The 144,179-nt window shown below is 41.7% G+C and overlaps 4 protein-coding genes across 9 annotated transcripts; 2 read left to right on the forward strand and 2 right to left on the reverse strand.

Annotated features, from left to right (window-relative positions):
- The first annotated feature begins 55,394 nt into the window (after positions 1–55,394).
- agbl5 (AGBL carboxypeptidase 5) lies at positions 55,395–68,705 on the forward strand. Of its 3 annotated transcripts, XM_076083522.1 has the most exons (18): positions 55,440–55,481; positions 56,401–56,512; positions 56,654–56,932; positions 57,074–57,245; positions 57,367–57,533; positions 57,673–57,850; positions 58,011–58,189; positions 58,819–59,350; positions 59,553–59,722; positions 59,876–60,011; positions 62,429–62,646; positions 62,759–62,961; positions 63,482–63,643; positions 66,725–66,861; positions 67,004–67,056; positions 67,303–67,496; positions 67,649–67,782; positions 67,879–68,705. In XM_076083522.1, coding segments are annotated over exons 2-18 (2,994 nt in total). In that variant the 5' UTR covers positions 55,440–55,481; positions 56,401–56,510; the 3' UTR covers positions 67,957–68,705. The 3 variants fall into 3 exon arrangements, with proteins under 3 accessions (XP_075939638.1, XP_075939637.1, XP_075939639.1); XM_076083523.1 differs by lacking the exon at positions 56,401–56,512 and having other exon boundaries at positions 55,395–55,481; positions 67,879–68,704; XM_076083524.1 differs by lacking the exon at positions 63,482–63,643 and having other exon boundaries at positions 67,879–68,704.
- A 1,193-nt stretch (positions 68,706–69,898) lies between these two features.
- On the reverse strand, positions 69,899–71,691 carry ost4 (oligosaccharyltransferase complex subunit 4 (non-catalytic)). The gene is made up of 3 exons (XM_076083528.1): positions 71,685–71,691; positions 70,751–70,886; positions 69,899–70,026 (listed from the first exon to the last, which is right to left on the reverse strand). The coding sequence occupies exon 2, from the start codon at positions 70,883–70,885 to the stop codon at positions 70,772–70,774; it is 114 nt and encodes a 37-aa protein (XP_075939643.1). The 5' UTR covers position 70,886; positions 71,685–71,691; the 3' UTR covers positions 69,899–70,026; positions 70,751–70,771.
- Positions 71,692–72,061: 370 nt separating this feature from the next.
- On the forward strand, positions 72,062–115,100 carry selenoi (selenoprotein I). Of its 4 annotated transcripts, none has more exons than XR_012951483.1 (13): positions 72,064–72,264; positions 74,883–74,951; positions 77,717–77,825; positions 79,111–79,185; positions 79,828–80,090; positions 80,173–80,281; positions 80,371–80,419; positions 80,510–80,690; positions 80,797–80,976; positions 84,442–84,624; positions 96,677–96,839; positions 97,357–97,544; positions 114,889–115,100. XR_012951483.1 is itself a non-coding variant. In XM_076083526.1 (10 exons), exons 1-10 carry the CDS (start codon positions 72,208–72,210, stop codon positions 84,505–84,507), a joined length of 1,158 nt encoding a protein of 385 aa, XP_075939641.1. In that variant the 5' UTR covers positions 72,062–72,207. The 4 variants fall into 4 exon arrangements, 2 of the variants coding, with proteins under 2 accessions (XP_075939641.1, XP_075939640.1); XR_012951484.1 differs by having other exon boundaries at positions 114,894–115,100; XM_076083526.1 differs by lacking the exons at positions 96,677–96,839; positions 97,357–97,544; positions 114,889–115,100 and having other exon boundaries at positions 72,062–72,264; positions 84,442–84,507.
- On the reverse strand, positions 110,616–120,498 carry LOC142942433 (uncharacterized). The gene is made up of 11 exons (XM_076084737.1): positions 120,238–120,498; positions 118,024–118,146; positions 117,684–117,853; positions 115,473–115,528; positions 115,208–115,346; positions 114,922–115,049; positions 113,026–113,161; positions 112,484–112,661; positions 112,297–112,380; positions 111,493–111,772; positions 110,616–111,400 (listed from the first exon to the last, which is right to left on the reverse strand). Exons 1-11 carry the CDS (start codon positions 120,496–120,498, stop codon positions 110,616–110,618), a joined length of 2,340 nt encoding a protein of 779 aa, XP_075940852.1.
- Between the last annotated feature and the right edge of the window lie 23,681 nt (positions 120,499–144,179).

Genomic DNA, 144,179 nt, shown 5'->3' on the forward strand with positions numbered 1-144,179 from the left:
GCAAGCAAATGAAAACCATATATTTATTTACAGATTATGGAGCAACAATCAAAGACCCATCCTCACAGAGTTCCATTTAAAGAACAAAAGGGGCGCCCTCAAATCTTGCTTCACTGATGATGAAAAATGATTTTGATCTCCAGCTAAAAGGATGAGTCTTACGATTTTGTATTATTCCATGCCCTTGCAATCTCCTTTCTTTCCTCTAATGTATTAATCACTTTACATTTTCTCAAGTTATGAAAGAACGTGCAATATCAAATGCAGCGCGCATGCCAACACTTGTGTATACACTGTACTTATCACAGTGGCGATGCCGCACCTTGAGGGCGTGTCGTTGTGCAGCACAGTAAGGCAAAGATCACATGAATAACCATTATTCAAATCGATTCAAATTAGGGGGGCACTCAGAGTAATCGGCTAATATCCTACAAAAAATCAATTCCACTCCCATTTGGACACAATTGAATGCGTCTGAAGAGGGCAATTATTAAACACACAGATCAGATCCATAATTGGCAGGGGGGGCTACATTGTCATGAGGGCTAATGCACTTCCACTGAGCCAAGAGCCACAGCAGACACTTAGTGCAAGCTAGGTTGAGTAGCGGGGGTTAATGGAGCTGGCAGCAGATAGGCTGAGGAACTGCCAGGAGTTTAGGAGGGAGGGTTGAGGGGTGGGGCTGGAGGTGGCGGGATAGGAGGGCACCTGGGGACTTTGTCTTGTGGGGCCCATTCCCCTGCAACCTCCCCCTCCCCCTCCCTTCTTCTCCATCCCCTAGAGGCTTGCTTCACTACAGGACCCTGACACACCGGAGGGATGACCCTGGGAATCTCATTATGCATACAACCAAAGTATGCCCCCCCACCGCCACCAGCAACAGAACCATCGCTGCCGCCACCCTGAACCCTACTACCAGCCGCCCCCCACTAATGCATTTGCATACAGAAGACAGACCAAATAAGGTAATAAATCAGGGGCCCGTATTCAAATGGTTTGCAGGGAGATTGAAACCCCTGCATACACTACCTCGGCTAAATTCACCCACATTCTGTACAGCCTGATACTCATTCTCATCAGCGGACACAGGCACTGCATCCACTGGACACCTAGATATAAATATATATCCCGCTTCATTGAATTGCCGAAGGACGAACTACCTCAATATATCAATATACATATGCTTATATCTCATATGCCTTAGGCAAACTAACTGCCTTGGTTATAAGGCTGTGCTTTCATGGCACCCGAAGGTCACAGCTCATACTGAGAGAGGGGCACAATTTGAATATTGCACTTAATGTAGGTCTTTGGACACCACCTCTGCCAATTCACTTTGCCTCATCAATAATGAAATTGCCATGAACATGGAAATCAAAGTGATTTCCATAAAGTGGGATTATAGAGGGTTTCAATTTTCTTACACCAGGCCAACATGTAATCGGGCCTTGCTTTTGTGGTGGCAACAAAGTCAAAATGTGTAAGAGCATTGCACATGCTCGTTATAAAAGTCTGAGGATAAATAGATGTCTGGCTATTGTGCATGCTCGAATAAGACACAGTGAGATGGAATAATAAAATCAAATCCTAAACAGAGTAAGATGTATTTGTATGTGTGTGTATGTGTGTGTGTGTGTGTGTGCGCGCGCGTGCGCGTGTGTGTGTGTGTGTGTGTGTGTGTGTGTGTGTGTGTGTGTGTGTGTGTGTGTGTGCGTGTGTGTGTGTGTGTGCTGACTGGCACAATAAAGCAGGCCAACTATGATTGCATTATGATCTGGTGGAAAATGAAATCTGCTTAACAAGTCCCCCCCCCCTCACCCTAACCCCTGTGTGCGCACACACACGCACACACACACACACACACACACACACACACACACACACACACACACACACACACACACACAGCCAGTCCCACCTACACACACTTACTTCCATTCCATTATTTTCAAGAAAAATGAGGGGGGGAAAAAAGATGCATTTTAAGATACATGCAAATAGCTATCCATCAATCAATTTGTTGGTCCCAAAACTACCATCAAAGGGGCAGAGGCTGTGAAGTATGCAATTCCCCATCAACAAATGGAGGATTGAAACTGAATCCTTCAAGCTTAATTAATGGGAAGTCTGCCACTATTACTTGGTTTGTTTAACGCGCCTCACACAGAGGGCAAGTTGTCCTTTTTTTGAATCACTGCACCGAATTCCACTTGTTCAACATCACTGAACTGCTTTTCATGCAACAAAACAATCCATCTCATTTCTAATCCTTTCCTTTCATGGGTCGACATGTCATTATTTTGATCCCCACATACAACGGCTTCACGCATTCATATTGCATCACTCTGAGAGTGTGTGGCAGTAATTATCACGAGGCAGAGATTTCTATTTGCAGAGTAACTACCTACAGTTAGGCAGAGGCACTGAGGCAGTCATTTCTGTTTCATCCAAGAGTTCAGCCCCGCACCAAATACGTCTGTATTGCAGATAGCCAATTATATCATGGTAAACACTGACTGGAAATCCTATTTTTACCGAAGCATCATCGCAAATCTATAAGAAAAGCTAATAAGAAAAAATAAAGAAGTTTGTTCAAAAAATGACAAGCTGGAACTTTCTGTAGGGAACCAAAATTGAAATAAGTCAATGTAAATAATGGTTTAATAAAATCCCCGGCAGTGTAAATCCAATGTGAAATTCACCAAAATACAGGAAACTTTTCACCCTCTTCAGCTAATAACTGGTGACAGGAAGAGGGCTTAAACAAAAGATCAGTCAAGCGTTCATTTGAATATTCAAATCCTTTTTAATAAAGCCCTGCTTGAATCATTTCCCATAGATTTGCCAAAAACACACATTTTGCATTGGAGAGAAGATAATTTGAATTTTCTTTGCAGAAAAAGAGAGACAGAGAATGAGACAGTAGTGTTCATCTGTTTAAGGTCAAGTATGAACATTACTAGATGCTTAAATAGAAGATACCTGGCCTCTGCACACAAACATGAAACTAAGTATCAAACAGAGATGGGCAAAGATACATCAAAATGTATTTTGATACAAAATACAAAATACCCCTCAAATAAATGTATCAAAATAAAATACATGTATTCTGTATTTAAAATATAGGAAATACTTTTTTCTGGATTTTCCGTTTTCTCACAATTTGGTATAGCAGAGCATTCAGGTTTGGGCTATATAATGTACACAAAGCTCTGGTGAAGCCCACACAAAGGAAGAACAGTCACAGAATGTCAGTGTAACTAAGCACATCTGTGCTTGTTGATGGTCCTTCTTGAACATCATCTTGCTAAGACATGTTGTCCACCTGGCCAACGGTAGAATGTCTGAAATAACAAAATTAAGAATACTTTCATAATATGCCTTTTAAATAAAATAAATTGGATATTTAAAGTTTTTTTGTTTCTTTGAATAAATAGCCAGGCTATGACAGTAGATGTCCAACTGTGAACTATATTATCTGCCAGTAATTGATATGGCATTATGACATTCACATTGAGAAGATACAGCATAACTTGTAATACAGTGCAAGATTAGATGGTCAGACGTCTCGTAGGGACGATAGGGAGAAGGAGAGGCGGTGGTGGAGAGGGAAAAAAAGGTTAAAGTGTTAAAATGTTGATTAGAAACGTATTTGTAATACGTCAAACACAAACGTAATCAGGGAGAAAATACGTTTATGGTCAAACGTAATTGAGAATGCATTTTAGTTTTGGGGAACGTAATTTTTAGGAGACAGGGTTGCCTTCATAGTGTCATATTGCTTTTCGGAGAACTAGGATGATAAGTTCATAGTAGATGCAAAAGTATACTTATGTACAATATATTATGTTGAACATTGGATCACAGCCAACCTAATTATTGTCAACACAGCTCCATGTCCTTGGTCATGGTGGCCACAGCACTTAAAAGAATAAACTTCATAATTCTGACGCTTTGCTTTTTTATTAACAGCATTTACTTGTACTTTTACTTTCAATACTTAAGTACATTTAATATCAGAAAATTACTTTTGATACTTAAGTACAATAAATATCAGATACTTTAAGACTTTTACTCAAGTAGTATTCTAATAGGTGACTTTTACTTTTACTGGAGTAGTTTTCCAGTAAGATATCTTTACTTTTACTCAAGTATGGCTTTTGAGTACTTTATACACCACTGATGTCTTATTCACGTGGTTTGGGCTATCATTCTTATAAGTAATAATAGCATTGCACTCATCAAGTTAATTGCTGAGATCTGAGAATGTAGCCACTATGCCAAAAAGAGACGCAGTTAGACAATCACACACAATCACAAGTTTTGAATAAACCTCCAGGTTAGCCCAGCTTGTGTAGAAAAGAAAACTAAGATGAATGGCACTCATCACAGTTAACCATGGATGTATTAAAAGGGCAGTAATGGTGATTTATTACGTCACTTTCATAAAATTGGGGAGGCTCAAAAGACACAGATAGAAAAGTTCAAATTGCCAAAATTGAATCAGCAGAAACCAGGATATCCTCATTTTTGATCCAAAAACTCTTTCCCATAATGCAACCTGACCCTCCCTGCTTGGTGAACCATGCCATGTGTTTGTAACGCAGGCTTACAGTTATACATTCTTAGTGTCCAACTTATCTGCATTTCAACTGTGGCCACAGCATCAATATTTCTGCATAGCTCCTATTGTTCCTGAGGGCTGGCACGTCAAAGGCCAACTTCCTGGTTCAACTTCAACGGTTTTCCTGTGCAAACATTTAGGTTTTGCTCACTTTTCAGCTTTGGGTTTACAGACTTGTTAACACCTTGTCGGATCTGTCTGACTGCTTGTGTTGACCTTTTGGACCCTGTTAGAAATGCTGCAGCATAAGCGTCAGTAAATCTAATGTTATCATGGATAGAAACAATGGCTTGAACTGCAAAAATGAGAACAATGTGTATCTAAACAGACTTATTCTCTAGAAGATGTTTAATGTCTCAATATTAAAATCAAACATACACTTCAACAGCACTGTAAGCAAAACTCCACTTGGAATTTATTTTACTATTTGCATGTTGTGAATAGGGCTCATTTTTGATTCCCCTGTTCTCAAGGCCTCAGCACTCATAAACAAAGTGATTTATTCAAACTTTACATATCAGAATTCTGCTATCTAATTACTTCAGGGGGACAGCATATTCCACTCACCTGTGAGTTATGGAGAACCTTCTTTATGAGTGAAGTTGATGGAGGATCAGGCGAAGAGCTCATCATAAATCCTCAATAATGCAAACGTTTGAGGAATATCTCAAAATAAAAATGCAAATGTGATTAAGAATGGGTTAGCCTGTGCTGATATGGCAGCTTGTATCATCTAAAGAGATGCAGAGCACCTACGGGGGGAAAAGTGCCAAGTACTTAGGAGGCACTCAAATAAATAAATAACATTCACTAGCATAGATGCTGTATGGTAATATGTAGAGATGCACATGTGCGCTGCACATGAAGACACACAAAGATCACACATAAGCAGCCACACACAGAAATGCACACACTTGTGCAGTCAGTACGCTTATGAAAATGAAAGTGTGCCCAACATTTTAATCTCACACCTACATGTCTCTAACGAGAAGGCATAAACTTTTAGGAGGGAGGATGAAGTTGAGGCTTGCAGATGCAAATGGGGACGAGGAATATGGCGGAGGTACAATGCAGAAGCTTGTTAGTGACTGAGAGGCGAACAGTGAGGACGATCTCGACACCTCGTCACTCGCCTTTTATCTTTCGTCACCGGCAGATGAAAAATCACTGTGAATCTGCCACATCCGTCTGCATTAACATAACAAAGCCTCTGAGGAGAGAGAAAGCAAGAGGTAGAAAGAGAGAGAGGGAGAGAGAGGCCATAGCGACCATCCTTCTCCAATCTACCTAAAGTCCAACCGATGTGCAGAACTGACAAATTCTTCACTCTTTAGCTATTATTATTTATTCTTTTTCTTTCTTCCTCTCTCTCACTCTGTCTTTCACACACACACACACACACACACACACACACACACACACACACACACACACACACAGGATACAGACAGTGAGAACAGATGTCGAACAGCCACCTAAAGAAGATCCTCCTCAATCTTAGCATCATCTCACCACTTAGCCAGTCTTGTCAGCACAATAGACAGGACAGAATTACAGGCGGGTCTCTCTCTTGCTTTAAAAAAGGCACAAAAGCGAGGGACTCATCATCTCTCTCTTTTTCTATCTCAGCATTCCTCTCAACCACCACCACCTCTCCCCCCATCCCGCCGTACAAAGCTCATTGGGTGGAAAGAGAGAGAAAGGGGAATAGGAAGAAGGGGGAGGGAGGGTGAAAGACATTATGCATATGAAAATGTCCTGAAAGAGGTGTGATTTATGTATGCATTAGATGCAGATTCCATTACGGGCCAGTGGCTCAAGTGAGATCTTTCCAGGAACAGCGAGGCGACCTGATCAAACTCAGTCTCATTACTGGCCATACGGGCAGCAGGGGAAGTACTGACGAGGGAGAGGAAGGGTGCGACAGAAGGAGAAAGAAAAAGAGAGATAGAGGAGGCATATTTACAACCTGGACACACACCCCTCACCCACAGGGAGAGAGTAAATTGCAATCTGCCCTCCAAGACCGCGGCAGATCACAGACAGGCGTTCACCTGCAAGACGAGTGGGAGAGGGAGAGAGGAGCGGGAGAGAAATAGATGGCAAGAAAAGTGCAAATACATGTTTCTGGAAAACTCTAGTCAACTGTGAGCATGACTGGGTTGTGTTTGTGTGTCTGTCTATCCTCTCAGTCTACCATTAAGCAGCATTATTTTTCACCCAAAATGCCCACATGCTCCTACTATGTACTGTATGTGTTGCAGTCCATATGCATTCTTAAAAAAATAGGGTAGCACTTTATAATAACTACACACTATGAAGCATTAGTTAAGTATGAGTAAACACTTAATTCATCATTTATAAAGCATTGTTCCTACATTAATAATTCATTAGTATGCAGTTCATAACAACAGTTGTAAATGTTTTATTCTTGATTAATAAGCCCGTGAGGACTATTTATGCCTTACAAAGCATTTATAAATGACATTGAAAGGCCAGCAGTGCCTCAAAACACATAGTTTTTGAACAGAACAGGCAAATAGACACAACACAAAGTGATCAAATCAATATTAATATTTATTGCAAGATGCAAACAATATACTGTTAAATACAAACCTCTCATCCATTAATTCATGTAAGAAACAAACAAACAAAGACATTCTCCTTCAGGAGAACATGGCTGTATACAAAACGTTTGTAAATATACGACTGGAGCTAACCAGGAGCTTTGCCTATTAGTTTACATTTACTTATTTAATTATTCATTTTAACCGAGCATATCGATCTCCACTGTTCGTACTTTTCTTCAGTTGCATGTCCCGATGGCAGCCGGCCGAATCTGTTCATTGTTTACAATAAACGAAATCCCGCTTGTGAGACGGACAAAGGAAAAGACCGCTTCATACGTCATCAACGTGGGACAAACGTTTCGCCCAGGAACTGGTACAGAAGTGCACTTACGCGATGGACCCCGGCCAGAAATAATGACTGCTGACGGGCCTCCAGCCTCTGTTTGTTTCTTATTTTGCTGGCACGTAACGTTACACAGGAAAAGACCGCTTCTTACGTTATCAACGTGGGACAAACGTTTCGCTCCCGAACTGATACGGAAGTGCACTTACGCGATGGAAAACTCCGACCTAAGTTGGAAGGGCGCGCAGACCTGGGCCAGAAAGAATGACTGCTGACGGGCCTCCAATGGCCGTCTGTTTGTTTCTTAGTTTGCTGGCACGTAACGTTACATATTATGGAGGATGAGTATCTAGCTAGCCTTCCAGCTAACACTAGAGGTCCTGAGACAGGTGCACGGTAACGCGTCACCTCCGTTGTAAATAGAGCAATCCAGGTGACAGATGTCTAACTAGCTGTTATATGTGGAGTGGATGTGAATGAGATCGATATGCTTGGTATGAAATGAATAATTAAATAAGTAAATGTAAACTAATATGCAAAGCTCCTGGTTAATGGATGAGAGGTTTGTATTTAACAGTATATTGTTTGCATCTTGCAATACATATTAATATGTTTTTGATCACTTTGTGTTGTGTCTATTTGCCTGTTCTGTTCAAATGTGTTTTGAGGCACTGCTGGCCTTTCAATGTCATTTATAAATGCTTTGTAAGGCATAGATAGTCCTCACTTTAGATGAGGTCACACAAAATACTTAATAAATGCTTTATAAGGCATAAATAGTCCTCACTTTAGATGAGGTCACATAAAACACTTTACTAACGAGTAGTAACTACCTTAATAAATCATGAATTAATCATGAATTGCAGTATTAATATGCGTTTATAAAGCATATATTAACATAGTCCCTAACCATTATATATATTAATGCATGAATAATGTACATCTGAATAAGTTATTAATCATTTACTAACACTTTATAAATGATCTTATTAATCATCTACAACTCCTTAATAATTGGTTTGTAAAATATATAATACTTCATTTACAAATGGGGAATCCATCATTTATAAAGTATGAAAACACAATAATGAAGCACATAATAGACGGGCTTATTAATCAAGAATGAAACATTTATAACTGTTGTTATGAACTGCATACTAATGAATTATTAATGTAGGAACAATGCTTTATAAATGATGAATTAAGTGTTTACTCATACTTAACTAATGCTTCATAGTGTGTAGTTATTATAAAGTGCTACCAAAAATGGTTATGCAAGTGCACAACTGTAGGAAGCCTGGGCTTGTTTGGCTTGATAATCACGTGTCTGCTCAAGATTAGGAAAAGTGTTTTGTGAAAAGAAAACATGGGCGGCAGTCCTCCTTCCTGGCTGACCCGGCGCTGTAGCCCCTGTGATTGGGGTCAGCCTGGAGATTCCTCTCTGGCCAGCTAATGTGATTGCATCGGAGCAATCCCCTCAAACGCCATCAGTTCTGATCTGCATAGTAATTGGCTCGACTCTCCTTGGACGTGACCTTGGGTAGGGGCGCTGTCACTCCTGCCGCTCTCTCCTGTACCGGCAATCATACAGACACACATACAAACTCACACACACACACTCACACACACACACACACACACACACAGCATGTAGCATGACCATGGAAGCAGTCGTGGACAGACAAGGTGAGGAGCAGATGCCCTACATGGTTCGCTGGGCAGAGACCATATATGCAAAGAAAAGCCGGTGATAGGTGTTAATAAAGTACCAGGAAACAATTGATAGCTCGCAATCAACATTTTAGCAGGGTTCACACTAAAGTCGTCTGCTTTCTAAAATGAGAGGAATTGTGTCAAATAGTGTTAGAAATGCCCTTAAAGCTGCTTTAAAAATGAATGAATCTCAGTTCATAAAGAAAGTACAGTGAGATACGGGTTAAGTCATGCTGCTGCAATTCCATTTTTCAAACACCCTGTAACCTTCTCTCTTTTGTCCTTCTTGCATCAGCACTATTTGTTGAAGATCTTAACGAAAGACAAAGAAGCAAATGTATATTTTATGAATGTGTGCCTCTGGTTTATCTTACTTTGTGGGGCTTGTGTATACAATCGAAACCAGCTCTCGGAGAGAAAAGTGCTTTTTCTTCTCCTGTCCCCTGATGTCAACGACAAGGTAAGCTGTGGTTCTAGCTGGCTTTTTGATATGCATTTCAAACGGGGGAAAACTTCACAGCCATAGAGGCTAATTTGCAATGGAGATTTTTTTTATTATTATTATCGTTCTCTGCTTTGGAAAGCAAAACAGTCAAGGGTGTCAAACGAGTGACAACTTTGTTTTTTTCTGTAATGATTTCCGCAAACTTGAGGTCTGTTCTGTTTTGTTCCTGAGACAGTTTGACCTAGTTGGAGTGCGAGCACGTCCCCTCTCTCTTTCCCTCACTCATGCATTGTTAAAGCCGTGGGCCCGTATTAGATACTCCTAAGTCATCACATGTCAGATATAATACAAACTGTATGTGAATAGAAATGCAATATTTTATTTGCATTGAGGGACAATTTAGCTTTTTGCTAAGTTTGAGCCAAAGTAAAGCTCATCAAGAATTTCACAAAATTATAAGCAACCGAAACGTGCCGTCACTGCTGTGCAGTTCACGATGATGAATTAGGTGACACTCCCTCAGCTGTAAGTCTGACATGAAACCGCCATCTATCCTCACTCCCCAAGTAACCCTCTGCATGGCCGCAGCAGTATTGGATTATTCATTTGAAACACCAGCACTGAAACAGGCCCCATGTCTGCGAGAAAAAGTTTCTGAGGCATCCTCAAATGGCTGTGGGGGAAGACTGGGGCCCAGAGGATTTGACTGGAGCGCACCCAGCAATACTCAAAAAAAGGCAAAAAAAAAAAAAGAAGTGCTTTGTTAGAAGAGCGAGAGGCATCCCTTGGGCTGTCTCTTTGAATAAGCCAGGAGTAAAGCATCCACCAGCACCACCAACCCCACACACCCTCCACTTCTTCCTCTCACTCACTCACTCTCGCTCTGTACCCACCATCTCCTCCCTCACCAACCCCCCTCTCCCCTCCCCTCTCTTTTCAGAGCGACAGAGGTATAATTGTGCCACGGGGTTTTAGGTGGTGTGACATATCTGTCACCTGGAGACGTGCCGTATCGTGCTCTCCAGAGGAGCCTCGCCTTCCTGTTGGGTGTCTGTGGAGAGAGAGAGAGAGAGAGAGAGAGAGATGCTGGCTCGCTGCGGCTGTTTGTTGACTTTTTGTCAGCGCATTGATGCTTTATAAACTTTTCACCGCCCCAAAGTTTTGTTACCGCGCTCCGGTACACGAGGTGCCACGGCGACCACATGTGCTCCATGGCTAGGCCTCTTTTTGAGTGTCATTAAATCTAATATAAAGCCACTGAGAGGGAGCATAGTCTTGGCATGCTTTCATAAACTCAGAGAATAGCAGGTATTGTAGCAAAAGCACGTCATGCTCCTTAACACATGCTAGACAATATGGCTCTGGCTGTTGTCACCCCTCAGAGGAGAGTCTGACTTTAAATCAGAAGTCCCATTTTTACATAAATTATGAAATGTACGTGGTCCTGAGTTGTCTCTCTCAAATAGGCCTTCACTCTCATTCTTTCACCCTCTCACTTCACAGCCAAATCAAGAATTCTGTTGGCAGTGAAATATATTGAATTTGACAACTCCAAGAAAGACTTTCTGGAGGATAGCGTTTTATTTTGGGTGACCTAATTGTACGCTCCCCAAGGCTGCTCCTTGTGCGGTATCTCACTCACTCCTGAAACAGCTTCATTTCTACATTCAAATTATTCATCATCGCCTGGATTTATTTCCTCCTTTCTTCACTTTTCATACCTTTGGTGTTCTCTGCGGGGATTTCGGATGAGGAGGTGAAAAAAAAGTGCTTCTTTGTTTTTTTTTCACGAGCTATTGTTGAAACACCTTAAGTCTCTGGTGTACGGCAGAAACTGAAGTGATAGACAGGGCTGCCCTATTTACAGCCAGATTAAAAAGAATCACACAGGAAGAGAGTGTTAAATGATGATTGTCCATGACATTTAACAATTGATTAAAGAAAGATAAGTTTTAATAGGTGATGGTGTGGGTGTTGGGGGAGGGAGGGAGGGGGAGAGGGGTTCTTCTCGGCAGCAATATATTTTTATGCATGCCATACTCTGCTGCTTGTAGCGATGGAATGATTAATTAAACATAAAACATCTAAAGTGTATCAAAAAGAGCACAGGTATTGAAGCAAATGAGGATTTTCTAAAACTTGTACAAACACAGCCGTACTTTTTCTGACACGGTGCGCAAACCAAAGATGAGATTAATACATCAAATGAGTGTAATTAGGAAATGTGCCTTTATTTTGTTTCTTTTTTGCTCTTAAGTACTTTCAAATGATATTTGCTGTTTGCAACATTATCTCACTTTTAGAATGTGTAAATATGATTGTTAGTTATTATTTTCATGGTAAACCACATATATCCATTAACCCCTCATATACTGATGCTGACTGTTATAAAAACAAACATGTGGAAAATCTACTTCCTGTTAAAATTACTTGAAGTTTAAAACTTTCTGCATTTTCATTTTCAAGTAACAAGCATACCTTTTTCCCGACCAAGCTGAACTAACTGTCTCTGTCTCAGTGAATTATTTTTACACTTCTCTACGTCGTAACTACAGCCAACATTTTCAAGAATCCTAATCTAGTTGAGTGTGTTGTATTAGTCGTGTCTGCCAGCATAGTCGAACATCATGTCTGTCTCACAGCATGCTAATTACACGGGCAAGACAAAAGCATTAAGAAAAGGGGCAAATAGCAGGAATACCTGACATGACCGTAGATAGAAACACTCTGAGACAAACAGGCAAGCAGGAGACGTGCTGACAAGGAGCCAGACAGACGGAAAGACAGGAAGAGAGTCATTGGTGTAGAAGTTATGCAGCTTTCTGAAACTCCACTGTGTTGTAACGGACAAAAATGACAGATAGCGGGGGGGTATTTGTGTTTTTTCACTGTTGGAATGACAAAGAGTCCGTTGGTGGAGGTCTGTCGGCAAATGTTGAGGTCAGTAGTTATCAAAGTCTGACTCAGAGCTCCAAGATAAGGATTTGAAAGCATCATATAGGTAGGTACATTATTTTTAGATTTTCTTTTGGATATGACAAGCTCCAACTTGGCAGACTGAATAATACACCCCTCACTCTAAGCAGTTGTCTAACATGATAAATGTTTGACATGTAAACCCACACAGTGGCATGCATCATTTGGGGCTAAATTTGAATCCCATTGTGCCGTATTCTTTATATAAAAAAGACTGAATGCTATGCATGGTTTGAATTGGTCCTATTTTATTCTATTCTATTTTATTTTATTTTATTTTATTTTATTTTATTTTATTTTATTTTATTTTATTTTATTTTATTTTATTTTATTTTATTTTATTTTATTTTATTTTATTTTATTTTATTTTACTTTTTTATTTTTTATTTTACTTTATTTTATTTTGTTTTACTTTATTTTATTTTATTTTATTTTATTTTATTTTATTTTATTTTATTTTATTTTATTTTATTTTATTTTATTTTATTTTATTTTGTTTTACTTTACTTTACTTTACTTTATTTTATTTTACTTTATTTTATTTTATTTTATTTTACTTTATTTTATTTCATTTTATTTTATTTCATTTTATTTTATTTGTGTGCATGTACACTGAAAATATTTCCACCCAAATCTTTTAAAACCAAAACTACGGATGTAGAAATTCAACAGAAACCTACCAAGTTACCAAGAGTCAACACTGACAAATACAACTTCATCTGAGAGTTTAATGAGTTGAATTGCATTGTGCTGTAAATAGTCTCTCTCCGCAGGGCACTGCATTGGCCTGCGGACGGTTCCTGGCATGTCTGTGAAGTGTGGCGATGCCCTGTGGGGACGGGAACGCACACACACACACACACACACACCTACACACACACACCAGCCCCACCAGCATCCCCCCTCGCAACAGCTGCCATGCTGCAGGAGGCAGCCGTACCCCTCGCTGATCAAATCTTGTCCGTCACATTTCCCCTAATTATCGGGCATCTGCTTCCCCCATTTTCCTTACATGGCTACACACTTTCTCTCTGTAGTTCCAATCATCTGATCGTTATGACCTTTAACCCCTCCAAGCTCGTCTGCCTCAGAGCATACCTGCGTTCTCCCGCCTGGCTGCTCACACTTCTCGCCCTCCTTCCTGCTTACCTGCCTGCCATATAGCAGCTGGGGGGACGCAAGGGCTCGCAAACAAATAAATCAATGAGGCAGTGTTCATCTATTAACGTCTTTTGCAGAGGTTGTTACTCCTACCAAACTTTTGGTGGAATTCATTGATTTTCAAAAAGAAATCACTATGCAAAAACTGAAACTTCTTTCTACACGTCTATAGTTTACGTATATCAATTTATATTTCTGAAATGGTCTAAACAAACTCAGAACCTAACTAATCTTTAATCCTTTTTTCAAGAGATTTGGCTCTTTCCTGCTCTGAAGAAAACATACGCTCATCTCATTTTGGTGAGAAGAATTTGACTTACAGCGCTGTAATGATTTTTATTTCACTAAAAGGAATGACATAATTAAAGTGTGGTAAAAGCCTGGATTAACACCAGTCACTCCTACCCCACAGCCAGCAGGAACAGAGGGTGATGATGATGTGTGTGTGTGTGTGTGTGTGTGTGTGTGTGTGTGTGTGTGAGTGTGTATGTTTACGTGTTTGTGTGTATGTTTACGTGCTTGTGTGTGCATTCCGTCATTCACAACACAGAGGCACCTGAGCAGGCACCAGCTGGCAATGTGAGAGGTGCGCTCTAATTTAAAATGCATCTCATTAGAAGCAGCCCATAGCCTCTATACTGTCACTATCCTCCTTCTAAAGACACTGGGTGGAATTAATGATTTTTCTCAAAAAGAACTGGTGAAATGTTCCTCTCAGTAAATATGTAACATAGGACATATGTTTAAAGATGTATTTGTCTTAACCAATAGGAGGTTTATGTAGATTTCTCTGTTGAAGTTTGACCTTGAATTATGTGCATTACTATTGAGCAGAGATTGAAGGCTTTTGTTTGTTTGTTGCTATTGTTTAAAACCCACTTCCCATTTGCAGCGAGAAATATACTTAAGAGAAGTGTTTATTCATTTGTAGAGATGGCTGCACCGCCAAGGAGAGGAGACTTGATGGAAGCTCAGATTCATTAAAACTTAATTAATATGCATCATTATGTAAATGAGGGTGCAGTTAATGAGTTTTTAAAAGAAGCATTCCTTAATTAGTTCACTTTTAATGGCATCATCATTTATCTTTTTCTTCTTTGAAGCAGAATGATGCACTAGATGCAGGCAGTTCTAAAATGCTAATCTACGTTTTATCATCTTATTTTTCTGATTTCCATGTTATAGCGATGACATCTCGAATCTTGTAGCTAATGAGGGACGTTTACACATTTTAAAATCAGTTATTTCAATTCAAGACACTGTACATTTTCTGAAAAAGGGGCGAGGGTTCCAAACAAACACACAATAGTTATCACACACACACACACAGACAAAAACAAAAAAGGATAATTAAAATGTATCGACCAGGAGAAGTTAAATCCAGACCCTTAGGCTACTCACAAATGCAGTCTTTTTTTTCTCCATTCTGTTTGGGAAAAAAGAATCTCAACAGTTCCATATCCCAGAGAACAACGCTGGCAGGGTGTCAGAAGACTTGACAAAACCTGGAGACTTCTGACAGCGTCACACTTCTGGATAATTGGTCCCCAGCACTTCCTGTAAAAAGCGGGCGAACTTCCCTCTATACAGAGGTCCCAATAAAACTTTCTTCACGGTGTTGCACCTAAGCCAACACCGCGTTCTCTCATTTTGTAATGCATGCCACACTGCAGTTTAAACCATAACTAAACTGCACAGGAAGTGTTTTTTGTTCTTGTTGTCAGATTTCAGTCTGTATCAAATCCTGAGAGCATGTGAACACAGGGTTGTTAGGTGAGAGTTTGACTCTTAAATGTTGTGTTTTTAAATAATTCTGTGTGTAGTGATATGTCCAATTATAATGTGCTGGACATTTAAAAAATAATAAAGATAAATAAAAAGTTTTGTATCTGATGTGTTGGGCTGTTTTACCATCCTGTTTGACCTGGATCTTCTTCGTCCACACACACATCTCCACCCTTTCACATCTTCTCCTCTGATGAACATTTTGATTGTTCCGCCTCAGAAGGAATCAGTTGCATCATTTCTCAGCACTGGGCGGTACAAGGCTTTTGCATTAACAATACATTTATCATGCATGAGTGTGGTCCCCTCCTGCAAATTAATAAGTGGATGTGAAGAGGAAAATGCAGTATATTGGCTTGTAAGTAAAAGAGGGCTGAAGTAACTCAAAATCCAAAAGTGGACACTAGTTTGTCCAAAATGTTTGGATTTTTGACAGTACCATACATTTTCATATCCATCTGCATAGGACTCATTATATCACGTCATATTACAGTAAGTTGTACCAAATCCAAATAAAATCCCCTTACTTAACTTGCTGTTGTTATAATAACAATCGTTTTTATTATTACAATAATTATTATTATTATTATTAATATATTATTTCTGCTGCTAGTGTTGTTGTTGCCTTTGTTTTGCTATTATTGTCTCTCTGCCTCCCCTTATAGATGAAATGCAGCAGTTTCTCTCATTATTTAGATGTGCATTCCTGTGGAATCAATTCTCATAGACACATATAAATTATTGTTTAACGAGAAGCTGTATCCTATAAATTATTCAAAGCACCTGGGATTACAATACGAGATCAAATGATGGGAAAGAAAGAGCACTCTGCTGGAGGCAGCCCGCACACGAGCCATCACATTCCCAGTTTGATGTTCCACACAATCTGCTTATGCAGGAATAATTGGGGAGTAACAGACACCATGTGTACAGATACACCGCTCACGCTTTTCTACGCCATATTTGGAGAGAGGTAATTGGGCCGCTGGACATGGTCAGCAGTGTCACCACGACTCGTGTACGTGGTTGTCCTCTGCGCAGGCAAAGTTACATCGTAAGCTCCAGAATAACAAAACAATAATAATCAGCTTGTGTATTCTCTCCTGCAGGAATCCTACCAAAAGGGGAAAAAGAATGAAAGTCAGGGAGGAGCTACTTGTGTACAACTATCACGGCGAGCAAACTGTAATCATTTTTTTCATGGCCATTTTCCCCCGTCTGGATGAATTTAAACCGCAGGTTTCGGTAGGTGAGAATACAGAAACAGTGGAATTTATTGGTGTGTTACGGTGCCCTGATGTGTTGTAAAAAGGACACTCCAGTAGATAAGGAGAAAGCCATTGTGTGGCGTGTGACTGATGGAGAAAGGGGATTTAAATTGAGTCCTCAGTCATAAAATAAATAATGTGTATGTCACCAAAGTGGGGAGCAGATAGAAAGAGAAAAGAGAAAGATGACAATGATCTGCTCTCACAGGAACCCGGGGCGTTGTAGGCCGGTAGACGGAGGGCATTGTGGGACTGTTAGAAACATGAGGGATGCAGGTGCACTGGGGGATGAATGTGGTTTTGCTGAGTGTGTGTGGCTGTGCTGGGACGAGAGGGGGGCACGTAATTGCCCCCACAGATGGGTGAAGTGTAAGAGGTGGGTGTGAGGGAGCGGGGGGGTTGGGGGCGGGGGGGGGGGGGGGGGGGGGGGGGGTGCATGTGCATCTATTTTGCTTTGCAGAAACCTCAAGCAAATGAGTTAAGAGCACATCCAGTGTGCAATGGAAAAAAAAGACACTGAAATATTAAACTTCAGCAAGCACAGGAGAAAAAGTTGAAGTGAGGAGAAGAGGAGTGTGCATATGTGTCCAAAACAAGCAGAAGGCATAAAAGATATGAATTACTCTTTCTACAAAGTGCAGTAAGTTTAACAGGTGCTGCAATACCCACAACAGGACTACTTTTTCTTTCCTCATGAATCCGAAACTCACCTCTCTAAAAAAAGGAATATAAAAAGACACAGAGACTAGAAAGCTCAAGGAGGAAGAGGGATTAAGATGAAGGAAGGACGGGCCGTGGGGAAGGATAGAGTGAGAGAAACAAAGATAGAGGGAAACAGATAGAGGGAGCGAGAGAGTGGGAGGGAAACAGGAAAAGGGAGATCATAGCGAGGGAAAAGAAGAAGACCGTAAGATCATAAGAGATGGATATGCATTTGCACACGAGAGAGAAAGAGGGGGAGAGGGAGCAGGAGACCGTAGGGGACTGTCCCCATTCCTGCACCCCACGCTGAGAGCTCCTCTCCTCGACCGTGCCACTTCCGATCAGCCACGCAGACGAGCCTCAGCCCCCATAACAGAGCTGCTGAGACTGCCGGTGCCAGCTAAAGGCTGGATCCCCACTGACTATACTGACGAGAGAGTGAGAAGTTTGGGCTCTCAGTAGGCATGTTCCTCCCTCTCTTATTCATTTCAATTACAAGGGGCTTGTATTCCTGCAGGGCAAGGCCGTGTCGTGTGATCCACTGTAATGCAGCGAGGGCGACATGGAGAAGACACGCTGATGCACCATTATCTGCATATTATATGGAGCCAGTTACATTAGTGGCTAGAGGGGGGAAACGGGCCGGAAGTGTCTGCAGAAAGAAGTTGAAGCGATGACGTAAACAACATAAACACTGAATAAAAAACTGCATTTGTTCAACACATCTTGAACACACTGAAAACGAAAAGCTTCATTTATGCTGCGCTGCAATTGACACACCGTTTCGACTGTAAGTCTGCTAAATGACTGTAATGTAATGTAATGTAATACACCTTGTTCTGGATTCAAGTAGTTTACAGGAAAAAGCACTTGAAATATTTGAAACCACAGTGAAACACAGACAAAATCATCAAACATTTTTGATTTAATCATATCATGGTTGCACACTTGAGAAATAAATGCTTTGCAAAACTTACCCCTAATATGACTTCTATCCTGCAGCGTGAAAATGGCTCACATACATGAACCTGCACACACACACTGCCATCAGAGCAGAGCATTGTTGCACTTATATTGTTCAAGTGCAAAAAATAAATAGAGAATCTCTGTCTTGATGACATGTAGATGAATCTGCTGTGTACTGATTAATCTCCAACTCAGACATGCTTTGAGAAAAACAATATCTAGAGATTCTTGTACCTGAAGTCTTCCTATAATCTTTCGTTCAATTGTAGAGGAATATGGGTGTTTTGTAGTATGACTTCCTTTTCAGTAGGGGCTCTCTTTGTGCAGGCAGAGAATGTGTTTTATTTGTATTTATGCATATGAATAGCATACGCTGAATGCCAATGATTAGATGGCTTAAGTTCCCCTTCAGAGTTCATATCCTCCATAAAACTGTCCAATTATGTGTTCATGAGCTGAGAGGAGGATATGTATGCCTGTGTCTGAAAGCATGCCCAACAGTGCCACCTAGCCCTTGAGAGCAGGCGGGAAACCTTTTTTAATATCTTACTCTGTTTTTGCATTTCATGTTTATAATCCATGAGCAACTGATGTGAAGTTAGATTTTGTGTTTTGATTTAAAGTTTTGCCCAGTTTTCATACCTTACACCTGGCAGTTGTTGTGTAAAATGTGGAATTTTTTCAGAATCATTGCAATTTGAGTTTTTTAATGATCGGGGTGATTCTAATAATTTCTTTTCCGTACAAAACAGGAAACCACAACACTATTGGGACAATTCTAGTGAAATTCCAACATGGCATATAATATGCATACCTTGTCAGTGGTGCAATATAATACCTCACTGTGAGCGAGTGAGTCATTTTTCGCTGCGAGTCTGAGTCTGAGCAGGGGAGTTATTCTCTGCCTGATAACTGCCAAAATAACAGCAGATAATTAGGCCCTTTAGAGCGCTGGGTGTCTCTTAACAAAGGCACCTGCGTTTCCTGTGGTGTTTGCCGTGCACCCCGAGTGATTGTCATTTTTAATCTAGCACTCCCGCTGAGACTTCTTTGGCAGCAGCCTAGTCTGTAGGTTACCGAGGGTACCTCCATGGGAAGCATGCATGTGTACGTGTGCATGTGCATGCTTGTGTGTATCCGGTTAGCCAAGCATGTGTCAATGTGCATGCACATGAAAGCAGACATGTGTAAAGAAAACAGCCCAGTGTGTTTGCATGTGTGTAAAGGTGTTCATGTATATGCAATGTAATACTATTGGGTGTTCTCATTACTATGCCTTGATTGCAATGTTAAAATGGTTGACATTAAAATTGACATCACAGCAGAGGTTAATGTTATCAGTCAGCCTCGGCAAAGGAAATGACTTCCGCCAACATTCAGGTTTGTGTATTCATAAACGTGGCTTATACTCAGGACTGAGGCAACTTCAACAGGAAATGTTTGCAGATGGAAATGGACTGAATGATTTTCAGTTCATCTGAATGAAATTATTTGTTCTGAACATCCTCCCTCATGTCTGACAAGAAACAGACACCCTCCTCCTTGTTGTTTCTACTCTTTTTCCTCTCTCTCTTTCCCTCTCCCTCCCTCTCTCTCTCTCTCTCTCTCTCCCTCTCTCTCTCTCTCTCTCTCTCTCTCTCCTCCTCCCAATAAAGAAACAAATAGAGAGCCAAATACACCCGTTGCAATTCCTCTCCAGTGCAGCGATCCACATCCTGGACCGTGCCAGGTTGGGGAAATCATTGGAATTGTTTACCCCCCATACACCCACCACCACCCTCACTCCACCACCCCCAATACCACCACTAACCACACACACACCTCCCATCTTCATCTCCCTCTACTCCTCCTGCCCCCAACCAGCCCCCACCCCTCCCTCTTCTTCTCCTCTACAAAATGAGATGCCCGTGTCTGATCGTCTGAGCCAATTTGCAGACCCATGTGGCACCTTTCCCTTCAGACCTGGGCATTGTGCCTCTCGCTCCCTGGCAAAGAGGCGAGGAATTATTTTTATCCCCCAAACACGTGGACATGCACCGATGATTTCAAATGCCTGCCTCGCACATTGTCAGGGATGATTTTGGCCAGGTGCCAAACCTATTATATTGATCTCTCTTTCTCTGTATTTCAATAGCCACAGACAATGCAGATTTACTGCAGAACATATTAGGGAAATAAAAATCGGTCTCAGACACTAAACACACTGAAACTCACGGTATGCATTGTGATCTGTGCATGCTTGTGCTAAATACTTTTTTTCCTAGAATTTTGTGAACAATACTCTCAGTTTTGGGTCTATCTCCATGGCATCCTAACATCCAGTGTTTTCATTAGTTAACTTAATATGCAGCTCCTTCTAAATAAATATCTAATTACATTCTGACATATTCTCATCATGACAGTGACAATCATAACTTTGGAACCATCATTTTTTCTACCGCAGCTTATTGCTTTGGCATCTAGATCTTTTTCCTCGGAGTGTGTTGCTGGCATGTAGGCTCTGGCTTTGGTTGGAAATGACGAGACCTCCGATGTTTGCTGAGGTACACACGGGAATATTCAAATGTTGAAACTGGCAGGGAACGTGCTGTCAGCTAATGAGCGTGTCTATGAGAAAATGATTTGGTTGTTTCCTGAGAGGGAAATCACAGAGAATGGCTAAATGGGAGCTCTCCGAAGAGACTCAGCAGAGGCTCGGTGTATGGCGATGAGACCGCGTTGGGACGCTGGTGGATTGGATGAACAGTGTCTGTCTGCCTCGGTGCCAATGTCATTAGTGCTGAGGACTGAGAACGACCACCATGTCCCTTTTGATTGCCATTAGAGCCTGGAGCCAAACAAAGAACCAAACAAAAGGCCCTGAATAGACTTGGAGTGGAGGTCATGCCAGACACTTCAATAGCAAAGCTTTTTGGTGTCCTTTAGACCAGCAATTTTCAGCCTGTTTGGCACTGTGGAACAATTAAACAAGACAAAACATACTGTATCAATCATGCACAGTAAATGGATGGATCACTGACACGGTCCAACATTTCAATAAAACCCTTCTGGATGATCCTGTAATGAGAATATCAAATGAAAATACTGCCTTAATCTTTGAGCTAAATCTCATTGACATGTTAAAGGTACCCTGCAGAGTCGCTGTAGAGCAATGTTTTGATGAGCAGGTCCCCATATTGTTAATATCTCAGGCTCTACAATCACACTTCTTATATTATAACAAAGGGTGTTTTTTCTGAACTTTAACTTTGATTCACTAATGTATATTACACATTTTAAGCGGCTTTAAAAAAATATCACACAGCTCATATTCAGTGAACAGTATATGCTGGACACAATAACGTTTTTACATTTTTACATTTTTAAGAACCATATCAGGATCTGAATCAGATGCCAGCGTTTGTATCCCACTGACCTGATTGACACATGAGTCACACTCGATCAGCCACGACGTTAAACAATTGTCTACACATTGCCATTGGTTTCACTTAATTTGCTGTGAAACAAAATGCAAAACTCAATGAGCTACTAGTTGAAAGCTTCAGCAAACTCTAATAGAGAGATATAATCCTTCCCTACTATACAATGTATTACAGGGATTAAAGCAGTCAAGTTACATACACGAGTGCAGCATATTTTACTTCAAGGGTATGTAGTCTCTTTCATGCGACAGTTCTGTTGAAGTGATGAGGAAGGATGCTCCGTGGACACTGTTCTTGCTGGTATAATAAAGTTTATTACAAACAAGCAACACATGCCATTACGGACGTCTAGATCGTCCGGAGGTCTCAAGTCGAATCTGAAAGTCCCTGCTTTAGGGCTCTCGCTTCATCTTTATATAGGGTACATGTTATGTAACATCTGGGCGGAACGTAAGAGAATGTATGTGGCCTCCTCATTCTACACATCCACCCTTCTGCCCCTGGTCTCCTGCACATCTGGTTTTCATCTAAGACAAATACACTTGGGGTCTTCGCTGTATCGTGTAAGACCTGAAAATATACCACATATTTTTTAGATATTCAATCAAAATCCACATTGTTTTGTTTTCTTGCTACTTTGCTTACTTTGTTACTTGATGAATTTTCCGAAGTCAAATTTTCCATATTAAATACACAGTGGCCAGTTTATTAGGTACTCCCGCTTTGAAGTCATAGGTAGGGCTGGTATTGTATTGGGCTGCATTATATTCAGAGTAAATTTCCAACAATGTAAACAATTGGTAGAAGGTTGATGTTATGGCAAGGCTGTTTTATTGGACTGCATAAGATTGTACAAGTGTACCTAATAAAGTGGCCACTGAGTGTATGTATCAAACATAGATTCAAAAATTAATTGACTATTTAGCTTACAATTTGTGTTACAGACAAACATTTATGCCAGCATTGTTCGGCTCAAGCAAACATGGCCTTTTTTTTGCTTTGCTTATATTTTGTTGTGATTTATGTGCATGTATTCTGTATTCTGTATGATGCAGCATTTTACTGTGCATGTGACCCAAGCTGCAGTAAGATCAGAGGGGTCATTTTCATCTCATTGCAGCAATGTTTTTAATGTAAGACATTTGCGAACCCTGAAGAAAGAAATGGTTAATGAGTGCTTTTACTGACCTCTGAGCATCTTTGACAAGGGTAACACCTCATTGTTTGGCCCTGAGTTTTCACTTGTTCAGACACACGTCCTGTGGTAATTGAGGTCAAAATGTTTTTGCAATGGTACGCATGATACAGTGCACTGATTTCATGTTGAAATAAGAGGCGACCAGGTGCAATTAAAGCCTTTTAGCGTGTGAACATATTCTGCTTGTTTTTGCTTCTGCCCAGGCATTGATTATACTTATTTAGTATATAAAGTGTCCGCTGCAAATTGCTGCACAGCTACAACATCTAACCAAAGCTAAAACCTCTCTGAGATAGTTTAACTAAAAAAGAAGAAATAGTTTTATTGCTATATTAGCTTTTACTCCAAATACCTGGAAGTATCTAAAACTATATTAAGAGGAGTTGTAATAGTACCAAACTCATCATATTGAGCTACCCAACATTTAGAGATAATTCTATCTTTGAGAATTGTCAATTGTTTAGCCCAATACAGCTGAATACATATATTTTTGTATAATATTTGTGTTTGTGTGGGATCCCTTGCATCTACGCAGGATGTCTTTGCTGATCCCATAAGGCTCCTCTGGCTGGCGTCCCATCAGAAACTTGAATGAGTGATGGCTCGATGGTGCTCAGATGAAGAGAGTATTGTCAAGAGCTGCATGTGACTAATCAGGACTGGGCTCGGCTCTCTGGCTCCCAGACCATATTCTGCTGATTTAAAAGGCCTTGGTAAATGCTTTGGTTAACAACACAATACGCTGTAATATATCAGCAGAGTTGTTAAATGCCATGGTAATCATTATATGATGTAGATCAACAATTGATTGATCCACCCTGATGTCAATAACAGCAACAAGGGAAGTTATGGATGAAACGTTTGGGTTACAAATATCTAACCAGCGGTCTGTGTTGCTGTTGTTTGCGCCTTCTGCCATATGCCACCCATCTCCATGTCTCTATCTCTTTCTCAGTCCCTTTTTATCTCCTCCTTTTCTCTCTGGTCATTCTGTGCCTTGCTCTGTGTCTCCACACACATAAAATGGAGGGCAACGCTGAGGTTCCAATTCAGAACTCATTTGCGGTGCTGCCGGCCCCCTACCCGCTCAGCAGTTGCAGAGGGGACCCAGGGGAGCCCTATCACAGCTCTATATGCAAATGTCTTTGCACCTGGACAACAGCATGGGCATGCTGGGACTGGGAGCTTATTTATGCAAATCTCAGGGAGACAGTCACAGCACAACACAGAGCCGGCCACAGACACTGGTGGCCATATCTCCCCGGCAGCCCAACTAGTTGGAAAAACGTGGAAAACATGACAGATGTGGACCAAGTGGTAAAAGAGCGAGGAGCGTGTGGTAAATGAAATGTATGGATGCTGTAGATAAATATACAGTATGTAAGGGATTTAAAAGTCTTGATTAAATTAATAAATGTAACAATTAATGATGAAAAACTTAGTATGTTTGATCTTTTGAATAAAGCACACAGAGACACATACGAGACCACACAGACACAAAGGTGTTTGTTTACCGTCACAACACCACTGACAAGAAGAAATAACGCTGAATGTGTTTAAGCACTCCTCGGCAAAAAGAGAACAAAACCAATCTTTGTGTCTCAGCTGGCCCTGCCTCCCGACTGGGCCGCACCACTGTGTGAGACATCACACAGGAAAACGCTCCCTCTCCGCACACAACAGGCCACATTAATGTGCAAATGTATGCAAGACATTTTCAGAAAAGCTGAAATTACTGAGCCAAATGAGGTAGAATTATGAATAATTACCGCACATTTTCTGGAACTTTCCACAATTTCCTGTGAAACAATGACTTGTGGTTTAATTGAGGAAAATCCAAACGTGGTGTGAGGTATTGGCTGGAGGCTGGAGCTACCTATGCCCAGTTTCATATGCTTTCACAACACCAGCTTGATTCATGTCATTATTTGGAAGGAGCGCATAGTGGCATCACCGTACCCTCATGTATGATGAATGTCATCTATATGTATTACCTGCCAGAATCCTGTTTATGCAGTGGTGGGCCATCAGGGCCAGCTAAGCCTTCTCTGCTGGCCTAAACAGAAGCACAAAGTTATAGCTATTTTATAATTTAATAACTTTTCACAAATACACTACATGTATTATAATTTTTTTTCCCATTATCTTATTTTCTCATTGCACAGCTCCTGTCTTCCTCTGTTGCTCTGCTTCCAGCACAGCTTGTTTTAAGGAGAGCTTTTATCCAATCAGATTCAGCCCCTATTTCTCTATGTAAGGAGAGAGGCCCGAGGCCCTCTAGAGAGCCTTTGTAGTGTGAATGGGGACGATATTGTTGATTGTCATGGTCTTCAACCAATCAGATCTTTAGTTTGACATGTTGGGGGTATTCTTTGACGTGTCAGAGGCACCGAGGTAGCCTCCTAAGTACGTCAGCATTAAGCTGCAACGCAGCATTAACGTGCGCCGTGATTGGTCAGTGGGCCAGCGTGACTTTTGTCAAACAGAAAGCTAGCTAGCAGATCTTAGTATTTAGTAAGAGTTCAGGTTGAAACATATGTAAGAGAAGTTATGACATTTTTAGCGTTTTGCTTGGTCTAGCTTTGTTTTTTTAACACTCAATGGATGAAGGAGGAGGAGAAATGGATTTGGGAGTTACTGACTTTGTTAACAAAGAAAGGAGGATGGACTTTGTCTTTGAGTGAACAGCAGCTTTGGTAAGTGAAGTGTTTTTGTTTGTTTACATCTGTAGTAGCGTTACTACTTGTTGGAGCCATAATGTGGTTTTGTTGTTTTCTTATGTCTTTGAGGGAAACATGGGGTGTGTACACATGCAGTTCTGACATTGAAAAGTGGGTGGCACATTAACCTAAAAGTGCATATATGTAAGTGCCTGGGAATGAGAATCAGGTGTGTGTGGAAGGGAAGCTAACAGTTTTTGACCAAGGTGTCAAGGTGTTGTGTCAGCCGGCGTGTCAACCGGCATGTCAGTGAGAAGTTTCAAGGTCTTATATTATCCTGTCAAGTAACCTGTGGTATTCTGTTAAGGTGTCAATATGCATTTGAATAAATGGATCAACGGATCGAAAGAAAGACAGCGCATTGGACAGTGAAATGTTTGTGGAACACCATCCGAACAAGTCACTGCACTACTGTTCATTTGTCTATCGTGTCATTTTTATGAATAATATGAATGGCTCATGCTCTAGCGTTGCAGTGTTGCTGGATTGATTTGTCATGCTTGACATTTTATGTTGTCACAATAACATACAATTATTGACTGGTTCTTGTGAGTTTGTTCTTGTGATTGTGTTAATTACATTGATTCTGACTTGTCCGTTAATGACGAAGCATCCCGTCATCGCGGGGTTATTTCGGACATTTGATTCTCTGTTTGAATCAGTAGGGAACAGCTAACTGCTGTTGTTTCCCCGCTAAGCTAGTTTAGCTTAGCATCCCTGAAGACACATGTGCGTCAGGTGTTTTTGTTATTGTTCCGGGTTCAAAAGTTCACACATCCCGTTGTCTGTTACGTGAGCGCAGTCGACCGAAAACATTATATTTCCCACAATTTAAGCTGCTGCATTTTCCAAATGCACTAGTATTATTCAAACGTATTGTTCGGTTCGTAAGCCTCGTACCAAACGGTTTAATACGAATAAGTGTATTGGTACACCCCTGGAAACAAATAACCGTAGCTCAGTAGGACAGCACAGAAGGCCCAGGTATAAAATGCACGGCCCGCCACTATGTTTATTACATTCAACATATGTCTGTCAGGGAGAGGCTTGTGAATTATGTTGGGCTGAGTTGACAATGTTTCTTAAAATCTCTACTGCATCGTATTTAGCTAACTAACAGTGTAGGACATTAGGTAACCTGTTATATAAATGTGATTACGTTTTTACCAGTAAGAAGTAGCATAAAGGATTACAATCTAGTTACTAATCCACAGAGATTTGTCCGGTACGTGTTAGGTTGACTGAAGGTGCGGGCAAGTTGTTAGCCTCTACCAAAAGAAGATAACTGTGTTCCCTGTACCAATAAATGCACCTTCTGGTAACTCCAAAGTCGTCTTATTTCACTTAATAGGGTTTCTTAGCTAGCTTGCTAGCTTGAGCTGCTGATGTGTTAAGTCACCGGGGCTAAGCTAGCTGTTAATGATTCGTATAACTGTGTGGGCGGGCAGCTTGTTGAACCATATACCGTCTCGTTGTCTGTTTCTACACATCTTTAATACTGACTTTGTGACCTGTGGGTGTGGAGGCTTTGGAGTTTTTTAATAATCTGTGACAGAGCTGAGCTGAGTAAGTAATGTAATGATAATGTAGCTAATTAGTTTTACTGTTGAATAATTAGTTAATTTATGTTATTATTTCACAATGGGTAGCATGTAAACAGAAATTCATATTATGTTCAACTAACTTGTGGTCATGGAGGTAGAAGGTGTCATAGCGCTGTAATTCACCCTGGGAATGATTCACCAGCCTGGGGGCAGCTTTGATGCTCTGATCACTAGGATGCTGCCTCTTACCTTCTGGCTCAAAACCAGAAGAGTAGAAAAAAATGGCTGTTGTTGTTGTGTCTGATGTAGTGCTTGACAAGAGAGAGAGTTTAGAAATCCTCGTGTAGAACGAGGCAGAGGAAGAGAGGGTTCATTTAAATGCATGCTCACTCAGGGCCCATACGGAGTGGGTGTCTGCTGAGAATTCATCATGGCCTTGCTGATAAAGCCTCAGCCCCTTAGCGAGGGGAAAGGAGAGACAGATCACTCTCTTGAGGTGAGATTGCCTTGTGGATGGACACTTATTATGTAGAAATACACAACACTGACGGATATTACCATGGCACTTTTGGACTGGTTCGTCATCCCTCCATCCTCCATCAATCCAGGTTGCATATGAAGTGCTCTCTGGGAACCGTAAGCTGCAGGCTGCATCAGTGATTAAAGCTTCACAACAATTAGGAGGAAAGTTTTCAGTGAGAGAAATTCATCCATCTTTTCTTTACAAAGCATGGTAGTGATTTTTAATATTACAAAGGATCTGTTTAAGCTTAAGACATTAGCAGCTGGTAAAAACCTAACCTGTGTATAAGTGCTTTCTAACTTGAATGCTTCCTACTTTAACATTGATACATGTTTTAAAACTACAACTTTGAAAAACACATAGAAGTTGTCTTGTTGCAAAGCAGCCTGGTCTCACTCAGGGTGACAAATACTAACGTTTGGTCATACCGACGCACAAGGCACCCATTAGTGTCTGAATGAGACGCACCAGGCTTCCACCAAACCTCAATGGAACCCATCGCGATCATTACTAGACGCTCAGAGCAGAAGACACACTATTAAGAGGAAAGAAGTTCGCTGATGGTGGGCAGGAGTGGTGGTGGATGGGTCAAACAAACACAGGACTTTTACTCCAGCGTTTGTGTCCCGTGTGAAACCAAAAGTTGAGTGATTTTTACTGAAGTTGTCCCGTGACGCTACGACACTGAGTCATTGAAGTTCCGTGTGTTGCTAACCTTACTTTAAAAGCACACTTATTTGAAGCCAAACCATGATTTTATTCCAACCCTAACAGTAGTTTTGTCACTAACTGCCACTGTTTTACAACGTTAACCATGTGTTACAATGTTAACCGTGTTGTTCACCAGCTACTGTAGCTAACTTCTTCTTTTGTCTGTCATTTGGTGCTGGGCTCGAGAGGTAGAGGATTTCTTAGTAATATTTTGCTGAAAACAGCTGCTGTTTGGAAACAAGATTAGTGAGAAGAGTGAGCGTGAATCAAAACAGTAAAAATACAGGTTCAACACAGTGACAACTTTCATATTACATATAGTTATTTTCATATTACATAAAGTAATTTGATCTATTGGTAAATAAAGTATAATAATTATAGCAGCTTCAAATAAATCTAATTATCAGCTAGACTAGCAACATCTACTGGTCTTGAAAAGACATTTTGTGCTACTGCCATTGTGAGAAATCTGCTTTATTACTTTAAGAGATTACTTTATGGCACAAACCAGATGTTTTCCAGCTCAGCTGATGCAGATGGTGGACCAAATGAGAGATGAAAAAACTAAAGCTGTCTCGACATGGTGTCATTGTTGACCGTATTGATATCCAGGTATACAATTCATTTGATTTGAATCATTATCCAAACCGCTTATCCTGTTCAGGGTCGCGGGGCGCTGGAGCCGATCCCAGCTGACATTGGGCGAAGGCAGGGTTCACCCTGGACAGGTCGCCAGTTCATCGCATGGCACATGTAGAGACAGACAAAAATTCACGGGCAATTTCGAGTCTCCAAATAACCTAAGCTGCATGTCTTTGGACTGTGGGAGGAAGCCGGAGAACCCGGAGGGAACCCACGCTGCAACGGGGAGAACATGCAAACTCCACACAGAAGGACCACCCGGGATCGGGGATCGAACCCGGGCCCCTCTTGCTGTGAGGTGATAGTGCTAGCCACTACACCACCGTGCAGCCCATAAACATACATATACAGACACAGAGTTATCTATCCTCAGACGAACATTCACAACATAATTCAATGACACATCATAGATAGATTTGCAAACAGTGGAGAACAATGGCCTTCGGTGGTAAGTGCTGAGTATGTGTGAGTATGTGTGTGTGCATAACAGTGTTTCATTAGCATGTAGGACACTGCAGTAGTTAAATAATGACTTGAAATTCCAGTTTGTCTTCAACAAAGTTTTTTTTCTTCTTTCTGATAGCTTGCCTTTAACATTTGAACACACCAAGCTCTGAAAGGCAGCAAAGTAATTTGTATTTAAAGTTCAGTTATTGTATGATTTATGCACCTGAACTGCATCATTGTTAGTTGTAATCACACCCATTCATTTTCTATTGTGGTTATTGTCTTTGTTCTACTTTGTAGTTGGGTTTCTATTATGTTCACTTGATGAATTTATTATTTGTGCACACAATCCATAGTATAAAGTTTGACTCTGATGATTGCAGTTTGTGAGTAAAACTCTTTGCAGTATAGTAGTATAGCCTGACAGAGTCGTTACATAATGCAGGTGCAAGATAGGTTGTTTTTATGCTGAATCAGCAAGCATGCTGTGTTTTTTTTTCTTGTTTGCTTGTTCTGGCAATTAGCTTATGTACCTCGATCATGTCCATGGACAGAACCTTCCTACCTATGCATCTGCCCCCTGCACAAGGCTCCTGCTGCTCATCACAGTGCAAACTATTCTCTCCCTTTTTTCTGTTTCTCTCTTTCTCTCTGTTACACAAAAAAAATTGTCAAACACGATCTTCCATCTGCTTCCACTCTTGAAAAGTTACAGATTTGTCTACATTTTTTCAACTCTAATGTGATAGACGGGCAAACTTTTTTGGAGTGCAGGGGGGATTTGGGGGCAGCATGGCGGCGATGCTAACGGTGAAGTAGGCAGCAATTAGCGTTGCGCTAATGAACTCCCTCTCATTATCAGTGAATCAACAGGCCTGTGCTAATTACGGTTAGCAGGACAGACTCCTCTCTCCCACTGCGACGGGCTTCAAGGTCCCTCCGGAGCTGCAACACAGCGAATGGTCTGCCAGCAGCCACAGGTGCAAAGCCTTCACTGCCAATGTTAAAAACAGAACATAACACTTGCACACACACAAACATGGGGTCTGAAAAACACAAATATACAACCAATACTCTACCTATCATGTTGTGGTCATCTCTTCCAGATGGCCCCATTGCACAGCCTTTTCTTTTGTAATGAATTAAAGTGTTGTTATCCCTAATAGTAAGCGAGAGGTGTAACAGGAACTCACTTGGACTTTGTTGACTGCATCCATTTCTCTTTCAATTATTAATTTCAGTTTATTACAACTTTGGTCTCATTTTTATAGTTTTGGCCACAATTTTAATCCAGCATGTTAACTGCTGAGATCTGAAAAGATGGTAACATAAATAAAATAAAAAGTCAGATGGGGCCAGAAACACAAGAACTCCCACAAAGATTTTAAAATAGCGTTATTCAATATGTGTTTGTATTAACAATGGATTCAATTACTAAGAAGGCCTACCCTGAGCCTTCCACTTAGCACTTACTTAGCATCTATTGTATTCATACTAGCTTATTGCACTTATTGTATTCATATTAGTTTGTGGCACTTATTGCATTCGTTTGTTTCTGCACTGTACGTTGGCTCTGGTTTATGCTCTTAGGCCCTGTCCACACTACTCCGTTTCTCCTTGGATGCAGATTTGTCAAATAGAAACGATCTCCGTCCACACGGGAGTTTCAGCATCATTCTCGAGTTGATCTGCGTCCACACGGCAGCCGTCGAAGGCGGACAGCACGTGACCATTAACATACACTGGGCATGTGCGTGACGGTGTAAACAGGAAGTGGATTGCTTGCTTAGTTAAAAAAATATATATATATGACAGAGTAATAAAGTAGTCTTTAATAATGAAAGGTTGTATTTGATACTTAAGATCTTCCTCTAAAATCTCCCTCTATAAACTCAAACAGACACAGTTCGTGGAAAGTTTTAGAAGTTTTATTTTTCAGACGTAGTTACAGCGTTGCGGGTCTCTCTCTCTCTCTCTCTCCAAATTTACTTTAACATCAACACTTACACATAAACGTTTACTAGATTATGGGTCCATCAATGTGGTCTCTCACTCGTTTCCTCCGTGTTGTTGATGTCTGTTCTCACTAGTAGCTCTGAACGTCATGTCCGCCTAGCTAGCTTCTAAGCTAATTTTAACATTACCGCCAATGGAGAAATGCTAACCGCGATTAGCATTACAGCGCTGCCCGTCTATCTCTCTCTCTCTCACATCAAATTTACTTTAAAATCAACACTTACATGTAAACGTTTACTAGAATATGGGTCCATAAATGTGGTCAACACACGTCTCTCACTCTATTCTGCTCTTGCTTCGTGCAGGAAAGCTTAGCAGATCGCTAACAGTAGATCCGTGAAATAAAGACCATGGAATCCATAGAAGAGTTTCAAGACTTCAGTGTGAATCTTTATTTGTAAAACTGTGGAAACACAATATGAAATATGGCTTTACGAACTGTCCCTATACACATACATGAATACAAAACAACAATCCATGATATAGCCAGCATGTAACATGTCGGCCTAGCTAGCTTCTAAGCTAATTTTAACATTACCGCCAATGGAGAAATGCTAACCGCGATTAGCATTTAATACAACACAAATGTTATACTAAACACGCGAATAGAATATATCTACGTACATCTTTTCATGCTCCATGAATACATACTTACAGACTAAGGTCTCTCAAGGCTACCAAACGGAAGAAGTAAAACGTTAGTGCAGCGTGTCTTCTCATTAGAATCTAAAAACAACGAGCTGCTCCATAGGGCTGATGCCGGTCACGCCGCTCGCTAATCACTCCAATAACAGCTGCTTCCTCCACAGAAATGCAGACTTTTACTGCATAGCTGCTGCTAGCTGTTGTGCTAGCAGCAACATCATGTAGCTGTTGTGCTAGCAGCAAAGCTTGCAATTAGTTATCCATGTTGAAATGAATCGCTGGTAGCCCAGTTTGTTTTCTTCCGGGTACGGGTTACGTGATAGTGAGTGTGACGAATAAGGGACGGAGACGTCATGGTTGCCAAGAACCAATCCAGTAGCGAACACGGGTGTGGGCGTAATTTTTTCTAAGCACATCCGTATCCGACCGTCCACACGCAAACGCAACCCCGGAGTTCTCAAATACCTCCAACCTCGGCGGAGTTTTCAGATTCCTCCGTTTAGGGTGCTCCAAAACTCCGGCGTAGTGTGGCCGCTCAGTGTAAACGTAGCAAATACGGAGTAAAAATGGAGTAATGTGGACAGGGCCTTAGATGCTTGCTTGAAGAAAGGAGATGCACTTATGACTTCTGGTGACTAGTTGACTAGGTGACTAGAAATCCGATGTTGAATACACTTATTGTAAGTCGCTTTGGATAAAAGCGTCTGCTAAATGACTGTAATGTACTATGTGCTCTGTCGCTTGTAGGAACAAATGCAGAATCGTTACCAGACTGCAGTTCCCCTCAGTTCTTCAGCTATCCATTTTAGCGTCTTTCAGCTTATTACTTTGGTTTTATGAACCACAGCTTTACTGTTCTGCTTAACTCTCATCAACCAACAGACAGCTGCTTTGAGCCAAAGAGAAACACTCAAATAAAGGAACTGTACAGCAGATGGACAAAACCTCAAGTTGTGTGAAACTGCCATCCTCCTTTAAGAGTTGTGTACCTTTTAACAGCCATATTACGATAACATCTCCCCACATTCCCCTGCTCTGGAAACAAGTGTTTTACAATAGACACAGCAAGATCCATTAATCAAATGCCACTTGTAAGCCAACAGTGCTCCACGTCTATCAAACCCGTTAAATAGGCTACTTATTGAAAACACAAGTTCTAACTCCATTGATAAAGGAACCAAAGACTTTTCCATGAGTCACTGAGGCAAGCAATCACCAAAAAGATTCTTGTGTCAGCCCACAGCATGAGCCATAAGATGGGACCTGGGCATGTAAAATAGAGACCCCCCCCCCCCCCCCCCCCCCCCCTCCCTTTCCATCCATAACTTAAGCAGAGATCAGTGGCTAACACTCTTAATCCCAAGGGGGTGCTTTCTGAGCTGTAATTTAAAAATAGCGTTTTAATAACACACCACTGCTACAGTACATTAATCTCAGAATTAATTATCTACCCCACCCCCAGCCTATTTGCTTGAAAGAGGCTCTTTGCTGCATTTCTTGTGTTTTAGTTCTATTTATTCCGAGAGCGAGCGGATAAAGAGATGCATGTGGAGTGTCTTGTGTCGAGTGCAGTAATTATGCAGTTGCTGATATATTACCAGTATGTATATGAAAACCAGCAAATATATAAGAGCTGCAGGGTGTCATCGGCATAAATGGTAAGTAAGGTGTGATGGTTTTAAGTAGTGCATGATCTTTCTCAGACTGCAATGTAAACAAGAAACAATTCAATTAAGGAGTAGACCCACATAGGTAACACTTTATAATAACTACACACTATGAAGCATTAGTTAAGTATGAGTAAACACTTAATTCATCATTTATAAAGCATTGTTCCTACATTAACACTCATTAGTATACAATTCATAACAACGGTTATAAATGTTTTATTATTGATTAATAAGCTCGTCTATTATGTGTTTCGGGATTATGTTTTCATACTTTATAAATGATGGATTCCCCATTTGTAAATTAAGTACTATATATATTGCAGACCAATTATTAAGGAGTTGTAGATGATTAATAACAATTTGTAAAGTGTTAGTAAATGATTAAGAACTTATTTAGATGTACATTATTCATGCATTTATATATATATAATGATTTAGATATGCACATTATTCATTTTAACCAAGCATATCGATTGGCTGGATATAAAACGTTCACATTCACTCCACTCATATGAACAGATAAATGGCCATCTAACATTGTCCTTATCATATAACAGCTAGTTAGCCAGATGTCTCCTTGATTGCTCTATTTACAACGGAGGTGACGCGGTAGCGTGCGCCATTAAGCGGGCTTTCTCATTACGCTTATTGCAAACAATGAGCAGATTCGGCCGGCTGCCATCAGGTTATGCAACTGAAGAAAAGTGCGAACAGTGGAGATCGATATGCTTGGTTAAAATGAATAATTAGATAAGTAAATGTAAACCAATATGCAAAGCTCCTGGTTAGCTCCAGTTGTACATTTACAAATGTTTTGTATCCAGCCGTGTTCTCCTGAAGGAGAATGTCTTTGTTTGTTACATGAATGAATGCCTGAGAGGTAACTTATGTATTTACGAGTACATTGTTTGCATCTTGTAATAAATATTGATATGTTCTTGATCACTTTGTGTTGTGTCTATTTGCCTTTTCTGTTGAGAAGATAACTGAGACTTTTGTGGGTTTTGAGGCACTGATGGCCTTTCAATGTCATTTATAAATGCTTTATAAGGCATAGATCCTCACTTTAGATGAGGTCACACAAAACACTTTACTAACGACTAGTAACTACCTTAATTAATCATGAATTGCAGTATTAATACGCATTTATACAGCATATATTAACATAGTCCCTAACCATTAGTGCATATCTAAATCATTATATATATAAATGCATGAATAATGTACATCTAAATAAGTTCTTAATCATTTACTCACAATTTATAAATTATGTTATTAATCACCTACAAATCCTTAATAACTGGTTTGTAATATATATAATACTTGGGGGGATGGGGGAATCCATCATTTATAAAGTATGAAAACACAATCATGAAACACATAATATACGAGCTTATTAATCAATAATAAAACATTTATAACTGTTGTTATAAATTGTATACTAATGAGTGTTAATGTAGGAACAATGCTTTATAAAGGATGAATTAAGTGTTTACTCATACTTAACTAATGTTTCATAGCGTGTAGTTATTATAAAGTGTTACCCCTATGGTAAATAAAAATAAGTGCGTAATCCAAAGATATTGTAGCAAACAGCTGTGGCCTGGAAAATAACTTCATGTTCGTTTACATTTTTATGCAAGAAAATGCTTTTAATCAAACATCACTCCTAGCGATAGAAAATCAATCCCGAAGAAAAATTAAAGAGCATAACGTGACTGCAAGCCAGGCGTAAAGGCACCGCAAATATTCAAAAACAATATTAAACTGCGATAAATAGAATATAAACCTTCTCTAGTAATATATCCAAGTGTCAGGGGAGGTGGGCACTTAATGCAAGTTAATGAAACACAAGGATCATGTTTAAAGGCACGGCAATCACTGAACATTTGTCGAAAGGTGATGATAGTGTTGCTGAGCCCTCTGGCAGAAGTTGGGGGCTGACAAGAGATCAAGTTGAACACTGATTGGGATTATAAGTATATTAGCTGGGGATGTTCATAAAAATGATGTAAAAAAAAAATCCTCTTGTTCCCTCTAACCCCTCGCTTCCTATTTCCCTGATTGACTGACTGACTGACCTCTATTGTCACAGCTCCACAGCTGACAGTGATCTCCACACATACATCACTTTGTATGTTCTCGGCTGAATGCGTGAACTCTGCATGAGGCAGTTGCCCCCGGGTCTGTGTATCACAGATAACCTTTACAAGGAGGTGCAGTTCACGCCTTGCTCCCGCACCTTCCCACTATCACATCAAAGGATCTGGATGTGGTTAAATTCAGACACTGGAGAGACAGTCTGGGCTTGGCATGCATGATTGATGTCGAGTTTGTAACATTAGGTATCATAAGGTGTAATATAGGAAATAGTGTCAAGTGTAAGATTGCATTTGAGCGTGTTGAAGGAAATAGGAAACTGCTTGACAGCTCTTGGTGTTTTATGGTTTCCTGCTGGTCTTTTTCTGTTCTGGATATCTGACTATAAAAAAGCAAAGAGCTGCTATTAATTTGTATTATGCAATGTGTTAACTCAGTCTGCCTTACTTTTTGGCTGTGGTTTGTCTTTAAATAAATCCCTCACACACATAGAGAATCCGTCGCAGATTTTCATGTTTCAATTAAGGTTTGATTGAGTTATGAAATATACAAGTCTTGCAACCAAACCACGACAAAATGACATATTATAACAATTCCGTTGTTTGTGACTCTCCTCAGATTTCTCTGTCTCCAACAAGACATCCTATTCATTTTGTTTATATCGAGGCAGGTGGTTGTCAGTAAAAGTCATTTCGTCAATCAATTTTTTTCGGACTGACTATTTTACAAATGAAAAAATAAGTTGCTAATTTTGTCAGTGCTCTTTCTAGACACTGCAGGTTTAATTGCTAATTGTTAACTGGGAATGAATTCATTTGCATATTAATTAGTTAGTCCATTTGCATTTTTAATTTGCTGCCTTCAAAGGGGGTGAGATAAAAGGTCGCACAATTCTGAATAATTTAAATAATTTATGCTCCATTGGTGAAAAGAAGCTGAACAGAAGTGTTCTGCGGATATTAACCCCTGAGAGCTTTTACCGAATAAAGCACTCCAAAAATTGTTTTAACAAATCTAATTAAACGGAAAAAGGTCTGAACACACAACCACCCAGAGCACAAGGAGCTAGAGTGTGTCCTCTGGAACAAAAAACGCTCGGGAGAGAGTGATGGAGGGTGCATGGATATGGAGGACGAGACTTCCAGCCCTCTATCCAGATATGAAGGCCTCGCGTTGTCTTTTCATCATTCAGATTGATCAAATACCCCTACAGGGATGCTGATGGAGTCAGTGCTTGGTAATAGTAATTCTCTCTGAAGTTAAGCTGCTCTTTGCAACGTGTCACACTACATAAGCAATCAAAGAGATGCATGTACTGTGGTGGATCCTTGAAAGTTAGCCCAGACTAATTTCTACTACGCGTCCAAGTTGTCATTTTAATGAGTGGACACCCCTGACAAAAGTAAATTCATCATATTATCACAGGAAAGAAACAACATAGAACAGTATTTGTCACCATGTGTTCCTCACTTTAACTTTTTTCGCCTCTTGTAACTGAAGTGTCCATTAAAAAAAAAAAAGACTTCATTTTTGGCAGGGAGCTGATGTTTTCGTTCCCTCTTCTTCCGCCAGGTCCCGACTGTATTGTGAGACTGTCTCCTTGCCTTTGTCCCAGTGATCTTAATTACAGGCCCTGGGCCCTGAGCAGAGAAGCCCATTCAAATCAGAACTCATCCAGCTTTCATTATGGGCTTGGCATTTGGTCTTTGTGCCCATGCTTTTAAATTACATGCTGCCAATCCTAGTGGGCACGGGCAAGATGAGGCACGGAGGATGGGTGAGAGATGAGGTGAAAGGGGGATGAGAGAAAGGAGAGAGGGGGCTGAGAGTAGCGGCAAAGGGGGCCACTGGCTACACTTGTCGACAGAAAGCCCCCCCCCCCTGTCCTCTTCTGCCCTCTTTATCACTAGATAACTTATGCAAAGTAGCAGATGAAACCCATTCCCATTCACGTCGGCCTGATTGTCAGAATAAGCTTGCATTCCTTTGAAAAGTGATTGACCGTCTGAAAGGGTACAAATTAGGGGCCTGTTCGTCTTTTCTTCTCCGGTCGTGGGGTTTATTTGCGGCAGATTCACCCAGGCCCAAAATTAAGTGAACTCAGGCAGGGATGAATGGGAGAGCTCTGATTGAATAATTGATTTCCTTTGTGCGGCCTGTGTTTAAGAGGGATAACTAGACATCCTTTGGAGTGTAATGATTGTAATTACTGCGATGACTGGTCATGTCAAATATGACACAGGAAAGGACTGTTATTAACCTTTATTCTCTACATAGAATAAACTAACCCAGTATCCTCTTGTCTCTCCCATCTTCATATGGGCTTCACCTCCGGTGGAGGCATAGCTGGCGGAGGTTGAATGCATGGATGAACTCAATCCCTGTCTTCTACTCCTGGTCCATGAAAGGTAGATGGGTAATTGACTGTGCAGTCAGACTCACTGGTGTGTCAATGACTCAGGCGGCTAGTGAGCCTTGGGGTAACTCTCAAAGTACAATGCATTATGGCGGCAGAATTTAAGAGTAAAAGATAGGAGTTATATTATATTATATTCCCATATGCCTTGACCTCTCAAGCAGTGGGGCCCGAATTGCACTTTAATGCACTTGATGCATTCGAGGGCCTCAGTGAAACAGACATTCATCATGTAGTGGTCAGACACAGTCTTTTGAAGTTACTGGACATGTTGTTCATATGAGGGGCGACTGTGGCTATGTGGGGAGCAGGGCCATCCCTCAATCAGAGGGTCGGCGGTTCGATCTCCGGCTCTGCTAGTCGCATGTCGATGTGCCCTTGAGAAAGACACCTAACCCCAAAATTGCTCCAGTAGCTGTGCCTATAGTGTAGAAATGTGATAGAATCTGAATTGCAAGTCACTTTGGATAAAAGTATCTGCTAAATGACTGTAATGTAATGTAATATGAATCACAGATACCAACACTGATCTACTGAGCCTCTGTCTTGCCCCGACAGTGAGGTCTAAAGCCCCAGCTTTAAAGCTGCATATGTAGACATGACTGGAGGAGTTCAGCTTTAGGTGATAATTCTCTGTGGCTTGTCACAATCAGCCCTTTTCACATTACACATAGTTATTTGGCTCATTGATGATGTGAAAATATTGATTAGTGCAGCTTTAAATGGAGATGCTCCACTGGAAGAGTTAAATGGAAAACCCATCTGAAAATATGAATTATATGCGCTATTTTAATAATGTAGTTCAGCTCTGATTAAAGTTAAGATGAACAGCAAAGAGTTGTGACAACTGTTATGAAGTCAAACTGAAACCGATCCTGGAACCACCTGGATTATCAATTCAAGACTTGATGCTGGATTTCCATTTTAGGCAGGCTGTTTGTGTGTGTTGGATGTCCAAAATCACTTGGATATACATAACAGAATAATACATATTACATGAATTAAAGTCTCATAAAGGATCTCCCTTTAAGTGCTATTTATAGGCTGAAATTGTGCATCACATTTTAACAGTTGTTCCAGACAGTAGAACTGGCAACTTCTTCCCATCTCCAAATCCTATCTAACACCATACCCAGTTCTTTTTTGCACTTTTCTTCCTCCATTCCCAGCAACAATCTTCAGCTATTTGTCCCAACCATCACACCAGGGACAGATCCATCCAGCTCCAGGCAAAACTTTTGGAGACATTAGAGTTGCTTATTCCTAACTTGTCACTGGAAACCCCAGGCCTCATTGCCCTTCAGTTGAACCTCTAGAGTCAGCGCTGCCTGCTTTGCCAGCTGTGGAGATAACTGAAAAACTTCATTTGCAACTTCATTTGAAGCCTTTAATTAGGTACCACAATCACTTGTAGAGGGATTGTGTGACCCGTGAGCACGAGACAGATGCCATGTCATATTGATATCTAGCCCAAACTGGTCCTTAAATTAATGAATTATAGCACAGCATCATTGTTTGTCCAGACCAGAGCTTTTCAAACTGTGAAGTGTGCAGGTGAGTTGAAGGTGGGGGCATTGAGAAAGATAATGTGTGAGGTGAAAGCGACATGTCCATGCTGGTGTTCTGAACACAATGGGAAGTGAGTGACTGTAGTTTGGCCCACTGATCTGTCTCACTCATTAACAACCCAACACAACCCAACACAACCCAACACGGTCAACGACAGCAGCAGCTTTGGCTGTGACACACAGTTCACGGATGCAATAGACCTTTTTCACTGCAGACATTTTCCCTTGTCATAGCAGGAAAAGCACGGATGAAACCCATTTGGAAAAAAATGGCGTCATCGCGTGTCCCAGTGAGCCATGCCTGTGTGCTATATGCACAAGACCAGGACCCTGGAACTAGCTCACCTGAATGGAATGCAAGCATTTTAATGTTATCAATTGCATCTTTGCTTTTCCTGATACTACATGTCAAAATATCCTCTGCCAAAGTGGTCTGTTAAGGTCCTTGAAGTAGCAAAATTAAGCAAGTTTTGATACCAAGAGCACCCTAGACAAAAACAACAAGGTAAACCAAAACGTGAAAAATATAAACTGTATGTTGAGTTTACTTGAACTGGATCAAGTGACTCACTACCCCACTGTGGCCTTAGCGTGTGATTTCTAAAGAAGTGCATGCTGATGATATCATGTGACTTGCATTTCTAGGAGAGTGAGTGTTAGTAAGATGAACATGAAGACCCTAGGCCTCATGACAAAGGCAGGAAAGCCCATACCATTGTGGAAACTTTCACATAGACATTCATAAGACTAAGACAGAAAATATGGTAACAGTATGGTGCTAATTTGGAGGGGTGTGTGTGACAACTATTGGATTTCTGGCCATGAAACTTGGTACTTCACGTTGAGTTTGGTAACCCACTGACTTATCATCATCTAGCGCTATCCCACATCAGAATTTCAATTTGTCTAATACTTTATTACTAAATACCTGCAAAACAAATGACATCCATTGTGTTTAGTGTTAATCAGGAACGTTAGCTGCTAACATGCCAAACTAAGGCCAGATATTGTGATAGAGAATTTTCCCTGTGCTAGTACATTTCTGCTGTGACTTAGTTTATGTGCCTTACTCACTAACAAAACTATATGTGACATATGATTGTGTACCTAAGAGAGTGGTAACAGGACCATATGGGTTATCTCTGTCTTTGCTTTGATAAGAGGGAGTAACTCAGTGGGGGTGCAGTTTAACCAGAGAATGTTCCCAGGGGTAATCAAGGGTAATAAAGACACATCTCTTTGTGGGACAAGGCTCAGAAGAGGAAGGGGATGACTGGAGGGGTCAATGGGGAGCTTGAAACTGCTGATCAATTCTTATAATGTAAATACCTGATGTTCCCCCACCCTGTGTGCTGAGATGCTTATAAGCATCTCCGAAACTGGAGTCTTTGCTGATTCCTCTGCAGACTGCGCTGCATGCAGTCTGTATGACAATGAAAGCCTTCTGGTCAGAGAATAAATACTTTAAAGACAAACTTCTTTCCTCAATGTTTCTTGTTTCAGTATTCAGTATTACAGGACTCACTCGGTACTATTGAAACGTTTTTTTCCCACCACAATATACCCGCATGGTAACAGGCTAAGCTAAGACGATGAGTAGTTATACACATACACATGTATCAGAGGTAGAGCCAATGACATGCAGTGTAAAGCACTTTGATTGGTCGGAAGACTTAAAAGGCGCTATGCAAATGCAAGTCCATTTACCCCTTTGGCACGACATGTTTTTAAATTGGTACAGACTCACAAATCATTTGCTTTATTTGGTCACATGAAGTTGGTACGGCTTACCATGGTTTTTGCATCTCCAACCAGCACGGAGTCTCTTAGGAAGTGGCGTGGCAATTACATACAATTCAGTACGTCCAAAACGATACATTTGACTGTATATTTACACAGAAGACGGGAGGTTGAACAGCTGGTCCTCTGGTGTGGTCAGAACAACCTGGAGCTGAACAAGCTCAAAACTGTGGAGATGACTGGACTTCAGGAGGAGCCCCCCCAACACTGCCCCCCTCACCATACTCATGTTCACCTCACCATACTCATGTTCATATATATATATATATATTTTTTTTTTTCCTGTTTATTTGTAAATTCTGTGTATGTATGTGGACAGCAACGAAAAACCAGAGTCAAATTCCTTGCATGAGTACACGTACATGGCCATTAAAGCTGATTCTGATTCTGAAAAGTATGTTCAACGATTGAACACATATTGAATATGGAGTGCATAGTATGTGATTTCAGACATAGTCTTGTTCTCATTTGACAGCGTTATTGAATTCAGCCCTGTATCGTGAGTATCTAGGACCCTCTTGCTGGGATATGGATGCATCTTTGTTGCTTCTGCCTTGTCCTCAGGCCCTGGGTGGCTTTCATGTGAGATCCTGGAGGTATGTAGTGGAGAAAGTTGGTCATGTGTGTTTAGATAAAATAGATTTCAAGCAGCTATCTGTACTGGTTATTGTGCAAACCAATGGACACAGAAGAATTATATGGCTGTGATTTTTTTTGTAACCAATATGAATTTAAGCTGACCTTTCAATGAACAAACAAAACAACTAATACATTTTCCTTGTACGGTTTTATTTTTTTTCAGGTGTTTGCATTGAAGAGAATTAGCTCAATGGTAGAATGCAATGAAAGACAATTAACCAACAAAAATATTCTACATTTTAAATGTAAATATTATTAATAACGAGCAAAAAAAGTTAGTTTTGTCCCCTTGAGTCGATAAATGAAGACGTAAAATTTTGTCTGGAGTTGGTTGCGACTGTGCCATCCTGCTATTTGTGTTCCATAATGACTTTCTAATTCCTCATCAGTGGGTAGCAAGCCTCCACAGCAGGCAGACGGAGAGCAGTGGCAGGATGCCATCCAGGAACAGGTGGTCTTCCATGTTGTGCTTATGGTGTCCGTAGGCCTCAGTTACATCCTTTAGGTTGCTTTTAAATTGGGAGCATTTCTGTGTACTCAGTGCTTTGCCCTGAGCTTAACGTTTTCTACTTACACACTTGAGTGCCTGACTTCAACTCCAGATGCAGATTCATTTGTGGCTGCTGCTAACTTGGCTGGCTTTGTTTTTAACGCGCAGGGAGGCAAAGTTAGCTGGAAAAAACAACAGTGAGCAGAAAGAAAATTTGACAACATGCTTGGTTGGAGGTGACTATCCACCCATCCATTATCTTTAATTTGGAGCCGATGGTAGCTGACATTGGGCAAAGGCTCGCCGCACTATCCCAGATAGATTCACACTTACAGGCAATTTAGATTAATCAATTAACCTAAGCTGCATGTCAGAGAACCCGGAGTGAACCGGCACAGGGAAGGCCCGGATATCGAACCCGGGCTGTGAGACGACAGTGCTAGTCACCACACCGTGCAGTGAGCTACACAGTAGATGATTTTCTCCAGAAAGAAAACAAGTGAGAGTGATTTACACCTGTAAATGAAAACGTCACTTTTTTGATCATGAACATAACTGCATTTAAAGTCATATGATGGTTTTAGGGAATATTTCTCTGAATAATCTGAACATCAGGTCAAACTGAATATTAAAAATGTTTATGTCTCTTCAATGCCAGTGACAATCTTTTATGAACTCAAGTTACATTTTACAAATACACTACATTTAAACTCAGTCAGAATTACTAAGCTCATCATGCTCATTGATTTATGTTCTGTTACTCTCTAACAGTCCTGATGAGCTCCATTAGTTTCCTTCACTCTTCCTTTCTTGTATATTTCTGGATACTTTGTGGGCTCGGCAAAATCAGTGTATAGGGACCACCTTTGTGGGAGGTGCAGAAGTAGTACTTCTTATTTGCAAAACTGAGAGACACAATAGTCCAGGATCCACTGTAATCAGAACCTGTACTGCAGACAAGGAACTAATTCAAGTTTCCATACAAGATTAGAAACGAGAAAAAGCATTTATTCACCTTAATCAGCTGTCGGCAGCTTTTTTTCTTTTGTTGTTGCTTTGTTGCTTTCATGAAGTCTGTTTGGTTTATAATTTATAATCCCATGCAAGTTTGTGGTGACATTGAAAGTAACTGAATTACGCTGACATCATCAAGGTTCCATCAAATCTGCATATGTGTGTACAAAATCTGGTTTTACCTAAATCTAAACCCGGCCACCCGTATTCAAAGGTTTGAGGATGAAGTCACATATTTATCAAGCTCTATTTAAAAGTGGGGTTCATTTCGTCAAGTTTTCAATCAAGGACAATGACATCCTCTGAAATCGCTCCTCAAATCAACTCCTGACCAGCTCAAATAATGCAACAAAATGACAGAACATTCACAGTTTACAATTGATTTACACAGTGCACAATACATATTTGAAGCATTGGAGTAAGAAGACAAACCCTAAAGCTGCATGTTGTGCCATGCTCCCTATGGCACAACATAGTAGTATGAGTATCTGGGTGTCTCTGTCAAACAGAAAACAATAAAGACAGTAGCAAGCTTGTGGTGTGTTGCTAAATCAAAAGGTTGTCAATCAGTTCAAAATGTTACATTATTATTAAAATTAATATAATATGCATCAATCCAGACAATGTACAATACATGTGTTGAATGTTTTTTGCAAAAATGAATAACTCTTTTACTTTTAATGCTGCGGCCGGGTTGTCTGTCCATCCGGTCCATTCTCGTGAACAGGAACAGGTTGAGCTAAATACTTCAATTTCACACAAACATCCACTCAAGAATAAACTGATTATAATATGATGGTCAAAAGGTCACTGTGACCTCACGTCTGTCCGGCGATAAGAGACACGTTGAGCCAATTTCTTCAATTTTTCGCAAACATTCACTAAACGATTCGATTTTTGTGATCAAAGGTCACTGTGACCTCACACAACACATTTGGGGCCATGAATCAATAATTCATAAGCTAATTATCACAATTTGACATCAATATCTAATAAATTATGAATTGATGACAGTTTGGACAGACATGGATGTAAACTGCATCATGACTGATTGGCAGAGGCATACAACCACGAGGCGGACATTTTTTCATGTTGTTTTGTGAACTTAAGAAAATGTAATCGTATTCATTTTGGTTCATTCATTTTTTGCAAATGAACTCTTTATTTACTGTTGCCACAGTTACAGTTAATACAATGCAGAATAAACACACTAATGCAGGGTTCAGACTACATGGTGACAGCCCAGAAAAAAACAATGAAAGAAAAACAACAATAAACATACAGTCAAATAAAATGAAAAGACAAATGAAAACAATGGTTGGTGATGTTCATCAAGTAGCACCAACACCCTTCCCCTCAAAAGGTTACCCTTGGCTGCCATACAAATTGTATGTTGGTAGAGATCCGCTATTTCTGGCTTATGCATGTACATGTACTACAAACAAAAACATGTGCACCAAATACAAAATCTTCATTCTCGGTATTGACTGTAGGCCCAGTATTTTATTATGACCTTGATAAGTAAAGTTTCAAAAAGGTTTCCAGTAATTTGTAGCACCATATACTATCTGATAATCAGTAAAGTCAAATGCAAAAATAAAAAATCCTGAGGTTTCCAAACGGACACAGACACACAACCCAGTAAGTCTGTCCGCCATGACACCTCTACTCCACCACGCTGGTCAGATCAGTCAGAGCAACATAACAGCACACATCTACCGGCCTCCTCTGATCTTACCCAGGAAGGAGACAACACTTTCATATCAATACCCTGTCATCTCACAATGTGGCATCTTCCCCTTTGAAGGCACAGTAGCATTGTTGCAGTTTCTCAGATGGGAAAGTCTAGCTTTTATCATCCTGTTTTGGGCAAGAAGGAGAGGAGTGGGAGATGAAGGAAGCGATTTCTTTTTAACTTGGACCCACCAAAGTGGAAAGAAAAAGCATGTTGACAGGTGTGTGAAAGGAGTGCTGCTGGGTCAACTGGGGAACTTCAGAGACCAGTTTAGAAGGCTTCGTAAAATCTCTCCAAAGAGAAGGAGTAATGCAGCTCACTGGCAGCAGAGCAAGTATCAACACTACAAGTCAGAAGCCAGCAGAGAAGGCTAGCTTTCTGTGGATGCCCGCACATACTTTTACCATAGATTATTGTTCTCTTAGATCGAGCCACATAGTGAAAGGCTAGCTAACGTGCCACACAAGAGTCTTAAGACAGAAGCAGTGAAAGATTTGCTCCTTGTCCTGAATTACCAGCCAGCTGTAAACTACAAGTCCCATTCCACAGCAGGAGGATCACTCCTCCCATTAGCCTTGGCATAGTGCCGGCAGCAAATGTGAGATCCGTGGTCGTCGGGAGCCCCAGTAGGGACAAGACCCTCTGTCACTCACGACGATGCATGTCATAAACTCATTGTCTTGCCATCAATCCGGGGACCTAACCACCTCCACAGCAGATGGAGGCCCAGCAGGAAGACAGGGGGCCATGCCCTGAGCCTCTGCTTTACACAGAGTGCACGCGGCAGGAGTGAGAGGGGCCTCAACTATAGGGGAGCCCCATACCCCAGACCGGACCTCCTGTGGATACACCTCTGGATGAAGTCCTAATGTTGTCCATGATTAATTAGAGATACATGTAAGTACGCCGTTACTGCTGTGTAAGAAAATAGGCTCGCTTTTGATATGAACATTTAGCCCATTAGATAACTATTTAAAAATGTCTCCATATTCAGCTTCTCCTTCACATCAGCATCATAGCTGCATCTATCAGTGAATACATAAAGGTGTAGAACCACAGTGAGCAACACATTTAGGAGTAGTGATAAACATGGTCTACAAGGGATAAAGATGTCTTGCCTCTCCTGAATGGGTATATGTAATGATATTCATAAAGAGACCACCTACTGGGGACACAGGGAAAACTGTTCCTAAGCAACAACATACAGGCTCTTACAAGCTACATCTTGGGAAATTTTGACCGGATTGGGATGCAAACAACAGAAAACCCTTAACTAGGCCACATGTTATGTGTCTGTTCCCTATGGCTGAGTAACTGGGTGTTTCATCTAGCACAAATCCCCCCCAACTAATTATACATACTGTATTTCAACAAAAACAATAAAGACAATAGAAGCAAGCTTGTAGTATGTTGCTACAAATCTCAACCGTTGTTGATCAGTTCAAAATGTGAATGATTACAAGTCATATAATATTCATTAATCCATCAAGGGTGAAGGTCAAGTGAAAGCTCTCATTTTATTTTTTTTAAGTCAAATTACTGTACAGTAGATACTTCAAAGGTCAAGAAGTGGTCAACCCAACTATCTAATACCTGTTCTCCCTCCAGCACCCATAGACCATTACACAATATCAGTCAAACTCTGACGGCCCAGCTGCAAGTCTTATGCCCATTTCATGTCATTAAGTGGTGAGTCGCTGCATCATGGGACTACTAAATGTCAGTGCTTGGTTTAGAGAAAAATCACATTTTCTTTTGAGGATGTTTTTTACTTATGTTATGGAGGATTGAAGGATGTAGAAGTAGGATTTAGACACTTAGAGCATGAGGTCCATCTTGGTGTCTGCACTACAATGCAGGTATTTCATGGCGTTACATTGAGTGTTAACTTGCTTTTATTCTCATCATCCGGAAAGGCCTAAAAACATTTACCATTCAAAATGAAGTGATGTTTGTTTCTCCCTGTCATTAATTACAGTAAATCAAAGACAGCAGATGACTTAAAAGAGCCACGCTGCAAAGAGCTCCCAGAGGTCAACTGACAAAATATCCTCGGTATAGCGCTTCCAGGAAAATGATCAAACAACAGCACAAAAAGAAATATGTTTTTAAAGGACAGCATGATAGAACATTCTCACAAATGCATCACACAATTATTAATCAACAACTCACTATTCATTTCTCTGCAAATCAACACATTAAGCTGAAAAATGCAAGTGTTACAAATCGTTATTTCTTTCCGATGACCCGACCATTTATAAAAAGATTCCAGAAGGCAAAGATGCTCCCTTAACTCTAATATGCATCAGCTTTTGCTGTCACCAAGTGATGAGTCTTTGAACTGTGTGTCAGTGTGTACCCAATCCTTTGCTATGGTTGAGGAAGAGGCCAGCAGAAAGGCTTTATTGCCCTCTTGTGGTGAAAGCATATGACATTCATCAAGCTCTATGCCGTCTAAAAGGCCTTTTATGAAACTCAGCATGAATACCGTATGTGAGGATGTCTGTCACATGGGGCACATGACAAGGTAGGAAGGAGAAGAATGTTGACAGAGGGAACTAAGGAGGAGTTGCTATTCGTAATTCTCTGCTGTACCTGATGAGTTGAATTTTGACATTTCACAACTGTAGCAGGTTGGTGAGGCCCGAGAGCCAAGTCAGACAGCTTGACAGTGTGCAGACAGAGAGATAAGTCACGAAACATGAAAATATTTAGATCAGCATTTTTAACTAAACAGTGGGACATCGCAGCAAATTGGTCTCTTCACACTACAAGCAGTTTAACAGTGTATGTCAACTTTCAAGGAAAGGTTTGCATATCAGGTCCATTTTGACTTTCTTGGTTGGTGACCCATGCGTAGGAGTTCAGGGTGTCTCACTCTGAGACGGACTCCTACTGACAATCTACTCATGTAACACTTCGCAAAAAAGTGTATTCCCCAAAACTATTCCTTTAACATGTCTAGTACTCGTGGTAAGATGTACATCAAAACTAATTGCACCAACAAGCCCATGCTAAAACAAAAGCAAAAAACATGTTCCTTGTTATCTACAGGAATCGGTGTCTGTGGCTACCAGCTCATATGTCCAAGTATCCACACTCAGCAAACCTGCTTCACCCTCCACGAGTTCACAGGCGACAAAGAGACCTCCTTCTCCTCATTCAGAATCTTCATCCATGAAGTTCAAATCTGATGAGGAGCCAACCAAAGGCACAACAGGTGTTTCACTCATGTCTGTACGATAAGTGGGAAGCTACTGCCAGCAGCTTAGCTTAGCACAAAGATTGGAAACAGGGAAACACAGAGCCTGTGTCTGGCCCAAAGGTAATCCTCACAAAAAATGTTTGATCCATGCAAAAAGGTAAGTGTAAAAATGTCTCGCTGGGGTTTTTCAGGGGCTTATGTTCCAGACTATCTCTTGGCACAGTAACTTCCTGGAATCTTGTCGTCACTGTGACAGTGACAGGCATTAGGGAGTGACTCTGCCCGTCCAAGAATTAGTCCAGCAGGAAACCCACCGCAAAACCACAATTTGTAATTTTTACACTTTAGTTTTTGTACAGATTAAACAAATGAGATATAACAAGATATAGATGAGCTAACCTTCTGTAATTCCACCTACATCTTGGCCAAAAAAAGCATATCAACATATTTCCAAAAATGTGTAAAAAATCCTTTACAATTACATTTTAGACATTTTCAAATCCAAAACTAGTCAATATGGCATCTCAGAGTGAGACCAGCATTTTCTCTTTGTAGCTGGTGGTCCTGCGCTGACAGGTGGTGTGTAAGTAGCTGGAACAGTGGCAGAGTTGTGACGGCTCGCTGTGCCGTGGGCTTCGGTTTTGGACTGAAGACCCTTTAGCATTCTCCATTAGGCATCTCCCAGCTGAGATTGTCCCTGGCCACATGTGCCTGATATGGTCATCCCAAGTTCCATATCTTACAGCTTTCTGCCTGACTGTAGACTGCAGCAGCACAAAATACACATTTACACAGAAGAAAACACAAAGAATTTGACACATTGCTCGATTTCTATTAAATTTAGAAAAGTATAAAAACAGAGAAACAAACAAACAGAGAATCCATTTCTTCTGAAATTACTTGAACACAACTCTCTCGACTTTTTCAGTTAAAAACAGTAAAACAAACCCCTTTGACAATTAAAATCAAGCACAAAATCAAATCAGTCGCACAATAATAATAAAAAGTAACAGCGATGATAATAACAGCAAATTGCAAACATCCGTTTTGCAAATTCATTACATCATAGGCAACAGGTCATGTTAACATGTTAACAATTTACAACAGCAAAAGCATATCTGTTACACATGATGTTAAATGGTAAATGGACTGTACTTGTACAGCGCTTTTCTAGTCATCTGACCACTCAAAGCTCTTCCTGTCGTGTTCGTTTCTCCCCCCTTACTTTAGTGTTCCCGGTCAAATTTGACCGGTCTGTTTTAACTGCTCTTACATTAACACAAAACACATTCATCATCACCATGGGGATGGGCACAGAAGCGCGGTACAGAGATGGGTTCCCATAACAAACACCTGATTTTTTGTTTGAAGTTTGAAATGTGTACAACTTTATATATGGGGCTGTGAACAGGTGTTCACACAGGTCTGTGTGTGTATGTGTGTGTGTGTGTGTGTGTGTGTATGGGGCTGTTTTCAATCTGATGAATGGACATAATCTTGTCACGATTAGGCTTTGCCTTCTGTGTTCTGTGTTCTGTGTCTGTCTGTGTGTAGCTCCACACCCTCCTCACTCTATCAGCCACTCCCTCATCACCAGCTCCCTTCACCTGCCTCTGATCACTAATCAAGCACTCCCTCCTCATCAGCACACCTCCCCTCACCTGTTCAAGCCACTATATAAACTACTGCCTCTCAGTCACTCGTTGCCAGATCATTGTCATGTCTACCCACCCGTTTGCCTCGTCCTGCCAGAGTTCCACCCTCGTCTCTCATCTCGTACTTGGTTTCCCTGCTGTTTTCCATGTAAGATTCCTGTTGTTTTCCTGGTTCATTAAAGACCTGTTTCACTCTAATTCTGGGCATGTCTGCATTTGAGTCCTCCACCACACCCCGTGACAAATCTAGTGTTTCCCATTAATTTCGTATGGCGGTCACTTTTGACCGGGAACACCGGTCAAAGTTGATTAAATCACTAAAAATTCAATGAAAGTGGTGATCAGCAATTTGATATGTTCAAATGCCTAGTGTGGAGGATATCATGAGGCCTTGAGGCAATCAGATGTAAAACACAATATTTATGATTGATTAAAGTTGTAAATCGGTCAGATTTGACCCGAACACAACAGGAGGGTGTCTGAGAATTTTGAAAAGCGCTATATACTGTAAATGAAATGTATTATTATTTAACACTACATCTCATCATACACCCATTCATACACTGATAGGAGCTACCATGCAAGGTGTTACATGCCCCTCAGGACTAACTAACTATCAAGGGAGCAATTTGGGGTTAAGTGTCTTGCCCAATGGACTAATGAAGCCGGGGATCGAACCGCCGATCCTCTGATTGAAGGACGACCCTGCTCAACCCCTGAGCCACAGTCGAATAAAGAGTCTGCCTTATGCAGCTTAATTTAAGCTAAAATCAAACTTCAAAACCAATTCACGCATCATAAAGCAAGATGTGTTAAAACGAAATAATTCAAATCAACATCATTCAGAGTAAGTAAGTCAGGCCGTACAGGACACAAATAGTGCAAAATGTGATCTAAATCATTTGGTTTTGTTAAGCTCTTGGAGAGCTGTCTTGAATTCATTCTTTGCACCAACAAAGTTATTGCCTTGGTCGCACTGGATTTGACGGACTGCATCTCAAACTGCAATGAAACATCGCAAGCCGTCGATAAAAGCATCTCTGGACAAATCCTCCAATACCTCGATGTAGATGACTGGCGTTTGGGTAAAACACATGTCCTCGACCTGCTTTTAAACCATGTTTTAGTTTTGTATTTTCGGTGTGTATGTAAATGATTGGCCCTATGGTCACATTATGTTTTTTATGTTTGTAATTCTGCCCTGTTAAGCACTTTGTGACTATGTCTGTAAAAAGCCCTTTATAAATAAATTGTACTTACTTACTTACTAGATGGCTCATGAGCAGAAACAGGTAAAGAGTAGGCCATATCATTTATGCTGTTTTCTTCTCTCTGTAGTGACAAAAGGACCGAAGCAGTGCATACCATAATATGTGAAGGGTGGCGAGGACTCTGAAGGTCTCCTGTGTCTGCAACAAGTCACACACTGGCGAATATATGACGTAACTGCTCGGCTCATTTCAGAAATCCAACAGTCATTGGATCTGATTTCGTTAATGGTGAAGCCTTTTCCCTGATGCTTTGTCCTTTCATGGTTGTGTGCTATTATCAGCTCCGTCACATGATGCTCCTTGGGGATGACAATTAAATGCTTGAATGAGTCGCCGAGGGCAGAGGGGCGGAGTCTTTCGCCCACCTTGAGGATACCGCCTGTGTTCAGAAACAAATCGAGGTGGTACAGTTTGTTGTGACGCTATAGTTGACATCTGTTTACCAGCTTGATTTCTTTATCATATGTTTGACTTTGCAGATATGACAAGTTCAGCACTTCCTTTTTCACTCACTGTAGAAGGCACACAAGCCTTTTTATTGTTTGTGGGAGAAACATGGGCCTTTCCTATCACTAGACAACAGTGAATCTCTCCTCTTTGGTTCCTGACTCTAAGATAAGCGCATTGACCCTATCCGCTGGTGCTCGCATCAGAAAAGTGATGTAGCTCTGTTGCCACAGCTTCTCCAAAAATGTCTATCTTTTCTAAGTTGGCAAAGTCTTGACTCCAGCTCTCCCACCGTGACTACACCATCTCCGGCAGGGGGTCATCCCAGGCTATCCCTGTCTATGCTCCAGCGAATCCCTGACACTCGCTCAAGTGGCATATCCTTGAAGGTCAGGTCCTTGGTCTTGGCATCTATTGCACACTCTGATGAGGGGATGCTCTGTAGGAAAGCATGGTTGTCAGACACATTTTTGTAAAAGACGGAGACCACCTTTGGCACATAACTCTCTTGCCTCGTGAGCCAATTGAATTGCTCTTTCCACAGAGTCTGTATTTGTGACTCCATCATCCACATAAAAGTCTCTTGCAACTAACTGGCACCCTATGGATGTGATTGACTGTTTTCCTTGGCTAAGTATTTCAGTCTATAGTTTGTACAGCCAGGAGATGACACTGCACCGAAAAGACCTTCATTTGATATTTCTGTGATTGTTTGCAGTCAGTAAATGGTAGAACACAGTGTAGTTTGAAGTTCAGACAATTTGCTGCCCTTCATGACTTGTTTGTAGAGGCAGCTATTTTTCTGTTTGTGGATATTTTTAATCTGTTTAATAGTGTTTGTTTTAAGGTGTAATATTATAGTAAAGCATCAGTTTACATTCAGAAAAGACATTGTAACACCTCGTTAAGTTCCCTCAGTAATCTTTCCCTTGTTTTCACATCTATAGGTTCCCTGTTTTATTTTTTGTCACTCGCCTCCCCCTCTCCTTTCGGATAACATCACTTCCTGACCTTGTGTGATCACCTTTCCCCGCCCTGATCAGCTTCACCTGTTCCCAATCACCCTCCTCCTCCCTGGATTATTTAGTCTGTGCGTTCCCCTTTGTCTGTGCCAGTTTGTCTTTGTACTTCCGTGTCTAATGTTCCAGCAGTTTCTCCCTGTGATCTTGGTTACCTGGTATTTGAGTGGTGGCACTACTCTGACTAGTGGTAGCACTCCCCTGACTAGTGGTAGCACTCCCCTGACTACTGGTGGCACTCCTCTGACTAGTGGTGGCACTTCCCTGACTACTATTGGCACTCCTCTGACTAGTGGTCGCTCCACAGAGTTTTCTACTTCTATCCTGTTCAGAGATTCTCATCCTCTCGCGTATTCACGCGAGACTTCCCTGTGGCTCTCCGTCACAGACACTGCTTATGTCGCAATACTGACACCTACTGGCGATCCACTGGATCTACTGTCTACAAAGGTAGCTGGTAATAAATAACGCTGTACCCCACATTTTAACTACAATGAACACTTCCTCCTCATAAACACATAGGAAACATAATAAACTCTCTTAACTTACATTACACCCAAGCAACTATTGTACTTACTGAACTACATATGACTTATTGTGCCACAGTGGCACTCCCCTGACTAGTGGTGGCACTACTATGACAACGTGGTTACTCTAAGGATGTATACAGAGAACGGGTGGCTCAGGTGACTCAACTAAAATCCATACTATGATGATAAAACTGATTTACGGCAGCTGACCTATCGTAACAACAATGGGTGTTCTCAGGAAATGTGGCTCCGCCCACTCAGCTTGGCAGCTTCTTGACGGGTGCCAAACGAGTGAGGCTCGCTTGCCGCTGTTGTGATACCTGACTGACTCGCCACTGACTAGTCACTGACACAGTCCTGACACCTGACTGACACCTGACTGACGCTTGCCACAGACTAGCCACTGCGGTGCCAGTGCCACAAGGAGGATCTCGGCCTTGCTGGGAAAACCTCTAATTTTACTGCAGCAGGTGTCTCACAGTGTGCTCCTCTAAGTCCTGGTTCTGGTTCTCCCCTGCCTCTTTTCCCTCCAGCGGGCCAAAGAATATAGCCTGGATCTCCAGCAGTGTTCAATCTGGGGAGAAACGAGGCGAAGCTCTGCTCTTTGCCTGCCAGTATATTATTATGCCAAGTGTTTGGACATTGTTATGAGTGAAAATGGATCGTTTTGTAACTCAACCAGAAAACATGAATCTGTCTATTATTTTAATAGTTCAGTATTGTATGCAAGATACCAGGTATGTTTATGCATGGCAGTGGCACTAATAGGCCATCACTCATTTTCGTTTCCACATTTATGTTTAAAATAAAAACGTCAATTTGAATAGCTTGTATGCATGATTATCATGCAATTGACAGACAATGTTGATATTGGCATTGGTATCAGTTGACAAGGTATGTTTATGAATGGTAGTGGCACGGCCTCCCTACTCACTGTACCTTGCACATGTTTAAAATAAAAACATGAACATATGAACCTGTGTATTATTTGAAAAGCTTAGTATTGAATGCATAATAACAAGGTATGTTTATACATGGCACTAGGCCCAGTTTAATATAAAACACAATTGTATACAAGATATATAGTCGGGGGTCCCTGCTCCATCTCTCTATCAGTGTGGGGGTCCTTGGCCTGAAACACGTTGAAGACCCCTGTCCTAGAAGGCATCCAAACCTGATTTGGGTTGGCAGTGAACCTGCACTGCATTGCACAACGTTGTTTCTTTGTTTTCGATAAGATTGGAACATTTTGAACATTTTGTTTGTCTTTATGAGAAACAGTGTGTGTATGAATGTAACTATGGCTCTTATAATCTTTAAATGCTAATATCGACACATTACTTAAACAGCTTGTTTAAACATCCCACTATAACGATCAGCGGCAACGTTTCCAGTCAGCGATCATTTCCACAGAGAAACCTGAACGCAGCATCCAGAGCAGCGACGTGAGGGTTGAGAAGGACGATGAAAACAAAGATGGACATCGAATCAAAATAGCGTAGTAAGACTGAACATTCATTGTCCCGTGGAAAAGCATTGGCGTAGCTAAAATGTATTAAGCATGTAACGACTGAAGCTGTGCATTCGTTCAAAAATACTGTCGTCTCAAACAACGACTGCTAGTTCGGTAACCGAGCTAAGTTAGCCTCCGTCGCCTAGAAACGTATGCTAGCGTTATTAGCGGTGTGTAACATTAGCTATCTGACGGTGTCCACTGAGACTATCATAGTAGTAACGTTAACTATTAGCTGACATTAGCGTGTTCAGAAAAGAACAAAGAACGCGTCTTGTTAACCGACTCTACCGCTTGCAGTCGTTAGTTCCCCTTTACTCTGTGCCAGATCTCTCGGTCAGCGGTTGTTGTTGCTCCATGACTGAAATCAAGCAGCAGACATTATGTTGTAGCACTGGACAGAGGGCGGTCATGTTGTCATACATGATAAATGATAAGCAAACAACCATGCAATAATGTATCTGCGCCGTAGATCCAGTGAACATTGGGTTGTAACCGTCGAACATATTGTATCGTTTGGCCATGGTTGTATTTTCTCTACCCTCCTCAGATTGTCGCTGTTATTAATTTAAGCAAGTTCAAAAGTTATCGTCTTGACCTAAATGATTTAATTAATCTAATTTAATTATCTTAACCACTAAGACTGAAGTTGCATGTTTTGCCCTAGTTTATGTATGTGGCCTTTATGCAATTCAATTTTGATCTGAACTGTGAATTCCAGGTACCTTCATCGTTATAATTAAGTCATCATTTCAATTATAGATAGCCTATATTTAATTTCTTAATTGGTGTTACGAGTTACCAAAAACAAAGATCTTACTACCAAAGCCCACACATTACTACAACATGCAATTTCCGATATCTATCAAGAAAGTTTCTCAAAATGAATACAAATATATTCTTGCAGTATCCCTGTCCTGCATCCAGTAATGTGTATGCGTCACAAAGCAGTGACTTAATCAATGATGACAACCGTTTTGGATCAAACAATGTGTCGTTGCAATACAAGGCTGCACCATGTAAGACTGAGGGGCTGTTTGGGGTTGTTGGATTTGTATAGCATTCCTATTTGAGTTTGTCTCCACCAGTAGTGCACCTTTTTCCTCCTTTACATTTTTTCTCTGTATAGATTTGATTGCGTTTCTCTGATTTCATTACAGGCTGTATGTCAGACGTCTGACTGGCACCCGAGGGGAGAAAAGTGAGAGCCTAGAGTTCAGAACCATGGAGGCTCGCTTTGGAAATATTGTGTTCAGCTCCAAGTTTGACTCCGGGAACCTGGCACGTGTGGAGAAGGTGGAGAAGGGCAGCCATAGCCCTCCTACTAATGCAGCTCCCAGTGGGAGTGCCCTCTCAGGGTCAAACCTTACCCCTGACTATGAGTTCAATGTGTGGACGCAGCCAGACTGCAGTGGCACCGAACATGAGAATGGAAACAGGTATAAAAGAAGAAAACAACTTCTGCTTATGTTGCAATTATATTATGTTATTCACATGATAAATGTGTTTACTAGCTGCACACAACCCGTACTATTGATTACATTGCTTTTAGAATCCCAAATCAGGTTTTTGTGTTTCAGATCGTGGTTTCACTTCAGTGTACGGGGTGCTGCATCTGGAAAGATACTGAAGATCAATGTGATGAACATGAACAACCAGAGGAAGCTCTACAGCCAGGGTATGGCTCCTCTCGTACGCACTTTACCTGGCAAGAACCGGTGGGAAAGGATCCGGGACAGACCCACAGCTGAGGTATGTCCACTGTATGTCCACTGTCAGCCACTGAGGCAGATTGCTGTCCGTTTGTTTTCTGACAGCTATTATTCTCTTTCTCATAATATGTCTCTTCTTCCTTTCTTCTGTCCCTTTGCAGATTGTGGATAACCAGTTCATCCTCTCATTCTCTCACCGGCTGTTGGAGGTGCGAGGGGCGACCACCTACTTCTCTTTCTGCTTCCCCTTCTCTTATAGTGAGTGCCAGGAGATGATGCAGCAGTTTGACAAGAGCTACCCTAATGCTGCTCAACTCATTCCGAGCAGGTACAACACACACAGAAATGCCTAAAGCACACACACACACACACAAAATATATGTTTGACACTGGTATTACTTTTTAAATTACCTCAATTGAAGAATTTCTGACTATTTTCTCCCAACAATCTCCATCCTCTCACTCAGTGCCCCGGACAGTGTGTATTATCATAGGGAGTTGTTGTGCCACTCTCTAGATGGTAATAGGGTGGACCTGATCACTGTGACCAACTGCAACGGGATGCAAGAGGAGAGAGAACCCCGTCTGCCGAAGCTGTTTCCCGACATCAACACGCCAAGACCACACCGCTTCTCCAGCAAAAGGGTATGACGGAATCATACTTCAACACACAATCGGTATTCTCTTTCGTAATGTGGCAACTTTAATGGCTTACACTTAAGGCTGAGGCTGATGTGGAATCACTGAATAATGTGGAAACAGTGAAGCTGACCCTTGGTCCTTGTGTGTCTGCATGTGTTTGCAGGTGTTTTTTCTCAGCAGTCGAGTGCACCCCGGGGAGACTCCCTCATCCTTTGTGTTCAACGGTTTCCTCAACTTCATCCTAAGAAGAGATGACCCTCGTGCTCATGCGCTTCGGAACATGTTTCTTTTCAAGCTCATTCCCATGCTCAACCCAGACGGGGTCGTCCGTGGGCACTACAGGTAAGAATTGCACACGTAGTCTCATGCACCATCCTCACTGCAACAATGTAAACATTGTTTGACTCAGTGATCGGTAATGTTTAAACTGATCTTAATTGCATGGTTTGCATTGATTTATGCACTTCTTGTTTCCTGTAAATGTTTCTGAAAGAGTTTTCTATTTCTAATGTGTTTTTGGGCTTTGGAATGTGATGTCATGTGTTGGCATGCTGAACTGATCCACCATTGTCGTCACAAAGCTAGTTTGCTTTCTCTCATCATATGGCTCAGTCTGGAGCAGGGCTACAGTTAAAGCTAGGGTGGGTTATGTATTTAAGAAACCGGTTTTGTTAAACAAAATATCAGCTATACTTTCCCTGTCTGAAGTCTATGTTATGCACATGCTTACATGTTAACTCCTTATTAGAAACTTGGTTACCTTTTAAGGAGAAATCTAGCTGGATAAATCAGGTTTCTTCAGACCCCTACTCCAATAATGCAAACTGTTTGTCCTGTACACATGCCATTTAAAAAAACAGCACAATGTGACATCAATTTCCAAGCCTCACTACAGTGGAGAAATATATGTTGGGGCATCTGCTGTGTTCTGTCAACAATGTTAAAAGGCTTCTTTTGAATACTTTTTGCAGGACTGATTCCAGGGGTGTGAACTTGAACAGACAATACTTAAACCCCAGCCCTGAGCTGCACCCTTCCATCTATGCAGCCAAAACACTTTTGCTCTACCACCACACACACAACCGCCTGCACAATACACAGTCCAGCAGTCACTGTAACAGCCCCACACACATGCAGACCCCGCCCCTTAGCATCAAACCTGACAATCAACATCAATCTCCTCCCTTCACCTCCCTTGAAGTCAGCTTGAACCAACGAAATGCAGACAATGACACAAGTCCTGCGCTCACAGAAGTTCTGATGGTGACGGAGGAAAATGCCTGGGTCACCACAGAGATGGGGAAGGGGGACCACAACAGCTCATCAAGCTCCTCGGAGACTGTAGCTCCTGTTACTGTAGAGGTAACCGTACCAGAGGTGGAGGAACAAGAATCAATTCCACCACAGGAGGGGGGAGTGGCATACTATGTGGATTTACATGGCCACGCCTCTAAACGGGGGTGCTTCATGTATGGAAATAACCTTCCTGAGGAGAGCCAGCAGGTGAATAGTATTACATTTACTTACCCTCCCTCTGAGGTGTTTTCTGAAAAAAGTTTTAGCAGTTAGTTTCTTTCATTTCAGTAGTTTTGATTTGTGTCAATGACATATTTGTTTATCCCCTTACGGCAGTCACAGAAGATGGTGTACTTCTTTTTGTTCCATACATCTAATGTTGTGTGCACTCTGCTTCTTCTCTCTGCAGGTAGAGAACATGCTGTATCCAAGGCTGATCGCTGTGAACTCTGCCCACTTTGATTTCCTGGGCTGTAACTTCTCAGAGAAAAACATGTACGCACGAGACAAGAGGGATGGCCAGTCTAAAGAAGGCAGCGGGCGGGTGGCCATTCACAAGGCCACAGGGCTGCTTCACAGGTCAGATTCACAAAACGTCAGTTTATATTTAGGGTTGTCACCTCAAATAGTACTTGGTGACTTTTGAAAATCGATTTTGAACACTTCTTGGTGATATCAAATTAACTTAACTGTTTTCCAGTTGTATAATTTTTGTTATTGGGTCCCCACCAGCTATACTTTGGAGTGCAACTACAACACAGGAAAAACCATGAACACCATCCCACCTGCTTGCCATGACAATGGACGGGCAACCCCACCCCCACCCTCATCATTCCCTCCAAAATACACTCCAGAAATATTTGAACAGGTAGGTGGGTTCCTTTCCATTCAGAGAGGAATTTGAGTCTTTGTTTAAAGTGAAACTTCACACCGATCATTATTTAGAAAGTGCAGATAATATGGGCAAGGGGCTGAGAGCAAGCCCTCAGGAAGAGTGTCAGGCTTTGAAGCCATTAACATAGTGGCCAAACCGTGGAATTACAACTTCCACGTCCGTCACGTGATACCATTAGGCGGCAACCTACAGGTCTGAAAAGTGAAGCAAATGCAGAAGTGCCTTGAGCTTGCGTAGTTTCTAATAGCTAGCACGGAGAAAAGGACTCTGCTTCTTAGTAAATGATGGTCCATTTAGAGTCAAATAGACCATAAGGAGGAGTGTGCTTTAGGGCGGGGCAACCTTGTGATTGACAGGTCCCTACCATGGAGTTGTCCGGTCTGAGAGTTTCTGTCTTGCAACTTTAACACTTTATTAAAGTTAATTGCAACATTTTGGTCGCAAATGTCTTATTCAGTGTTCAGTTGTACTTAGCTCCACCCTCTTGTGGTTGCAAACAAGATAACAAGAGTCTTCAAAACGTCAGGCCACAAACCAATGGATGACTTCACTGCAACTACGTCCACTTCTGATGTACAGTTTATATGCATTGCCTGAAAAATACTTTTTCCCTTAGACCAGTAGTTCCCAAAATCAGTTGTCAGCTGAAGGTAATCAAAAGAAAATATGACAAAGTAGGGCTGTACCGAATAGTTTGAAGCTTCATTCATAACGTTGACAGTCAAATTATGATTAATAATAACTTAGAGAAATATGACCTTCCACCTTCTCTTCCCTTCGCTCATCCTCCCAAACACACAGCGATGCTCCTTGTCTCTGTAATTGTCTGTCTTCAGTCCAAAAGTTACAATTTATTGAAAAAATATGTAATTATTTCCAAAATTCACAATATGTTTTCTCTAATGAAATACTCTGCTTCAAACCATATTTGGTTTTATTAAGCCTTTCAAAAACTACATTTTCACTGCAGTCAAAACGGTGTACTCTCCCGCAACCACCTGTATTAATGGGGCATCAATGTGGCTACTGTAGCTCGGTGAGATCAGGTCGTCCTTTGATCCTCTGCTAGTCCATGTCCGTGTGTCCTTGGGCAAGACACTTGGGCAGGTGGCACCCAGCATGGTAGCCCCTCTCATCAGTGTGTGAATGATGACATGTAGTGTTAAAGAGCTTTGAGTGGTCGGAAGACAAGACAAGAGAAATACAAGTACAGTCCATTTACCATTCTAACAGCAACATTAATTCATTCCATTTTTAGGGTGATAACAAACATCCAAAGCTTCATTTTAAAAACCTCCATCAGAGCTTTCAATAGAAAAAAAGACATTTGGTAGAGCCTTTATTTAAATCATTATGTGCTCAAAGTTGTAAAATGCACTAATGTCCAAATGGAGAGTTCTCTTCGTGCTGCCGTTCATGTGAATGAGCCTGAGACCAAGCGGCTGGGAGCCACGGTTCAAGGAAATGTAGTGTGCTTGCTCTATGGGACCATAGGCGCAGAAGATCCACGTAATTCTATCACTTTGGCTTCATGCACCGCTGAGCCACTCTCAAAAGAATGAACGGGAGCTTGCCTCCAACACAGTATCCAGTTCTCTTTATGACTGAGAGGGGGGTCAGGAAGGGGCTATGGAGAGGGGCGGGGTATATTATAGGGTTTTAATATTGTTTTTTTTATATCAAATTCATGACGTAGATAAGTCCCTACCGGTCAGCTCTACTCTTATTGGCCTTGCGAGGTTCATGGTTGGCTCAAAACAGTAGATAGCGTGTTGAGCCATTTTCAACCCATGAAATGCAGATTTTCATAAGTTTGGTCAGAAATGTCAATATCAACACCAGCATTGATGTGTTTTATCAGGTACAGTCCTATCATTCAGTTTATAGTTTAGCACATATTTAAGGATTGCAGGTTTCTGGTGTACGTGAATGAACTACTTTTCAACACAGGAATCCTAAGCTATTGACTCACCTGTCATCAGCTGATATTTCCACGCTAGATGCACGTTGATGATTTTGATATTTAATAACTGCAAAACCTACCTACCAACTCGACCTTAAAAGATAAGGCACTAATGTATAAAGTTGTGTTTTTAATGGAGTGTGAGATGTAAGAAAGTCGAACACAAAAATTGCTGAGACATTGAAGTAGAAGTGTGAATCTAGACATGTATGTGTGTAGATGTTTTACACCTGTATGCATGGATATATACTCCTGGAAGTAAAGATTAAGGACTTACCTATAAACTAAAAACTGGAAAAGGGTTTTATGTAAACAAACAACACACAAAAAAACGTAAAGCTTTTGTACACTCTGCAATGTTGCCCTTTCAAAATAAAATGAGATAAAGATATGGTGCTGAAGTGGACTAATGGATGTTGTGCGTCAGGTGGGCCGTGCCGTGGCTATCTCTGCCCTGGACATGGCAGAGTGTAACCCCTGGCCACGGCTGGTGCTGTCGGAGCACAACTGCCTGATGAACCTTCGAGCTTGGATCCTCAAACACGTCCGCAACACCAAAGGCCTGAACACACACATCCACGCTCATCCTCCACCAAGAACACACCACAATGGCAGCAAGGCGTCACCGCCAAAGAGCTTCAACAGGTGAGTGTACACACATCTCTTTATCAAACCCCTAAATAGCACACACTTTAGTTCCCGTGGTTTGTAACATTTGGTTCATGGGTTTCTGTGTTTGGCGTGATCTTCTGCCCAGCTGTTTGTCTGGCTCAGCGTCGGAGAACACACTCAGTCGCATTCGCTGCAACAGTCACAGTAGCAGCAGCCAGACGCCGTCCCCGAAGATGCACAGCTCCCCGAGCTTTACTTTTGGCTGCCCCCCATCCCGAACTCACACACAGCACAACGGCACACACACCAGCGGACGTGGAGTCAACAAGACACTCGGCCCAGTCAGGGGTAAGTTGATCTCCCCACCATCTGCTCGTGTTGCTGGCTGGCATTTTCTATCCATCACCTCTTCTTGGATGTACCTCCGCTCCTCTCTTTCTCGCTCTAAATATCACATATGTCATCTGCTTTCTCCTTGCCCTCTTTCTGCTGTTGGAGTTGTTAAGAAAGGCTAATGGGTGATTGATGTGTCGCTGTCTGTGCTCCAGGTTTATTGTAATGGTGATGTCAAATTGGGCTCAGATTTGAACACGTGAACAGATTAATGTGCTGGATTTCTGTGGTCTGGAACATCAGTATGAGCCCTGCATGACCTCAGTGCATGCTTTGAAGATTAGTTATTGAAAACATCAGCCCTGTTTTAGGGTCGAAGAATTCTTGAAACATACTGATATCATTTTCAACTTCGACCCAAACCTATGCATCTCGTCTCGCATCGGGACATCTGGCTCATGTGAAGGGCTTTAACGTGTGCGTGTCCACCCGCATGTCTCTGAGCAGGTGCATGTGTGTGTCTCCCTCTCTGTAGACCCTAAGCCTCAGGAGAGGAGACGCCCACCCCACCACCGCTCCATTCTACGGCCTCCCAGCAACAGCCACACACCCTCCCACCCCCCACTCTCACCCCCTTCCTCCTCCTCCTCCTCCTCGTCTTCCTCTGTGTGTGCAGCGGCCTCCGTCAGTATGACAGGTCTGTACTCCCTCCAGTCCCCAAGCCTCTCCACCCTGCTCCCTTCCCTGCAGGCTCTGCCCCGTCCCGGGCTGCTCTCCAAACTGAGCCCCCTGCTCCTTCAGGGCCTAACGCCAAACACTAACACTCCAGCTGGGCCCACCCGGGACTCAAGCTGACCTAACCAATGAGAGCTTGGTCATAGGTGTGTGTGGGTGGACTGAGTGAATGTAAGCTCTTAAAATGACTTGGAGTACCAGACAAGTGGTGTTTTTAGTGATATCAAAAGACTGAGTGTCTTTTCCAAACTTGCACCTGCCTGGCACTCCATGTACTGTCGATCAAAACAAGTGCAAATCACTACTTGATCGTGTGTGTGTCTGAAATATCACTGGTGCTAGCACTTCTAAATTTTCCTCAAATATTATTATTTTCCTTCAGCAAATATGTGTGTAATGACATGTATCTACAGTATTAGCACCTACGGATGTATAATAGACTTGTGAGTGCATGTGTTGTGTGTTGAAGCCCTGACTCAAGCATTGCTGATTTCATAGCACTCAGTGAGTAGTTCTTGTGGTTGTCCTGCACACTGTTTAATGTGTGAATGGGTTTAGCAGAGAGAGTCAGTTGCTCGGCTACATAACCATCGTTGCAGGACTTTGGGTAGATATTTGCAGTATACATTAATATTGGAACTATTATACTCATGGATTAGCTTACATTGACTTTGTCTCTTTTTCACTCTGTACACAAGTAATAAGCTAGGAAGAATACCACATTAGTGTGCTGATTGGGAAATAGTCAGGGCTGTCAATGGTTCAATATAGTTTTACTTTTGCCATGTTGCACTTACATTTTTGAATTTTTTATTGGTTTTACTTTATTTTTAAGAAACATAGTGTGGCTGTGTCTGAAAAATAAGATGACGTTTTTCTTTTTTCAATGTATTTGTATTTCGCTCTGTAATGTTTATATGTGAAACAGTGCACGTCACAATGCCCACTTCTAGTCCTCTTAGCAGGACAGAGCATTCTGTAGACTGAATTTCATTCATAGTGACTGAAAAGGAGTGTGACTTAGTTTTTAGTTGTGAAACCTATATCATTCCAGTGTCCAATGTTGGTGTTATGATGTTCACAGTGTAGCCCACTGCCAGAAAGCTCATCACGGGGTTCTCTGAGGGGGGAAAGGTTGCTTTATGGAGCTGATTGCCAACAAGCAATATCATATGAAAACACTTTGACTAAATCGAAGTTGTGTTTAGAATATTTCAATATATGATTCCATTATTGATTTGGATGTAAATAAAATGTTATGTTCTTTAATTTTATTACATGTTTCATCAAACTGGTGAATAAAATGATGATTATTATTTATTCAAACACATTTGCGTGTTTCCTAGTGTAACGTTTATTTAGCAGGCTGTCCACAGTCAAAGGTCATGTATTTTGTGGTTAGCAGAGGTGAGAAAATAGCTTGTTGTCTTGGTCTATATGTGGTCTGTGACTTTGTGTGCTGTAATCCTAGTACTTGACGATGGTCTGTGTTTTAGCACCAGCCATTTTGCACTGAATATGCAGAGGTGGAGCGTGTGAGACCTGGAGAGGGTTCTGAAGAGCAGATGAATATCTGGCCTTGACTCCCTGTAGCCATCGTCTGTGTAGCGCTGTAGGTCTGGAGTCTGTTGTAAGCAGTAGGTTGTGGAGGCTCTGCTCATTGCTTTTTTCTAGTAGGACATCCTTCCTGCCTCCTCATCTTCTTCGTCATCAATAGGGAGACAATTGGCATCACAAGCCGCAATGAAGAGTGAAAACAAGTTATCATTTATTTATAATTGAGTGGCTTTTCGAGTTTGCAGGCGTAAACCACTCTGTAGTTACACATATAAATGCAGATAATGTTTGCACACTTATGTGAAATGTGTATATTTGGTACTGTTCTTGACCTTTAGTTTAGAGCAGATATCAAGCTAAAAAGAGGTGGTGTGGTGGATAGCACCGCTGCCTCACAGACGGACCTTCTGTGTGGAGTCGCATGTTGCCCCCGTGTCAGTGTGGGTTCTCTTCGGGTTCTCCGGCTGCCTCCCTCAGTCCAAAGACGTGCAGCGTAGGTTAGGTAGACTGTGTGGACGTGATAGTCTGGAGACAGGTCCAGGGGGTGCCCTGCCTTCGCCCAGTGTCAGCTGGGTTTCGGCTCCAGCCCCCCCCCGCAACCCTCAACTGATGCCAGTGATTGTCTTGCAGCCCCGTCCTGTCATACATAGATGGGGAAAGAGAAATATGTGCTCTAAGAGAACAAATGATTATGTTAATAGGAGTGAAACCTTTGAGGGTTGTTTTGTGCTCTGGAGACATAAAAGTCGCTTACTACTCCTTTAATATCACCAAGACGATGATTTCCATGTAGCCTCTGTCCATTCAATGCAGTGGGACGGCTGTCACTTTACATCAGTGCCCTGAAGACTAGAGAATGTAGATTTCTGTAGTTGTATTCCGCTTTCTTTCTGTGAACATGTCCTGTTTCCTAGTTCTTTCAGTCCTAACGTTTATATGCATCTTCATGAAGGATGACAAAATCAACTTTAGGTTGAGTCCCACCTCATGCATACTCACATTTTCACCAGGTCTTTCTGCTCCTTATGAGAGGTGTGCTTCAATGTGGTGCTAACCTTCTGCACCAGACTAGGGTTGGTAGTTAGTGTTTGTCTGTGTAATAGAATACCACCTTCTTCAATGTGCTGCTGGCTGTTTAACCATTGGAATAAAAAATATCCCTGTGTGAAGCAACTTCTGTGTGTGGGTCCTCTGCTGTCTGTTGACTTAGTTTGTGTGTAATCTTTGTTTCTCAGCTTCCATGTAGAATGTAGTGGGTCAGAACTGCTAAGAAGTTAAACCTCTGTCCTCTTAGATTGGATGAGAGTGTTAGTCCAAACACTAAAGATAAAGAGAAGGATATGTTGTACATGCATGTGTTACATTTGTTGATTTATGAATCCATTTCCAAATATTTTGATGTTTTGAACCATGAACATTGTGTTACTCCTCTGTTACCTGCTGTTTCTCTGTTCCTTGTATTTATGTCCCTCCGTCTGCTTATCAGGCCTCAGCTGCCCAGACTTTCTGGCTGGAGGACCCACTTCAGCGGGTTGGTCCAGAATGCCTTTCCCCATGCGGCGTGTGGGGAGAGGGTGCCGGACTCTTACAGTCACTCATCACCCCGCAGAGGACCGCACAGAGGTTAGCTGACCTTGCTGGTTCACTCACAGAGAGCAAATGCTCCTCATTTCTTCTATTACTAGTTATTTTTACTACAATTTCTCCGAAAGGCAACATACATTTGGTTTATGAAGTCTCACTGTGATGTCTCCATCTGTCACAGACCGCTAAAGACTTGGGGCCTGAACATATCCTTTCCTCCATCAAATTTAGCAAGTGAGTCCAATCTTGTCTGTGTATCTTGGGGTTTTTCTAAATCTCACAGGGAACATTCTAAGTCAAACATGGGTTGGAATTCACAAATAGAAGGAAATAAAAATGAAAAACAGTACACACTATGAAGGGAATTCTGATTTAAAAAGGTTACCCATCTGCATTGTCACCACAAAACATTGTATGTTATCCCTACTATGATTTATAAATGAGTGGTGAACCATATTGACCTTTCTGTTGCCCGCCCAGGTATGAGCTGCAAACTCACATGAGCCGCATCCCCATCCGGAGAGCGGGGTCGACTGAAAGCCATCCTGCACATGGCAGTAAAATCTCCCCTACCAGCATTAACCCAGTCTCATCTGGAGAGGAGGAGGAGTCTGCCACCATGAAGGTCTGGAAGCTGCTTAGACCTGGCCTCCATCGACACTTGTCACTGTCAGGCATGTATACATACACCAGAGAGGGTCATTACTGAAGATATTGTCCTTTGTTCCATACGTTTCAAGTGCTGCATGACACTGCTTTTAGAGTTCCTCTTCCCAGTATGTAAACTACCCATATCCATAGTTAACACATTTATTTCCTTCTACAGGTGTATCTGGGAAAGAGGGTGCCATGCCGCTGGCCTCTAAAGCACTAATGAAGAAAAGCCCAGACAGCAGTCTCCACTACAGAGGAAATACTATTATAGAAACGGCACACGAGAAGGATGAAGCGGTGGAACAGGTGAAAACAGACACGCATTAATGTACATTCAGACAGAAAGGAATGCATCAAATTAATAAACCTTGACCTTGAGGCTGTATGACGTTGTCTTGGAAGGGTGAGGAAGCTCCAGCGATGCCTCTGCCTGAGACTGTGAACATGTGTGAGGCAGTGGCCCTGTGTGGAGAAGCCTAGCAGCTGCACAGAAGAGGAGCCACTTGTGTGTATGTCTGTATTTCCTTGTGAGCCTAAATTAGGATATTGTGACCAAAACCATTTCAACCAGGAAACAGGAGGGGGCATTGTCATCACAGCAGGGTTACTTGGGGCATCTTAATATGCAATACAGCAGGTTTAACAGTATTTATTCAGATTCCAGAGCATGCATGATGTTTCCACCCATGCTGTTCAACATAGTCCGACTGTGGAGCTGTACAACCACTGAGCAGCTTCACTGGAGCAGCTAAAGGTTTAGTGCCTTGCTCAATGAAACCACAGCTGTGGTTGAGGTAGAGGAGAAGTACACACCTTCCCCATCCAAGTTTTCCAACTGATCATGAATCCATACACTTGAAATATTCTGTATCCTTTCAGCTACCATCATTGTACTTCACATATTGTTCTTTGTAGTTTTAGTCCTTGCCTCCTGATGTCCCCTGATGTGTAACTGCACTCTGACCAACACTGTCATGCACTGGCAAGTATTTTTACAGTCACCCACTTGTACTATTACAGCAAAGGGTTGATTTTTATTCAGACTGATAAGCACGGCAGCACCTTCATAACCTCCTTGTTTCAGTTGTGACTTTAGAAACGAATGTGAGTGAAGTGTGTATTTAATGTCATTATTCCAGAAGGTTGTGGTGTTTTGCATATTTTGCCTATAAAATATACATATATATATATATACATATATATATATATATATATACATATACATATATATATATACATATATATATATATATATACATATATACATACATATATACATATATACATATATATACATACATATATATATATATATATACATATATAGACATATATATATATATATATACACATACATATATATATATATATACATATATATACATATACATATATATATACATATACACATACATATACATATATATATACACATACATATATATATATATATACACATACACATACATATATATATATACATACCGTATTTTCCGCACTATAAAGCGCACCGGATTATAAGGCGCACCTTCAATGAATGGCCTATTTTAGAACTGTTTTTATATATAGGGCGCACCGGATTATAAGGCGCATAGAATAGCGTCGTAAGCGTGTCTCTTGAAAGGTGCCATTTTGGGGTCTTTATACACACAAGTGGTGTTGGACTAGGAGTAAGCACAGTACCGGTGTTTACCGCGGTGCGGCTTTGTAGTTTACCAGTCGTACTGAAACATTTTGACAGAGCGCCGTGTACAACCAGTATGGATCAACCAATTAACCAATTGATCCATATATAAGGCGCTCCACATTACAAGGCGCACTGTCGTTTTTTGAGAAAATTAAAGGCTTTTAAGTGCGCCTTATAGTGCGGAAAATACGGCATACATATATATACACATAGTGTGTGTGTATATACAGTACATACACGTGATATCAATATTTTGTGTAAGGTAAATGGTTACGGTTGTATTTTTTATGCAATATTCATATCTAACTGATTTTTGGCAAATTACTTACACTGTGACTGATACTGTGTTGAATCAAACTTGAAGTATAAATAAATGAACTTGAAAAAGCTCCCTATTTTTTATTTGCATTTTGCAATATACCTTAATGTGAGTGTATCTAGTGTAAATGGACTGGACTTGCATTTCTCTTTTCTAGTCTTCCGACCACTCAAAGCTCTTTAACGCGACATGTCACCATTCACACACTGATGACAGGGCTACCATGTAAGGTGCCACCTGCCCATCATTCACACGTCGCAGTTTACGGGAGCAATTTGGGGTTAAGTGTCTCGCCCGACACATCAACATAGACTAGCGGGGATCGAACTGCCGATCCTCTGATTGAAGGATGCAGGATTGCAGGACCAGTGAGCCACAGTGTGCCTGCATAACTAAAGGAATACATGACACATTAATGCAAATGGCATTCACACATTTTTATTAGAAAAAAACACTACTGTGCAACCGTAGAAAGAAATTCATCTCTTGGGACTTGAAGTGGGGAATGTTGTTTCCTTGGTGGTGGCATTGAGTCCTATCTCACCTGTGGGGAGGAAAAGACTTTAAGCAGGTTCACACGTGTTAAACCTCAGAAAGAATAATCCTCTTTGTAGCGCAATGTGCTTCCACTGTCGAACGAGACTATGAGAGGTCACGAACAAGCATTTATGCTTCCACATATTTACTGATGCTCAATAATCAAGTGGCAACTCATTCAATTCATTTGTATAGCCCAGTGTCACAAAACACACATTTGACACAGAGGGCTTTACAATCTGTACAGCACATAACATCCTCTGTCCCAGGATGGACACAAGTGTGATAGATGTCAAGTGTTCAGAATGAACAACAGAGTTAATCCATAACACAGAAATGATACCTTTCATGATAGTAGTAGCACCAATAGCAGAAATATTAAGTAAAAAAAGTATAACTATAATAACAGCCGCGGATATAATAGAATGTCCATGATAACAAAAGCAGTAATAGTAATAGAAATGTGACAAATAATAATACTAGTATAGCCGTGGTTATATTATATATATATAACCATGATTCTGTGTCATACCAACAAATCACGACCCTGCAGTTTTCACTTTCATTGGTATACAATTAGAGGGAATTATTGAACTAATTCAACAATGTCGCATTGAGTTGAAAATGTGACTTGTTGGAGGTCACAGTGGAACATGACTGACAATAGCAACCACAGAGCTACACATCACAGCGCTGCACCGTGTTCGATCTTTGACACTAGTGGCCCTCACCTCTCCTGTCACATTGGTCCTCTACTCCTGCTTCTTGGGGTTGTTCACCGCAACGTAGTGATACAACACGACCAGCAGGAACAGCGACACGCCAAGCATGTTGGCAAATATAGCCAGCTGCACGTCCGTCACCATTCTGTAAAGCATGAAGACACGTATGCTGATTCAGTCTTTAAAAAAAAACACGGAGACTTTCGTTAAAAGCAGCGACGGAATATACCAGTGTTTAGCTCACTTTAGTCACCTTACTATTCAGTCATGTTTACTTCGCATCATCCATCCGTTTCCCCAAAGTCAAACGCACCTTTTACATCTCGGAATCACTTGGTTACATCCATGACTATTTGATATTCACAATAAGAGGAAGCATGATGTTGACGTTTAAATCTCTGTAAGTAATTTATCAATTTCTAATGTGTTGAAAATGGTAATATGTGGCTGTCTGGAAAGTTGGAAAAAATGCATTCAACATTAAAAAAACAAGAAAAAAAATACATCTTTAGAAAATGTTTAGCAGCGAGATTAACGTTGTATACGATTTAATGTACGGTTAAGGTAAAGCATCCAAACCCACTGGCATAATCACATCTCTAATAGCTAGCTAACGTTGTACGCGTTCACGTCTCATGTAGACACAACGCTAACACCTGCTAGTCGCTGTATCCTATACATGATTAGCTTGTATGTGAATCCAAAAATCATCAAAATTATTGTAACAATCTTCGCTTTATCATGGATTACATGGTTGTCAATAAATCTGACAAATCGTGGTCGATTTGGACCATCAATCTGAGTAACTTTAACCTAGCTAGCTAACTAGCTACGTTAGAACCAGCACTGGCGTTAACCAATAGAAGAACGCTACATATGAAGATTTACGAAAATTACAAAATGACACCTATTGCAATACAACTTAACTATTGTTAGTACTTACATTATGCCTTGGGTTGGGATTTTTACTCTCGGATCGAGGAATAACTCAACTGGTCAGCATCAAACAAGCAGATCTGCCCCTTTCTTCCGGCTGGAGCGGAAAGCCACGTCACGTTTAAGAGCACAGCAGAGCACTAGACGGCGGACCGCTGTGACCAACTAACACTTATTAAATATAGCGTTAGCTGCGTCATTATCAGCAAACATTGCCCGTATTCGTTTTCTCAAGTGACAACATGAATAATAAAACCGTGTCATTTTGGACCATGAGACATAATTTCATACTGTTTTTTCTTTTTTTATCGCAAACATCCAGGCCAGAGGTGGCAGTAGTGAGCTCCAGTCCGCTAACGTTAGATGTTTGCGCTCGTAGGAGTGGCTCAAATGTTTCGACATCAGCTCACCCGGCGTCAACGACAGCGGCCAAACTAGATGGTACTTCGCCTCGGAAGCTAACGTGTGGATTAGCTTTTCCAAAGGAACAGATATCCATTTATGTCCTTTTGGAGCCAGCCTGTACCACCATGGCTCTTTACGATTATGTCACTCAGGACCAGCTTGCGGGCTTCGACAAATACAAGGTATGATTAATATGTTGTAATAGCATGCTAGCAACTAGCCATTGAGCCGTGTGTGTGTGTGTGTGTGTGTGTGTGTGTGTGTGTGTGTGTGTGTGTGTGTGTGTGTGTGTGTGTGTGTGTGTGTGTGTGTGTGTGTGTGTGTGTGTGTGTGTGTGTGTGTGTGTGTGTGTGTGTGTGTGTGTGTGTGTGTGTGTGTGCGCGTTAAACAGTTAGCGCTAACGATCTACAGGGTGCATCCCTGGCAACAAAATGAAGGTAGCCAGAGTTAGCTAAAACCATACAAGATGCCCCTCAAATTTCCCCAAGAAAATAAAGGCGTTCCTCGTTAGTTCTAACTGCAGTATGATATGATTATGTTCATTTTGATTGTATCTTGAATGCTGATATGCGAATAATGTTGTTTATGGAGTGGTACTCCCTAACCCCTGATGTGATAGCCGTCAAGCTTGCAGTCGGAAGGTGAAAGGCACCCTTGGAAATGGGAAGTATTTGCTCAATATTCTGTGTGGTGCTTGGACACTCAAGCTGTATGCCTCTCGAAATATACGCATTGTTCACCGTGCTATTAAAAGACTGGCAAATAGAATAAAACAAAACAAATGACGACATTTCTTAATGTTGACGAACTAGAAACGTACTATTTTGAAAAGTGACTGCCGGAAGTCTCGTAGTTTGCCATGTTGTGCTTGACATTGACGCAAGTGTGCGAATAGTTAGCTAGCGACTCTTTCTCCGGCTGTGCTTGGCAATGAAAGACGGCGTTACTTAGTGTTTTCACACATTTCAGAGGTCCACCGTACGTCTGCTTGTTGTATCGAAGGCCATGTCTTTGACGTTTGCTTATATTGCAACCACAGAAGAGAAAGGAAAGCAGATAGCTGGTGTAATGGTAAAGTGAGGGGAACCAGTACACTGCCGAGGAAACACTGACATTAAACCAGGACTGACAAGTGAAATCACTTTTCTCAGAATTCGAGCGACCATAGCACTATGTTGTTGAATTGTTTAAAACAGTAGCATCTTCTCTGCATATCACAAACATTTTAGTGTTCAGTTTTTTCCCAAAAAGATGAGCATCAACATGGCAGAACTGATACAAAGAGCCTTTCGCTGTCCTGTCACTGGCCGCTATTAAAGGATCGACCAACACAAGCCAATTCAGCTTTAAAAAGTGTCTTCATGTATTAGATATACAGCTTTGTGCCATGTGTTAAGACTGTACTGTTAGTTTATTCGTACATAATGGCTACATTTTGTATGCATGCAGAATCCTCATTATTTTACATCTGCCTGTTTTGCACCAGCTCTTAGACAGCGACATTTCTTTACTTTTGTAATTTCCTGGTCATCATCTCTGCCCTTAAATGATGTACGGATCTGCCTCCTTTGATTGCTGCTGTGAAACTGTTTACCAAGTGAGAGCTTTTTACAATAAGGCTTCTTGAGTGACTCACACTCCATGCGTTGGCTACTATGCCTCGAGCATCCATAGCTGGTGGAGTGTCAGTGAATGTTTGTACTCTGTGCACAGTGCTCGTACTATACAGGTGCACAGAACAAGCATGCAAATGGAAAGCACATGAGATAGTTTCACTAATCCTCTCGCTCTGTCTTTCATGCTGTCATCCATCTTCCTGCCTCTCATCTTTTGTCACACTTACAGAGACTGCTGCCTCCCTTATGTCTTTGTGGGCAACTGTGCAATGCACGTATGTGCTTTCATGTTTGTACAAGTTGAGTGTGGATAATGGTTACAGTGTGTGTTTTGTATATTTGGTGATGATTAATCACAGTGGTTATCTTGTGGGTTTGACATTAGCATCATGGCTGTCTATCCACAGTGAAGGTTCTAAATGAAGTGTTTGAGTTATTGTCAATACGCCTGTAATCTGTGATTATTCATTTAGAAAACTCTTGATAATGGATGAGATGGTCCATTGTGCAGACCCATTTCAAGTGTGTGAACGTATGAGCAAGAGTGCTGTGTAGTAAAATGGGCCCTTGGTTGGTTGGCTGCTGTAGGGTTAATTGCTTTGGTATATCTTTAGTAAACATGTTTGTAGCTGTTAATATGAACACCAGTGAGTCTACTACACTTGTGAGAATAGTGAAGTAAAAATGAACTAAGCCTCTTGTAGCCACCTAAAAATGCAGATCACCATCTCATTTCAAGTAAACTAAGAGTGCGAGTGAGATCTAAGTCTAAACATTGAAATGAATCACAGAAAACAGCACTCCAAGGAAAAATGACATCAGAGAGACAGCATTTATTCTAAAGAAGAAAGCATAGCATAACAAAACACGAAAAAAAAAAGGACCTTAAATTGTATGAACACAAGAGAGGGTACATTACACTGTAGCACGCATACATTTGCGTCATGTTCGGATAAAGTAACAGACTGGGATCAGGTTTGTTTTGATTTGCATGATGACATGCCACCAAAAAGATCCAGTAAAGAAGCTACACGTGATGCCATGTGGCATTTTTATTTTTAATATAAAAACAAGCCGTAGTCCTCTTGCATTGAGATGAATCCAATGTAAGAAAATGTAACCAAAGAACTGTTTTATTTATTTTTTTCTCACCTTCTGACTGACTGATTTGTGTCTCTTTGCAGTACAGCGCAGTGGACTCCAATCCCCTTTCTGTCTACGTCATGCACCCTTTCTGGAACTTCGTGGTGAAGGTGAGAAAGACCTGTTGAGCTCTGGATGTGTGTGTTTGTGTGTGTGGGAATACATCATTAATGAGGATTCCAACCACCTGCTGTGATACCGTAAAGCTAGGTTTATGCTTGTTGTAGTGAAGCCGGCGCGAGAGGCGTGCCAGAAAAGGACATCATCGCGGCTTGAGCATCACGCGTGCATTTCTGAATTGTTGTAACTATGTGCTCGTTTCAGACACGACTGTCACAAATAGTTCACTGATAAAAGCATTATTAACGTGTCTGAGGAGTTTACAAAGATGGCCAATTCGTTTTAGATGCTTTAGAAACAGGAAGTCTTAAAGATCTAATTTAAGTATATATTTTGCCAAATCAAATAGTTTGTTTTTGTTTCATCTGATACGTGACTTATTTCTTTACAGACAATAAAGTAGTCCATGGATATGAGATATGAGTTAACGGTTAAATTCAATCCCTCTTCAGCATTGTGGAGGTCGGTTAATGCCTTTTGCTGGTAACAAACGTTTTCGGCTTCCTTCTTCACGATCCATTTTTTTTATGCCCTCTGGTATTTTGGATAATACTGCAACAAACGGTGTATTGAGCATTAACGCCTTTGTGTGTGTGCTTACATGCGAGTATAAAGGAAGCTTAACAAGACGAGCTTCATCCACCACCTTCTTTTTCTGTGTAACAACACATCAGTCTCTGATTGGAATGTTTTTTTCTAGTCTCTGGAGACACTCTTCTTTTGAATGTAGTTGTGTATCTGATAAAATACTGAAACACTGAAACACTTATTTGCTTATCTATATCAAGACTTTCTTTTTTCTTTTTAATCTCTACCTGAATGCAACCTCATATTGGTATTACAAAATTCCCATCCCTGTCCTAAAATAATTTGTTACATTACAGTCATTTAGCAGACGCTTTTATCCAAAGCGACTTACAGTAAGTGTATTCAACATAGGTATTCAAGAGAACTACTAGTCACCAGAAGTCACAAGTGCATCTCCTTGTTTACACAAGCATCTAAGAGCATAAAGCAGAGCAAAAGTACAGTGCAGAAACAAACTAATACGAATACAATAAGTGCAACAAACTAATACATAGTTATGTAACTGTCAATAAAACTCAATTCAATTAAGTTGTATTTGTATAGCCCAATACCAATAATTACAAATTTGCCTTGGACCCTCACATCAGAACAGGAAAAACTCCCCCCAAAATAACTTTGAACAGGGGAAAAAAGGAAGAGACCTTAGGGAAAGAAAGCACAAAGACTCCGGTGAAGAAGCAAAGTTAGTAATGCACATTAATGGGACATGAATGCATGATGAAGAGGAGAGAGAGAGGAGCTCAATTTATCCTAGGTAGTCCCCCAGCAGTCTAGGCCTATAGCAGCATATCTAGGGCGGGTCCATGGCAAACCTGAGCCGGCCCAAACGATGAACCTGAGCCGGCCCAAACGATGAACCTGAGCCGGCCCAAACTATGAACCTGAGCCGGCCCTAACTATGAACCTGAGCCGGCCCTAACTATGAACCTGAGCCGGCCCTAACTATGAACCTGAGCCGGCTCTAACCATAAGCGTTATCATAAAGTAAAGCCTTAAGCCTACTCTTAAATGTGGCGAGTTCTTCTGCCCCCCGGACTGAAACAGGAAGCTGGTTCCACAGAAGAGGAGCTTGGTAACTGAAGGCTCTGGCTCCCATCCTACTTTTTAAGACTGTAGGAACCACGAGTAACCCTGAATTTAGGGAGCACAGCTCTCTAGTAGGATCATATGTTACTATTAGCTCTTTAAGATATGATGATGCCTGACCAATTAGGGCTTTGTAGGCGAGAAGGATTTTAAAATATTTTCTGGATTTTACAGGGAGCCAGTGCAGAGAAGCTAATACAGGAGTAAAGACTGATAATATTGCCTAAAGGAAGCATATAGAAGGTGAATAGAATTGGTCCAAGCACAGAACCTTGTGGAACTCCATGACTAACTTGTACAAAATGAGATCGATCTGATAAATAAGACTCAAACCAGCTTAGTGCGGTTCTTTTCCTTTACCAATATAATGTTCTAGTCTCTGTAACAGGATGTAATGGTCTATGGTTTTGAATGCAGCACTAAGGTCTAACAAGACCAGAACAGAGACAAGTCCTTTGTCTGATGCAATTAGAAGGCCATTGGTTATTTTACCAGAGCTGTCTCTGTGCTATGATGCTTTCTAAATCCTGACTGAAAATCCTCAAATAAACTATTGTTACGCAGAAAGTCACACAACTGATTCACTGCTTTCTCAAGAATCTTAGAGCAGAAGGGAAGGTCAGACCTAAAGACCTCTGGATCAAGAGTGGGCTTCTTAACAAGGTTTAATTACAGATGTTTTAAAGGGCTGTGGTACATGTCTGTTAGTAAAGACAGGTTGATCATATCTAACTAAGCAGGCTAGTCAGGATGGGGTGTAAGAGACGGGTAGCGTTGAAGTCGATTGGGGAAGGTTGATGGGAGAAAGGCAGTGTGTGTATATATATTAAATTACTTTTTTTTTTTTTTTTTTTTACAGCTGTTTCAAAGTTTGAGGATAGATCAGTACCAGTTGAGGGCAGAAGGTGATTAATATTGTCTCATACAGTTAGAATGTTGTCATAAAAAAGTGTGACAACAATAATTACTGTCTGGATATTAGTGTCAGTATTCTGATTAGAAGTCTATTTATGAGCCAAGGGACTTGTTCATCAACTGTTACTCACTATGTTTTTGTCTCTGTCTACCTCTTTCCTAACAGTTCCTACCAACATGGTTGGCTCCAAACCTCATTACATTTACAGGCTTTATGTTCCTTGTGTTGAATTTCCTTATGTTGGCCTTCTACGACTCTGACTTCACTGCCTCTGGTAGGTCCTCAGTGATACTTTCTGTGTTTTGTCTAGTGCGCGATGAAGTGTGTATATATGTGTTTATGTGTGTGTGTGTGTGTATATATATATATATATATATACACAAACATATTTTGCTAGTTGAATTCACCCATCTGCCCAGAGGGTGGAGAAAAACTAAAGGCATGTATGTGGCCACTTTGTTTATTCAACACAAAGTCCATCACTTACTGATACACGAGTGATTGTGTGTAATCACTAACCTATTGCACTCGTACACACACACACACACTACTAACATGTACAACTAGATCTGTAGAACCTAGACAAAGACTGACGCACTACTCTGTAAAGATACTTTGCTCTATCATGTCTGCATTATATCTTTTTGCTCACATGACTCACACTCTGACCTGTCAAAATGTCCTCACAAGAATGTCAGTCCTTACAAGAACAGTTAGTCCAAGTTAAGCCCACATGTTGGTGCTTCACCTACACATCAGCAGTTATCATTCTATACAGTTGTCTGTGCGTCCCCTTCACTTTAGGGGTGACTATTCAATGATTTGATCTACAAGGAGCCTGATTCACAGTCGAATCGTGGCGGGGAAACAAAGGATCATAACAACATGGGTATTTCAAAATGTCTGCATTTATTAATCGGAGCACTTCCAAAAGATTGTAGCACTATCAGAGTACTAGATATATTTAGAATGTATGAATGATTCTCTAAAGTCAGCAGGGGGAGGCACGTAGAAACAGCTGGGAAATAGAATTTGGACCCAAAGTTTCATTTACAACCACATAGAGCAAGAAGGACTAGAAACCATGTTTCCTTCTATTGATGTCCCCGTCAGTGCTACGGACAGCGCTCCAGCTACACTCACTCACACACAACAAACAGTGCTGTCGATTATCTGACACAACAGCTAACCAATAGAGTAATGTATGTAAGCCAATCATTTGTTTTTAGTTGTTTATTTGTTTTTACAATGTTTCTATAGATGCCTAAGGCTTAAATAGAGGGGGATTGATGTGCAAGAAAAAAAAAAAAGACACAGTTTGATGTTCATCCGACTATGGGCAAGACTTGACCAATCAGATTGGACAATGTCAATTCTTAGTCGGGGACACCCCTACTTCCGTTTGAGATAAGATCAATTTTAACCAACCCCTGAAGAAATTTGAGCTAAGTGAGAAAAGTGAAAGTTTGTCTTTCTTAGATAGACATAGATATATCTATACCTATCTCAGTGTCTGTGTATGTGTGGTGTGCTGCATATTTAAAGTGTTTGTGTCCCAGCTGCAGGACATGAACACGTGCCTAGTTGGGTCTGGGTTGCTGCAGGGATCTTCAACTTCTTGGCCTATACGCTCGGTGAGTCCTAACCCCTGCAGCCCTTGTGTGTTGTTCTTCTGACTTTTGAGAGGCGCAGAGGCAAATTCTTCCTCATGGAGAATATTCTGTACAGTGACTCTGGAAAAGCTCTGGAGGTTTGGACATATTTCATTCTGTTTCTGTCATATTTCATTAGATAAACAAGGTACCGTGTGTTGAAATGTGACTAATGAGGAATCTCCAATATTGGGCCCTGCTTCAGAAAGTGGGTTTAGGGGAAACTCTTGAGTGGAGCCTAAAGGATCATTGTCAACACTCACCAGGCTGTTTGGCTGCTAAAGAAATACAGATTCATGCTTCTGTCAAATTCCTTCTGTGTTTTTGTTTGTATGGAACCATGTACTCTGTGAACCACACTAAAGTGAGTCAAAATCATTATGTGAACCATAAATATAATACAACTATCTATGTGGCATCTGTTCTGAGGGTATGTTTGCAGATCACTTCCATGTGTGGATGAAATGAGCGTAGTTCAGTTGCTGTGAAGTGAGTTCACACTTAGTGGAAAACTTCGTACAGTTCAGTGAGTGTGGGCAGCAGCTTAGGCTGTATGTTTATGTGTTCCTTTATCAATGTTCACGTGTCCTGTACTAATGATCCATGTCTTATTTTTATGTGTAGATGGTGTTGACGGTAAACAGGCACGTCGCACCAACTCCTCCACCCCACTAGGGGAGCTGTTTGACCACGGCCTGGACAGTTGGGCCTGCATCTTCTTCGTGGCCACCGTCTACTCCATATTTGGGCGTGGGGAAAGTGGCGTGGGTGTGGCCACACTGTATTACATCCTGTGGGTGGTGCTGTTCTCATTCATTCTGTCTCACTGGGAGAAATATAACACTGGCATCTTGTTTCTGCCATGGGGATACGACATCAGCCAAGTGGTAAGGACACACAAACACCGGTCCCCACCATGACATACCAGCCTTCTGATGACCTGACATCTTATGTGTCCTCTCCTTCCAGACAATTTCCCTTGTTTACTTGGTCACTGCTGTGGTCGGCGTGGAAACATGGTACCAGCCAATCCTGTGGAGCCTTCTCTATAGAGACCTGTTCACCTTTATGATCATCGGTGAGCTGTGATTGGTCACTCTGAGTACATTCATTCACTACCTCACCTGAGCTGTGCACCTATAATAATGAATATCTTTTGGTTGCCAGCCTGTTCCTTTACTGTGACCGTACCCATGAGCCTCTACAATGTCCTGAAGTAAGTCAACATTTCATTAGTGTTTCATTATATTGGAGCGTTATGAGTTCACACAGCGCTCTGAACTCCTCCCCCTCTGTGGTTCTGCAGAGGTCACCGCAGTAACACTCTGAAGCACAGCAGCCTGTACGAAGCCTTCCTGCCCTTCCTTTCTCCCGTCCTCCTCTTCGTCTTGTCCACCATTTGGGTGGTGTTCTCTCCATCCAACATCCTCGAGCTGCAGCCCAGGATCTTCTACCTCATGGTGGGGACAGCCTTTGCTAATGTTACGGTGAGTCTCTGCTGATCTCTGACACCCATCATTACTCTTATTGTTGTGCTTTCAACAACCACGCAATGCATGTCTTTATTCATGTGTGAATGTATTCATCTTGCAGTGTAAGCTGATTGTGTGTCAGATGAGTAACACACGTTGCCAGGCGCTCAGCTGGCTGTTGCTGCCCATGACTCCAGTGGTGGTGTTGGCGGTAACCGGGGCGGTCGCCAACGAGACCTTACTGCTCTATCTGTGGACAGCCGCTGTCATACTAGCACACATCCACTTTGGCGTTTCAGTGGTAAGAGCATACACATACAGCACCTCTGTTGAAATACAAAAATAATGTCTGTCCAGTAAATATGAAGCTACAGATAGCAGCCGGTTAGCTGAGCAGCGCAGTATCAAACATGTTATGGCTGAAATGTAATAGTGTCAATGTGGCATTTTACCGAGGGTTATGTGCCGGACTGTTTCTTTCCTCTAAGTTGGGGGTTGGCAATATCACGTGACTCTTCACGTACACTGGGCATGCGGGTGGGTGTCGGTGTAAACAGGAAGTAGATTGGTTGCTTAGTTTAAAAAATACGACGGAGTAATAAAGAAGTCTTTAATAATGAACGGTCGTGTTTGATACTTAAGATCTTCTCTAAAATCTTCCTCTATGAACTCAAACAGACACATTTAGTGGAAAGTTTTAGAAGTTTTATTTTTCAGACTTGGTTACAGCGCTGCAGGTCTTGTACTATCTCTCTGTCTCACATCAAATTCACTTTAAAATCAACACTTACACTTAAAGGTTTACTAGATGATGGTCCATAAATGTGGTCAACACACGTCTCTCACTCGTTTCCTCCGTTTCGTTATTGTCTGTGCTCACTCGTAGCTCTGCTGGTGGCTGAAGTCTCTGTCCTACTGGAGAGCAATTCATGTTTTGTTCCTTTACATTTTATCTGCGGACTTCACAATAGTTGTGCAGAACAAAATAAGCATTATTAAGGACAGGAAAGTCCTCCGTTTTGTGTCCATCGTCCTCCACAAAGCCGCTAACCGTGACTTCAGACGTCTGCTCCGTAGGTCTGATAACGCCGCTGATCACGCTGCTCACTAATCGCTCCAATAACAGCTGGTTCCTCCGTAATAATGCAGACTTTAACTGAACAACAGCTGGTAGTAAAGACAACAAGGTCAGCAACACCTGTAATCAGTTGTCCATGTTGAATTAACCTGGTAGTCGATCGGTAATCAATGTTGTTGTTTGTGAATTTCCGGTTAAGGGTCACGTGATAGGGGTGTGACGAATCAGGGAAGGACACGTCGTGACTGCTAAGAACCAATCAAGTAGTGAACACATGATCGTTTCCAAATGTATGTGTTTACGCCGTCCACACGAAGAGGCAACCCCGGAGTTTTCAAACTTATCCGTCCTCAGGAGCGTTTTCAAACTCCTCCGTTTCCGGTGCTCTGAAACTCCGGCGTAGTGTGGACGCTCAGTGTAAACGTAGCAGAACATGTGTAGTGTGGACATGCTCTCAGGCTTTGACAAAAATAACATGGAAATAAATAACGGTTACTTTTATTTTATTTTTTGCACAGTGGACAATCTTTCAAAGGGAACAGCTCTTATCTTGAAGTTTGAGGTGATACTGTCACTGAAAATAACGATAAAATGTCAAGAGTTGTCTTTATTCTTGTTCTATAATTTCATCTGGGAGAGACTTCAGACTTGACTTGGTGGTCAAAGATCTCTGTGACCTCACAGCACAGGTTTTTGGCCATAATGCATTTAGGTCATACATTAATATGCTAATTATGATTGCTAATTATTGTCAAATTATGAATGATGACATTTTGACAAGTTTAAACTACAACATGACTGCTTGGTGGAGCTTTTCTACAGTGAGGCGCTCATTCTAGGTTTACCTTGTGTCAAAGCCAGCTAGCCCTTTACCCAGTGGTGGGCCGTCAGGGCCTGCAAGGCCTCTGCTGGCCTAGACAGAATCATAAAGTTATAGCTATTTTATATTTTTTCTTAAATACACTACATGTATTATAATTTATAAAAAATATTTTCCCCATTATCTTATTTTCTCATTGCACAGCTACTGTCTTCCTCAGTTGCTCTGCTTCCAGTGCAGCTTGTTTTAAGTAGAGCTTTTATCCAATCAGATTTCACCTCTGTGTCTCTAGGTAAGAAGAGAGGCCCGAGGCCTGCAGACTCACAAGTGAATCCATGTGCAGTTTAAGTGAATGGGGACGATATTGTTGATTGTCATAGTCTTCAACCAATCAGATCTTTAGTTTGACATGTTGGGCTTATTCTTTGAAGTGCCAGAGCCTGCTAGCTGGCTTACAAGTATGTCAGCATTACTGCAGCTCAGTGTCCAGGTGCAGCTCTGCAGTGAGGTGCAGCGTGTGCTGTGATTGGTCAGTGGGCGAGCACGTAACTATTGTGAAACGAAACTTAACCTGGCAAAATTTAGTCAGAGTAGTAAGAGTTCAAATTGAAAGATATGGAAGAAATTACATTTTTTTGCATTTTGCTTGGTATAGATTATTATTATTTTTACCTAGCTTTGTTTTTTTAACACTCAATGGCTGACTCAGCCAGGAAAAGGATTTGTATGAACGGTGTTCCTGGCTGACAGCGTTGCACATTTTATGGCTGGGAATGTGGTTCATTTTAACTGAGCATCTTGGTGTTTGGAGCTATGCTATGCTAACCGGAGGACGCCATAGCACAGCAGGACACTACAGTGCTTTTGAAAACCTTTGGAGACTTGAGTGGATCTAGAGATCAACGAACACGTTCGCAGGGAAACGGCGCTCCGGTGTTCGCGGGCCGGTGCCAGAACAGTGCCACCTAACGAACACCGGCCGGCGTTCGAGTGTTCGTTCGGTGCGCGGTCGGCGAACGTCCGTTAATGACGAAGCATCCCGTCATCGCGGGGTTATTTCGGACATTTGATTCTCTGTTTGAATCAGTAGGGAACAACTTACTGCTGTTGTTTCCCCGCTAAGCTAGTTTAGCTTAGCCTCCCTGAACAGATGCGGGGCCTCAGCTGTTTTTTGTTATTGTTCCGGGTTCAAAAGGTCACACATCCCGTTGTCTGTTACGTGAGCGCAGTCCACCGAAAACATTATATTTCCCACAATTTAAGCTTCTACATTTTCCAACTGCACTAGTATTATTCAAACGTATTGTTCGGTTCGTAAGCCTCGTACCAAATGGTTTAATATGAATATGTGTATTATTACACCAATAGAAACAAATAACTGTAGCGCAGTAGGACAGCACAGAAGGCCCAGGTATAAAATGCACGGCCCGCCGCTGCCTTTACCCATTTCCTATTTTTGTGCTAAGCTAACTGGCTGCTGGCTGTAGCCTTCTAGTAATGGAGAAATATGCTAGTGGTATCAGTCTTCACAGCTTACTCTCTAACATCTAACTACCAGAAAGTGAAAACCAGAAATACAGTATTATAAGTTAAAACCTGACAAGATACAAACGGCATGTGGCTTAAAGCTAGAGTTGCTGATTTTCCTGTTGAAATTTTTGTTCTGTACTAAAAGCAATTAATAAATCCAATGCTCTGACAAAAATAGAAACAATTGTGTATCTCTGTCTGTCACAGGACTATGATGATGATGAGTTAATGGCCTGCTGGCCCAGATAAAAACGACTCAATGTTGAAATCTATGAAAGTTGTTTTTATTGAATGCACACATGAAAGCGGTACAAAATTATGTTATTTTCCATTGATAGGTACAACAGCTCAGCAACCACTTCAGCATCCTGGCCTTCTCCCTGAAGAAGCCCAGCAGTGACTGACAGGAGGAGCACGTCGGCTTGAAAGCAGCTGAGGTTTAGGCGCCTCCTCTCCTCGGCTTATCGACACTTCACTCTCTTCACCACGGAAACCACATCCCCTCCATCCATGAGGACACTGCAAGTGGAATGGACTGTCTTTCCACTGTCCCCAAACACACACACACACACACAGACACAGACACACACACACACACACAGACACACACACTCAATCACACATTACCAACCAAACTCTGGTGTCTGCGATGGGGTGGGCCCAGGGGCTCTGGCTTCCGTCATTGGTGATTGGCTAACTTGGTTGAACCAATGAGGTGCAATTGTTTCCTACGGAAATGTGCTTCAGTCATGAGGACAGGAGCCACGCAAACACACATGCACACACATTATTCTGCTTTAGTGCAGATCATTTATATCTCCAATACGAACACAAACACACGCAAACAGTTGCACTCACATAGTATTATGAATGTATAATATGCCTTGGGGAAACATTTCAGTTTTATTATATTAAAAAGAATGCCTCAAATAGTGTTGTTTTAAACCCAACCGAGCCTCTAAACTGTGTCCATCCACAGCTATGTCCACAGTTTAAAGGTTCACTCACCTTTTTATCATTACATGGGATGAATCCCAGTGATTATGTTTATATATATATATATATATATATATATATATATATATATATATATATATATATATATATATATATATATATATATATATATATATATATATATATATATATATATATAAATATTAATATATATATGTAAATATTAATATATATATATATGTAAATATTAATATATATATGTAAATATTAATATATATATGTAAATATTAATATATATATATATGTAAATATTAATATATATATATATGTAAATATTAATATATATATATATGTAAATATTAATATATATATATATGTAAATATTAATATATATATATATGTAAATATTAATATATATATATATGTAAATATTAATATATATATATGTAAATATTAATATATATATATGTAAATATTAATATATATATATATGTAAATATTAATATATATATATATGTAAATATTAATATATATATATGTAAATATTAATATATATATATGTAAATATTAATATATATATACACACACACACAAAAAAAATGTGTTGTTAAGAGGGTTGGGGCATTTTATTTCCAAACTGAAAAATATGATTAATCCTGTAAAACATTGTATAAATTTCTCTCTAATTAAGTCCACATTCTGCTCTGTGATGACTGTTGTTGAGGGTAAACACAGTTGGATTATGACTGAACAAGGTGACCTCTGACCTTTTGAATTCTACTAACCCTCAACTTTGACCTCTGAGAGCCCGGCTCTCCTTCCTTCTGAGGTGTCGTGTCTTCATGCTGATGCGTTGTTATTTTCTTCTTTTTTTTAAACTTTTCTTATATACATATATAGTTGGTAGTATTTTGTTAATCTGTTGCCATGGCAATGTTTTGTGGTTTAGTTGCGCAGCGCTTGAATGAAGAGTGCGTTCAAAAGCCGGTAACGGAGCGGACTCACTCTGAGGGAACGAGCCGTCGCACAGGACACAAACGCCTCAACACCGCTCACACACACCATCACACCTTTTATACTGTTGGGCCCATCACTTGTGGATTGTTGCAGTTTTTCTTTCCGGTCTGTGAAGCACTATTTATCTATGTGATTCAAATGATGGTCCCATGGTGAAATTGCATATTGAGTAGCGGTTGCAGACTGGACTCGGCTTACCGATCATCAGTGTCACCTGTCATTTTCCTCTTTGTCTGTAGGTCAGAGGAAATCCATTCTTTTGTGTGTAACCTGACCCTTTGGATGAAACGTGACTTTCCCAGATCTCCAGTATCTGTTGACAGGAGATTAATGCCCCAGAGACACTCACGTTGTCCACGAGGTTGTCTTCGTCACCATTATTTCTAAACAGTGGTTTTCAACCAAACTGGACAATTCTAGCCCACAAAGTCTGTTTGTGTTCTGGTTTCCATGTCACGGCTCACTTGCCCCTGTCAAAGAGGTTCGTCAGCTACACCATCAGCCCAGAGTCTGCGTCTCAGACTGCTGCTGGGGAGCTGTTGTACTTGCCTTGTGAACGGTTATGTAAGTCTGAATGTGAAGTCCCAATAATAGTCATCTCGTATACAGTAAGTGTGACAATGCTCTTTGATTAAGAGGTACAAGCAAAGCTAAGATACACTGGAAATGAAAACTATAAAAATGCACTTGGAGCTTCATTTTACTTCTACATTTTACCACTTCCAGAAGTTTTGTACTTTGTTTTAGAAGTGTTGAGGTAACACTGATTTAGATGGTCACCACGTCGTTGTAGTGTCCCTATAGTGCTATCATGATGGGGAGATCACACTCTACTGCCATAATACCCATAAAGTAGCCCATGTTGGTTTGCAGCACCTCTGCACTGCAACTGGGGACTTGCAACTTGCAGATCATATTAGTTGAAATTTGATTTCCCCCACGACTGACTTTGGACACTATATTTTAGTGGCATTAGAACAACTGACTGAGATATTTCTGGTGGACATGAACTGTCTGAGTATGTGCACATCCACGTGTACACGTCTGTTAATGTTTGGGAGTGTTCTATGTATGTGAGGATGTCTGTGCAAATACATTGATTGTTTCTTCATTTTTATTTAATCTTTAAACTACTATTGTTATCCGGTAGACCAATTTCTACAAACATGGGGCAGCAGGTGCTCCTAACCCTGCAAAGCTCAAAGAAAAGAAACCGTCTCAGTGGCAGTTCCTAGCTCTAACAGTTCTCTCTGCTGCTCCACTGGCTGATCTGGATCTGGTCTTGTCTCTGGGATAGCTCTGGGTGTGAGGACCTTCATCCCAGGCTGCCAACACTACAAACAACGCTGTGTTAATAGAAACATGTTAGCTGGCTGAGGAACTGTGTGCCATTGAACAAAACAAACTCAAATGAGGCAGCAGAGAAAGAAGATCGAACCCAATAAACCAACTGTCATCCAGCTGACAGGTGAATTATATTGGATGAAATGAAACAGACTGGTCATGTTGGTGGTGTGCTCCCCCAGGATCAATGAACCCAGCTGTTCAAATAGTTGTTGGCTTTGGTGTGGCTCCGTGTGATGTTGTATTTAACATGTGAAAGAGGACGGTGCAGAAACAAATAAAAGTGAATTTCCTTTAACCACTTTATGGTGTCGTAGCCAGAAGCTTCAACTTTCATGAGTTTTTAGAAGGTTGAGTAAATCTCCAGTTCCTTGTATATCCACGCGGGACCAGCAGAGGGCAGCTTTGGGCCGTCTGTGCTTTGACAGGTAAAGCGTTTACATCTCAAGTCATTCTATTCGCTCACTGTAAACATCTCGCCATGGACTGTTCCCCAATTAGTTTGTTGGCGTCAATGACGTTTCAAGTGTCTCCATTGCTTCCACACATTTATTACAAAAAGTTTGCAAAGGCATTATCATGCTTCGCCAAACTACACATGTTTCAGTAAACCTAAAGCACTAACCCAATCAAAACACTTCTCAAAATCAAAAGCAGCTAACTTATTCACACACACACACACACACAAGCTTACACACTTTGACCTCCCATGTGAAGCACATGTAGCAAGCTCTAAGCGTAGCACTCTAACCTTCATAGCAGAAGAAGCTGTGCTACACAGAGCCTCCAGCAGGTGGAGCTGCAGAACCACACATCTATAGCCGACATGACTTTCTGCTGATGGTTGCAGCAGTTGAGGACAAATAATGGAGAATGATGATGGTATTGTTTCTGCACACATTTCCCTCTAAAATGAGTTTCAGTCATTTGAACAGTCTTCTAGTGTGACCGTGTGCTGACTTGACACCTTTGAGTCAGGTAGCTCTTCACTCACAGCTTTGTCTGGCAGTAAAAGCTTGTGCGTGTCTTGTTTTTATCATCTTTGCTGACAGCAGCTCTTAAGACCCACAGGGATCATGTGCAAGACGTTTGTGACGTTTGACTCGGAGGGAATGACACATTTCAAACAGAGATCATAAATCCTCCCGTAATCTTTAAGAGAATGTGCCAGAGAGCTTTAAGACAAAGTTCAGTTTGAAGGTGGAGGCCCAGAAGGTCCGTCTAGTGTTTATGTGTAGTTGCTGTGTGGACTCTCGTGTGTGTATATTAAGATTTCCCTGTCGGATAAATCTTTTCTCACAAACGCCACATCCGAACGGCTTACAATCACTGTCACTGTCTTCATAAGTCTGAAGTCTGAATAAGTCTGAAGCCGTTCCATCAGTTTTTGGTTGAATATCCTGATCCAGACTCCTGGCTGGTTCCGATCCTCCATGGTCCTCTCCATCCTGGTGCAGGCTGGGGCTCCACTCAGGGGGGGCATCGTCTTTAACCGCCATCAGCTGCTGCTGGACAACTGCAAGGAGCACATTATGGACAACTGTGACTTCACACTGGTCAATACTAATTAGTGAGATCAGTGATGATCTTCAGCGGTGTTCATTTCATCTATATTACTACAAAAACATTAGTGGCAGCCATTTTCTAGGTGTTGTGAAGTGGAGCTTCTAAAGACGACCAACACACGTCTGATTTTGTACGGAACACTTTTACTGTCTGAAACTGCAGTATAACAACTGTTACAGTAAACAGAGCGCACTCTTGCACCCGACATCTAGGTTTTTCTTTATCATCATCATCGTTAGCATCAATAATACACGTACCATGCTACTTCTCGCTTCTCAAAGTAAAAGCACTTCCTGTTTCATGCTCTTCACAATAAAAGTACACATGCAATCAAACAATTTACAACACTAGGAAAATAGTAGAAACGTATTTGTGTTAGTCTTAATAAATAACTATTCCTGAACTTTAGTTTATTGTAGCTCACTTAGTCACACATATTTTATTTTTTAAGTTAACCTCTTATCACTCCTGTAAAATTTGCCTAAAACGCCTATCCAAGGCAGAAGGTTTATATTACATTACAAACTCTTATATTATAGTACATGACACAAATGTACACTGACGGGAGAGATTTGAATGAGGATTTCAAGTAAAAAAGTCTAAAACAGTTTGGCCTCTATGACACAGCCACTAACTGCTGCTGTTGCTAGGTTACTACTCTCCCATTCTCTCACCAGCTAACAAGCTAACATTAGCCACATGCTAACTGACACAATTCACCAAAGAGTGACACCAACATTTCACTGAAAGAAAATGGAGAATACAAAAAACCAGTGGTGGGCCGTCAGGGCCTGCAAGGCCTTCTCTGCTGGCCTAAACAGAATCACAAAGCTATATCTATTTTATAATTTAATAATTTTTCTTAAATACACTATGTATTATAATTTATAAAAATATTTTTCCCATTATCTTATTTTTTCATTGCACAGCTACTGTCGTCCTCAGTTGCTCTGCTTCCAGTGCAACTTGTTTTAAGTAGAGCTTTTATCCAATCAGATTTCACCTCTGTGTCTCTAGGTAAGAACAGAGGCCCGAGGCCTGCAGACTCACAAGTGAATCCCTTTGTCTTTAGCCCGAGCGAGCCCCATTTGGGGTTCGAGTACCGGTACCGAGGTTCCGAATGGACTTTTCATCAAATAATATGAAAAATGGTCCAGACATGTTAAATAACATAGAAAAGTCCCAACTTTTCTGCTAACTTCTGTGGAATTACTGGACATTCTAGTCAAAGGTGCGCTCGCCTTAGCCCATGCAGTGAGACGCCGTAGGAGAGGGAAACGGGCCGGCGTGCTCGTGGGTCTTCACACACGTGGATTCCGCACACCGCTGCTGGGCATATTTCTCTCAAACGTCCGCTCACTGTGCAACAAACTGGACGAACTTCAGCTACTGGTGGGGAAAGACAGAGACTTTTCTTCATCCTCCGTTTTGTGCTTCACTGAGACCTGGCTCTGTGGATCGATACCCGACTCTGCGCTCCAGCTGGCTGGCTTCCAGCTGTTCAGAGCGGATCGCGATACGGAGCTCTCCGGCAATTCCAAGGGTGGAGGAATCTGTTTCTACTCCAACAGTGGCTGGTGCAACGATGTGACAGTGATTCTCCAGCACTGTTCTCCTGATCTGGAATATTTTATCATTAACTGCAAACCCTTCTACTCCCCCCGTGAGTTCGCTTCATTTATACTGGTTGGTGTTTACATGCCGCCGCAGGGCAACGTGCAGGAGGCACAGCGCGCTCGCTGACCAGATACTGTGTGTGGAGCGGACCTACCCGGACTCTCTAGTTATTGTCCTTGGTGACTTTAACAAAGGAAACCTCAGCCATGAACTCCCCAAATACAGACAGTTTATTAAATGTCCGACCAGAGAGGAGAACATTCTGGGCCACTGTTACACCACAATCAGCAGGGCCTATCACGCCGTCCCTCGTGCTGCACTGGGTCTCTCTGACCACGTTATGGTCCATCTGATTCCTGCTTATAGGCAGAAACTCAAACTCTGTAAACCTGTGGTGAGGAAATTCAGGAAGTGGACCAGTGAAGCTATGGAGGACCTTCGGGCGTGCTTCGACTGCACAGACTGGGATGTATTCAGGACTGCTACCAACAGTCTGGATGAGTACACAGAGGCTGTGACTTCATATATCAGCTTCTGTGAGGACAGCTGTGTTCCATCAAGCACCAGGGTGAGTTACAACAACGACAAACCCTGGTTTACAGCAGAACTCAGACAGCTAAGACTGCAAAAGGATCAGGCTTTTAGGAGTGGGGACAAGGACTTGTACAAAGAGTCAAAGTACAGGTTTAGTAAGGCGGTGAGAGATGCTAAACGTCTGTACTCTGAGAAACTGCAACACCAGCTCTCAGCAAATGACTGCTTCTGTCTGGAGAGGCCTTAGACAGATCACCAATTACAAGCCTAAAACCCCCCACTCCATGAACGACCTCCGCCTGGCAGACGAGCTGAACGAGTTCTACTGTCGCTTTGATGGACAATGGGACAGCCCTGACTCCATCCCCCACAGCTCCATCAACCAGCCCCAGACCACCAGGTCCCCCTCCCCCATCCCAGCAGGGGCCCACGCCTCTGTATCACCCATCACAGTGTCCCCCCCCCCCCACCCCCCTCCCCAGTGACGACTCTCTCTATCCTGGAGAGTGACGTCAACAGGCTCTTTAAAAAACAAAACTCCCGCAAAGCAGCCGGCCCAGACTCTGTCTCCCCCTCCACCCTGAAGCATTGTGCCGATCAGCTGTCTCCGGTGTTTACAAACATCTTCAACACCTCCCTGGAGACATGCCATGTAACAGCCTGCTTCAAGGTCTCCACCATCATCCCCGTCCCCAAAAAAACAAGGATCACAGGACTTAATGACTACAGGCCCGTCGCCCTGACCTCTGTGGTCATGAAGTCTTTTGAGCGCCTTGTCCTGTCTCACCTTAAAACCCTCACTGACCCACTCCTGGACCCCCTGCAGTTCGCCTACAGAGCCAACAGGTCTGTAGACTACGCAGTTAACTTGGCCCTTCATTTCATCCTCCAGCATCTGGACTCCCCAGGAACCTACGCCAGGATCCTGTTTGTGGACTTCAGCTCTGCCTTTAACACCATCATCCCGTCTTTGCTGCAGGACAAGCTCTCCCAGCTGCACGTGCCCGAATCCACCTGCAAGTGGATCACAGACTTCCTGTCTGACAGGAAGCAGCACGTCAAGCTGGGAAAACACGTCTCAGCCTCCCGGACCATCAGCACCGGTTCCCCCCAAGGCTGCGTTCTTTCCCCTCTGCTCTTCTCCCTGTACACCAACAGCTGCACCTCCAGTCACCAGTCCGTCAAGCTCCTGAAGTTCGCGGATGACACCACCCTCATTGGACTCATCTCTGGTGGGGATGAGTCCGCCTACAGGTGGGAGACTGACCATTTGGTGACCTGGTGCGGTCTGAACAACTTGGAGCTCAACGCTCGAAAGACAGTGGAGATGGTTGTGGATTTCCGGAAGATTGCAGCCCCACATGTCCCTATCACTCTGTGTGACTCTCCCATCGACGCGGTGGAGTCCTTCCGCTTCCTGGGCTCCATCATATCCCAGGACCTCAAGTGGGAGCTGAACATCAGCTCCATCACTAAAAACCCTGAAGCGAGCAAGGAAGATTGTAGCCGACCCCTCTCACCCTGGACATAAACTGTTTGTGCCACTTCCATCTGGTAGGAGGCTGAGGTCCATCAGCACCAAGACCTCACGCCACACGAACAGCTTCTTCCCGTCCGCAGTCGGGCTCATTAACAGAGCCTGGGTCCCTCACTGACTCTGTCACCCCAGGACAAATTCCCACCGGTCACTCCCCTGCATCCCTTCTATTACACTCGACACTTTACACTACACTTACATCTCACTTGTTTATAGTCCTGTCGTCTGTTCGTTGTTTATAGTCCTGTTATCTGTTAGTTTCTGTTAGTTTGTGCACTTTATTTTAGATTTCACTTTATTTTATATTTCATCTTTATTTTATATTTCATTTATTTTATATCTTACTTCATTTCATATTTCATATCTCTTGTAAATTTGAATATGTTTCTACTTGCACTGATTGTTGTTGATTGTTAAATGTTTGCACCTCCCGTCACGCCAAATTCCTTGTGTGTTCAACATACATGGCAATAAACGGTTCTGATTCTGATTCTGATTCTGATATCGAAAAAAAAAAAAAGTCCGAGCAAAATCGTCATGCAAGCCATTTTACGCAATTATACACAGTTCTACACAAACTAATTCAATACACTAGAAGATTTATCACAATATCAGGATTTTTCTGCAAAAAATCCGCCAACTATGCAGCAGAAATTCATCTTTTATCACAAAGCCGGCAGCGAAAATGGCCGAAGGATACATGAATTCGCACGAGGGCTCGATACGGCGTCGACCCAGCGTGTCCAAATAGACCTCCGACAAAGCATTCAAAACTTACAGGACAAACCCCAAGAAATCGCACACTGCTCTCGAGAAATAAAATTGAAAATCGACATACCTTTTGGCGATTTTTGTCCGGAAAAAAACAGTTAATCCATTGAAAGTTGCTGCAGCGCTGTGCTCCGTTTCCTCGTCTCTCTGCCTGCATTGAAATGAACGTGCTGTGACCTGGCATGCGAAAATGGCCCGCATTCTTCGCCTGGACCAACCTATTTTTCGCATGGGGGTCGAGCCCACCTTATCAAGATTTTTACTGACTAATGTCCCTCAGCATTCCAAATAACACCCCTGACGGCTTTCAATGGACTATTCCGGACCTAACGACGTGTCATATAACGAAATCCCCAAATCACGGGCCTTACAAATCCCACATACACACTGAGTCAGAGCAGGTTTTTTTCATGAATGACACATATGACATCTGGAAATAACTGGACATGGCTGAAAATTATTGCAAACTGCTTTATTATGATGTATTGAACACTCTTAGTGATAAAGCAAGTGAATATATAGTTAATATGTAGTTATATAGTATATAAAATTGAAATAGAGCAGCGCAAAATCTGGTTCCAAAAATGAAAATTTGGCTTGAAATTCTGTACTCAGACCTCATTTATACTGGCCTGCTAAGTAAAATTAGCTTGGACAGACCAGATACCTGTTGTGCTATGACTGTGGAGTGATTTTAGGGTTCAATCAGCATTATTTAAAAAAAAAAGTTCAATAAAAGTGCTTTTTTTTCAGGCGAACCTGGAACTTTTCAATTTGAGCTGTGCCATATGTGTATATGTTATTAACCAGTAACATATACACAATATTTACACATATCAGCACATCTCACAAGTGTTACCTGTATTATACAATTTTAAATTATTAAAATAGACCTTGTAGTTGCAGAAATAGACTCTCTTTAGTATGGGTATGCAATTTTTGAGCAGAGGCCTACAAATAGGGCTAGGGCTATAGAGGTTAAGTGAATGGGGACGATATTGTTGATTGTCATAGTCTTCAACCTATCAGATCTTTAGTTTGACATGTTGGGCGTATTCTTTGACGTGCCAGAGCCTGCTAGCTGTCCTAGCCATACGTGATTGGTCAGTGGGCTAGCCTGACATGTTGGGCGGTGACAATCCCAAAATCTGCTGCCTCTGTGGAGTGGACATTTTCAGCCCTCAAACACATTAAAACATATTCAAGAAATACAACTGGGGAGGCTCCACTGTCTTCACTGGCGTCCATGAATCAAGAAGGACTTCTTACTGGAACTAAAACACACGGATGTACTGAACAACCGTGAGATTATAAACTCTTTGTTAACAAAGAAAGGAGGATGGACTTTGTCTTTAAATAGTGAACAGCAGCTCTGGTAAGTTAAATGCATTTGTTTTTACGTCTGCAGTAGCTTTAATATGCTTGTTTATATATTATTTGTACAACTTGTTTTTAATGAAGAAAAAAACTAAAACTGATTTAGTAATTATATCAAACTCAACATTTGAAGTGATATGTACCACATAGCACAACACGGCCCGTGTTAGGTTCAAGGAACCTCTAGACTGTGGGGAAACCGCATGTGATCCAGCCTCTTACACAAAGACAGCCGGTTTCAATTATAAACAAAGCATTTAATACTTCTGATGCTAAAACAATTGCATAGTGAAGTACATTATTTACAGTTACACAGAATATGACCTGCTCACCTCGAAAAACGTTACCACCCACACAGTGGAACAGGAGCAAGAGGCCGGAAGTTCTTTCTCTCCCGCCTTACATAGTTCAAAAAACATCCCATAATGTCCGTAGTTCCTATTGGCTAAATCCAGCTGGCTCCTCCTCCTCGCAGGACCCTCGCACGGGTATGACCTGTAATTGCCTGTCTAGAAATCTATCTGTCCCTTACTCCCAACATACTATTCTTTACAGTTTAAAACATTCAATGACTGTCTTTTATGGTTTAACACTTCTATGATAAACATTCTATATAAAAAGATAAGGATTTGCAACTTTTGGCAAAAACTTCACAAGTTTCACAAACATAGATATAAAGGTGCTACAAATTCTAAAACACTTCTAACTACGAATCACTTCTAACTACAAATTCTAAAACACTTCTACAATTATGAATCTTCTAATTATGTATTCCAAAACACTTCTATTATCATTTCTTAAAACACAGTTCTAAACCCAAATTTCCTACACCCGCCACTGCTGAATGTGAAACAATTAAAAACAAAAACATCTTTATGAATTATTCATTACGCATTTGACAGTGGTTTTGGTTTGATCAGATTTGATTGACAGTGGCCTGGTTGACAACAAACAAGCAAACAAACAAACTGTCATCAGATGGGATTCAGATGTTAGTAAAATCAAATGACATCTCCTTTTCCCAACTGAGTCTTTCCTACTTCAAACCACTGAGAAGAGCACAGACAAAACCTAATATAGAGAAAATCTCTTGTGGGAAATAAATAAAATCTGTTCTAACTTTGGCATAGAGCGTCTTTATGTGCAACACCAGAATGAGTGAAAACCATGTGCAGATATTTACAGGTATTGTTTTAAGTTTAAAACATCAACTACCATCCACAGCACTGACCAGTGGCTTTAGTAGTCGACTACCTGACCATTTGATAGATTAATGTTTGATTATTTAGTTTGTTTGTTTCCAATGTCAAGAATGAGATTTCTGCTAAAATGGTTTGTATGCTATATCCTATTATATTTGAATATTGACTTGTAGAGTTGTCCTCATGAAAATAACTCAAATAAACTGCAGATGAAGCCAAAAGGCTTTAATGTCTTACATGCTTTTTTGTCTGGATAGCTGCATAGAGCACAGCAGCACACCTCTCTAACCATTTCATCAAACCAGGGAATCTTCGCTCTCGTTGACAGGGAGTCCTTCACCTTGTTTTCACCTGGTCTTAAGAACCCGTAGGACATCGTTCAGCTCTCTCTCTCTCTCCTGCTGTGCTGTATCTTTGGCTGTCCTTGCCTGAATCAATGCAGCTCTTTGTTCAACTATTTATACAGCACATGTCTAGTCCTCCGACCACTCATAACACTGTTTCATCACTCAACCATTCACACACATTTATACACTGACGGCAAAGGCTGCCAGGCAAGGCTCCAGCTGACCATCAGGAACCCTATATGGAAAGCTAAATCATCGTTATCATCTTCGCGAGTACCCTTTTCAACCCCTCCTCCTCCTCTAGGAGTCATCAGGACAGCTCTAGCCAACATGGACCGCGAGGTGAAAGGGGAGTACCAGGTTCTTCTCCAGGCCAAGGACATGGGAGGTCAGCTGGGGGGGGCTGGCCTCCACCACCACCATCAGCATCACCCTCAGCGACGTCAACCCACCGCGTTTCGCTAAGAGTAAGAAAGTCCCAACAATGATATGTGATTGGTTGATTGCTTCTAACTGAAGAACCCAGCCCAGTGTTGCCAATTCTTTCCCAGCAGCGAGCAGCACTAGCTCTCAAATGTTGCTAAATCAAGCGAGAAAGGTGCCAAGTCGGCAAGACTGACAGCCCTTCAGGCCTCCTTCCTAAGCCAATCCCCCAAAATGATCATTATGAATGTGAACAACAAACATGGTTACTGATAGTATTCACGGCTGTCAAGCTAGCAGCTTGTGGAAGACTATGGATTAAATGTTTGGACGGTTTTATTACAGTCCTGCCACAAACAAAGATAACAGATTTTTTATTTTTATTTCGTCAGACCATTTGATTCATTCATTGCTGTCAGGATGTAATGAATTCAACAAAAATATATGAAATGTTTTTTTACCTACCTTTTAAGATGAATGAATAAAATCTGTCTTTTTCAGTTTTAAATTTGCACTTAATAGCTTTTTGCTCTCTTCCCATCTCCTCTGTCATTCTCTCAGGTATTTTCCATCTGCGGGTTCCAGAGTCGGCGTCAGTCGGCTCAGCAGTAGGTCAGATTCGAGCATTCGATCTGGATGCTGGCAGCAATGCAGACGTGGAGTATGCCATTGTTCCAGGAGATGAGGGCAACATGTTTGACATCATCTCTAATAGCCAAAGTCAAGAAGGAGTTGTAGTCTTGAAAAAGGTACATTAACACGTCATCAGCTGCACTTTAGCTGTTTTTGTCACAAAGACAAATACTGTACTGCACCAACTTGATATGCATGATGATTATGTGTGTGATGTCTGGCAGCGTGGCAGGTATGAACTAATTGAGGTTCATGCCAGCCAACATGGGCTGTCTGTAAATACGGCATACCATAGAACAGCATAACTAATTCCATCAGGCCCTCTTGCTACTTCACAGTCGACAGTGGCATGTGACTGGTTCTTGTGAGTTTGTTCTTGTCATTGTGTTAATTACATTGATTTTGACTACATGCATTGTCCGTTAATGACGAAGCATCCCGTCATGCTGCCTCATAGTGATATACTTGCATCCTTTGTAGTTTTGCGCGTATTCATGTATCTGCAATCTGCAGTTAGTATATTTGTAGGTGTTGAGCTTCATGTAACATTTTATTTCGCTTGTCAAATGTTGCAATGTGATAATAACTCGTAGCTGTGGCGTCATAATGAGGTTATTAGGAGGTGGTTCAGCTGTAGTTGGACAGCACTGAAGGCCCAGGTATACAATTATTTAAATTATTAGTATTAGTATTAGTATTAGTATTAAAGTTTGAGTCATTTTGAACTCTGGTCATTTAGTCCAGTTATATTTGAGTTAAACTCTGGACATACCTGTTATATCAGTCTAATGTTCGTTGATATAAACACTAGACATTTTAGTGTTATTTCAGTCAAATTAAACTCTCAACATTTTAAAAAACGTCTGTCAACTTTAGGCAAAAAGTCCTGGTGCACAAAATCTTACACTAAATGACATGTTTTATTAATGCAACTTTGCAGAGAGGGTGTCTAATCTGACTGAATATATTTCGGCAAAACTTCCAGACATGAAACATGGACTATATTAATACATTTATTTCTTACCAACTCTATTGAGGCCCCCGGATAAGTGAAGCATACTGCCTTTACAACAGAAACCTATTGATATCATTATGTTTATAATAGTTTGTACACTAATATTTTGATGCATTTGGTTGAAAACAATTGTATTGTCTTTGCATGCAAGGCAATATAAGTTGTGGAAGGCTACTTCCCAGCTTAGTTTATCCAAGCCCCAAACCAGTTTCACATGAAATGCTTATGAGTAGATGTTGCACACACTTTACATTGTACTGGTCTGGACCTGACTGTTAAATGTGTGCAGCAATTATATTGTGCATCCTTTATTATGGATCGCATGTTTAACTCTCCAAATGAAACAAACTTGACTTGAACAAGAAGATAACGTATCCAATTCAGACTTTTAAGTGCAGCTAAACCACAATAAGTAAGCAATGTCCAGTTGTTGGGAAATGCTAGTTATTCATAATGTTACACCACTGCAATTTGTAACTCAGCTAACTCAAGTTAATTTAAGTTAAAAAGCAAAGTAACGTTATTAAACATCTTATTGTTGCTTAATTTAAGCTCAGTTTCCTTGTGTGCCTCTGTGTCTATGTTTAGACACAACTGATGAATTAATAACCACAGTCACAAACAGCGGTGACGTTAGGCTGTTTATTAATATAGTGGATCGAGAGATTTGGAAATGTCATCATTCGGGGGATAAAATGGGAATGGAACCTCCAGTAGTTCAGCAGGGTAACTCTTGCTGAAGAGCCTGAGCTCTGTGCAGCGCGTCCTGTGTGAGTGAACAGGACGAATGGTTTCCATGGGCACCCAAAGGACGCAGGCAGCGCTCCTCTGAAAATAGGGACACCTCTGCGTCCACGGTGAAACCCGGTGCTATGATAAATGAATGTATGCTTGCTCCAAAGAAAGGCCCGGTCCTCTCTGAGGTTGAGGTGAATGAAGGTATCAGTATAGACGGTGTTGCAGCATAAAGACATGGATATTACCTCAATGTTTTCCCTTTCTAAATATGTCGCCAAATACCTGCAGAGCTGTGGCTTAAAGGGCTATTCTGACTGAGCAATAGTACTAAAATTTATTATTTTAATTCCCCTGATCACATATGAACTATATCAGTGATTCTCAACTGGTGGATCGTGACCCAAAAGTGGGTCACGGACCGGTTTTCAGTGGGTCGTGGGCCTTTGCCTGACAAAAAAAATAAAAAATGTTGTGATTTTATTTTGAAGGGCATTTTTTATGCAGCGGTAATAATTTCTCTTTTTAGAAGATGAGAAAAATATAATATTATGGCTTTAGCACTTCACCCTGAATGAACTGAATTTAAAGCTGCAAGGCAATTCAGTGAAAATAATTTTGCTAAAATGAATTTCGTTAAGTAATTTATTCTTTAATCCAGCCGTTATTTTACTTGAAATGAGAAGAACATTTATTCATGTATTTCTATGCATTATTTATAATCCATCCAGTTAAATTTGAAAAATGAGAATAATATTAGTTAAAATATAATTGATGTGTACTTTCTTTATTTGATTTGACAGTTGTTTACTACACAGAGACGTTACTACTACTAGACTTCTTGAATATAGATAGACCCAAATTATATATATATATATATATATATATATATATATATATATATATATATATATATATATATATAATTTGGGTCGTGGGTCCCGGCTTGTCATTAAGGGGTGATGGTGGGTCCCGCAGCCAGACCAGTTGAGAACCACTGAACTATATTATCCCGTGTTCAAATTGTTAAAATGTTAGAACCAAAGGCAGATTTTGCAAACTCCAGCATTTTGCCAGTGATCTAAGAGAGGGAGGGATGTGTTGATCTGACTGTGATCCTAATTGTGCTTCCTCTTAACCTTCCACTGAACCAAGCCATTACACTAGATAATGCTTTATACACTCACTCTCACACGCAAACACACACTCTCATGCACACAAACCAGTCTTTATTCTGCAGCGTCAGCCATTAGATTCCCCTGATGATTTAAGATCACTGGTATATATTGGAAGAACAGGGAAGAAACAAAAAAAAGAAAGGATGGTGGAAGGAAAGCGAGGGAACTCGAAGAGAAAAGGGGGAAAGACAGACACCACGGTTCATTTAGGATTTGTTTTTCTTCAAGTATATGATAGTTGCTCCTGGAGGACCACAGCAGGAAACTAGATCTTAGAGTCAATCTCTTCCAAAAAGAGTCATCCGAGGACTTGAGAAAACTTCCAGCTCCCCACTCACACACAGGAATACACAGCGCACATGTCACATCACATCAAGCAGTTTAACATCAGAAGGGCTGCGAAGGCTTTTATTTCAGACTGTCCTCTAAATCAGATCAGACACCACAGCTACTTTGTGAGCGTGCTGTGCCTCTTATGTTTGCAATGAGAGAAGCCATGGCTCTCTGTGTGGCCATTCGGTCCCTGCTCATTGCTCTAAAACAAAGAGGCAGTTGTCAAGCATAAGTTGACTCACCATCACGAAACATTTTCATCACAAACACTGAATTAAACATCTCCATCAGACAGCAGAGGTGGCAGTGTATTACAACAGTCAGCTGAAACTTTGAGGTGAACCCAGTAGCTGTTAACTGATGCCTCCTCCACATTCAGTATCAGTCCATGTGTGTGTATGTGCAAAGTGAGAGGACATGTTTAGAGTTGGATAAGATAGTGTTGCTCTGAATGCAGGGTGGACTAGGTGCAGAGATGAGCAAGGGTAGAGGGTAGAAGTACAATTTCAAGCTGACTAAGAGTCCTTTAACAATGTGCCCACTAGACACTACACTCTCTACTTGGTATGTAGACTCCATACTACAGGCCCAGGTGTGTTTCCACCTGTCTGGGAGGAAGTCTTAGCCTGTTGTGTTTGTGTGGATCTCAGTATTTGAAGCCAATGGGATTGAGTGGCTCAATGATCCTGGGAGCTATGTTGTCCGGGGCATTAGCCCCTGGTAGGGTCTCCCAAGGCAAACAGGTTTCAGGGGAGAGCCCAGACTAAGAGCGGTTCAAAACGACCCTAATGATAAGCAGCCCACGGACTATAGTCACCTCGCCCGGACCAGGGAAACCGGGGCACCCTCCCGGAGCCAGACCCAGGAGGGGAGCTCGTAGGCGAGCGTCTGGTGGCCGGGCCTTTGCCCATGGGGCCCGGTCGGGCTCAGCCCGAATAAACACCATGGAGCAGCCACCCTGTGGACCCACCACCCGCAGGGACACGCATCGGGGTCGGGTGCTATGCAGACCGGGTGGTGGGTCGGGCGGGAGGCCCGGGCATGCCAATCGCCGGCGACATAGACTAGCTCTAGGGACGTGGAACGTCACCTCGCTAGCGGGGAAAGAGCCGGAGCTGGTGCAGGAGGTGGAGCGATACCAGCTAGAAATAGTTGGACTCACCTCCACACACAGCATTGGCTCTGGAACCAAGCTCCTGGAGAGAGGTTGGACTTTGTCCTTTTCCGGAGTTGCCCAGGGTGAGAGGCGCCGGGCAGGAGTGGGGATACTCACGAGCCCCCGGCTGAGCGCCGCTGTGTTGGAGTTCTCCCATAGGCGCATGGAGCGAGAGGGTCGCCTCCATGCGCCTACGGGTTGCGGGGAGCAAGGCTCTGACTGTGGTTTGTGCTTATGCACCAAACAGCAGTTCGGAGTATCCGGCCTTCTTGGAGCCGGTGGGAGGGGTCCTGGAAAGGGCGCTGCCTACCGACTCCATAGTTCTCCTGGGGGACTTCAACGCTCACGTGGGCAATGACGGAGAAACCTGGCGGGGGGTGATTGGGAGGAACGGCTTGCCCGATCTGAACCCGAATGGTGTTTCGTTATTGGACTTCTGTGCTTGCCACGATTTGGCCATAACGAACACTATGTTCGAACATAAGGTGGCTCATAAGTGTACCTGGTACCAGAACACCTTAGGCCGGAGATCAATGATCGACTTTGTAATCGTATCATTTGATTTGCGGCCGTATGTCTTGGACACTCGGGTGAAGAGAGGAGCAGAGCTGTCAACTGATCACCACCTGGTGGTGAGTTGGATCAGATGGCGGGGGAACCGGTTGGAAAGACCCACCTAAACCCAAACGTGTAGTGAGGGTAAACTGGGAACGTCTGGCGGAGGACCCTGTCCGGGAGGTCTTTAACTCCCACCTCCGGAAGAACTTCTCACACATCCCGAGGGAGGTTGGGACACGGAATCCGAGTGGACTATGTTCAAAGCCTCTATTGTGGACGCGGCCGCTAGGAGCTGTGGCCGGAAGGTCATCGGTGCCTGTCGTGGCGGCAACCCGAGAACCCGGTGGTGGACACCGGAGGTGAGGGAAGCCGTCAAGCTGAAGAAGGAGACCTTCAAGGCCTGGTTGGCCCAGGGGTCTCCTGAAGCAGCTGACAGGTATCGGCAGGCCAGAAGGGCTGCAGCTGCGGTGGTCGCGAATGCTAAAACTCAGGCATGGGAGGAGTTCGGGGAGGCCATGGAGAAGGACTTTCGGTTGGCCTCAAGGAGGTTCTGGCAAACCATCCGACGGCTCAGGAAGGGAAAGCAGGGCTTACCCCAGGCTGTTCTCAGCAGGGGGAGGGAACTGCTAACCCGGACGGAGGACATCGTCGGGCGGTGGAAAGAGCACTTTGAGGAACTCCTAAACCCGACCAACATGTCCTCTGCAGAGGAGGCAGCGCCTGAGGACCTAGGGGGAGGCTCACCCATATCCCTGGCAGAGGTCGCTGAGGTAGTTAAAAAGCTCCTTGGTGGCAAGGCGCCGGGGGTGGATGAGATTCGCCCTGAGATGCTGAAGGCGCTGGACATAGTTGGGCTGTCCTGGCTGACACGCCTCTTCAATATCGCATGGGGGTCGGGATCAGTGCCCATGGAATGGCAGACCGGGGTGGTGGTTCCCATCTTCAAAAAGGGGGACCGGAGAGTGTGCTCGAATTACCGGGGTATCACACTACTCAGCCTCCCGGGGAAGGCTTATGCCAGGGTGCTGGAAAGGAGGCTCCGACCGCTTGTCGAACCTCAGATTCAAGAGGAGCAGTGCGGATTCCGTCCCGGCCGTGGAACAGTGAACCAGCTCTTTACCCTCGCAAGACTACTGGAGGGGCTCTGGGAGTTTGCCCAACCAGTCTACATGTGCTTTGTGGACTTGGAGAAGGCTTTCGACCGGGTCCCTCGGGGGGTCTTGTGGGGGGTGCTGCGGGAGTATGGGGTGCCGGACCCGTTACAACGGGCGATCCGGTCTCTGTATGACTGCAGTAGGAGCTGTGTCCGCATTCTCGGCAATAAGTCAGACACGTGGGTGTTGGCCTCCGCCAGGGCTGCCCTTGTCACCGGTCCTGTTTGTGATTTTCATGGACAGGATATCTAGGCGCAGCCTGGGGGCGGAGAACGTCAGTTTCGGGGGTCTCGGGATCGCCTCTCTGCTATTTGCAGATGATGTGGTCCTGTTAGCCTCCTCGGATCGTGACCTCCAGCATTCACTGGGGCGGTTTGCAGCCGAGTGTGAAGCGGTGGGGATGAGAGTTAGCACCTCCAAATCTGAGGCCATGGTTCTCTGCCGGAAACCGGTGGATTGCTCCCTCCAGGTGGGGACGGAGTGCCTACCTCAAGCGAAGGAGTTCAAGTATCTCGGGGTCTTGTTCACGAGTGAGGGTAAGATGGAGCGGGAGATCGACAGACGGATCGGTGCAGCTGCAGCAGTAAAGCAGGCGCTGCACCGGACCATCTTGGCGAAGAGGGAGCTGAGCCGGAAGGCAAAGCTCTCAATTTACCCCTCGGTCTACATTCCTACCCTCACCTATGGTCACGAACTCTGGGTCGTGACCGAAAGGACAAGGTCGCGGCTACAAGCGGCCGAAATGAGTTTCCTCCGTAGGGTGGCCGGGCTCAGCCTTATGTCCTGTCCACACTACTCCGTTTCTCCTTGGATGCAGATTTGTCAAATAGAAACGATCTCCGTCCACACGGGAGTTTCAGCATCATTCTCGAGTTGATCTGCGTCCACACGGCAGCCTTCGAAGGCGGACAGCACGTGACCATTAACGTACACTGGGCATGCACGTGACGGTGTAAACAGGAAGTGGATTGCTTGCTTAGTTAAAAAAAAATAATAATACGACAGAGTAATAAAGTAGTCTTTAATAATGAAAGGTTGTATTTGATACTTAAGATCTTCCTCTAAAATCTCCCTCTATAAACTCAAACAGACAGTTCGTGGAAAGTTTTAGAAGTTTTATTTTTCAGACGTAGTTACAGCGCTGCGGGTCTCTCGCTCTCTCTCTCTCTCTCTCTCCAAATTTACTTTAACATCAACACTTACACATAAGCGTTTACTAGATTATGGGTCCATCAATGTGGTCTCTCACTCGTTTCCTCCGTGTTGTTGATGTCTGTTCTCACTGTCCTCCTAGCTAGCTTCTAAGCTAATTTTAACATTACCGCCAATGGAGAAATGCTAACCGCGATTAGCATTACAGCGCTGCGGGTCTATCTCTCTCTCTCACATCAAATTTACTTTACAATCAACACTTACACGTAAACGTTTACTAGAATATGGGTCCATAAATGTGGTCAACACACGTCTCTCACTCTATTCTGCTCTTGCTTCGTGCAGGAAAGCTTATCAGATCGCTAACAATAGATCCGTGAAATAAAGACCATGGAATCCATAGAAGAGTTTCAAGACTTCAGTGTGAATCTTTCTTATTTGTAAAACTGTGGAAACACAATATGAAATATGGCTTTACAAACTGTCCCTATACACATACATGAATACAAAACAACAATCCATGATATAGCCAGCATGTAACATGTCCGCCTAGCTAGCTTCTAAGCTAATTTTAACATTACCGCCAATGGAGAAATGCTAACCGCGATTAGCATTTAATACAACACAAATGTTATACTAAACACGCGAATAGAATATATCTACGTACATCTTTTCATGCTTCATAAATACATACTTACAGACTAAGGTCTCTCAAGGCTACCAAACGGAAGAAGTAAAACGTTAGTGCAGCGTGTCTTCTCATTAGAATCTTAAAACAACGAGCTGCTCCATTGGGCTGATGCCGGTCACGCCGCTCGCTAATCACTCCAATAACAGCTGCTTCCTCCACAGAAATGCAGACTTTTGCAGACAGCTGCTAGCTGTTGTGTTAGCAGCAACATCATGTAGCTGTTGTGCTAGCAGCAACGCTTGCAATTAGTTATCCATGTTGAAATAAATCGCTGGTAGCCCAGTTTGTTTTCTTCCGGGTACGGGTCACGTGATAGTGAGTGTGACGAATCAGGGACGGAGACGTCATGGTTGCCAAGAACCAATCCAGTAGCGAACACGGGTGTGGGCGTAATTTTTTCTAAGCACATCCGTATCCGACCGTCCACACGCAAACGCAACTCCGGAGTTCTCAAATACCTACAACCTCGGCGGAGTTTTCAGATTCCTCCGTTTAGGGTGCTCCAAAACTCCGGCGTAGTGTGGCCGCTCAGTGTAAACGTAGCAAATACGGAGTAGAAACGGAGTAGTGTGGACAGGGCCTTAGAGATAGGGTAAGGAGCTCGGTCATCAGGAGGGAGCTTGGAGTCGAGCCGCTACTCCTTTGCGTCGAAAGGAGTCAGCTGAGGTGGTTCGGGCATCTAATTAGGATGCCTCCTGGACGCCTCCCACTGGAGGTTTTCCAGGCACTTAACCTGCTGCCACCGCGACCCGACCCCGGATAAGCGGTGGAAAATGGATGGATGGATGGATGGAATTGATGGAGAGTTTTAGCCAGAAAACATTTGGAGATTTGAGGGACTAAATACACAGATGAGCCACATCATACAGCTGGACACAGACCTCTGAGGAGATACCCGATCCATCCCCCACCACGCTGTATCATAGGAAAGACAAACAGGGTTCACTATATCTCAGAGGTAAATATTCTACATCTCTCTGACAGCTTTTGTTAGAGGCAGAGGAAAAACAAAGCATGTGTATTGCATTTTGATATACAATTATTCAATTGTTTCTTTTGTAAATAACGGGCCTGTGACTGCACTGTATGACTGAATACTGCCAAAATAACTAGCTAATGTTAACATTCTAACATGCTAAAATAAGATGGTAAACATTGCTTCACCATCTTAATGATCAGCATCATGATAATGTCAGCACACAACTTAAAGCACAGCTAGCATGGCTGCAGACTACTGTGTGTAGTACATAGTCTTATTGTTATAGTCAGAGCGACCTGATTCTCTAATCAGTAACTAGCTCATCCCAGAAATGACAAACATCAGAGGATGCAGTAGACATGTCCAGGCACGTTTGTGCCTTTCACAATGCCAGCAAACAGAAGCATGACTAACTCCAGGGGCCCACAGCTGGCTGTCTTTATAGCGTCTTACCTAATGGAGCATGACAGTGGCTGAAACTTTAATACAACTTAACATACATTCTTTCACATTACCAACTGAGAGCGGGAGAAACTGAACCGAGGTTTTGTGGAAGCCACATGAAAGTTTTAGAAGTTTTATTTTTCAGACTTAGTTACAGCGCTGCAGGTCTTGCTCTATCTCTCTCTCTCTCTCACATCACCTTTACTTTAATATTAACACTTACATATAAAGGTTTACTAGATGATGGTCCATAAATGTGGTCAACACACGTCTCTCACTCGTTTCCTCCGTTTCGTTATTGTCTGTTCTCACTCGTAGCTCTGCTGGTGGCTGAAGTCTCTGTCCTACTGGAGAGCAATTCATGTTTTGTTCCTTTACATTTTATCTGCGGACTTCACAATAGTTGTGCAGAACAAAATAAGCATTAATAAGGACAGGAAAGTCCTCCGTTTTGTGTCCGTCCTCCTCAAAGCCGCTAACCGTGACTTCAGACGTCTGCTCCGTAGGTCTGATAACGCCGCTGGTCACGCTGCTCACTAATCGCTCCATTAACAGCTGGTTCCTCCGTAATGATGCAGACTTTAACAGAACAGCTGCTAGTAAAGACAACAAGGTCAGCAACACCTGTAATCAGTTGTCCATGTTGAATTAACCTGGTAGTCGATCGGTATTCAATGTTGTTGTTGTTTGTGAATTTCCGGGTAAGGGTCACGTGATAGGGGTGTGACGAATCAGGGAAGGACACGTCATGACTGCTAAGAACCAATCAAGTAGTGAACACGTGATCATTTCCAAATGTATGTGTTTACGTCGTCCACACGAAGAGGCAACCCCGGAGTTTTCAAACTTATCCGTCCTCAGGAGCGTTTTCAAACTCCTCCGTTTCCGGTGCTCTGAAACTCCGGCGTAGTGTGGACGCTCAGTGTAAACGTAGCAGAATATGTGTAGTGTGGACATGCTCTCAGGCTTTGACAAAAATAACATGGAAATAAACAACGGTTACTTTTATTTTATTTTTTGCACAGTGGACAATCTTTCAAAGGGAACAGCTCTTATCTTGGAGTTTGAGGTGATACTGTCACTGAAAATAACGATAAAATGTCAAGAACTGTCTTTATTCTTGTTCTATAATTTCATAAATACAACAACTATAGTTTTTGTATATATAATCTAACTATATATACAACTTTATAAGCTGTGATATCAAATCCAGACACATTTTATTTGGTGGAAAATAGGGCAAAACGGCTCTTTGGACAGTAAAGGTTGCCGACCCCTGGTATAGCCAAGGATCAAAGGTGAGAATGCATCTCAGGACGAGAGAGGAGAAAGTACAGAGAGAGGTGTGCTCAACAAGAAAACTGCTTAAAATGACACCGGACCACTGCAGAAGTAACTAAAGCCATGACAACCTCCTGAAACCAGCCGAAGCCACAGTGTGTTCATGTCATGCACTCAAAGTTGTTTAGTCCAGGTACACGTCAAGGCTCAACACATATCAATTTGTTGTAAGAGGCAAATTAAGTCTTCCAGGTCTCTGGAAGTCCAAGTCTGAAGACTTCCTTTTTTGTAACTTAAGTCTGACTGGAGTCAAAGACCCAAGCCAAGGTTCCATGGTTCCATGGTTCCAAGTACCACTGTATATTGCAAGACCGATGCACAGTTAAGAATGAGATAACAATTCAGAAGTACAGACTGGTAGATTATGGGTTGGCTCTTGGTTCTGGTTATGTGGAGCCTGTCGGAGGTCAACTCTGAAAGAGCTCAAGAGTGAATGTGTCATTGGTAACCAGCTGTGATCACATGGAAACATGTTTTGAGTTGCTGTTTAATGTTACCTTACAGGCGCGTGCTCTTATGACAGAACAATGTTCAATAAAGCATGCATGTAAATGCAATGTTCCCGTAGCCATGGAAACGTCCCTATGTGCAACATGCATTATTAATCAATGTTCCATACCTTGTTTGTCCAATTCTTACGCTCATGTACCTTTCAGATTCAGTCTGACTGAGCTCGGGGTTATGTTTATAACCAAACATCTCCAGCATTCATACAAGCTTGTTCATTTATCTTTGGTGGGTCCCCTGCATCAAAATGACCTTAACTGGGTTCTGGATTACTCCCCTGTATATTTTAGGCTTACTTGACTTGGCCAGTTGACCATTAACCAGCCATTCTTGTTTAGTGTATTGCTATTGTGCAGTGTGATTGTGTTTGTTTATCTGATACAATATCAGAGCTTACTGGTTCCTATTGTTAAGTCGCCTGAGAGGTAATTGGAGTTGGGGATGTATCCACCTCAGTGGGTTCAATCTGTCCTCATTAGGCTCATGCAACATGAACCATACCCCAACACACACACACACACACAAACAGGTTTGAGTATCAGGTAACAGCCCTTCGATTATTTAGCAGCCACGAAGCAGCAACCAGATTCCTCCACAGCTTGGTATATTAATGATCCAGAGACAGTGACATGAGAAAAGAAGAGACAGGGGCGTATGAGGGAGAAGAAGCTTGTCAGAGATTTGGGGTACAGATTTTTTAAGTTAGAATTTTGTGGTATGAATTAGTTTTGCAGTAGTATGACAAATTATTGAGCAAGTGCAACTGACATCCTCACAGTAGTGAAAATTGATTGTGTGGTGAAAATTTAAATAGGGTTTCAAATCTGTGTTGTTGGTTGCTTTATCAATGTAAAAACAATGTTTAAATGTTATTAAAATGTGTCAAAAATGTTTCCAAGTATATGTTACCAGAGCTCACCGTATATATTTTGGTGCTTGTCCATACCACAAAACACACTACACATTGTAAATTAAATAATGAAATGAAATGAAATAAAATAAACGCACATTTCACCTAATTTTGTGACGTGTTGATGTGTAAACTAAACCTTATACTGTAGTAAAACATGGCCACAGAGACGTTACTTTAAGTCTTACAGCTCAGGAATGCCTCCAACGTTAGCTGCCATTTAGTCCTTTTTCTGGAGGCAGAAAGAATCCATATTTGGCTAAAGTGGAGATATCACAGCTGAGCATGATGGGTTGAGACAACTCAAGTAAACATGACATGTCAAACATAACTCTATTTTCGCCCTTAAAAAATACTCAATCGAGCGATAATTTTGCAAAAAAAACTTGCCACGAAGACACATAACACGATAAGGTAGCATTGAGACTTGGGGGTGGCTGTAGCTCCGTGGGTGGGTTGTCCTCGAACCTTTCTTGCCTCCTACTGTATGCAGGTTGAAGTGTCCTACAACAAAACGCCGAACCCAAAGTTGCTCCGCAGGCACTTCACAGGACCCCACTGCTCATAAATGGTTGAATGCAGAGGTCAAATTTCATGTATACGACAATTCTAATGAGTTCTAATAAAGTTCTGTTTTACATTGACTTTCAATGTTAGTACACAAATGTACTAAAGGACAATGAATACTATTAGAAGCATACATCTGTGTGCATTCTGCACTTCACATTGTGATGGGTGGAGATGAAAATGGAATAACACAGAAGGCAAGTCTTGCTATCAAAGGCTAAATTAAAATTGGTGAGCTTAGAGTTAGAGTTTTTGGCACTGCAGCATAGAGGATGTATACTGGATGCTGTTTGTTTGGGAAGGAGCCATATTGGTGAAGATAATAACTTGTAGCTGCCATTACACCTGTTCCACTAAATGTCTCAACACAGTTCTCAACTGCAGCCCTATATTTACTCAGTATTTCATACCATTCAGCCTTATCCCTCTCAGTATCCTCTCTTCTCTTGGCCACTATCACTGCCTTTCTATGGGAGGACACGATACACGATGTGTAGCTGCTTCTTGCTATCTGTCTTCCTCTGCAGAGCTGCAGGAAGCAGTGGCAGATTCAGGTCTGCCACCCGACGCTGGAGAGATGAACGTAACTGAACTGAGTTCCTCTTTCCATTCAGCCCTCCTACTGCTGGGCCTCGCTCTCCTCCTCCTGATGCAGACAGATCTCTCCTCTTGCCCTTCTCCTGCCTGAGACTCTTAATGACCAAAGTATGTTGTCTCTGTGAGGGGAAGGCGGGAGGTTTAGTACCATTCACCAGGAGTCCTGGGGCCCCGGGTCGGGTCAAACCTACCCATGTCATCTTTCTGCCTCGTCCATCTTTTAGCCCCACGTTGCGCAAACGGGGCAGTGGGGCAGAGGGTGACGTCTGTGTCGTCTCCGTGGCACCCGGGTGGTCTCTGTCTGAGGAGTGTGTGGTGTGTGTGTCAGCCTCCAGGACTCCCATCCTGGGAGAAATGCCGTTCTTCTCTGAAGAATAGAATGTCTGCAGCTTCTCCAGACGCTCGTTGATGCTCAGGTGATGAGAGTGGTCGTCTTGGTGGAGGTTGTCATGGAAGCACTTTGACCCAGGGTCTGCTGCCCCGTCTGATTGAGTTGTCCTGAGCAGATGTGTGTGTCGAATTGGCCTCAACGCGCTGCTGTCTCTGATTGGCTCAGCGAGTAAGGGGACTTGGCAAGGGGCGGAGTCACAGAGTTGAGATGCAGAGCTTTTAGGAGGAGAAAGATGGACAAGTTCTCTGTCTCCGAACACAGACACTGGAACACAAACAGAGAGACAGTAAAGTATGTCACACACTGCACTGTGAATGTGTGCACCTTTTGTTTGTCTGTATGCTGTAAATCCTCACCTTCGGGAAACAGCGTCTCTCTGGTGTCCAAGCTGGTGGCGATCTCCTCATCAGTGGCCCCATCCTCTGTAGACTGAGGGGCGGGAGAGGGAAGACGAGGCGGTATTGAAGGGGAGGTAGATTGAGGAAGCTGGGGTAGAGATGGGTTCCCCAGGTCCTCTCGGTGGTCCTGTCTGTGCAGGTCCTCAGTCCTCTTCCTGTTGATCTGACATTCAGTTGTGTGTTGGGCTCTCAGAGGCTTGCTGGACTGCTTCCATCTCTTTTCATTGGTCAGTTCATTCTAAAAACAAGCGTTGATTCGTTATCAGGAGGCCCAAGAATGTTTTCTACACAAAGACGAGTGTAACAAGGACATCTCATATCACCTCTTTCTCATACAGCCACAACACTGCACACAGTTTAACTTCAATTGGCTATTTGCTGCTATTTTTGATATTATTTTACTTGGATGTTCTGTTAATTCAAACTGAATTTCTCTGCATCAGTGATCCACACCATTGCATTGGGTTGTACGAGTCCATTTCCTCTTGTTTTAGTAACATTTGCTAAAGTTCTCCAGCAGTTCTGAAGAATTATAAATGAGCATTTTTATAAATAAAACTATATTTGTGACCCATATATTTTTTGACACAGGCAGAGTAGGGGAAGCAGATCGTACGAGTGATAGACTAAATCCTTGTTGATTTTAGTCTACTTTGGGATTTCTTGACAATACAACCTTATCCCTTAATGGGTGCATGGCATTGTTTAACATATCTAAATGATCACAGTATTTATGTTTATGATGTAATTGATAAAATTGACCTGTTGCAGAGTCTTTGATTCAGCATTATGCCTTTCTCTCCATGTATTCTTGCTTGGAAGACTCCAGTCGTTGCTTTCTATTTTCTGCCAAAACAATCATTTTTAGCTGTTAAAATGTCATCGCAAAACATGAGAATGGTTGTAATTCTGACTCACTCGTGTCTGTGTGTGCTTAAAAGTGAGGAACCTTGCTGGCCTTGGCTCCCTTCTGGCTCCTACTGAGCTTGTTGAGCAGCAGGTGATAAGAGGCCATGATGGCAGAGGGTCGGTTGATGGTGAGTGTGTGTGTGATTTCAGAGAGAGAGTAGCCCAGTGTCTCTGTCATGTATGCCAGCACAGACGAGTTGAGATCCTCTGGACAAAGCCTGGGAAATAACGAGGGAGGGGAACAGTTACAAAGATAAAGTTTGGAGAGTGAAGCAGAGAATGTTCGGGTCCTTAAGGATTTGTTGAATAGAAGGACCAGTAGTTGAAAGATTTTCGTTTGATGATTTCAACTGTGAGCAGAACAGACCTGGAGCATTCTTGCATCATTCGTGATAAAAGCCTTCAATTCATGCTAAAATACATGTGATAGAACCTTTTATAGTACATAAATGAGTCAATTCGGCTAAATAAAACATTAAAGGTATTTCAGATTGTTACATCTGCATACAAGGAATATAAGCTTGTATTGCCTCAGGGTATGTTCGTAGTGTCAAAGTGTAGTCATGCAGTAAATCCCTGTACCTGTTTTTATGAAAGTGCGTGTGTAGTGGTTTCTTGGCAGGTCCCTCGTTGAACCATCTGTCCTCCATTGCAGCCCTGACACTAGGTCTCTTAGCGGGGTCGGGCTCCAGCAGAGACAACACAAACGACACCGCACCTGAAGCAGGAGCATTGATGAATCGGTGTTACATTTGTTTTCTTCATTTTCAGAATTTAAAATGATCTGATTTCTGCATATGGTTTGGTTTGAATGCTTGTTTTCCAGGTAACTTGGATCAATTGTGTGATTGTGCAGTTCCCATCAGTTGGACAGAGAGTTTTAGCCTCCGGCCTGCTTTGATTCACTCTTCCTCTTAGCGTCGCTTTTTGTAAGAAAAAACACCAAAAAAAGTTGTGGAGACCAAAACAATATCTCAAAGGAGGGTGACAGGTTTTAATGCAGGTTTACATGCTATAATCATCTAGCATAAATGATCACGTACATAAAAAGCTGACACCTGAGCATGGTTTGGTGGCATTCATCATGGGTTCAGTCAAGGCCACACAGGAATAGTATTCTAAGCTCAATCAACTGATGGTCAACAACTGCTTGGAAGAGGTTATGCTAAATGGACCTATATATGTATAAAGTGCTTCACCATGCCTCATATTCAGCCATATAAGGCTCTGGCCTGCTCATTGGGAGCAGTGTCTAATGAGGCTAACAGGCACTTTTAGGATATGTTCATGCACAGTTTGTACTATTCTTGCCTGGACAAAAAGGGCCAAAACTAAAAGAGCAAATGTTGCACAACTCCTTGAGACTGACAGACTGATGGGGCTCATTGTGACTTCACTGAAACAGTATCAGAGAGGAAACCGTGAAGAGAAGCAGGATGTCAGTCTGTGACATGGAGCTGTGCTGTGGCAGCCAAGCAGGGTTGATAGTTTGACTCCAGATGAAGATTCCTGATAAACTCTACGGTCTGGAGAAGCATGTGGATTCAAACAGGATGGTTGCCACTTTCACAGATATACAAGCCAAGATTGCTCCATTCAATTCAGTGTTACTCAATCAAATGCACTATTTGTTGATTTTAATCGAAACTTCTGGATGGAAAAAAAAAAGAAAAATAGAAAATAGAAAGAGAAAAAAATTATAGTAGAAAAAAACATGACCTCACCACAACATGGCTACTAAGAAGAAAACTAATGAATGAGCTAATGGAATAAAACAACCAACAATCCCATCCAGGGGCAGGATGAAGTCTGAAAATAGACGTGGATGTCTGAGCCCAGCGATACAGCCACTAATGCCATCTTGTCACAGCTTCAGAGCTTTTAGAGCCGTAGTAACAGGAGCTATGTTTGTTTGTGGTGACATGGCACCATGACAGAGTGTAATGGAGTGACTATGTGTGGAAGACAGACCAAAATAAAGCAGAGACAATAGGCCAGAGTGTGCTTGGTACAGAACAAGTGGAGGAAGTAAGAAATGAGTTCTCTGTCTCATGACAGATCTGTGAAGACTGAGTCCCGGTTTGTGTTGGCAGAGACTCGTTTCCAAAAGCTGTACAAACATTTCTCACAATTAACATCCACACACATTTAGGAGATAACATATCTGTGCATGGCTCAGAGTACTCAGGTGCTGACTGTGTAACTAAGGGAGAGTTTTACAAATGGAAATCCAAACAGTGTGGAGATCTTTCACTTGGTCTCTGATGTCTGTTATTGCTAATTTATCACATACCAATTCAGCTGTACCTCTCCTTTCTTTTCTGTATTTTGTTTTATTTTCATGTAAGTTCTTGCAAGTCTTAGGTCTTTTAATATGTTGCTGAAGAAAGTTCACTCTTCAGATATTTGTGCAAACAGAAAATGTTAATGCGTCTTTTTTTTCAGTGAAGAAGCCACTCGGGTGAAATGTGGAGTTACCTTTGCTGATGTCACTGGGGATGCTGCTGATCTCTCCGTTGACCATCTTCTGGTGCAGCTGCTTGATGTTGAAAGGCTCGACAGTAAAGGGCAGAGTTCCTGTCAGCATGGCAAACATGCTCACACCCCTGTTCACACAAGCAGAATGTGAAGAAACATAAACACCTTTACAAGATGCACACGGAAATGCATTCTGTCATTTGTTTCAAACAGTAACACAAATGCACACTCTCCCACACAATGAAGGAGCAAGCCTCCTCAACAGACACACATTTCTATCACTTACACGGACCAGACGTCCACTTTAGGTCCATACTTCCTGTGAGCCAGCAGCTCAGGGGCCGCGTAGGCAGGACTTCCACACTGGGTGTTTAGGAGCTCCAGAAACAAAGATTCAGCCTTCAGAGTGTTACTCAGGCCAAAATCTGTTTGAAACATCATCATTTTAACAGAGGAGCCTATGCACAGATGTACTAGATAGCTAGGACAGGTCCAACACTGCATCAGTATACTGTCAGATGTCATTGCAAAAGGCAAGACCATCAACATACCCACAATCTTTATGTTGTTATGTTCGTCCAGCAGAAAGTTTTCAATCTTTAAGTCTCTGCAGAAGAAAAGAAGAGAGAGAGCTGTCATGAAGAAATGTGTGCTGCACTCTAGTATTTTCATGAGCTCTGTTCTTATTCCTACAGGAATTTCTAAAGAGATTTCTTTCCTTTCTTGTTTTGGAGCACTTAAACTGACACTATGGTGGTTGTTCAATTCATGAACTCCTGCAGTGTGGTTAGCCTTACTAAGCCTTTGTTGTATATTTATGGAGAACCACCTTAGATGGGACCAGACTAGACCGACAGAACATAAGAAAACCCAAGCTAAATTTGGGTTGGGTAGAGCTAAGCATGAACAGTTAGTGGTCATTTGGAGGATAAGTTTGTTTTAGACTCCTAAAATCCTTCACCCATCATGATCTTCAAGTCAAGCCAAATTGAAATCAGGCCGAAGTGAAGCTCTTCCATAGCTTACTTGCTCTTCTCTCTCACAGTACTGTGTATGTGTTCACCTGGAGAAGTTGCCTGACTCCCCTTAACTTACCCCAGCCTGAACACCAACCACACCGCCTGCTCTGAAACTACCCAGCTAAATGAAAATCTGCGGTTTGGAGAGAGAGGGATGCCCTATAAACTATAGCCTGGGAATCAGCCATGTTCCTTTCATCTGCCTTCATCTAACCAACAGACACTCCAGAAAACACTGCTCACACAACCCAAATGAAGTTCAAAGACAGACAGAGAAAGAAAGAGGGAAAACGGGCAAGAAAGAGAGAGAGCAGACGTCGTAAAGGAGAAAATGTATGTGGTAAACCTACTGGATGTGGGTGGTAGGAGGTACATTTAAGCACAAATGTTCCATTTATTTCCAGTTTAATCGTCTCTGTGTGGGACTGTGGTGGAGAGTGTGAGTACAAGGCAGTGTGTGCTAGCATGTGTGTGTGTGTGTGTGTGTGTGTGTGACAGGAGAGAGGTGCTGTTGAAGGGTTGAGAGCACCATCGTTGAGGGACTTCATTAGAGAGGAAGTCCATGATGTTGTGATGATGTGTGAATCATGGCGCCGGCGCAGGATGATGAGGTCATTGCCTGGTAATCACATTCCCACCTTCAGAAGAGCCAAGGTCTTAAACCAAAGCCCAGCGCTGTGCATATTGTGTGTGGTTGCAGCGTAACTGTGTGTGTGTAAGTATTGGGTCTCTAACACCTACACATACTAAAATGCCACTAAAATAACACTCTTAACTCCCACAATGCACTGTGCCATGCACGGCCTTTCTTGCAGCGATTCCTCGTCTGTCGACTGTTAATGCCCTGCAAACTACTCTTTGTGTGTGTGCATGTATGTGTGTGCATGTGTGTGCTCATAAGCTTGCTCAGCGTGCTTTTCTTAATTTTACTTAATTTGATCAAATCTCTAATTGGGCCAAGTAGCTCAAGGTAAGATAAACGTTCTACATCACATGCTCTTGATAGTCTGACTGTAGCTAAGAAGCATTGACTTTGGTCGTTGCATGTCTAAAGATGTCCGGCCAGTAAGTTTGAGATTGTGCTAAATTTGTTAGAAAGGTGAGTTGTGTTTTTTTTTACATATCTAAATTACTATTGTTTCAACAGCATAAGTCCAATTAATACTGAAAAATACAAAACAGATCTATTAATGATGTTTAATAGAAAAACACAAGCATACGTCACATATCAGAAATCGTAAATGGCAAATGGTTTGGATCATTGATTAGTTTCAGAATTACCCTCCATTTCTTGTCTCTTGATCAACCAGTTGATAACTAATTAATGATTTCAGCACAACTACTCCACCGTCTGGATGATAACAAACAAAGATTATCTACATGCCCCAACACATAGCAGCTCATCCAAAGGCCAAACCCTGATCTGCACTTGTCTCCTTGTTACATGTTTGGTACAGTGATCGCTTCTAACGTGACACAGGACTGAAAATGGACGCCGTATATCTCTATCAGTTATTTATGAATTCTTTCTAGAGGTATGTCTTATATAAGGTCTCAAGAAGTGTGGACTGGATACAATGTATAAAATAATGACTGGATATGTCACAAAGGAGACCAAATAAAGAAAAGGACAACTCCTGAGACTGAGCAAAGAATAAGAGTAAGTAACTCAGTATGAGATGTCTCTAATACATGTAGAAGAACTGCACATTGTGTGTGTGTGTGTGTGTGTGTGTGTGTCACCTGTGTACGATGCCGTGTTTATGCAGATGTTCCACTGCAGAGAGGATCTGACGAGTGTAGTGCAGCACCTCCCTCTCCTCCAGCCTCTTCCTCTCACAGATCCTGTCCATCAGGTCTCCTCCAGCACAAAGCTCCATGGCCATGTAGTAGCTGTTCTCTGTCTCCAAAGTCTGACACACAGTTATTCAAGTGCATATGAATTGGACCAAGCTTATTCAACAGTGGCAGATATATAATAACCTTTTAATCTCACTCTATTAATGTTGTAAGACTCCATCATTACATCATTTGGACTGTATATGCAATTAACACATATTAATGCGTGTTTTTCATTTTCTACCTCCAGCAGGACAACAATGTGAGGATGTCGGACCATCTGATGGATTCGAGGTTCTCTCTTCATGTTCTTCAGAACATATGAGTCTTGCCGCGCTTTCTTCTTGTCGATCACCTTAATGGCCACCTAAACACACAGACACGTGCACAGGGCCAAAAGGGTTTGTTTCTTTTTACCAAAAGTCTGCTTCCACATTGGGTAAACAGAGTCACACATTATCTCTAAGAGATGATTGGTATAAACATAATCCTCTATTACTGGTAGATGTCCCAGAAGTTGTGGCCCTCAAGGGAAGTTAAACAATAATTGTTAGGATAGTAGAATATTTAGCTGATGATGATTTCAGAGCACACAGGAGAGTGTGAGGAGAGAGGCTGAAGCTGGAGCACAGGAAATCTGTGTGAGCAACAATATATCTGCAAGGCAAGCACACAGTTTGAGCAAAAGCAGAGCAAATCCAAGCACAAGCAGGGACTAATGACCTTAGGACACGGATTTGAGTGAAATCATTACAAAATCTGAATGAAATCAATAAGCCATGCTCTCAAATTGAAAGCTCTTGAATAAAGATAGGAAAAAAAGCTCCACATCAGGGATCAGTGCTGGAAAATAGTCATTTCTGAATCTCACTGAACTGTCAAATAATAGGGCTGTGTCTTGGCAAGAACCCGGCGATAGGATGCTAACACATTCTCACCCCGATGTATCAAATAACCACTGTTACGTGTCAGGCAAGGCGCCTGTGTATATGCTTTCTCCCCTCCTGCCTTTCTCTCTCTCTCCCTCCCTTGTTTTCTCTCCAGGTGCCAACAAGATGATTGATTTCCACCTGTGCAGGCCAGTCGTGCTGCTGCTTGGCTCCCACAGATTTCAAGCTGGCCAATCAGCAGAGTGGGGTCCAGAATGAAAGGAGGAAGCCTGAGGAGTTCACTCTCTTCCTTTTTGTTCTCTGACACGGTTGTTGTTCGATTGTGAAGGTTTGTGGTGGGAGGTTGAGGACAGTAGGTGACTTGGGATACCCTTTACATTTGTTCACACACATAGTTTAACTTTGTCTTGATCCATTAGGATGATTGGCCGGTGCCACCTGTTTTTGTTTTGGTGAAGCTTGGTCAGTGATCCTAAGCTTCAAACTGTGACGCTTTAGGTAACCCTAGTTTTGGACACGTATATACTCTTGTTACATGCATAGTGTCTTTCCAAGATAAACTACTGTCTTCACAGTGAGTTAGGTTTAGGCCACAAAGGGACTTTTTTAGTGCATCAATATTTTCTCACACCCCTATGAAATAATAAGGACGTCAACTTGTATACATGTATTTCTCTCCGTGCTGTGAGTTTGGCAGCTATTTGACTTCTCAACTAATTTCCCCTCAATGAGGATGAAAAAAAGCACATAGCTTGGACAGATAATACAACTCCTAAAGTCGATATGTAGTGAGACTGATTCTACTTGTTCAGATGACAGTAGTTAGATAACTAACCAGTTAACACTCTGGGTGTGAAGGACGGTAAATTGTGGACAAATCTAGTGGAAGTTTATTTCCATTATGTGTAAGAAGTGTATGATAAATTAGTGGAGGTCATTTTATCCTAAATTAAAAAGTCAACTGTGTTTGCACATCTGCAGTCTTCACCTCCACAGATCTTGTACCTGCAGAGGGTAACAAGGGTCAAGAGGAGCAAACACCACTGGAGATGGTTTTGGTCATTACTATGGCACCCAGGTCAGGTATACATGAGCCGGGGTCAGCGACTCACTGACTAGTTCTACATCTATTTATGCACACTAGGTGGTCATCCATATAGTCCCTGCAGTTTAGAGCCACAACATTTTAGACTAAATCTAAAATATTTATAGCATGGTTGTCTTTTAGCCTATTTGGAAGAATGAGTGTTTTTAAAGCAGGAGAATACTATTACGGAACATAAATCATAAGCATGTTTACGTGGTAAATGAATGAGCTTTTTTGTCCAGATATATTTAGCTGAAACAGATCTACTCCAGACCTCTTTAGATCTGTTGAGTGTTCTGTTCCTGTAAGAGTCATGCTGGTGAAATAAGTCATTAGAGATGGGTCTGACTGTGTTTGTACACATAACAATAATAATAATAGGCCACTGGCTTCTGTAAACACAAGTGCACATAATAATCAGTTCCAAGTTATAACCGTGTAATCATAATCTTGTGTGGGAGACGTGTCTCTTCACTCCGACCTTTTCCCCCGTTCCAATGTGCAGCCCCTCCATCACTTTGGCAAACGATCCCTTGTTGATCATTTTCCCCACCAGATAGGATCCCACCCGTTTGGAGTGGGGGAAGCTCCGCAGAAGCTCCCTGGGGACCTTCAGAGATGGCAGGGGCAGCCGCTCCCGGCCCGGCCCGGAGGCTTCCCACTGAGACCCGTGGCACTCTCCTTCGCCCCCTCCCTCTGCCACCATGTCCTCCGGAGCGGGCTTCAATGCTGCAGCTGGCATCCCGGACAGGGCCAGCACCTGGCATGTGGCCGCCTCTCACACACACACACAATCAAATCCCAAAACAGGACAGCCCACATCGAACATACTAACACAAACACACACACTGATTGATTGAGGAAAGGAGAGAAAGCTGCTTAAAAATCCTTCTTCAGGAGCAGGTGCGTGTCCTTGGATGCAGATTTGTTATCCTTGCATTCTCAGGTAAGTAGATCTATATCCTTTAGTCCAGTGATGGAAGACTCCTCTTTTCCTATTCTGTTATTTTTGAGCTTTTACCAAATGCAAGTGTCTCGAAGTGTCTCTCTTTTGAATCAATGGCTTCTCTCCCGTTCTCTCACTCTGTTTCCCTCTGCCAGTTAGTGGATGATTAACTGTGCTCTTAGGCCAGCTCCAGTGATGAGGAGGACATTCTACACCGTAATTACCCCCCCCCCCCCCCCCCCCCCCCTTCCCCATCCTTTGCACACACTAATGTGCACACAGTACCTTCGTGTGTGCAGTTACACAGTAACCCTTCAAACGCTCTTTACTTCCATGGGGTTCTCCTTTGAAATCTTATTTTCTAATTCTGTCCGTTTCAGTTTCTCACCACACAATCAGGTCATTTCCTTCACTGTGTGGTCAGATCAGGGAAGTTCTGACACACTCATAAGAGAGGACTACAGCCAGCAGCCGTTAGCGCAGCACAAAGACTGGAAACAGGGGAAACAGCTGGCTCTCTCCAAATGTAACAAAACCTAAAATCACAACCTGTCGTTTTGTTGCAAACAAACAAGATTTAACATGTTAACTAATAAGCGTTTGAGGGGCTGGCAGGAGGATTCTGTTACATTTGCACAAAGCTAAGCTAGCTGCAGGCTTCATGCCAGTGTTAGAGTAAGGGTCTGCTCCTGATGACTTCATATTAACTCTACAGAGATAGGACTGCTGTCAATGTTCTGATCTGACTCTCAGCAAGAATAAATACAAGCACAATGTACAACTGTTCATCTACATTTATTTTGCCTATAATCTCACACAATAGTTTATATATTTATTTCAAAAGTGACTGTTGAACGGGTTTCATGAGCTTGTGGGAGCAATCAAATTCATAATGAAATGTTTGGTCTGATTATGCTCTCCAGGATCTTTGGTGAGTTTGCATGAAAGTTTGGCTTTCAAGTAAAAGCCAAACTGGAACCTGAAGTAAGTTGTCAAGTGATATCGAGATGTGATATGATATAAGACTGGAGAGAGGGATCAGAGCCACAGAGGCATGTGTTCTACCAGTGGTGGTCAATGGAAAGCAGCAGTGAGGTTTTGTGCTGGTGAGTGATGGCCAGCATTGAAGTATGTCTGGTTATCTGCTACTGTGTGTATTAAAGTGTGCGTGTGCGAGTGCACACGTCAGGGTCAGATTGCAGTGTGTTGCTGCTCGATTCTTCCTCACTCAGCTGATGAAAGGAGGGATGGAGCCTTATATCTGCCATGTAACCCAATATACTCACCCACTCTCAAACACACACACAAAACCTTACACAACCTTTAACTGAGTGTCTCTACTAGCCAAGTGAAGCTTCTAGAGTTACCTTATTTAGTTTTAAACATGTTGATACTGTATCATTTGGTTTGGCATTCAGAGCACACACACAGTTGCAGCAGCCGTGACACTTTCCTTCTCTTTTGTGCACTCAGGCGCCTTTAAACTTTGTGTAATCACAGCCACTTTTCTCCCTTTAGGTGACCAAGCCACCATTTTAAAAACTCAGGTCCAAACTGTTTAAGTCGTGTAAAAAAGACATATGAATATCTCGTATCAACAGTTCTTCCAGAATATTCTGTAATGAGCCGCAAAACACAGAAGCAGTCCACCATTAGAATCCATCAGTAGAATCCCAATGCTGTGAAAAAGCCTTCAAATAAATCAGTAATATTCCTCCTCATACGCTAGGAGTCCTACACTTCATAAACGGGTCTTAAGGCCCTGGCCTGTGTGTGGGAGGTGTTAACACACCCTCCCTCATGCAGGGGACGGGTGTCAAGCTGTATTTCTTGCTCTCTATCAGACGGAGACTGAGGAGGAAAGAAAGAAAGGGAGAAAAGAAAGTATAAAGTGAGACGGAGAGAGGACTTGGTTCCATGCCAGACAAAGTGATGGATGAGGGACAGGAAGTAAGTGACTAACTAGAGAGGCACGAGTGAGAAAGACAGAAACTGAGCTTCACGACTAAAAGACACATTTGAATTAATAAGACCTCAAGATGTTTTTTACACAACCTCCTCATTATCATGCTTAAATGCTTTGCAGGGGTGTGTGTGTCAATGTGTGTGTTTCATGGTTCAGAAAAGGTCTTCCTCACTGCCAAACACCACACTCTCTGTGTGTGTGTTTATTTTTGCACCAACATATATTTGTATGCTGTTTCTAAAAGCACTGTGTGATGTTTTTGAGATTATGTGTATGCACCTACACACATGAATATATCGGCATCATTTACATATGTTGCAGTATAATTATGCATGTATACATAGTCAAGTGTGTGTGTGTGTGTGTGTGTGTCGCTTTGGGGCGGAGGAATGCTGGCTTGCTCATAAGACTTGGCAACCTTCTCAGCGGTCACATTAAATGAGAAGAGAAACCCCCTTCTGCTTCCTGCCTGTAATAAATGGATCCCCAGCAACCATTAAGGCATATTTTAACACCAAATAACTCCCCAAAACCACACCAGAACAGATACAGTCCACCCGAACCCCTCTCACTCTCTCTGTCTTCTACTCTGTTTCTTTCGTTTCTTTATATTCCATTTTGTTTTTATAACAAATAAGAGCAAGAATCTAAATGTTCATATCAGATATTTTGTGTACAGTATGATGCACTTCACAGTTGTACTTTGTAGCCTGTTAGAGTGTTTAATGAGAGTTATAACTCTTCAGTCTCAGTGAATGAGCAGCACTGATGTGTTTTCTTTCCCCTTCTCCGTGGACCATTGACCATTTGTTTAGTGTTGCATGGTGGTTACATACTGAATACAATACGGATGGACCTGAGCAGCCTCACATGACCTGACCACTATAGTACTGATGACCAACTTCAGTTCAAAATCAACATGGTAGTTGGGGACAAGACAGGAAGTAATGAGGAAAAATGCAGAAACACCAAGGTTGAATTACTTTAAAGGTAGGATTGCTAATCTTCTTCAAAAACATTTTTGTCATGCTCTGACAAAAAAAGGAGAGAAATAAGGTCTCTGTGGCTGTCAGGCTGTAATAAGCCCGTCAAATCATTGTATTCAGCCCACACGGCTTTATTGGACGGGCTACCATGCAACATACATACAATAGCCATTGTTGTTTGCATTCATTATGATATGTTTATGTTCATAATGATAACTTGGTGGGGGGGCTGAAGGGACGGGCTGTCAGTGTTGCTGACTTGGCCACTTTCTTGCTATATTTAGCAACCTTTGGTGGTGGAAGCGTTTGCAGCATTAGCTGCTAGCTGCTTCCATTTAAAAAGAGTTGGAAACCCTGGGCTGGGTTTTCTGGGTTTTTCGGATGGAAAGATTCTAAAATCTAGCGTACTCAAGACTACCAATGCTAGCTTTAAATGGACTGACTATCACTATGAGAAAAGACAAATAAAGCTGTTGCATTCTGTTTATAGGACAGTCTCTGCTGTTATAAGGACACACTGCCCAGGAAGTTAAGGGCTTTGCCTAACTGCAATTCCCACATACTGCGTTTAAGACAGCCAGACACACAAATGAAAGATTCTGGTCATTAAGCATATACATACTGTATACATACACAGTTAAAATGATATGTGTACAATCTGAAAGTTTTAATAAATGATGCCTCATGTTATAAGAAGAAAAGGTGGTTACAGAAGATATTCTGTATGTTATATGAATATCTCTGCATAAAAACTGATCTCTTTATAAGTCCAGTCAACGAGAAACCAAGAATATCAACGGGACAATTCTAGACAATTTATCCAATCAAAATGTTGACCTGATTTATATTTATATTTCTTTGAGTCAAAGTAGCTAAACATGTATTGCAAAACATGATCCATGTGACTCCACTGATTTATCCTGCTGCAACATAACTATTATCATACTTCTTGATGGTAATGAACCATTGGCCAACATGGAAACCTATTTGAAAGCTCATGCATGTTTGCATGCTTGGGTCATTGACAAATAAGGCTTCTAAAAAGGTAATTTTAAAAATTATCTTCAAAATGGATGTAATGCATATTTTTGTGTCTGGAAAAATGTGGTGAAACAAGTTTAAGTTGTGAACCAACTTTTCATAGTATTTTAAATAGTTTTTAACAGTATTTTTTAACTTCACAGTCTAAAAAATGTCAGGTGGCGCAACCACATATTTATAAAACAATATATATATTCCTAATATTTATTCAAACTAAGTATCCCTAGAGTGTCTACTGTGTCTAACACATCGTATTTTGTGGTTGTGTTTTATATATATACAATAATTTATCATAATTGCGTTCTCTTGGCAGGTATTTAGTATATTTAACTTTTGATTTTACATTTAAACAGAGAAACATAATAATACAAATATACAAATGAATACATTCAATAAAATAGTTCTTCACATCATATTAAGCAAAAAAAAATTCACTTTAACCTTTAACTTTAATTATTCATTTCTTTAAATTAATATTTTACCTGGTCGCACCACCATGACATTTATCAGTTGTGCCACCTGACAATATTAGTAATCACAGCAAATATGCAGAAAATTTGCATTTTTTTTTTTTTTCAAATACAACAACATGCTTTTAGTTAACAGACTCTTTTTAAGTAAAATAAGTAAATATTTCATAGTAATCATGTTTAGCACATAACTGGAATAGGCAAAATCACAGTTGCTTCCGCCTGGCTGTTGCAGCTTCTACCTCATTGTAGCAGCGTTTTGCACACACTCCATACATGACTTGTTGTCTGCTCCCTGTGTCGTGCTGATTTTGCTTTACTTGACAGTGGCATCCTTAATAGTTAAACAATATTCATTAATATCATGAAAAATAGTTTGAAAGTGTATAATATTGTTAACTTAACACTGTTAAACTTTAGAATTTATTTTAAAATAATGTTAGAGCTTTAAATATAATATCATAGAGTAACATTCTTTGCAGTTGCACCACCTGATTTACTGGTTGCGCCACCTGACATTTGCAACTGATTTCAAATTAAACAGGCATCTACTAGGACACTAGCATTAGCTTTTGTTCTTGCTTTAATTTCATAATAAAAGTCCCATCTTTACAGCTGTGCCACCCTGATATTTGAGAACATTCAAATTGCTGGACAAAAGTTTTTTAATTATCGCAACAGCTTAAAACTATTGGTATTTGTAAAAATGTGGTTTATTTGAATCGTTACAACAATAAAAGCATGCCATAGTATTTTATTTTGAATTTATTATCATTTCAATACATTTTTTAATAGTTTTCTTAGACTGTTCATCTGCTAGGACAGGTGCACCGCCTGACATTTTCAGGGTTTGAGATGCCAAAACATAAAATAATATATATTATTTGATTGTACTGAAAATGTATCAAAACTAGATAGGTTTTATAGAATGAAATGATATATGTCACGAATTGATACAATTATTTTAAAAGGAAATAGTGGACTCGGACACAAAAATATGCATGTCATGTCATTGACCCACTTACAGTCCATGGATATATCATGTTGCATATATCATATCATATATGATATATGATATATCATATCATGTTGCACTGCAGTGCAACATGATATGATGCAGCCCGTGTCACTGTCTCTGTCTTGTGTCCACCTCATCACAGCTGCTGTCCCTGTCTGCCCTCCAGTGGACATAACCGACTGATACAAGGAGTCTGCTCCTAAATCCAACAGCTCAACTAAAGGAAGTAATTTATCAGCAGATGAAGAGAAAGGGGGTAATGGTCTCTCTCTTTCTACATTTCTTTGAAGAACACAAGTTTCTCTAGTTCTTCACCTAAAACACCAATGAACTGTGATGTCAACAGATTGAGATTTGTATCAGTCCGGCATCATAAAGGCTTCCTTCCAGAATGCTTAACTTCAGAAAAATCACACAATAGTCGAGAACACACTGCTTTACAAACTGTCAAGTCTAGATCTCTTGCTTTACGAGGCTTCACTCTCACCACCTGCATACAGAACCCACAGCTGAGCAAGTGTGTAACACGTTAACACTCGTTGGGTAAGAGTTGTTGTTGTTAAAAGGGATTTGCTTGAATGTAGGAAATAATTAACTGAAGTCAACGATGCAGTGTGAGTCATCACAAAATAGCTCCTGCAGAGGAGTGAATAGCACAGATAGATGTTGTGTAACAGGATGCATGGATGGACTTTTAGGAGAACTACAAACCTGGTAAACCAGCTGATATGAGGATGAACACTGACAAAGGTCAGAGATGAGAAAAAGAAGTGCTAGTGCTCAGTTCAGATGCTTTTCATTAACTGATATTTTCTTTCCAGGATTTGACCTTGTTGTGATTAAGTCACTTTCTGCTCCTGCCTCCTGCATCATCACTCATCTAGTTTTTTCATTAGAAAGGAGGGTAGCTGGCTATCAATCCCTGATGACTTCATCCGTGGCCGCAACCTCCTTGACGTCAGTGACACCCGCCATCACTTCACCGTGTCACCGTGTCAGTGAGGCGCGGCATGCTTAGCGTGTCATCAGTCAGCGCCTGCATGTTGCTGTGGCTTAAACCTCTCATGTTCTGTGGTTTCTGCTTCACTGATGCTGATTGGAAAGGATTCTCTATGGTTTCTAAACAGACAAACAACACACTGCACTCGAAGACTTTAAGCTGCATGTCTTCCACATCATATACTGTGAGAGCAGAATACAGACCAAACCATTGCTGCCCGCAGAAACAGTTCAACGAGATCAAGTTGCTTCAGCGCTGAATTCAACTAGAAATGCTGCTGAATAACCTCTCTAAACTGTTAGGGGAAGTGTATTTTGTAGAAACATCATGTGCCAAGGAAAAGTGAAGTAAAGAAAGGGTAAAACAAATATTAACACTAGTAGCGTGCTTTGGTTTACGACATGAATCCTTCACTCCCGTCTAGTGTGGAGATGTCTAAGTGTTGACCTCTCAGTTAAACTCAGCATCACTTTTCTAACATTTCAAACACAAAAGAGCTGTTGAGAAAACATAGTTCTAGAAAAGTAGATCCAAACAACTGACATTTCTCAAACACTGAACACTTCAAGGCTCTAAGTCATTAGTCACCCCACTTGGTTAAGAAATGTGTGACTAGACTGCAAATCACTCAAATTCCTGTATTTGTTCATTTAACTGTTCAGTTATAGTTTGTGTACAGTTTGTCTACCTACACAATGGTCTGAATGCTTATTCGAAGCATTCTCCGCACTGTCAGTAATATCATCTGTTAGAGTAGAATACTAAATCCCTTAATTCAAATGTATTTTTTGCCTATAAACTGTTTCATTTAAAGATAAAGGCAGCACATCAACTCCTTCTCAAATGGTAACAATCTTTAAAGTCCCACATCAACACAAATGACCTAAATGTAATGACTAAATCTGTCCATTTTATCTCACTCGGTCTTTTGTGGTTGAGTTTGTGTCAAAAAAATTACTTTTGTATAAATTGTACTGTCTGTAAAGTAATTTTGTGCTGCATGAAAGTTCACTGTGTGCAGAATATTGTGGATCAAATATATACACACACACACACACACACACACACACACACACGTCCATAAAAATGTCTTTCCCAGAGCTTCAGTCCATCACACTCTGCTAATCCCACACAATCCTGACCAAGCCTGAAATGGGAGTTTGTGTCACGGGTGGTTTAGAGGTTTTCTACTGTCAACAAAACACTGGTGTGAGAGAGAGCGAGAGAGAGACAGACAGAGAGAGACAAAGAGAGAGAGTGAGAGAGGTTTGAGAAAAATACAGAAAGAAATGGATGAAAAGAGCCCACCCCTTTAAGCTGAGAGGCTGAAAACAGAGCGTTGTAAGACCAAAAAGTGCACTCCCACTGCCGCTAATGTGGACCGTGTGTGTCAGTGCCTCAGCTGTGTGACCATGTGTGGTTGTGCACGTGCATGTGAGTCTATGCATGTGTACGTGCAGATGTGCGTTTGTTTGTGTGTGCTGGAGCAGCCCGCTGCGCTGCTCCCAAATTGAAATGTGAAAGAAATGTGTTGGAAGGTGATGACAAGAGTGAAGTGAACCAGTCGTTTCCTGAAGGCCCACGCCAGATGTGTCGCACACAGAGCCTCAGAAAGCTGCAGCACATTTCTGTTTAATAACCAGGATATTTAAGCAGAGGAGGCGGGAGGAGGGCGGGTGGAACTGAGAGTGTGTGTGGTTTTTTTTTGGTGCATGTGTGTTTACCTGTGAGCACAAATGTATATGATGTTTGTCTTTGCTGGGGACATGTGTGTGTGTTTTGGTGCTGGATGGGATGTGTGGTTTAGTACTTTAATTGGAGATTTTCAGACTGCAGCGCTGCAGAAAGTGAAGGAAGGAGAGAGAAGAGGATCGAGACAGGAGAGAGAAAGAAGCCTGACAGACTTATGGCCACACCTCCGATCAACACTCAGGACACACACACACACACACAAGGTCTATTCCATACTGTACTCAGCTTCTGACCACAATGCCCGCCACTTCCTCCAGGAGCAAGCCCTGGCGCCTAGAATAACAAAGAAAATATTCAGCTCCATACTGTCTGATGTCTTAATATTTCCAACCCCTCTGTTCTCATATACGCATGATTCATGGATTATAACTTAGAAATACCATCAGATCCTTTTCCACTGATCCTTCTGCAGTTAAATCAACTTTTTTGTGAAGGAACTGTAGGAGGAAATAATGCAGTGGTGATGCAGGTTCTGCTAAAGTCACTGTGGGTACAGCACATCTACTTGGTGAAGGTTGAGTGGTATGAGACAATATTGAAAATTTCATTTCAAGTTGTAAATGCATAAAGAAACTTTATCTCTAAGGAGATGACTTACACACACATATTTGTTGCTGTTATTGTTTTGTTTTAATTCCATCTTTTTATAACTGCATACACAAACAGCCATGTGATGGACAGCTAGTATATGGGATTTAAGACATTCCACAGAGAGCAGGGATTAATCAAACAATGTATGTTCTTAAAGGATCATCTTCGTCTATAAGCAACACAAAAGTAGGCAAATACAATCTCAACGTATTATTTAATCAGCTGATGAATGGATACTTATTTAAAGGAACAGTTCAATATTTTGGAAGATGCGTTATTCACTTTGTAGATGTTAGATGAGAAGATATATACCACTCCCACGACTCCCATTAGCCTAGCTTAGCATAAGACTTGAAGCAGGGGGAAATAGTAAATCCAAATTTTAAAGATGCTAAAGCTCACAATACATTGCATTTCTGTTGTTTAATCTAAACAGAAATGTAAAAACTAAAATGTGTGCTTTTAGGTTTAGTAGCATACTGTAAACATGTCAAACAACAGCTGGGAGCAGTGACTTACTGGAGTCTTGTCTGAAGCCAGGCAACTTAGCTAAGTGCTAGGCAGACAGATTAGCTGTTGTTCGGGATACATTGCCTTAATAAATTAGCTTTAGAAGGGATTTTTTTTACTGAAGAGTGGGGCAAGCCGCTTGCTTCTGGTTGTTGTGTTAAACAAAGCTAATCTCCTGAATCCAGGTCCACTTAACACATAGACATGAGTATGGTATGGATCTTCATGACTAAGCAGGGATTTAGACTGAAAAAGGCCCTTGAAAGTGTGTTGGGGGCTGTGTTGTTAAGACACCGGTGACACAATGAAATACAATCCACGACGTCCAGTTTGACTCAGTTTGAGTAACAGATAAATGTGTTCAAAGGCTTATCAGACGCCAACTCTCTTCTGTAATGCTTACAGAAAGGATTTTACAACTTGGAAAGTTATCACTGCAGCAACTATTTTATCTTTTTGTTGCGGTCATCACAAGTTTAAGAGTAGAATTACACACATTACAAAGTATTCGACCAGGAATGTGCGCTTGATCTGCATATTTGACTGGCCAATTCTGTGACTTCCCGGCAGCAAAAGTTGAGCCTGGTTACATTTATATCTGCAGTACTCCTTTGGGCCACATGCCAGAACTTAAATGTTGTCATTAAAGGCTAGCGTACATTCTTCTTGCATTTGTTTAACTGATGAGGTAAAAGCAAGACCCTGTTAATTCTACCTAAATGCATCTTTTGGGCTCATTTATAAAGTATTCAACATGTGAATTTGTTTTTATTAACACATGCATGAAATGAATTTGTGATCTATCAAACATCAGCTACTCTATAAAATATGAGATTATTTGGATGTAGCAGTAAAAATGGTTTATTTATGCACAAATTGGCCTTTCTCACAAGTGGGAGTTTGGAAACACTTCCAAATTGTCAAATAGCGACGGTCGGTCAGTGCCCCTGATAGCAATGGGTCAGAAGACTAGAAAGGTGCTATACAAATGCAAGTCTGCGAAACTAAAAGTAAATGTAAATGTTAGTCACGTGAATCCTTATTTTCACACTATTTAGGAAACTATTTAGGTGGCTGATGTTAAATTGACTGTCGAATGACTCACATGACTAACAATACTAACAACTCCCCACGTGAGTCTCTAGTCACATTAGTCAGTCCAAAAAACTTTAACAACACTCTTTTCTTAAACCTAACTAAATTATTATGTGTCTGAACCTAACTTCCTGTGAAGACGGAAGTTTATTTTGAAAAGACATGCTATGCAACGAAAGGAAACTGACATGTCCCAAACTGAGACATAGGGGGTACCTAGAGCATCTTATTTTGAAGCATAGGGCGAGCGACTGGGTAAGCGTAGGTATTTGAAGAGTTGGAAGTGAGAATGTGTCAGCGGTTCTGCTTCCATGTCGATGTGTCCTTGAGCAAGACACTTAACTCCAAATTGCTCCCACAGGCTGTTCCTGTGTTAGATAGTCCTGGTGGGCAGGTGGCACCTGTCATCAGTGTATGCATGAATGATGACATGTTGTGTTAAAGTGCTTTGAGTAATTGGAAGAATAGAAAAGTGATATACAAGTACAGTCCATTTACAAATGAATGAGAAGCCTGCTTTTTCATGCAGAGCTACTGTCGGTCTAAACACGGCATCATTCTCAAAGAAAGCAAATATCTTACTGTAAAATGTTGAACCACTGTTTTAAATGATCTAAAATTCTAATTCAATAGGGAATAAAACATACTCAAAATGACCCAGTCTCTTTGCCAAAAATTGCCTAAATATGTAGTTCCAATTCCAGTTGCTTATGCTGGCCCAAATCTAGGTTTACGGCTAACTGTAGCTAGCTGTAGCTAACTGTAGCCAAAAGCTAGCCGATACTAGCAACCATATATTAGCCACAACTAGCTCACATTTTGTCTTTTGGTGCCAGAACACAGCCATGTGTGCTGAAACTCAACCACAACAGGACCAACACAACTTGGGTTGGCTTGTGTCATCAGCTGCTGCTTGTGAATGTAATATGTTCTAACCCAGAAATGGTTCCACAATCAGCTGCAGCAGGACAGAGTGAATGGCCACATTGTGTACGTTGGAGAAGAAGAGACGCAGATTGCTTGTGCAGGAGGAAGCTGCTATTTACACAAAAGGTGTTGGACCAGCACACATTTAATTGCGTTGGCTTGTGTATGTATGTGTGAGTGTGTAATGAGAGTGTTTAGCTGTGTAAGCCTGTGTGTGAACATAATCGCCCATGATACACAACATTATGGCCATTTCTTAATAGCAGTGTTTTAAGAACGGCCATTAATGCAGCTTGTAAAATATTCCCAACACCACGCCAAACACTCATTTCAACTTCACCTCCCTCTTTCTCTCTCACTCCCTAGCTCTCTCCACCTTGGCCTGCCCCTCTCTCTTTCAATCACCTCATTTCTAGGGGAATTTATTTAACTCGTTAAAAACAATTCTCTGAATATTCCCAGCTGAGTGACCAGGCTTCCGTTTTTTTCCCCTTCCTCATTCTTTCTCGCTATTGCCTCTTTCTGGCTTTGTCTTTTCCTCTCTTCTCTTAAACTAACCTGTATAATGTTGTCAGAACTGCTTGAGAATGAAGTGCTAAGTGTTGCTTTTTATGGGGAGGAAACAGACTGGAACAGCGGGTGTGTGTTTTCTGATGCCTACTCCACACACACACACACACACACACACACACACACACACACACACACACACACACACACACACACACACACACCACATATAGATATGTAAACACACACACACTTAGAAAACCCCAGAGTAAATATGTTATGAATTACAACCTGTTCACTGATGAGATAGCCCTGAAGCTTTAAGCTAGTTGATCATTAATGTTTGTGAGTGTGTTGCATTTTGGTATGTGTGACGATATCTTTAAGATACCTCAGTGAAAATCTGTTCTCAATTGATGTGGTGATTTCTGCTGTTTTAATTTGGCTCTACCCGCCGTGATGCTGTGACCACTTAGCAATGTGTGCTCCATTCCCATGCACACAAAGCCAGTACTCACACACACATTTCTTTTTTATGTATGGTGTCCATAAAAGCCAGGCACATAATTTCATCTCCAAAATAGCGATGTGTCATGAGTTTGTTTAAAGGGTGTAAATAATGTGGAGAAAATTACTTAAACTCGCTTTTGAAAATGCAAGTACGCTGGTACCAGGAGACCAGACAATAAAACAATCAAGAAATAATGCGCCTAACAACTAGCTACAAATCTTAAAATGTGTAGCGATCTAAAGAAAAGTTCAGAATTGTTTTTATTTTGTTTAAGTTCCATATAATGATATTATCCTTTATCTGTATAGAAAAAAAAGACGAGGTTGGTTCCATCAAGATTTAGTAAATTAATAGTAATAATAACAAGATTAATGAAATAGCTAATCATTTAATTAATCAAAAGAGTTTAAAATAAAGACAGGGCAAAGAAGGACTACTTAATAGAGAATGGAACATTTAAAAAAATAGTTTTTAGTTGAGAAATAAAAATAATTCACAGAGGCAGCAAATGCACAATCTCTAGTTAATAGTTGTGACCAGTAACTTCTCAGCGTTCCAGTACTTAAACAACCTGTTCAGAACAAGTTGAATGCTTGGCCTGTGGTGCTTTCTCAAGAACCACACAAACATCTTGACACTGTGCGTCCTTGGGTCGTCAGGAATACACCTGCCGTCACGTAGATGCGTCACACACCCAAGTTGAGCTACTCACCATCAGAAATACGAGTGGAATAGGCCTACAGTCTGGCTCACAGGGAAAAACACCAGGGAAAGACTTTACCGTTAGGCAAGCAACTGGGGCATGGGCCACAAAAGGGCCCCAAAGAGCTGTAGGTTTATTATGACGTTTAGATACGAAAAGTATTGAATTACTTACTGTTACTTGTTACTATTATGGATGCACCAATACCAGTATCGGGTATAGATGCGTTGCTCCTGTACTCGTACTCATACCTGATACCACTGCATGTATTTACGTGGACACATGCTGCCACTTTCCCAGTAAGTCTCCACCAGATCAATTAGTTCAGCTTTGTGTCTGCCTGGCTGTCTGTCACAGTCTCCTCCAGTGTATTGCAAGCCAGCTGTAACATTAGCGAGGGAAGTTAGCACTACCATTACAGCAGTTCAGTGTACAGTTTATTTGTCCGTGAATAAAGGCTCAAGCTCCCCGTGTCTTGCTTGCCACCTGCCGATTAAAGTGAAGCGGGTTAGCCCCGAAGCCAGGGACAACGATGCCTCAGGCTCCCTTAAAGTGGGCTGACCTTAAAGGTGGACCAGCTGTTCTCCTTTAAGTGACAAGAGTTTTGCATTTACATAACCACCACGGTTAACAAGTAGAGCATGTATTTAATTGGCGGAAGTGTTTTGCTGACGGTAACGTTATTAGTTTCATAAGTTAGACTTGAGACAGACTTTTTAAAATTCAAGATTTCATTTTTTTCTAGATATTTAAACGTTACATGGTGAAATGTTACCCTTTGTGGTGGCACTAACAGCCAAAGGGCCAGAACGTACCACTGTAGAGACAAAGACAGGGACAAACTCTAACCACGCCATCTATCTCAATGTCGCTCTCTCAATTGAATTCAATTTAGTTCAATGTGACTATATTTGCATGAAAGTTTCAGAAAAAAAGATCAAAATAAAAAATTACATTTTAATATTAGTATATAATATGAATATGAATATTAACACATTTACACAATCTCTCTCTCACACACACACACAGAATAAATTCAAAGCAATGTTTACAGGTATTAGGTTGAAAAACGGTAGATTTATGAATCGATTATTTGATGTGTGAACAAATAATGAATGTGTATATGTAACAAATGTTTGTTTATTTTTAAATGTGAGCTGATTTACGATTTGATATGGTGTTTGATTTATGTAACACATCACTTTTAACTATGGAGATAATTTGATATGTCATTGTCATTTTACAGTTGGGACCATCATCATTTACTTGGCGACAATATAAATGTTGGTAGATAATTAGAATTCCAATTTGAGTTGTAACGGCCAAAGTCTAGCGCTAATGCTATCCGCTGCAGCTCGCTGGCTCCAGGGAAGTGAAGACAAGTTGTAAAGTTATCCGGGTACATGTAGCATCAGCAGGACATGAACTGCAGTCAATGCTGATGACATGTTGGACTGCAGAGCCCTGAAGCTCCACCGCTCACTACTCACAGAGCATTGTTCGCTTATTTATTCAAAGTTTATTCATATTTAAAGTGTTGTGTGTCCAAATTTGACTAAATACAGTACTTTATATTATTCAAAAGAAAGAATGGATTCAAAGACACAATTATGTTTCTGTTACAAGCTAAATGAAAGGTGCCAGGTTATAAAATGTCATTTTATTATCAAATTCTGATTTCAGATCCTGAGTTTTCAACCTGAAATTTGGTAACACAATGGGGCTTTTTTATTTGTGTTTGTCATTTGAGTCATATTTTAAAATGAGCTTTTTTCTGTGAGGGCTTGAATTCAATCAGAACCTTTTGTTGCTTCTTTCTTCCCCTCCGCTGTCCCGTCTGACAGCTGCTACAAGCACCTCTGACACTGCTGAGGATCAGATAAGTTAAACAGGATTGGATCGAACTAAAACAATTACTGAAGGGAAACAGTGCAGTTGCATCAGAGAAAGAAATTAATACCAATAAGCAAAAATTGCAATACAATTAAAATATAAGTTATGAAGATTTGTTGAATCAACTTATTACATTTATTGAATTTATAAATGATAAGCAAGCTTATTGTCATCTGCAGTCTGCCTACATTCTGCCTTCCCTTCAGCGACAATACGGCCTGGGCCTCCAGCAGCGTGGTGTCGGTGTTGGCTCCCAGCAGGGACCGGCAGAGAAGAAGCCATAGTTGCCGGGCGGGGAGCTCTCCTCCTCCAGCCGGAGCTCTGGCTGCCGGTCGAAGGCAGCAGCAAAGCAGTGAGCAGGCTGCTGAGGCCCCGCTGGAGCTGTAGGAGTTTTTGGTGAATGTGCATGATTTTGTCTGATTTTGCATGGATTCCGACCTTGTGTCACCGTTGACAAGCATTAAGAATGACTATATAGAAATAGCCAGTAGTCTCATTGATGAATTTGTTGAGTTATGTAGGTCATATAGAGGCATCAGTACCAAATCCAGACTATATTTGACAGTTAAAAGTCCCTTAGCTAAACACGCATGTGTTTGTGTGTGTCTGTGTGAACCTGATCAGGTATGTGGGTGTTGGCCATTTAAGAGAGCTAATAAAGTCTGTTCCCTTTCATTAGTGTGTGTCAAAATGGCCAGGTAAAATTAGTTTGTGTGTTTAAGTGTAGCTGAGTTTAACTGTGGCTGTGTTTACAGGGTAATATTGTGTATGTTGAGACGGCAGAGTGCCTGCATGTGTTTGTGTGAGTGTGTTCATTAAGCATGTGTTATGTTGTTAATAGCACACCTCGTTGGCCAGGCAAAGTGAGCTCGTTAAACTGGTGTACAACTATGCTTGTGTACTCTGACTTAACAAAGACTGGTCTATATTTGTGATTGTAAGAGCAGTGTGTGTGTGTGTGTGTTGCTTCACCTTCACACAGCTGTGTTGCAGCATGTGAGATGCTGCATGATGCATTGACAACTCTGTTTAAGAAGAATCCTCTGTTCATTTTGCTCTCCTCTTTGACTCCAGCGCATTGATTGGTCAGAGGTGGAAGAAGTACTCAGATCTTTAACTTCAAGATCCAAGATTGGAGCATTTGGATTGCCTCTCAACAGCTCTCAACATGTCGACGACAGAATGTTAAATACAGCTCCTTTAGTAAAAGTAGTAATGCCACAGTGCAGAAATACTCTGTTACGCACAAAAGTATTAGCATCAAAATATAATTAAAGTACCAAAAGTAAAAGTAGCCTTGGCTACCCGTCGTGCAGAATGGCCCATTTCAGAATCATACATATTATATCATTGGATAATAATTAGTGATACATTAATATATAAACATCATGTATAAATAATAAAGCTGGAAATCATTTTAATTACTTTATATACTGCTGGGTAGTTAAATCTATAATAATACATCATAATTAGTTAATTATATTTTGTATAAATAATATGAATCAGCAAATAAACTTAAACTGTCTAATAAATGTAGTGGAGTAAAAAGCACATTTCCCTCTGAAATGTAATGGACTAAAAGTATAAAGTTATGTAAAATGGAAATACTCAGGTAAAGTACATCAAAAGTGTACTCAAGCACAGTACTTGAGTACATGTACTCGTTATGGTTAAGTCTTGGTTAAACTGCAATAATATAGTTTTTGCTGGCCACCTGGGGGCAGTGTAACACGCTGTAAACACAACAAACACTGATATACAGAATTATCTAGTTGATATGGAAAAATGTGTTTGCAAACAATCATCTGTTTACATTTCCAGCAGATACAGAGGGACATTAGAATTAATTTATGGGTCACTATTCACTCTTCTTTTAGCTTCGTTTTGGTGTCATCTCTTGAGAGAAGCTCCCAAAGCTCCATTATATTCACCATCTAGTCCCTGTCTGACGTTTGGTTCTGGGCAGGTATTGTACAGGGGGGTTTAACAGATTTTTCACTGAAAACAGCTGCCTGTTGTGTCTGAACACAAGTGAACCAACAGATTAAAGTTGGTAAAACCAAATGCACAACATTCTCACTCCCAACACGTCTAATACAGCTGATTGGTCAGTGGCTCTCCGCTTCAAACGGACCCTGTAAGTACCCCTGCAGCATCTTCTACTTTGGACTTGTCGGTTTCCGCTTGTTACGTGCTTAGTATATTACAAATTACGCACGTGGCATTCGTTAAGTACATTAGTAACGTAACAAAACTATAGGTAAAATTGGTCATCATTGACTTGGCTTCACATGGGACACAAACAGCGGCCTCCTGGGTAGAAGTGCGTGTTTATTTGACACAACCGTCTTCCTCCTTTTGGTAGACTTCGCTCTTTATACTACATCAGTTGGCCTAATCGTTTAATATTAAAACAAACGGGTTTACATTGCGGTTAACTGAAAGCCGGTGCGTCAGACACTAAAGGGTGCCTTGGTGCTTCAGTATCAGACGCCGAGGGCCACTGACCAAACGTCGGTATTTGAAGAGTTGGGAGTGTGAACGGATGGGCAAAAGAGCTGAATGGTGCTAAAACACTTCATAAAGCTGAGGAGAACTTCAGCGGTGGGTGATAATCTATAGATGCATCACTACAAGCAGCCCCTTACACATGTCAATATATTAATTGTTATTATAGCACACACATTGATCACAATATCTATCACTATATCTGATGTGTACTAAACATGTAGTCCGTAGAAGCATGTGGAGGGTGGGACTAGTTTCTCCGATCCTGCCCAGGAGCACAGATGATGATGTGTTCACACAGCTGCAATCTTAGATGTGGCTGTTTTAGCAGCTCCTCCTCCACACCTCGCAACGGGATACACTTTATTACAACACACACACACACAAGTGTGCACCAGCACCCCTCCCAATCATGCATGGCAACTTTGTAGTTTCTCACAGCTCGGTTCCCTGGAATCATAAAAAAACAAGGCCAAAAGAATCTAACCTGGATACCTGTGGCATGCTTCAATCATTCCCCACTCTTTAAACATAGAGGGAGGTGGAAAGTCTCAAATACTTTTAGTTGATAAGCTCTAATTGGTGTGCTCTTTAGCAGCTCATTATGCAGGCAAATTAAGACACAGAAAAACAAAGGGAAAAGGGAAAGAAAGAACGATGAGGATATCCAGCATCCCTACGAATTACTGTATGTGCATTTTGGAGTATTCTGATCCTCGCTATTTGCGTCCAATGCCAATACTCAAGGTAAGTAGGACTGCAGAGGGTTGGGGTGATAACATTCAGCATGTCAGGAGACTAGCATTCATATCCTGTCACAATCTTGAAAGACTGTGAATGTTCAGGTTTTTTGTTATCACTTCTACCACAATCTTTCCACATGTTGTGTGTGTTTTCGTAGCCTAGCTTTACCCACACTGAATTTGTCTTTCCCTAACCTTTACTCTCATGTATTGTCATGCACAGATATTGTAGAAAAGACAGAATTCAAAGAATCTTGACATTTAACATAACCCTGGGTTGATTGTTTCGGGATCGTAATTTTTCTTCATCAAAACAAAAGCAACCTTTTAGATGTGTTCTTCATGTGCTCATGTGCCAAGTTAAAAAGCTGCAATCATGAGTCAAACTTTTACCATCTGTTAATGAAGGCGGATGGAGTTTGCCTTTAATTTAGTGCAACTTTTATGTCTGCTTTTAATGAGTCGTACACCATGTGCGGCAGTATTATATGTTAGCTTGGGTCTTTCCTGTGCTGACTGCCTGCCCGTCTTCCAGTGCTAATGTGCTAATCTGCTGTTTAGTCCAACCAGATGGGCTTCTCCCCTCACAGGGGGAAGATGGGGGAGAGGGGAGAGAGGGAAGAAGAGGAAGTTACCTGCAGAGATTTCCCCTCATTAAAAACCCCTCTGCCGAAATCACACACACGACACTCAGCCCCTCCCTTCCCTGTCTCTCCTTATTCCATTCCCCTTTCTCAGGATAAACCATGCAAACTTTTCGTGGGCAATGACAGGCTCAGACAACAAAAATGTCCTACACTCTTCTGCCGCTGTCCTGCTTACACACTCGTGCAGCTATTTACTTCCTTCTAAATACTCACTCAAATCCATCTCGAGCTGATGTTTGACAGTTAGCCCGAATAGAGTTGTCATACTTTGGCATCCACATCACAGGCCTGTTGGCATGTGTGCTGACTTCACATAAAACTAACACATTCCTTGCCGTAGATGAGAATAAAATGAGGGCTAGAGATGAAAGTGAGCAAGATCTGAGAGCTAGATTGATATATATATATATATATATATATATATATATGTGTAGAAACACAAATATGTCAAAAAAAGGAGATGGAAAACACATATGAACCCTAATCAGGGAGACCACACATACTCTATTCATCATTCACACAGCTAACAGCTCTCTTGCCGATGCCCTCTGAATGTCTATCAAGTTCAGACCATCATGCATGAGCACATTCAACAAGCAAAGGGAGGTGTAGGGCTGAGGGCAGAAAGAGGGTTGGAAGGGAGGATAGGAGGAAAGGTCGAGGGGGAGGGAAGAAAAAAAGCTTTCTTGGAAGGTAAATATGAGAGAGGACTGTTTAAAAGCCTGATTCAAATCTGTATGCTTTATTACTCTACTCTTTTAGTGGGCGGTTGACAAAAAAAGACTGAGTGAAAGAAAGACAGGAGAAAGGCCAGAGGAGTGCAACGCTGGGAGGCTGATGCTGAACAGACAAAGAAAGAAAGAAATAACATTTATTTTTACAATTACCACTGGAAATGATGAAGGCACTTGCAAATGACAAGGTACTACAAAATCTGTTCACTTAAGATTTCATCAAACTAATGAGTAAAAGTAGAATAAATATGAAATGAAATTTAAATCATACCCTCAAAACGACTAAATTCCACTTAAAGAAAACTTGAAGCGTTTTGAAAAATCCCCTCATATCATGAGAGAAAAGGACAGAGGGAGAGAGGAGCTGCTGAAAAATCTCTCACACAGGCAATTCTCTCTTTTTCTGGATTGTCAGACTCAGATAGTCAAAACCAAACTGCTCATCCTTGTCATAGTCTATTAGGTGTAAATTAGCTGTGTCCGCAGAGTTGTTTCTCTCTTTCGTATTGCAGACACTTTCACCCTGATTTCACTCACTGGATTTGATCCTTTAACTGCCTCATGTTTAAAACGTTTTTTTAGAGTGCATGAAGCTCTTATGTCAAGTTTAGTAATACCTGATTTGCATATATCCAACATTAGATGGGAGAATGACCTGAGAATAAATCTGGATGGGGAACTTTGGGGAGAATTGCATAGAAATGGTGCCATCTCCATTTTAAACTCTAGATATAGATTGACACAATTGAACTTTCTCCATCAGCTCTATATCACTCCATACATATTGCACAAATACAACTCCAATATCTCGCCCCTTTGATTTACATGTGGCTTTACATTTTTACTCTCCACTTGGCAGTGCCCTTAACTTCAAAGACTTTGGAAGGAGGTATGTGATGCCCTATCCAGTATTCATGGTGTTGACTATTTATTGGACCCGGAGATTTGTTTATTAACTATACTAAATTCAACCTTAAAAATAGCCATGTGATAAGGCTCAAAGAAATCTTGCTGGCCATTGCTGAAAAAAGGATTGCGATAAAATGGAAGTCAGATGTCTTTCTCTTAATTGGAATTTGGCCCTCAGAAATTAAGATTTGTATACCTTTAGAGAAAAAAAGCTTAGTGGTTGAGGAATAAGAATATAACGTTTTACAAGATATGGCAACTTTTTTTGGATTGATTTCGTCTATTTAATCTAGTATTGAGGTTGTGCTTGATTACCTGATCCTTGGTACGAGATGCTACCCTGTGCCTCTCAACGTTTGTTTGGTTATATCATTTCATTGTCATTGTTGTTTATTTTAATTAAATTTGGAGTTGTTTGTTTGTTTGTTGTCTCGTTGACTTTGTACTGTTATTTATCATTTAAAGGCTATGTGTCATGTGTGTTTGTCCTTGAAAAGCAAAATAAAATAAATAAGAGACATGCAACCCGATCGCCAGACATTTTGGATAATTCTGCAAAACCTTTGATGACTTTGAATAGAAAAATGAAACATTATTTACATTTTTTCTTGCCGAAAGAAGTCAGATTTACCACTCTCATTTCTGTATGGTAAATGTGAAGTTACTGGCCACTAGCCAGTTAGCTTATCTTAGCTCCAAGACTGGAAGCAGAGGGAAACAGCTAGCATGGCTCTGCCCTAGGTTACCAGAAATTCCATCTTCGAGGAGTCTTGTCATCACATTTTAGGCATTCAAAAAATAATTCAGAAAGTTACTGTGCGCATGGATGTGTTAAAAAGACTTGGATACCGCATTCAAAGAAGGCGTCGCATTTAGTTCTATGAAAGTTGCTCATTGGGCGCATCTGCCAAAATAGAAAACCCCGGTGGGCCTTCACAAATAAATGGGATGAAATAAGTTCATCGTAAAACTCTTCTAGACCTTTTAAATGGCAGCTGGTCCTTTGATTGTGTATTGGAAAATATTTTTTGGGCCAGTATGTATCACGTATTGAATGCAGAAGTTGCAATACCATTTCCGGCCACTACGCCAAAATTACTTCACAGCCCAGCTCTGTTCCTGGGGGCTCGGAGCAGCCAAGAAACAGTTTCAAGTCTGTGTGCTAAGCTAACCAGCTGTTTGCTGGAGCATCATACGGAATTTACTGAAATTAGAGTGTTATGAATCATCTGATCCAACTCTCGGCAACAAAGTAAATAAGTGTTTTCCTTGAACTGTCAAAGTATTCCTTTCAACGTTTTTCTTTCTGCAACTTGGGCAAAGTTAAGGACAGATTGTGGTTCTGGTTAAAAATAAAACATTAAGTCCTGGATGATGATGGGATGCAAAGATGGCAGCAGGGTGAACATGTTGTGGTTATGTCGGGTTTTGTCTTTTAATATTCTTTCAGCTTTTCTCAGTCTCCTCTTCTCACCAATATCTCTGATGCTCAGTAGATGAGTGCCAATGATGATGAACAATAAGCTCCTTGGTTTTACTGACGTTGAGCAGTAGTTTGTTCTCTGAGCACCACTCTGCAAAATTATTAATTTCCTCTCTATATGAAGTTTCATTGTAGTTTATAATTTGGCCAATGACAGTAGTGTCATCTTCAAACTTTACAACAGAGTTCTCTTGATGTTTGGGGTAGAAGTCGTGGGTGTACAGCGTGAACAGGAGGGCGATGAGCACAAAGCCCTGGGGGGCTACGGAGTGGAGGAGGGGCTGGAGTCTGTTTGTGAGGAAGTCTAATAACCAGTTACAGAGTGAGGTACTCAAGCCCACAGTGCTAAGTTTACTAATCAATTTCATGAGGGAGATTGTGTTGAAGGCTGAGCTGAAATCAACAAACAACATTCTGATGTAGGTGTTGTTATTTTCAAGATGTGGATACGGCATCCTCTGTGGATCTGTTGGCTCTGTATGCAAACTGATGAGGGTCCAGGTATACTGGGATGTTGTTTTTGATGAGCTGGAGAACCAGATTCTCAAAGCACTTCATCAGAATGGGGGTGTGTGCCACTGGGCAATAGTCATTTAACACTGTCCTTGTAGGTACAACGACGATAGTGGCTGCCTTGAAGCAGTCATATGTTGAAAATGTTGGTGATGGTTGGCACGTTACTCATATTCACTCTCAACAGGGTTTTTCTCATATTCGATGTGGATAATGACAGTGGACGGTCCTCTGAAAGCAGACTGACAGATGGCTTTTTGTTGAGGAGATCAAAGTGAGCTTAAAAGGTGTTCAACTCATCTGGCAACGTGGCCTCACACATGATGGGGGAACTCTTGCGTTTTTAGCCTGCGTCATTTTGGATCTCCTGCCACATATCTTTAGTGCTGTTGGTGTTGAGGTCTCTCATTAGTTTCTCTTGATGCCTCCGCTTTGCCTCCTTGATATCAGCTTTCAGTCTTGCTCTGGTGATACTATTTGCTTCCTTGTCACCTGACCAAAACTAGAACATAGCTATCACACGGACAACAGACCAGTGGGAAGAGGGAGGCAGAGGGGTACAGTGTTAATTAATTCTATGCATGTATTTCTATTTAAAACATAGTGTGACCATAGGAACACATGCATGCACATGATCTTATATCAACTCAAGCTTTGCTCCAACACATAAGGTCCAGTAGTTAATATTATAAGTCAAATAAAGACCTTGTTATACTATAACAGGGGTCGGCAATCCGCGGCTCAGCCCCTCTGATGCGGCTCCCTGAGTCTACATCCACACTAATACGTTTTCGTTTTAACGATCCCCGTCCACACTGCGTTTCAGCATCGTTTTCGAGATGATCTCCGTCCAGACTAAAACACCTGAAACAAATATAACGTGACTCTATAAACTCAAAAGTTTTATTGTGTCAATGTGGCATTTTACCGAGGGTTATGTGCTGGACTGTTTCTTTCCTCTAAGTCG

The sequence above is a fragment of the Anarhichas minor genome, unplaced genomic scaffold, assembly GCF_050575085.1.
Source record: "Anarhichas minor isolate MPS153535 unplaced genomic scaffold, ASM5057508v1 ptg000136l, whole genome shotgun sequence".
NCBI classification, from domain to species: domain Eukaryota; kingdom Metazoa; phylum Chordata; class Actinopteri; order Perciformes; family Anarhichadidae; genus Anarhichas; species Anarhichas minor.

Excerpts from the sequence above, each read along its gene's own strand:
- agbl5 (XM_076083522.1), top strand. Across the intron at positions 66,862-67,003 it reads CCGCAGAGGACCGCACAGAG|ACCGCTAAAGACTTGGGGCC; the intron begins GTTAGCTGACCT and ends CATCTGTCACAG. Across the intron at positions 67,497-67,648 it reads TCGACACTTGTCACTGTCAG|GTGTATCTGGGAAAGAGGGT; the intron begins GCATGTATACAT and ends TTCCTTCTACAG.
- LOC142942433 (XM_076084737.1), bottom strand. The coding sequence starts at position 120,498 with ATGCCAGCTGCAGCATTGAAGCCCGCTCCGGAGGACATGGTGGCAGAG. Across the intron at positions 113,162-114,921 it reads CCCCAGTGACATCAGCAAAG|GTGCGGTGTCGTTTGTGTTG; the intron begins GTAACTCCACAT and ends CTCCTGCTTCAG. Across the intron at positions 112,381-112,483 it reads AGGGAGCCAAGGCCAGCAAG|AAAATAGAAAGCAACGACTG; the intron begins GTTCCTCACTTT and ends TTGTTTTGGCAG.
- ost4 (XM_076083528.1), bottom strand. The coding sequence starts at position 70,885 with ATGGTGACGGACGTGCAGCTGGCTATATTTGCCAACATGCTTGGCGTG.
- selenoi (XM_076083526.1), top strand. The coding sequence starts at position 72,208 with ATGGCTCTTTACGATTATGTCACTCAGGACCAGCTTGCGGGCTTCGAC. Across the intron at positions 77,826-79,110 it reads CTCTGACTTCACTGCCTCTG|CTGCAGGACATGAACACGTG; the intron begins GTAGGTCCTCAG and ends TTTGTGTCCCAG. Across the intron at positions 80,691-80,796 it reads CAGCCTTTGCTAATGTTACG|TGTAAGCTGATTGTGTGTCA; the intron begins GTGAGTCTCTGC and ends TTCATCTTGCAG.